Below are 106,360 nucleotides of genomic sequence, written 5' to 3' on the forward strand. Positions count from 1 at the left end.
AAGGCTGGAGGGGGGTCCATCACGACCACCTGCTGTAACTGACGAAACAAAGAGCTGGGGTGGAGATCCCAGCCCCCTGGCTGGTGTTAATCCAGAGTGGGTGGAAATTGTGTGGAGGCAGCACCACCCCTCCAATACCCACCCACCACACTACACAGAGGAAGGCTGTGATCCTGGAAGATCACACTCGCAACAGGTTTTGGGTTCCAACTCCTTACCAGCTAGATGCAACTGATCATTCATTCTATGAAACCGGCTTTGCTCACCTCCGTACGAGTTGCAAAGGCAAACCATCTTGCTCCAAGGTGCTGATGGGATATTTTCTCCCGAGTCTAACAAGACCTCGTTTCCTGTCAGCATTGCTGCAGAATGTTGCCTTCTCGCTGCCTGCTGAATTCGTCCCAGTTCTGGCAGCATCAGTGCTGTGAATGAAGAGGGGAAATCGGCTGGACCGCAGCCCTGAGCAGCCCTGATGTGGAGGGTTACGTTGTGCCACTGTGCCAGTTCGGCCAGAGCTGAGTCACACAGTCAGTTAACGGAGCCTGTCACATTCCTGGCAGCTCATTCTTAGATAGGAATCTTATTTTCAGAGCAGCTCTTCTGACAGGGATCATTTTTAGAAACCCGCAAAGAGGCAGAAAGAGTCGCAGGGACTGCAGTCAATCTCCTTGGGAGAGGATTGTGAAATAGAGCTTCACCGTCCTGGCAGAAGTTTCATCTGACCTACATACAGAAAAGAATACCTGACTGCTCCGTTATTAGACTGTTTCAATGGTCTCTGCGGTAAACTGGAAATATATTCTCGTCACGCAGTGTCTCTCGTGATAATCAAATGGATTGGTCATTTGAATTAAAAAGAAATTAATCTAGGTAAACTCCGTTCATCGCCCTTCAAAAAAAAGAAAGGCGAGTCTGTGGAAACAGGTAATTTGTGATCAAGGGACTCATTCATCACAGCTGTAACGGCTGCGAGAGTGCCATTATCGGTATTCATCATTAATTATGTAATTCATCATATAATTATGTAAAATAATGGTGTGTTTGAAATGATTTCTGTACATTCTGGTTTGGTTTGGTCCCTGCATGTGGCAGTGCATTGGGATTCTGCACACATACCGCTACCACCACTGAAATATGCACTCACCTCAGAACAGAGGATGATCTTCTACTAGAGATACAATACAGACTTATTGTTATAGCAAATATGGTGTTTAGCATAAGGTAATTTGCAATCAAAGAGCTTGTACAATTGAGATACAATAAAGACTTATTATAGCAAATGTGGTGTTCAGCATAAGAGAATTTGCAATCAAAGTGCTTGTACAATTGACATTTTAAAAAGAAAATTAAAAAAAACATATTAGGCAAAACTTTTAAAAATGATCCCAATGGCCGTTATTCAGCAGGAGAGTTAAATTCCTGGAAAATAGTGAAATGTTAAAAACTGTAAAGACTGCAAAATAATAAACATATTAAGACACTGAACTCATTGGCACTTTAGATAAAGTAAAGCCTCTCTAAAAATGAACAGATGAACAAACATGTTGACGTGTTAAAACCTCAGTTGGAACAGTTTGAACCTGCATTTTGTGAGAAAATGAAAGACGGCGTTCCCCTGATCAAGGCTACGATTCGGCGTATGGGACGGCGGTCCAGTGTGTCCCCTTGTGGCTCAGGGGAGCGCCTCAGGAAGCGGGGTGCAGGAGGAAGGGCTTTGCACTGGGGCTCAGGTCCAGGGCCATGTGTGTAGAGGCTGGAGGCTGAAAGCTTGAAGGGGAAAGGTTCTGAGGTTGAGTCCCCTTAGGCAGCAATTTTAGGGTCCCTACAAGGGCCCCTTAGGCTACAACCAACAAGCTCCCAGGCCTTTGCTGGCAGAAACCTCTGTCATCTTATTCCCCCTTTCTTATCTGCAAGGTATATCATCACACCCCTGTTATAACTGCACCCCACAGTCAGAACCAAGGAAAGAGAAATGACCAGAAACGCACTACATGTTGTTATCAGATCAGGGGATTCCCTGTGACATAAACCTAATTAAGCAGTGGCTCTAGTCTGCGGCTGAGTGTTTGGACTTACACTGCTAGATTGAGGATCAAGAGAAATATACCTTTTTTTTCCAGCTGCAGTGGAGAGATAAATATGCGCCGCGTACTGTAGCAAGAATATATTTGGGGGTTCTCTGGAGACTAAGGGGGAGACCGGATGGTGCTGAATTAATGATGAGGCAGGAATGAAAATGGTGTGAAGTCCAAGGTTTGTGCAGCACAGTACAGTATGGAGAAATATAGTGGTTTTCATCTTTGCTTTTTTGTCTCCTCCAGGCTTCTGTATTTCTGTTTGCCACGCCAGATAAAACTGCAAGCAAAAAAAAAAAATTCCAAATTACTTATCTTTCATTTCTGTCACAATAATTACCTGCGATGAGCTCTCCAGTTAATTTAATTCCTTTCACATTCAATTTCACCTAACTCAAAGAATCATGGGAGATCACTTGGCTCTGTGAATGATTCCTTTGGACCCTGTCATCAGGGCATCCTTAGTGTTTTACAAATGCTAATTAACACAGACATACTTCCAGCTCCACAAACTGAATGGGTCTATGAAGGTCTTTCCATAAAATTCATAAGCATAGCTTGCTAAAATATATTACATCAAGACTGTTAGCTAGACTGTTGAGCCCGCAGAGGTAAAACTTGAAAATATCTTATAGTTTTGGTTAGAAAATTCACAAAGCCACAGAATGAGATCCAATATAATTCTGTGTCCCCTTTTAGTTTCATTACAGCTGGAACATCTGTTTTTTGTCTTTGCGGTTACATGGGAAGAACAGAGAAATTAATGAAATCGCCCAGACGTTTCTCCGTGGGGAAAATCTCTGCCTTTTTTGAGGAATTAATTGTTCTTCAGGAATTTAAGATTGGATATGATGGAACAAATTCTTCAAATGGCTCTTCCATTGTTCCTTCATACTGCTCATTTCAGATATGGAAGCAGACACCCTTGTGAAATGAGCAGGTCCCATTGTTCTGATACACTGCCAGATGTGGGTGTTTTCAGTCAATGGGTTTTTATGTCTTGGAAATAAAGCCTGCAATTAAAATAACACTGTGGAATCTTAGGGCATTCAATGTCTGTGTAATATCAACACAAATCCCTTAAAAATGTAGAATTGTACGAGAATAAAGGCATATGGGTTTGCTTGTTCTACTGTTACTTTACACAACAATTTGGTTTATTTGCATCATATGCACACACACACATACATAAATACATGCATATACACACTTGTGTGTCACAGTTATGTAATAAGACATCTTAATTCAACTTTTTTTTTCAGAGCAAGAATCATGAAAAAAATATATATTTTCACAAAAAAATAACTTACTGAGAAGTACAGCAGGCCTGAAATAATACCAACCCTATGTCAACTTCTTACAGACATCGGAGAGGAGGAAGGAAGACAAAAGCGTGGAAAGCACAAGTTTCGTTGGTAAACAAACGCATTGTTGTGCGTGTGTTTCCCAACAAGTCCGATATGACCACCCGAGAATTTAGTGTTTCGAGAAGCGAGAGCGCATTAAAAAGAAGCGATGTGGTGTCAGAGAACATCTCTTTAAATTAAACCTCCGTGGCTGTTAGCGATCCTCTCAGCCCTCTTTGAAATTGGAAGCCAGATGAGTATATAGGCCCTCTCCTTATCAGATAGCCGGCTATAACTCAGCGTCAGAATCTTAACAGCGGCCGCTCGCCTGCGCGCGTGGCAGCATTTAGTACCTGTTACAGACTCGGCAAATCGTATGCTAGCCATATACCCTGTGCTCATACCATGTGAATCTTTTAAGGTCTGGATAAAATCTGCACCATTTGGTTTGGCGTAACTACATTTCATGCACTGTGCTGTGTTTACGCTGGCTGTTGCTCATGGGTTAGCTCCCTACGAGCGAGTGATCCTGCACTCGTTTCGCATCGACAGGGGCATGGAATGTTGAGCCTGGGTCTAGAGAAAATTGTTGAAAATAATGTTCTGGCATAGTCTTCATGTGGGATGAATGCGTTTATGAATTAATTAATAAAACATGTTTATGTCTAAAAAGTTGCGCTGTGTCCACGGTTTCGATATACATCTTGCTGAGAATTCCTTCAAGAAAACTGAACCATAATCTTTCGATTGTATCCAGACAGATTAATTGTACCAGCAACGTGTACTGGAACGCGCAGGATACCACTTGAGAAATTTAAGACGGAAGGTTTTCTCTGCAGTGTTCCTTAAAGCGATTGCATGCGATTGAGTGCGTTCAATGCAATCGCTGTCAAAACGTGCAGATATCTCGGAGACAGTGTGCAAAGTACCAACCATGTCAGCGCACTCTGAATTCAATTTGTTTTACGTACTCACCAATCATACAGTTCAATTATAATTGAGCATGCATATACTGCGTGGGGGGGGGGGGGGGGGGGGCTTAAAAGACGAACAGGTATGAACAGAACCCATGCATATTACTGAACAGAAATAGCATACGTCCTTAGTGTTTTATATTGAAATGCCCATAAGCGATTAAAACAGTGATAAACGTTGATATAGTCGGAAACGACAGCGGTTCAATGTGCTCTTAAACGAATGTAGAGTATGATGGTAAACAGCAACGTGTCTCCGGTGACTTCTGAAAGCACACACTAGATTGCTGCCTTTTCCGTTGAATTGCAAGTTGAGCGAGTTGCAGTCCCTTTCGTTGCGCTGGCGGTGCGAGTGTGTGCCTGTGTCCTGCCGCTCGCAAAAAAGAAGTGATGATTACGAGTGAGAGCTGAAAAGCTATATCGCGTACTAACGAGGACCAGGCACTTTTGCATATGACAGTCTAACCAATCAGCGAGATCGCCAGTGTTTCAGCTGTAGCGGCGATTCAGCGCACCACATGACAGAAGGGGGAGTCGTCGTAATTTAGGGGAGTTGCCCATGGTAAGGCCTTTCTACAGATGTTTGTATCACCAACTCGTGTCTTGTCAGACGTCAGGCTGAACGGAGGGCACGGAGAGCGGTGCGGTCTTGATACACTTACGCCACCGTCTTAAAAAATAAAACAAAACGCGGTTCAGTGTCGATATCAGTTTCCTCTTCTTGGCAGCAGAGGATTACTTTGCCGTGATATTCATTTTCTGGGAATTTTGCGAAACGGGAATTGTTTTTTTGACTTGCGGTTGGCTCCTTGTGAGGAAATGGCAAAGGCAGCGTCTGGGAGAGGAACAAGACTGGGGAAGGACGTAGGAAACCGGAGCTAAATGACACAGGATGCAGGCGACCTGAAACACATAAGGAAGAATTTCTTCAACGTTAAGACATTTATTTTTTTGCTTTCCTTCACCTGAGCAAGAGAAGCCCTTGAGGAGATTTTTCTGGTTTTATTTTTTCCTTACAACTCAAGGATGCATTGTGGATTAGTGCTTCTCATTTTAACCAACTGTTTTATTGTCCGAGCTATTAGTGGTAAGTGACAACAGTTTTTTTTATGAATGTCTGTGTGATAACCAAGGAGCACTACTATTTTTGAGAAATGCTTGTGTAAGTCTGTGGATCGTTTTGGACGGTTTGGTACAATTCACTGGAATGTCTTCCCTGCGTTAGAATACACAGTGCTACCTCAGCGCATCGGTTTAAAGACAGTAGCAGTTCTCGGCGTTTGGGAACTACTCCGTAAACGCTCAATAACCTTATTTAAGATTTTATCTTACGTTACCTGATACTTCAGTGCCCTTTATCATGCCGTACAGGCGTGACCTCTCCAGCTCTTGGTGCAACTATCTTAAAGATCAAATCCCTCCTAAACTTGTGTACTTTAGTTTGAATGCGTTCAAAAATGGATGCAGTATGTAGCTATATATGTGGACTATGCGGAATATTATGGCGTGTTAAATTTAATAGATGGGATTTGTGCTTATGAATGCATTATACCTGGCTATATCTACTGTTATTCTTGACGCGAGACTTAAGCGATTATCAAAATGTGCGTGCACTATAGATTTTCAAACTGTAACCTTAGCTGATGTTAGTTAAAATATTGTGGACAAGCAATTATTGACATGCCAGATATACTATTGATAGGCTTGTAAATCATTAAACAGCCGCAGAACAGCAGATATCCGGCGTTGTCATTTTTGTATTGATTGTTTCGAGAAAGGTTAGGCTCCTGTAGCGTGATCTCACGCCAGCTCCCTTTGTCGCCGCAGATTTGGAATTAACCTTGTCCTCGGTTTCCTAGCAGTGTCCTGTTTAATTTGACGGGCAAACCTGTGTCTCCGCTCATTTCTGCCGCTAAATTGTGGCACTTCATTATTCTCCGCCCAGACCGAAGGGGTCTCGGTCATTAGCCGTAGTTCGTCCCAATCAGATGTCGGTAGAACAGCATTTCACAGAAATGAAGTCTGAATGTAAAACTTGACATTTCAAGCATTTTAAAGAATAATCTCGACTTGGAGTGATATAGAGATCAAATCATTTCATTGGTCCATTGTTTCAGTTGTGATCCGATTTACAATGCATGTGACAACAGTGATAATGAAGCAGGGTTGATGTATTTGTATTCTACAATACATAGACTAAATGCTGTTATAGGTTATGAAGATAATTTCAAATCTTAGGCCTCATGCTTGATCATGGACAGGGTACATACTCAGTTCTAAACGTTGTATAGCTCATTGCCCCCTAATGTTTCTTGTTGGTAAATAATGAAACAAGTCCAGAGATAATGTTTAAAAGTAATCATCTGGGTGTGAGTAGAGCTGCTCAAAGAATGTTAGTCCTTCTCACAAACCGTAGCCTTTTAGCCAGAGCAGGCTAGCCGAACGAGGGCAGGCCAAATTCACCGATCGTATGCGAGGCAGGGATGTCGTTAGTGCAGTGGATGCTGAATGTAAAGGCTGTGTTTTCTAATGGGACGGTTAAGTTTTGGTATTGATATGTTTTGATAGCAAAGTATATTTGCTAATTACGGATAATTGCTGAACGAGTTGTAGAATGACATCGCGACAGCAATTCAGAATAACTTTGATTCGTCAGAATATGTTTTTTCTTAAGTTAATCTTGTTGACATCTTTAAATTGAATGTTTACTGCTAGTCTGGGGTGGGGAAGATCAAGGATAATTAAACCTCGGGTGGCGTGGGCTACGTATTATATGAAATATCTGTTCAAAAATGTTCTTTGTGTTTCAGCGTATACATTGTGGTATTGTATTTTGTGTTCCTTGAGTGGAAAGCTCTTGCTCTTGAAACGCCTCATTTTCGTACATGTTTGTTATAAATGTTAATGGAAAATAAAGAAGCATGGCTATAATTTTCAATTATCTAGATAATTAAAGATTCCGTGATGAAACAGGTATTAAAGTGATTAATTTTCTCTTTTTTCAGATAAATGTGGAGATAACATCGTAATTACAAGCGCTAGTTATCTGACTTCACCTGGATATCCCACGTCATATTTACCATCTCAGAAATGCGTCTGGGTGATACAAGCACCGGAACCCAATCAGAAAATTTTAATCAACTTCAACCCTCATTTTGACCTGGAGGACAGAGAATGCAAGTAAGTGCCTCCGTGAACGCATTTCTACGTGAAACTGCGCCATCTGCTGGTAATAAATACAAACCGACTCTTAGCGCAGCGCAATGAGACAATTATATCATTGGATAACAGCGCTTTTGGATCCCTATATATATTTTTCTTGCCATTTTTAAGGTATTATTTGGCTTCATGCAAAAACGTAAGTGATTTAAAAAAAAAATCTATTAATGTGTATATCAATTATTGTCTAAGTCGTAATGTAGGGTCAGATTCCTGCCGTACTCGGCTTGTGTGTGAGGGTGAATTTATCTCTTTTGCTTTTTTATGTTGTATCGCCTTGGTCGGCTGCTTCTGCTCCTCTACGTCAGCCGTGAAAGCACTGCGTATCTCTGTTTATTCTGAAAGGGTCCGAGCGCATGTGCCTCGTTCCAGTTAATTGTGCCACTGTACCTCTGCCCACAACTCGAGGGCCCACACAAAGCCCAGTGTGTTCACGAAATACCATAAATTACTCTCTTTATTACGGCCTCTTTACATTTTAATGCTCTGTAAATGTGTATAAATCATGGCTCTGGTGACTGCTGCTGTCTAGCAGATGGAGTCTGCGACTACTATCGGATCGCGTTTCGTCACCGAGGGACTAATAAAACTTTGAGGGAGCCGAGGACGCTGACAGATACTGCAGGGGGGGGTCAGAAAGGAAACAATTCTTTTTGTTAATGGAATCAGGCAGGAATGTATTTCCTGTGTAAAAAAGAAAAAGGAGGAGGGGAAAAAGGCACTGTTCACCGGAACACTCCCGAGCCCCTGGATTGTAAGTCTTTCAGTAGGTGTTTGAGTCCTCGTGTTTGTGTGCGAGTGTGCGCGCCTCTTTAGTGGACATAGCGGCCCGGTCCCTCTGCCACACCTCCCCTGCTGTCCTTATTGCTCTTGGAAGAAAGTCAAAACGTGTGCCGTGCCAAATGAGGCACCTTGGGTGGCAAACCGCAGCTTTACAGGATACTCTGACAAGCTAACTTAGCGGACGCTGTGGTGTAAGTCGGCCTCACCAGCACCAAAAGGCTCTGCTTTGCTTTAACCAAAGACATTTTGTGTCAGCATGAGAGAATTTCTACCACTTAATCGTTAATGTCGCTCAGTGTGTACTTAAACAGACTGTTGCTGTTTTGAATGGAATTTGTTTTGTTTTGTTTTGTTTTAGCTTGAGTTTTCAGTTCTGTTTTTTTCCTCTCGGAAATTTCTGGGGGGAACTTTTTTAACTTTATGTGGCTGAACAGAGAGACAGCTGTTTCGTTTTTGCCTCCCAGTGTTTGGCTGAAAGTCCGGTGTCCATTCTCTGGGATAAAGTTTGCCGCGTTAATTCCCCCACGGTGTGAGGGAGACCTTGTGCTTGCAGCGTGGTTTCTTTGTAATGCAGCCTCTGGATGTCCAGCCACAGCTTCGCTCGTACGGAGGCCGCATAATGGAGACGGATGATCCGAATTCCTTCCTTATCAGATAGTTAGAATGTCAGTGGGGCTACAAGGCCTTCCTTAGTGCAGTGCTGTAATTCAATTGGCGGCAAATGGAACACACATGCCCCGAGTGCTGCGATCCCGAGCCTGTAATGAACAACCTGAGCGAGGCTCACTCAGCGTCCACTTGTAAAACAAGCACAAGACGATGCCGCCCTCGCTCCGGCGGGCGCACAATGACACGGCCTGTCTGGGAAACATTTGGCTCGAATAGAACCAAGGGCCGGGATGCGAGTTCGGTTTATTTGTCTGCGATTCCTTAGGGACTTCCTGCTCGGGGTTTGTGTCACACGGAGTTGCTCAGAAACTTAACAAGGTTAGAAGGGAAGTCTGTCAGAGGCAAATATTTGAACTCAATCTCTCCCTGTGTCTCAGATGTAATGAGCAGCTTCCCCGTAACGCCAATGGACAGAAATATAAATAACCTCAATAAACCTTTTGTGCTGACACCCTTTTCTCAATCCCTTATGGTACTGTAACCAGCTGGAGGCAGACTGGCTTGCAGAGATGTTTTTTTTAAGTTCTGTATGTATTATTAGTGTCAAACTTCCACCGAACATTTGAGCTTGTTAAAACAACTCTCTCTGAGCGTTTATCTCTGACCTCATTTCTGTGTATACTGTGTCCTTTTTGTTCTTGAATCCTATTTCAGAGTCCAGATTCCATAGAGTTTCACGGCATTATAGCTTATTGATTGAGGATTTTCTGGCCAAAAACCAAATGGTTATGTCTTCTGCAAAATGTCTCTGCAGAACCATTCTCTTGTTGGTCTTGGAAATGCTACCAATGCTAGGGAGGGGGGGGGGGGGGGGGGGGGGTAGTCACTGAAGGTATTTGGGAGAGCTACAGGCTTTTTCCTTATGGGACAGACACAAGGCCTGAAATTAGGCGGATGTTTTATTTCAGTTTCACATCAGTAGAAATTGGAAGGAGAGAAGAGGAAGCTTTCGCTATACAAGATGTTGTGATGGTCCCGAGATGCTATAAGTTGGATCAGCTTTGGATTGGCTAGGCAGGTTTAGCCTGTATGTTTTACTGTTTGAGTGCCATCGGTGTAATGTCAAATTTCCTCCGTGTAAGCAGGCCTTTAGAAATTGCTTGGCAGTAATTCACTGTGAAGTTGCACCTATCAGAGCAGACCTGGCATTGAGGTTAATGGAAACCAGAGGTGGGCGAACATTGTGCTGCGGCAATCTTCCAGGGTCTCCAAACGCATGTTATTTACAGCTCAGACCAGCAAAACACGATCCATCCCCTCTAGAGCAAGGCTCGCCATATATCAGGTCTCACAACATGTCTGGTGACAACCGTGCTCTAAGCTGAGATAATGTATGTGCACAAGTTGACCAGTCACAAGGAGCTGGAGCTTCTCCCACTCAATCAGCATGGCGGGAATTTCTCAGTACATAGACAACAATTGGCAGCAACGCTCCACCCTGGTGTCCATTTATGCATTCTCTCAGTTAAGTGCACTGTTATGACCGAAGCTACATAAGGATGGCAGTGTAGCATAGTCATAAGGAGCAGGACTTGTAACCGAAAGGTTGCCAGTTCGATTCCCCACTGGGGCACTGCTGCCTTACTCTTGGGCTAGCTGCTTAAGACAGAATTGCCTCAGCAAATATCCAGCTGTATAAATGGGTAACATGTAAAGTACTTGTAACCTACATAAGTTACTCTGGATAAGAGCGTCTGCTAAATGCCAATAATGTAATGTAATGTAAGGATGGCTGAAGGAAGTTAGCCTGACACAGCTTATTAGCATTGCCAGGGGATGACTGGCGCACCCCTCTCCCCCCGAGGGGCTCTGGGGCCCGGGGAGCGGTGCTTCCGCTCTCCCTGATCCGTGGAGACACGGCGCGCACTCACCCTCTCACGCGGCCGCCGCAACACAAGCAAACTCGCGTCACAGAGGCAAACAAACACACAGGAGCAGCGGGCGTCTTCTTCGCTAAAATGCTAATCTAAATAAACATTCTCCAGTCATCACGGCGCTTTGGAAAAGACCTGTACTTAATGATGTTTATCAGGCAACATGTTATTAGCGAGTATTCAGAGCTGTCGTCTGTACACCATACAGACGTCCCTGTGGCAGAACATCGCTTCCGAAATCTCAGTTCCTGTCAGCCACGAGCTATGTGATGATGCCGTATTAAAATTTACAGAAACTTAGTGCTTGTTTTTGTTGGACCACCATAGTTGTAATAATTTGCCAACGGGTAGTGATTCATTGTGTTAGTGACTGGTGCATTAATGGTTCCATAAAAAAAGAAACTAAGCACCAGGATTTGGCAACAGTCAAAGCGGTTTTACGGTAGCGAAGGTTTGAAAGCAGATTCCCCCAAATCATCCAGACAGGCACGGTTGCTTCAGCGTGTCGCAGGTGTCAGCCGGGCACAGAGGGAGGAGGAGGTTGTTTCGGATCCACGCCGTGGCGACGTCAGCGTTCGTTCTGTACCGGAAGGTTCTGCTTAGTAAGCTCTAAGGCATTTCCTCTCAGAAGCGTCGCTGTCTCCCGGTCGGAGGGGCCAGAACCCGTGAGCCACCGAGCGTGGAAACCCACGACAGGAAGTTAGAGAACAGACGGAGTGACAGGTCAGCCAGAGAGAATGAGTAATAAATGATGCATTGAAAAATAATAGGAATCATGCAATACAGCAGATATTAAAGCCGGCAAAAGACACAAAACAGCATTGTTACACTTTTAGGCATAAATACCCCGAACAGATGATTCTTTGTCAGATCCTGTGTTCGGGGCGTGCATTCACATGTATTCATTTTGCAGACGCTCTTGTCCTGTGTGGTTTCCACAGCAAGGCCGTACAGGGGGCTGGCCCAGCTTTCAGCAGTAAAGCATCCCATTACTGGTGAAATTGTCTCCTTTGGCTGTACTCACGCACATGATTCATCCATACAGAACTTGTTCCAGGGTGCCAGTCCACCAGCTCATCGTGCCTGGGCTATAAGAAGGAGCACAAACAATAGACAGTGATAAAATTTAATCTTTTAAATAAGCAGCACTTTCTGTTTTTCAAGCCGTGTCAGCGGCCTGCTTCTGGAGTCCAGGCTGTATCACATTAATGGGAGGTGACTACTAAATGAATTTGGTCAGTGGGCCGCTGAGCGCAGATAAGTCTTTTGATGGTCAGGTCTGCCTCATTTGGGCCTGTTGCCCAGGTTATAGGCAAGTAGTTGAGTTGTTTTATTTCTTTTTTGTCCAAAGTGACTTTCAGGGGGGCGTTAGTATGTGTTTGATCGTGAGATGACAATATCATTTTGATTCAACTCAAACCCAGTCAGGATGATAGCAAAGGAGTAGTTGTTTTCAATTTGCGCATAACCTGTATGAAAAGCATGAAACTATGTTAACTTGTATTGAAGTTACACTTAATGCACTTGATATAGTTAACTAAATCTAGTGAGCTATTGAAACAGAACTGGCATTTGAATCAGTCATTTTAATGATCATGCCAGAAGTACTTTGGCCTTGTTTTGTCAGGTCGGCTCTTTGCAAGGCCTACCTGATTTTAGCGTGCAGTTTCATGGGCCCCCTCCTCAGACAGAGGATAATAACGGCAAAATATGTGAGGCGTAATTACAGTCCACGGCCAGCTCAGCCTTTCGTGGGAGGAGGGGGAAAACAAGCAAAATCCTGTTCTAATTGATGTGGCCTGTTGGAGTCTTAATGCACCATGTCTTGGAACGCCAGCAATGTTTAGTTTTGCAGAGTGCTTCAAATGGGCTTCAGCTTTGATTGATGTGCAGGATCCCGTGGCCTTAGGCCTCTGTGACGGGTACCAGCAGCGGCCTGCTCTCAAACCCCTAATTTTTCAGCCTCTTCAATGGCTCCAATCAGGAACAAAAAAGCATATTTTGGTTACGACATGGTTTGTCTGCGGTCTGTTTGTCGAGGATCAGGCCCAGGCGTTAGCTTTGTCCCCGCGGTTCGCTTGTTTGTGCAGTTTACCAGCGGCTTTCTCTCTCTGCCCCTCGCTTTGAAGTCCGCTGCAGCCAAAACAACCGGTCTCCCGGAGACAGTGATTAATGGCGCTGAGGCCGGGCCCCTCCCCGCGTAGCCGAGGGGTCTCCAAGATCGGCCCGCCTTGTTGTCTTTCCGCTCCATCTTCGTGTAAACCAACGTGCGGTCTCGCCCTGTTTCCTCACGGGGCCTTATTCTCACCGCGTTGTTCTTCATGACATCGGCATGATGAACCAGGATGGTGCACTGACCGTAAATCGAAACCGATCTGACATCTTTGGTCTTTGGTCTGGTCGTTCACCGTGGCACTGCACGGCTGATGGAGGTGCCCTACCCCAATGCACCCAGACGCCAGCACGGAGAGCCCCAAGATGTCAGATTGTCGGAATGTGGGGACAGATAATTGGGGAAGGGACCGGGTCCAGTTCACCAGCCGGGAGGGCTGTCTGTCGACTGCAGAGCGCCGCCCTCATCCCGCGAGCTGGCAGGAGCGGCGTCGGCGCCTCTTTGATGAGGGAGGAGTCGGTGCCAGCCCCCCTTCTGGAAGCGACACCGCTCGTTACGCAGGGACACGCCCCTTGGCACCTGTGCATTCAGCTGGCATTTCTTTTTTCATATCCAGGAACAAAAAAGAAAACAGTCAAAGAGCCCCCGAAATACAATAAAAGAACATTCGGAGGACTCCAGCCGCGAGGATATTGCCCGAGAATGTTCCGGAAGGAAGTGTCACAGTCAGGCAATTAGTGGAATAATTAGACTGTACAACATGCGCGGTGTGATTGCTTTCCAGCTGGTATTTTCTCACAGGGAGGGATGGCCGTGTGACTGAGGGGAGTAGCAGGCCGCCTGTTTCTTTGTCCTCAGTGGCTGCCCGTCCAGCACTTCCGCCACAGAGTGCGGTCCGCAGAGGCAGGGTAGACCATGTCGCTCACCCGGTCAGAGAGAGAGGGGCTGGGGTACCCCCGCCAGGACCAGGCATACCTGCAGAGAACTAGAGGAGAGTTCAGTGAAGCAGCTCCCAGCCTGGTTGTTATTGCCCCCCTTCTTGGCTCTCTGGCTTATGCAGAGCCAGATAGAATCAGAGATTCTTGGATGCGAGAGGAACAGGCTTGCTTTCAGGGACCGTCTGACACAGCTCCCGAAGCTAAGATCCCCAGCGACAGTTAATTTGTGGTGGCCTCGGTTTCCGCATGTGAGAATCAGAGAGGCCAGCCTATGTGTTTGGCCATGGGCACTGATGGATTTCAACACTAATGGGTCACAAATAGCCAAACCATGTGGCTGAAAATGAACAGAGCTGGGTGGCCACATGGCAGGGAGAGGATCACATGGCCATAGGTGGAAAGTCTAACCAGAACAAGATCAGTTGAGTGTGGTTGACCATGGGGACAAGATGTTCACAGGATAAAAAATGAATATTCTGTTTTTTTTGCCATTTTTTACACTGGATCATGATGAAATACATTGTGTAAAAGACATTGTTCTCCCTCTCTCGTCTGTCATGCCTCGTGCCAGTGCTGTCAGGCCGGTGGAGTGGGCGCACATGGCGGGCTGGCCTCTGACTGAAGCGCGCCCTCATTAAAGGAGACATGGCCCGGCTCACAGTGAGAAGCCGTCTGTAACGCTCAGCCTCCCGGCAGACAGGGAGCAGAAGCCCGTTTTCAAACGAAGCCTCTCGGCGCACGCGTCTGCCCGTGCTTTCTGGCCGCAGGAACGGCGCTCTGTAATATGAGCAGCGCCGAACCTAGACAAGCCTTCCACTTCTGCGGTCACGCCTTGGTGCAGTGTCAAATAGGAGAACTGAGAATTGGGAATCTTTCCCTCTTTCCTTTAGGTTTTGTTTGTCGTATTTGCTTTGGTCTCACTGTCGTTACACCACCTTGCAGCTGCAAACCTCATTTTTGGATGAGCAGACGCTGAATTTGAATAATAACGCAGATATCAGAATTTGATTATGGTGACTGAGTTCACATAGTCTTAAAAGTGCTGTCAACAAGTTCATGTGTGTCCTATTTTTAGTATTTTTTTTAATTAATTGTGATTTTGAATTTCAGATTTATTGGCAATAATAAAATGATTGAAAACAAATGGCAGTTTTGGGACCAACCACTTTCAAAACACGCTGTTTATTAGTCATATTTATTGCCTAAAACCACTGAATAACATTGAGTACTTTCAGTAACCATGCAATAAGTACATTACTGTAATAGCTTTTCTCCAAAGGTCAAATGAAATACTGATTTCAAAGGAAAACAAATGTCAGATTATGGACTAACCAGTTAAATGAGCAGAGTTTATACAAGTCAAAGAGCTCTGAGCGGCGTGGTGAAAAGCTGGCACATTCAACTGCGTCTGCAGCTTAACCTTCAAATTACTCTCAGATGTCTCAATAACTTCTCTCCAGCACGAGTATTAAAATATCCGCTATCGTGTGGCCCCTGGTGTCCCGCCTCTGTATATTTGACTACAGATTACTGCGGATTGCTCTGAAATTGTTCTAAGTGCCCCCGTCTCTTTGTTATTGCTGGAGTGAAATGTATGACTGTATGTGGGAGGCAGGGCTGGTGAGTGGGCCTCCGCTGACCTCCGCCCATGGCTGGGGCCAGATCAAGCCGCTTACCTGTGCGGCACATCGCACGGCATGCTCCCACCATTTTATCTCCTCCGCTGGATGTTCTCATGTCTCCCAGGAACCCGTGACTCTCTGGTGAACTCCGAAGATGTGAAGAAGCCTTGTCCAGGGTCTCTGCAAGGGAACAGTGCTGGAGGGTGTCAACTGAACAAATTTTCTTTTTGGTTTATGTACGAGAGCACGAAACGTTATGCCTACAGCTCCGGTGCCATGAGCTAGAAGTGGGCTTCAAGAGCCACAGTTGTCTACAAAGACTGGGACGCTCTGGTGGCTGTGACTGTCCTTAAATCTCACGCTGAGGCATTATAACTTGTTCAGGAGAGGAGAGACTCTGTGCTTAGGCCTGGCTGTTTAAATTCATTTGTTTGTTCAAATCCCAGATCTCTCAGCAGGGTGATCAGAGACCTAAAGAGCAAAGCCACACAAATCTGTCACCGGTAACGATGACCGTCCCACAAGAAAACGCAAGCTGTGCTGCAGCGAATTTTCGGCCATTTTCACTTACAAGTGTGACACACCCACACCTATCTGCAGCTGTGTCAAGGGTCCTACCCTGTCCTAGCTGTGTCGAGGGTCCGAGACTTTGATGTGTGACGCCCAAGAGAGAGTTAGGGTCTATCCCTTCTTCAGTCGAAATGGCTCCCTTACAAAATTTTAAGTAAGTTTGCATACGTGATTGTGGTAGTTGATAGTAGTTGTGGTAATTGATATTTGTTCTACATTCCCTATATTTTGACACATATCAAAAATCTACTCCTTGTGTTTTGGGCTTAATACCATCTCCTTTAAGATGTCCTTTTTCAGAAAGATTCAGCTTTGATCTGCACAGAAGCCCAGCTGGCAGCCAGGATTCAGGGCTCAGGTGGAGAGTTCACCTCCAGGTGTGGCAGTTGCCGGGCCGGTGACCGTGCGTGTGTGACCTGTCATCTGGGTTTTCGGCTCGATAACCCCGCCGCCAGGCCTCTCAGGCCAGGCGCTAATGACTCCATTTGGGACCGTTCTCGTTTCAGTCACACCGCTTAATGAAGTCACACTAACAGACTGCTCCTTCCCCCGTCCGTCAAAATAGCTGACGCGAGGTGATTACAAACCCGAGAAAGCTGCGGGGGTTTAAAGTTATTATTTTCCAGGGGGGGAAGGCAGGGGGTTAATTAACATCACATGCTGAAGTAAAGTGCTGTTTGCTTCATTGAGGTATGCCTGCCCCAGGCGCAGAAAATTGAGGTAAACTCGCCTCAGAACTTGTACAAATGTTAACGGTGTTAAACTTTGGCCGAAGTGACAGTTTGTTAATGGTTTCACTTAGCGAATGGTGAGGTACGGCCGACAGCTGACAGGCTTTTCCCCCTCCGCTCTCACGGGCCTCCCTCTCCCCTGTCCCACCGTGCTTGTTTGGGCTGCTCCTCGAGGGTGTTGGTTTAACCCGTAGATGTTTTGAAACGTTATAAGAGATGTGTTCAGCAGTTAGTTTTTGGTTCTTTCTGGGAGGAGAAACACTCAAATGGAATGGCTGAGAAATGTGTTTTTCCCTTTAAAGGAACTCTATATGGTAGTATCACCAAGTGTCATCCTCTATGCCCTTTTGGAGTTATACAAGTTCTCTAACATACAGATTTTTGTATATCTTTTTATTTGTATACCTACAGTAACTCTCAGTAACCTCTGAAGTGTAGCGGTGATTACTGTCATATGATAGGATCTGAATAAAAGGCTTTTTCCCCAGAAAATATTAATAAATGTCTTTGGACATGCAGCCTACAATGCAGTTAACACTACCTACACCGAGGTTTGAATGCAGACTGGTGCTCTTAATGATACAACTGGGCTGCCTGTACAAGGTCCCCTCCCACCAGAAATATTTTTATTTCAAAGGTCAAGCAGAGATCATAACGGACTAGATTCTGCAGTCCTGTTTTAATTTCCCCTCTGAATCGACTGCACATTTTTTCCAGTACAGTTGCGGAGGTGGAATTGGACTCAGCTGCGAGGAGCAATGGAAGGCCTACTTAAATCTGCTTCTACTCCTAGTAGGAGATGGGCCATTATTGTCTGTATCACCAAGGGCACAGTGTTGCATTGTGGGAGAAAACATTGTAAGCATATGGAGGGCAATGATTACGTGTTGCTCAAAAGAGGTGTGCTCAAAAATGACACAGAATGGCACCCTTGGATTTTTGAAGCAATCTGTTTTTGTGCCTATGTGTTTTTGAACCCTAAGAGAGAGCAGCTTCAGGGGGAACAGGGGTTTTGCGGACAGAGGTTGTGGGCTGGCTGGGAAACTGTTCCCACTGTGTTGTTCTTTTGAGGCTGCTGGAGAGAACATGGCAGCCCCCCGCCCCCCACTCCTCCATCGTGGGGTTTCCCCAGCCGTGAGAGAGAACCCGCATTCAGCGTGAGCTTGTTAATGACTGAATTTTATTGCGGACTCCTTTATAGCAGGATTAAGTGCAGTGGATTAGTGATGAATTTGCACAGTGACTGAATGCTGGGAGCTTGGCGGACTGAGCGGCGCTAGGGCTGAGCACAGGCAGGTTCTGCAATGCGGAGAGCCCCCATGACTTGCTCCGAAAGGAAGGGCGCCTAGAAGGTTCAAAAGGCACACAGGGAACAGCATTAAACCTGTTGCCCAGTTAAGCAGTGGAAGTCCTGAGCCCCGCCTCTCCGCCGCCCACATGGCACCAGCTCTCGGCGCTCTCTGGAAGTCCATCCAAGGATGGGTGATACCCGTGAATAAAAATGCAGAATCACTTCAGGTGATGGGATTTTATAAGGGTGCGCTTAATTCCATGGGTAAAAAAAAGCTATCCATTCCTCTCTGGCACAATAAAAAGCTAATTGGAAGATGCTGTGGCTAAGCGCTATTGTTACGCTGCCCTGCTGTTTGTTTTTTCTAACTGGAGAGTGATTCAGCTCTGGGTCTGTTACCAGTGACGCTGTTGCAGGTTTTTCTGTTGCAAAAATATTTGTACGTTGAAGAGGAAGCGTGGCAGGGCTAGCTGGCACTGGATCGTCTTTCCTGGAAAAAGCCGGGAGTGGCAGGCTGTAGGCCAGCCTGTCCCCTGATGGGTTTCTCTAGGGAAAGTTTTCAGTGCTGGCAGAGGGACAGCGAGGTGAATTAGTAGGGGTTTTTTTTTGTTTAGTGGAAGACTAATTCTCTTCTTGTGGAGCTGTGAACCAGCAGAAACCAGTGACTCACACAAGCCCTGTGCGTTTCATCTAGCCGTCTACTGCCTTTGACAAACATTTTCAACTGAGTCTTAAGATATGTGTATTCAGCGGTATAGAGCGCATATAGGTTTTCATGTTCTGTTTGAAAGTTCATATGGTCAAGATGTCCCAATGTTTTTCCATATCTGAGCAGCCCAGCCTGAGAAGGAATCCCACTATGAGAAAAGGGAGCAAAAGGAAACCCTGCCTCTCTCAGCCGTAATGAATGGAGCACTGTTTCAAACTGGAGATCAAGAGATTTCAGCCCTCGTGTTTTTAAGCTTGGGAAAATAGCACCATTAACAGTTAAATTCCTGCGTAAATGTACCATGATAAAAAAACGTACATGTAGCCAGGCTTGGAACAGAGGGGGAAACTTGCTGATGAAGTAGCCCTGTGAGAATGAGTCTTATTTTCGCAAGCCGATGGGCCTGTTGCCACAGCTGTGTCTGGACGGAAGGGGGCGGGGTCCCGAAAAAACAAAACACACGACGTGATTGGCTCGAGCTGGCCATCATGCTGATCTCAGGGGTGTCCGTACAGTAACATAATGGCCAAGTGGTGCTGCCTCACTGGAAAAGTTACCTAACAGAGCTGCTTACATCTACTGATAGCAGAGGTTTGATGATCCCCCGATACATGCTATAAATGGCTTACTGCTTTAAACCTATTGTAGTTTACTGCTATGGAGATGAGTCTTCTGGTTGGCTGGGTGACTGACAGAACACATTAGCCCCGCCCACCTTTGAGTTCATAAATACTCACTCTACCGTTGCTAGCTGCCTGTTGCCAGGTCCCCCTGCTTTTAGTCGAGGATGTCACAGAGATTAAATACAGCAGACGACGGATCGATACTCTCTGCTGACAGCTCTGTCCCACCGGTGTCAGTCACACTGCCCAGAAGAGACTTGACTAGACTAGCGGGGGTGAACTCTCAGGGAGGGGGGGGGGGGTGACATCATTTCCCATAAAAGAAGCCACCGCTGTGTGCACGCTCAGCCCTGCATTATGCATTACGCCACCTGCCGCCTCCAGGGACGCGGCAAGGTTGCTGAGGAAGGAGTGCTCACAAACTGATCCAGGATCAGTTTCCCTTCCCGCCAGTGCTAACCGCGGTTATTTTACGCAAAAGGTAAAAGCCAACCTAAGATCAGTGTTATGGGGCAGAATCTGTCCAGATTCCTGTTGTCCCAAACGTGTTTATGACCCTGTAAAAGCAGCTGGAGTCCTCATTGTTGCAATGCTCTGGCTGCCTGTAGGAATGAGTTTCTCTCTTAATGGTGGGGGCCACACAGAGACAGCTGAACACCCGCCAGAGAAGTTTAGCCTGACCAGGAGTCTTCATTTCCTACACCCCCAATCTTCATTCCGTGAAACATCTAGAGTGAAGGCAGACTTTCAAAATGCAATTTACGTCATGGTGGATTGTAATTGTTTTGTCTGCAGCTGAGGTTGTGTATAGTATATCTGAAGTTAGCTGGTGTGCCCAAAAAGTCTTACGTTTGTGTATCCTAATGTGGAATGGGCTGGGTGTCAGCTTTATTTTATTTACATGTAAAGGAATAGAGTGGGACGGAAACGGAGACATGGCCTGCCTTTAATTCCATTGCATAGGTGGTCCGTGTGCCTCCCTTGGAAACGTACGTCAAGGGCAATTAAATGCCACTCAAACATCTGCCCGTGTGGCTTGGCTCACAGGGCCCGTTCTGTCAGTCAGAGAGATGCAGGAGCATGAAAGCCGTCTTCTCCCCAGCCACGCTGTTCCACCTGCAGCCCGGCAACCACGGTTCTGCCTGCCATTCAACCACAACACAACATCCCCATGCGTTAGGATAACTCTCTATTAATGTTAGTCTAATATTACACATCTGAGACCCAATGCAACATTACATTTACCCCCTCCCCCCATCCTGAAGGAGCTCTTAGCTTCTGAAAGCTGTCCGCACAATTTGGAGTGTTCACGTGGCAGCTGCCGAGGAGGGCTTGTTGTTTTGCTTTATTATTTTATGCCGTTTCGTTTTAAGGAATGCCAGAGGGTTCCGCGCGGTTTAGGAGCTCTCCTGCAAGGCCAATGCCTGATGTCATAATCAGCCGCCTCCCTCTACCTGCTGCAGAGAGGGACCAGTGAGGTCATTCTCATTAGTTATAAACCCAGGGGCTGTCCAGGCGCCTCGGAAATGGAGAACCCCCCGCTGACCTCAGCTCCATTTCTAACACGTGAACAGACTGCCATAAAACCCTGAGTTTTTCCGGTCCTGGAGTGGGTTGAAGAGACGGAGAGATGGTGCGTGACGTTTGGGTAACGCCAGTGCCCGGGTTGCCAGATTGTGACGAATGTGTTCCCCGCCTGTATGTTTGCGTGTCCAGGTACGACTATGTGGAGGTCTGGGACGGCAACGATGAGAGCGGGCAGCTGGTGGGGAAGTTCTGCGGAAAGATCGCCCCCTCCCCCATCGTGTCCTCTGGCAACCAGCTCTACATCAAGTTCGTGTCCGACTACGAGACGCACGGAGCCGGCTTCTCCATCCGTTACGAGGTGTTCAAAACAGGTGAGCGCGCCGAACCGTGGCCAAGGTCTCTGATCTGCTCTGGCTGCTTTCCACTGACCCCGGGATGCCATAGTGAGCATATGTCCTTTTCACTGAGATGAGGCAGATACGTTTATGAAATGGGAGTTGCATGAAAACCATAGCGGCTGCTATTTTGATCTGAATCCTACATTACACTACATAAGATTACATTATTGTCATTTAGTAGATGCTCTTATCCAGTCAAACTTACACGTTACCCATTTATATAGCTGGACATTTACTGAGGCAGTTCTGGTTTAAGGACCTTTCAACAGCAGTGCCTCAGTGGGGAATCGAACCAGCAACCTTTCAGTTACGAGTCCTGCAGCTTACCACTATGCTACACTGCCACCCCACCCCACTTCACACACCCCCCATTACACTCATTTGTCAGATGCTCTTATCCAGAGTGACTTCCAGCACAAAAGAACAGAAGTGTTTCCATTCAAGTTGAGTGAGCAACAGTGTCAGACCAGGCTACCAACACTCCCAAACCAGCTCCGGCTCCGCATTTAGCATGTAGCGACAGCAATGCGCCGCAGATGACCCCCTCCCAGTGGGCGGTACGTGGCGCTGCAGACCCCTGGTCACGCATGTGCTTGCGAGCAGACACGTGTGACCGCCTGTGTGATGTTAACGCCGCTGGCCTCCGCAGTGTCGATCTGCGGTCGGGACCATCAAAGCCGAGTGACCCGCTGGCCGGAGTAAACCCAAGGGACGGGGGAACAGGAAGCAATCCGGTCCTCCGAACGGGCTGTGAGAGGCTGAAAAACATCCATATTAGGCCTCAAAGGAAGGGGATATAGTCCCCTGTCCCTAATTTGCGGCATCATAGTTCATTTCCAGCTGTAACCAAGTCAGAGGGGACAAATGGTATGAGCTGATGATAGAGAAGGACTGGGGGAATGATTTGCTTTAGGAGTGAAGTTCCCTTACAATTAAGTCACTCAGAAAGACTCCTCCACCACTGAATGAGAACCCATTACCTGGGCTTTTAGTAATGGTCTTACTGCCACTGGATTGACTGAAGTCTACATTGGACCTTTGAGCAGTTGATAGAGATATTGTGTCAATATCTGTAAAAGTTACTTTTTCTATGATAGAGTTGTTAACCCTATGCGAAGGACCAGTTGCTATGCATTTATGGCGCAGGGATGCAAAACTCCCTGAGGGTCAAAATGTAAACTGGCCCCATGAAAGAATGAATGAATGAATGAATCTTGTCTTAAGTCTTGTGCTCCGTTTGAAAGACGCATCTCAGTGGGAATGACTTTCCTGTTGGTTGGCTGGCTTCCTGTTTCAGCATTTCTTTGGGTCCCCCGGTATGAGAGTGGAAAATTCCACTGTGTGGGGCAGACCAGGCAGGTGTAGAGGCCTCTATCTCATTGGTTAATGCACCTCTTCCCCCCATCCTCACCTCTTGCACCTCTTGTCCAATATCACACACCCCCCTACTGTTAAGTTCCCTCATAAATCAGTTTGGCATCATTAATATCGGGATGAGATATTTTGTAGTCTTTTATGAAGTGCATGTGGAAACGCACACACAATCGAGAGAGACAGAGAGAGACTTGTAAAAGTCCTTTGTTTCAATTACTTAATTCAAAAAAGCTTGAAAAAGCTATGATCTATGTATTTACAAGCACGAAAAGAAAAACCAAACAAAACAAACAACTGAACATAGAAACATAAACCAAGCCTAGAGGGAAAGGGATTTTGGTTATTAGATTACCATGAAAGACGCTGCATGAGTTGAATACATTTGCACCTCGCAGAAGAGCCTTCTCATGTCATTAGGAAAATGAGGTGGAGCATCGTATTGTTTTACAGCCATGATCATGGCTACCAGATGTGCACCACTGGGGTGGGCTCCTATTCTAGATATAACGCACACACACACTCATGCAAGCATGCACAAAACAATACACAAACACACGCATACACATACACACGCATACGCATACACATGCATACACACACACACGCACATACGCACATGCATGCATGCGCAAAACAATGCACAAACAATCACATGCGCACACACACACACACACACACACACACACGCACACACACACGCACATGCATGCATGCGCAAAACAATGCACAAACAATCACATGTGCACACACACACACACACACACACACACACATACACAGTAATGCCCTCACAAGACAGGAGAAAGTTTGCTTAGTTTTAGTTTGTCTTCATTTCTTTGTACACAGCGGAGTTCTTTTTCATTGTATGGGTCCTAAATTAGGCTGGTATACTAAATTGCAAGCCAAGAGATATGAAGAACAAGAGAATATGAGCCTGAGCTGGGACGTGAAGGGTTAATGCTTTCTGCTCGTGCCTTTGAAGGCTAAAGGCCAGACCCTTGGTAGTGCAGCCAAGCCAAGGGCACTGTTGTGGTGAAGCGCTGCTTTCGCATGGAAATCCTGACTAATGGCTAACGGGGTAATTAACACAAGAGTCTGTGCTGGTAAAACAGCTCTGACCCTGCGCGGTCCCATAGTGTACGCCTGCGGCATGCTAAACAGAGCGTCCCTCCGAAAGGGTCTATATTTACCCTGTCATCCTGGCCCGCTCTGCTCTCGTGCGTCTCGCAAACCAGAAACACGTGTTTCTGGTCTGCGACTCTGCAATTTCGGCGGCCACATCAAGCCTGGGCTGGGTTCCATTGAAGTGGGCGACGCTCGCTCTCCCCCCCGCGTGGGGGGTTAGAACAGCGGAGCTGGGCACGCTTGCAACGGCAGCCGAAAGCGGGGCGTCATCGCCCCCCCCCCCATCCATTAATGCCATTTATCATGTCACTCCCGCTTCACGGCAACACCTGTGTCAACACCAGGGAAGGCTGTGGGGTGGGGGGGTTGGTGGGGGGGTGAGGGGGGGTTGACAGAAGAGCTCTAATCCAAGCCGCGTGGTCCCCCCCACACCCCCCCCCCCCCCCATACACCATGCGCTCAGATGGCACGGGTCACATCTGGCCGGGAAATGCGTCACTCCCGCTGAAACCCGACGCTCAAACTCTCCCGACAGGGCCGCACACCCTCATTCGTTCTCTGTGACATCTTCTTTCTCCCCGAAAAAGTCAACAAGGTTCTGTGTGTGTGTGTGTGTGTGTGTGTGCGTGCGTGCGTGTGGGTGTGGGTGTGTGCGTGGTGTTATTTGTGAATGCGTACAGGGACAGAGAGCCAGCATCTATGACCTCCACTAAATGTTTAATTATTTGGCAGAATCCGAGTAATAAAAGCACCTTTTCAGCAAAGATTAACCCTCATCTTAGTGTAGCATTGCGGGTATATCCTGTGGACCCACAGAACCTGCACGGTCTGCCACATGGGACCCAGATTAACACCTCAGGCCTTTGAAGTTGCACAGCCCCAACAGACCTGAAAAGTAAAGTCCATTAATTCTCGAGATGCAAGCTAAAGCAGTTTTCTTTTTTTGGGAGATGGTGGGGGGGGGGGGCTGGTGAGGGGACATGTTAGTAAATGATTAACATGCAGCATAAAATAAAGAAACAGCACAGGGGTTTAAGTAATTGGTCATGAGTAAAGTGTCCAGAATGCAGTACATTTTTACTCCCACCAATGATATAGCTTTTCTTGATTTGTTTCAGGTGCATTTATCGAGAACAGCATTATTTTTAGCGCTTATCTGCTAATTCAGTGAAAGATTTCAGCTCCTCTGTGATGTGAATGGTTTACATGTTACAAATGCTAATATACAGTTTTCTCCAAAAATCAATTAACTTAGAGGAGCTTGTTTCTAGGTCTTAATTACTTGGTAATTTCGAAACATACGACAAGGAAGCACATTGTTTAAAAGTTTAGGTGTCACAATTTGCACATTGTTGTTTTTGATGGAGCTATCCATGTTTGCTAAGCTCAACCTCTGTGTCCATCAAAAAATTGTTTTGTTTAATTTTTTTACCTTTGATGAGAAAGACAGATCTATGCATTTTGGTTCATTGTTGGTATCGGACAGCACTTGTGGAAAAGCCTGCCAGCTGGTCGCTAATCCCATAGTACATATTTAGGGACAGAAAAACAACAGAACAATCTATCCTGCAACACAATAGAAACGCTGTGTTATGTGTCACTTCTCGATGAAGTCGTATCAGAGCCGACACCATCGGGAAGTTGGGTCAGATCACAGTCTTTCTGGGGAGCCACCTAGAAGCGGGGCGGGTTGAATAGTCTCAGGTAATTGCAGGGCTTTGTTTCAAGTGCCTGAAATGCGGGTTGGTCAGCGTGTCAGCTCTCGCCCCTGTCCTGTAAAACCGTCCCAGTCGCATTTTCTCAGACGGCGCGGCAGAAAGAATGACCGTTTAAATGGCGGGGGCGGACAATGCGTTTCTCTCATTTCCTGGAGCTGAAAGAGGGGACAACCCAAGAGCCCGAGTCTGACTCCCGCTCCATAAATACCAGCAGGGCCAGACAAAACACTTGGCTGAGACACATACAAAAAAAAACGGCACCGATCGACTGAAATAGACGCCGTGGAAAAAAGGGCGAGGGGAGATTTCTTGGCCGATAAAGTGGGGCAGTGTTATCGTTCCTTGATGTTGTGACAGTCGTTGTTTGAGACACAAAGGCTCTGGGTGGCAGCTTTTTTTCTCCCCTTTCATGTTGCTGACAATGAAGATGCTTTGATACGACTCAGACCTCAAAGAAGCACCAAAGCAGCTTTGGCCATATGTTCTGCCTACAGGTAACAAGAGCAGAGGGGCCCTGCAGAGTAGCCAACAAGTAATCACAACAGAGAGAGAGCACTCGTGTATAACAGAGGGGAGAGTTGCCATAAATTGCAAGGTCAATTTAATACATTTCTGTTGATGTACCAGGGTCTCGTAAGACTGTGAACCATTGCGCTGGCCGGGCCCACAATCCTTCTGTGCACTCAGCAGCCTTAAAATGGAGGCACAGAGTGTGCTGTTGAGAGCCATTGTTGCAACCATGGAAACCCTTATTACATGGGTTTTGCAATACACAGCAACCTTCCTTGCTGTTTTTTTTTTTTGAGATTTGAAAAGCCAATTTCTCTGCTGTTGTCAACCATGAGAGGGAGATGAGTCAAATTCATCACGTCCGAAAAGTGGAACCAGAGGACCTTTTGGCACACCCCGGGGCGAGCCAGCGGGCCGTTAGTGTCCCCGTCCTTTGCTAGCTCTAGGGCACGCTGAAGCAGAACCGCAGGGTGGTGGGTGTCTCTGAGGCTTCCTTTTAAAGGCAGAAACGCGTAGCGGTCTTCACTCATTCCGACCCAGAACGCTGCAGGCCACTTAGCCCGCTGGTGTGAAAAGTTGAAAAGACTACGGGGCATATCCCAGTTGGAGTCTTTTTTTTAAGAAGCCACGTCTCTTGGTATAATAAAAAAGGAACAGAATTACGGGGTAAACCTCCTGCCGCTTTAAAAAACCAAAGAAAGGGCGGAATCAAATGTCAACTTGCCTTTTTTCCAGTTTGAAGTAAAACTTAAGTAGTGTTTCACAGTTTTGTAAAAGTCAGTCCCCTTTCAGTGAAGAGGCCTCCGACAGGCTGAATTTTTCTTAATGGTCTTGAATCAGGGCCTGCCGAGAGAACTAGATTACAGAGAATTATGTGTGGCCACATTCTCTTCTCTTATTTGTAGCCATTTTTTTACAAAGAGACCTTATGTAAGATTCCATGTGCCTCCTCGGCATTAGTTGTCAGAGGGGCTCGTACATATGAGATGGTTGCTGTAAGAACCAAGAAGTACAGGGCCTGCTTGTAACCACCCTGCATTCAGACCACAATAGAGGACTTTCAAGCCTCAAGCCTGATTTTTATTAACAATGACGGCCATTTCAATCAGCATTGCTTGCAATTAGGACTTTTGAATGGAAATCATTTCGGTGTGTGTAGAATTGAAGCATCATTGCAACTGTGTTGCAATCGAGGCATCAACAGATAGGTAATAGGGTAGGAAAGTAAGAGGGTGGCTACTGATTCATCGATTTTTCCTGTATAATGCACTCTTCAGGAGTCAAGCAGTCCTCTTGTGAGGTGGGATTGTGTTGATCTTTGGCCTCTTATTCTTTGGAATAAGAACCTCTGTTAAGTTTAGTCATTACTCTTGTGGTTTATTGAGTGGTGCAGAGACATATTTAGGGCAGACAGATTGTTAGAGTTGTGGTTGCATGCTCGCGCCTGCATTTCTGTCAGTATTACATTACATTATCGTTTAGCAGGCGTTCTTATCAAGAGCAACTTACATGGGTTAAAGTTAATACATGTCATCCATTTATATGGCTGGATATTTACTGAGGCAGCCTTGCAGCTGCAGTGCCCCAGCGGGGAATCGAACCAGCAACCTTACGGTTACAAGCCTTGCTCCCTACCACTATGCTACACTGCCCCCATTCAGCATACACGTTCAGAGTCACAGGGAGGGCAGGAAGTGGCAGTAAATTGCAGTCGTACTGCCTGAGGGGGCAATCCCGAGCTCCCGAAGGCCAAGCTAAAGCACGGCAACCTTTGTGTTTGTTTTCCAGGGCCGGAGTGCTCCAGGAACTTCACCTCCAGCAGCGGCGTCATCCGGACCCCGGGCTACCCCGAGAAGTACCCCAACAACCTGGACTGCACGTTCATGGTGTTCGCCCCCAGCATGTCGGAGATCGTCCTGGAGTTCGAGAGCTTCGAGATGGAGCCCGACGTCACGCCGCCCGCGGGGGCCTTCTGCCGCTTTGACTGGCTGGAGATCTGGGACGGCTTCCCCGGAGGTGCGTCTCGCCGAGACGGCCCCCGCCATCCCTCCCCTTCCGTTACAGCCAATCACATTACTCTCTTTTCTCAAACTTGCTCTCCATTTATATTCTCAGATCCTGCCAGGAGTTTATCACCATTGCCTAATACAGGGGCTAACGGACACCATACCAAATTGTATTACATTATTGTCATTATCAGACACTTATCCAGAGTGACTGACATAGGTTTTTACATGTTATCCATTTACACAGCTGGATATTTACTGAGGCAATTCTGGGTTAAGTACCTTTCCCAAGGGTACAGCAGCAGTGCCACAGCAGGGAACCGAACCAGCAATCTTTCGGTTCTGAGCCCTGTTCCTTACCGCTAAACCACACTGCTGTCCAAATAAAAGCTGATTGACTGGTCGATTGATTTACCAAGCACGTGTGTCCGAGCGCACGCAGTGAAAATGGGTAGAAACGGGGACCGCAAGCCAAATCCGGCCATGCTCACGCCTCTCTGTCTCTCAGCACCTTCTCCATCACTTAGCGGTTGCGGTTAGGGTTTCAGGAGAATGAAGGGAAGTGGCTGCTGACGGGCAGCCCGCTACTCGCGCGAGAGAGACCGCCCTTATCTGGGCTGCTCACAGCTTCCTCCTCCCTGCCTCGGTTCGGCGGAGCGGCTGCAGACGCAGCTGGCGTCCGAACAAAGGGCCGGGCGCAGTGCTGGGCGGGCCGCCGTCCCCGGCCTCGGCCAGGCTGCTGTCCTGGCACGGGGCTCGTGTCAGCTGGTAGCGCTGTGTGTTTGTTTGTGCGGGGGAAGGCGAGCTGACATCAGCATGCTGACTGCAGCCTTTTCTACCCCCTCTCTCAGCAGACCAGACAAGCAGAGATCCTCTCTCTCTCCCGTGAAAGTGCATTTTTGACTTTCCTACTGCAGTAGCTGCTCAGGTGGCATTGTGATTTTACATTACATTGTTGGCATTTAGCGGACACTTTTATCCAAAACGACTTACATAGTTCACAATTTTTACATGTTGTAAGTTTATACAGCTGGATATTTATTGAGGCAGGTCTGGTTTAAGTACCTTGCCCAAGAGCACAGCAGCAGTGCCCTAGTGGGGAATCAAACCGGCAACCTTTCGGTTACGAGTCCTGCTCCTTACCACTATGCTACACTGCCACCCAGTGATTTCTGAAGACCTGACCTTATACTCCTCCTGAATATATTCAAAAAGACGGAGAGGCCACAGGTTTCTTTAGAAATAATCTAAGCAGGGGAGATTGGATAGTAGACCATAAGATCGCTGATCCATTACTTGAATCAGTGTTCCCATCTTAAAAAACTACAAATGAGCAAAAATCCATTTTTATTCTCGTGCGTCAGCATTGATGGAAAAACCCTGCATAAAATAATAGCTTGCTCATTGATGATCATAATTCCCCTGCCTGAGAGGGTGAGTGAACACAGATCTCTTTGCAGTAATTATTTACACAGAGCTGTTGTTGTCCAGCAGCGCTTGGGAGGGGGGGGGGGGGGGTTGGGGGGGGGTGTTGGTTTTTATTGGAAAATGCATGCTCCGAGCTGTAAGGTCTCTGTAACTGAGATTCCCAAGGAGAGAGCCACTGGCTAATGAGCCAGGTGCAAATGAAAAAGGCTGCGGTCTGCCCAAGGCCCTCCGCCACTTTATTATCACCTCTATTTTTGGCACAAGGTGTAATGTCAAAGACACATGGAGACCTGGGAGCAAAGCTTCAATATGTCTTTCTCAGTGTCTTTCACTGAGGCGAGGTCTTTCAACAACCATGTATTTAGTTTGCTCAGAAGCAAGAAAGGAAGATGTATGGCCATGATTTGACTTTTCATTGTAGCGTAGTTTGCACCGGTATGCAAATCTAACAAGCATACAGTGTACTATCCAACAATGTAGGACAACCTTTTGGACAATGTTTGGACAACCAGCAGACGACCTATGTCAGAGATACCCATGCAAAGGTCATCATTGTTAATGCAGATCAGGCCTGAGGCTTGAATGTCCTCTATTGTGGTCAGAGGTAAAGACATAAAGCAGGACATGCCATCGTCTGCCAGAGATCAAAGGCTGTTTAACCCACAGATAAGCGCTGACCCCCCCCGGGGGTGCTTTTGAGCCAGCTAAATTAGACACACACATTAAATGTTAACAATAGAAGAAATGATGCTGTTTATCTGTCTTTGTTAGCCCTGTTTCAACCCTTTTTCCCATTACTGGTTGTCAGGCTTCTTTACTTTTAATGCCGTTCGGTAATGCATTGGCAGAGGCCATGACTTCATTAACAGTTAAACTCGCAGCTGCGTTAAAAAAAGAGTTTATGACGGAACACACAGAATGGAATACCCGCGGTGCCCCTCCCAACGAGAGGTCCGAGGCTCTAAGGAAAGGGATTGGGGAGCAGGGAGTCTGGAATGCGTATCTCCTCCCCCCCCCTCACACGTCACCACTGACGCAGCGGATCAGTCACCTACTGCACCCGTCTGTGGGTCTGCCTCATCACCGTGGGAGGGGACGCCACCCTCATTACTGCAGTCTGATGTGGAAGTCTATCCTGGTTTCCACGGTCTATAAAAAATGTGGATTTTTATTCCCCCAGGAGCCTGGTATGTCAGCCAGTGGGAGGAATGTCTAATACGTAGGATTGATGTTACAATATATTATAATTACTGCTTAGCAGGAGCCCTTATTCAAGAGTCTCTTGCAGAGCTTTGCATTTCACCCATTTGTGTTGCTGGGTGTTTTCCAACCCTTTGCTGAACAAGAACAGCAATGTTAACAATAGAAGGAATCTGTTAAAAAGCCCCACCCCTTACCACAATCCCAGACAGTGGCCTGGTGCTCGGCCTTGTGGGATATGTAGTTTACACACATGTAGCTGAGAGTGGGGGTAATGAACCGCACCCTGCCTTCTTTCCTCAGTGGGCACGCACATCGGCCGCTACTGCGGGCAGAGCTCCCCGGGACGCGTCATCTCCTACACCGGCATCCTGTCCATGACCGTCAACACCGACAGTGCCATCACCAAGGAGGGCTTTTCCGCCAACTTCACCGTCATGGAGAGAATAGTACCAGAAGGTGAGCATTACAGGCTGTACCACTGCCAACCGCTACAACCACGGCCACAATCAGCTTCTGAGTAACCAGGAGGACAGATAGAGGGGAGGAATATGAATTTACAGAAATGTGTAAGAATTGGAAGACTACAGTAATAGTAATAGAAACTGTGTTCCTTAGAAATAATGAACCAAGAATACATGTACTTAGACAAAACCTATACCTGAAATGTCATCCTATAACTAACTAATTAATAACTAAAAATGTCTGTTTTCAAAGATGTCTACCTGGCTAAACACTGCAATAGGAAGGGGGGTGTGTACTTACCCAAGACATACATATCCTGAATATGAGTATATGAGCTTAAATATAAATTTACTTCAAGATAGAGGTACAGCATAGTAAAAAGTGCTTGTAAAGTGTTGTCCGTTGCTGGGTTTGAAAATAATGTAGACTTGACTTCACAGCCAACCACAGGACACTCATTTTAGTATCAGTTGTGGTGGCACTTTTTATCTGCAAAATGAGAGGAAATTTCATTCGCAGGCAAGTGTCACATATTCACAAACAGTATGTCAAAGACTCCACAGTCCCAACACCTTCAGACATCTGAGCTGAATAAGTGCGGCACTGTCAAATTCAGGGGTGGCACTGAGCCACGCCTATAAACTGCCAGGGGAAACGGATCGCTCCCATGAGAAATTTAATCAAGACCCTCCATGGCTCACTCGCACTGAATAATCATAATGGCCATTTTCACCATGTCCACTCGGTTTAATGAAGGGCTCTGGGACTTATTAAAACTATAAATCACACCGAGGAGGTTTTTCATTAGCGTAATGAATTACGGGGCATTTCCCGGGTATGCGAACTGGCATATTGCTGCGTGCCAGGCACACACTGTTTGCCAAACTTGCCTTTTTTGTGTTTTCCACATCCTGGGGACCTGCCCTCTCACCCCAATTTGTGAAACGCTCTAAACAGTTCATGTGCGAGCGCGGCCGCCATAAGCTCGTAAATCTGTCGGCGGATAGCGGCTGCCCTTTCTCCGAGCGTTAGCAGGGGCGCGGGTGTCGAATATAGCGCTAATTATCCCAGATGGCTGAAGATACCCGCGTGGCTCCGGGTGCGCTCTCTCTCTCTCTCTCTCTCTCTCAGACCCTCGCGGAGCGCCGCGGTGACTTCACTCGTCACCGGCCCTCAGGCTGGGCGCAGCAGATCGGGCTGACAGCCCTCTGCTGAGGACAGTGACATGAGCTCCGCGCTCAGGTTAGCGAGGGCAGCTTCAGCGCTTCCCCTCTGGAGACCTGCAGTGCAGTTTATCGCGTTTTAAATTACACAGCTTATTTTTATTACCCTATTTCCTGTGCTATGATTTGGGCTAGTTTTATTAATTAATTCATTAATTCATTTTATTTCTTTATTTTATTATTTATTTATTTTGCTGTGTTTTTTTTGTCAGCATCATTTTATGGGCTTTTCTGAGGAGGTGATAGTCATTGATTTCACATAAACTTTAAATTAAAATAGAACTGAACCAGCATTTCGGATGTATTGTTTAAATAGAAATACAGAATAATTTTATCTGAGAATTAGGTTTTGTACAGTTCCAAGGCATACATTCAATGATAGGTTTTTTTATAGTCACTTCTCATTCGTAAATCAGTTTTATCCATTTTTATCTATTCAGTCTGAGATCGAAGTTATGAATAGTCTGCGATCTGTGAATAATGGCTTACATCACCGCACTTTAGTTGGTATTGTCTGAACCAAAGAACCATGAACCAATGGTCCGAATGCCTGGATTTTTAGAGGAATGCACCCACAGGAATGGAGCCTGCAGCCCACAAACAAAAGCCTGAGTGTCAGGGTGTTCCTCCCTGTTCATTTCCCTGGCAGAGCTCCTGTGGTTACTGTCAGCAGGGTGATTCAGACGCCCGTTCGTCTTCCACACTCCCTCAGACCCACGACTCCGTCCTGTCCCACGCTGACCTGGGTCAGGGGGTCAACGCTGGGCCGCCCCACACCTCTCACTGCCTCTGACCCAGTGGTCCGCGTCCACCACCCCCCTCCCATCCCCCACCCCCCAAGTCTGGGCGACCAGCACACACAAACACAAACGGCGACCTGCCGCCCGGGGGGGTCAGGGCATGGAGTGATTTACCGCCTTGGAGGCCCCGGCAGGAAGAGCGTCCATCCACTCTCGGCTGCTCAGCAAGAGAAATATGCACCGTGTGCCGAATAGATAACCTGCCCAGGGGGATCCCTGAATGGGCAACCAGCAAGAAATAAAGCTTTGTAGCTTTGTCTTCTTGGCCTCTGTCAGTGATGGATGGTTTATGGCGAGACTTAATGTCTGAATACACTTAATACACTTCCACCGTATCTCCATTAAAGGGTTCTTCTGACAAAAGTAGCTGCACTGAGCTCCAGTTTTATGTGTACAGCCAGGGAATGCAGGCTTTGCACGCTGCTGCCCCTCAGGGCCTGAAGCGCAGGGCTTCCTGCAGTGGGCTTGCCAATGGCACTGTAGAGACTTTGCTGTGCTAGGCTCGCTAACAGCACTGTAGAGGCTTCTCTGTGCTAGGCTCGCTAATAGCACTGTAGAGATCTCACTGTGCTAGGTTTGCTAACAGCACTGTAGAGATCTCACTGTGCTAGGCTCGCTAACAGCACTGTAGAGATCTCACTGTGCTAGGTTTGCTAACAGCACTGTAGGGATCTCACAGTGCTAGGTTTGCTAAAAGCACTGTAGGGATCTCACTGTGCTAGACTCGCTAACAGCACTGTAGAGATCTCACTGTGCTAGGTTCGCTAACAGCACTGTAGAGATCTCACTGTGCTAGGCTCGCTAACAGCACCATACTTGCTTTGTTTTTCCCACAGATTTCAACTGCCGTGAAGCTCTGGGGATGGAGTCTGGGACGATCACCTCGGAGCAGATCACAGCCTCCTCCCAGTACAACAGCAACTGGTCCGCCGAGAGGGCCCGCCTCAACTACCACGAGAATGGCTGGACCCCATCGGAAGACTCCAGCAGGGAATGGGTGCAGGTAGGAGCAGCAGGGCCAGCTACGAATAAATTAAAGCTGACCCTTGACCCTAAGTGTTCTGCAAATTGCAGATTCCTTCCACACTCCCATGAATGCATCATCTCACAGGAGCTTGTCCCCTGTGTTCCTTTAGCATGAGCAGCATGTTTGCCGATGGATTCCATGTTATTGCGCTGGTGCGACTCTTCCGTTGCCTGGTTTCGATTGTACTGGGATCACTTACTGTGGTTCACCGTAATGGTTAAATGCTGGGTCCCCCGGGACGGCAGTGCTGAGCGTTCCCGTTCACAAAGGCCCCTTTGCGGCTCTGCTCTTCTGGCTTTGCACCTGTAATCGCGGCCTTCCTGTCTGGTGCGCTGTGGTCGGAGGGGGGGGGGGCGGCCCTGGGGGCCGGGGCCTTCCTCCGCTCCCACAGAGCCTGTCTGGGTCTTAAGTCCCGTGGCTGAGCCGTGGCGAAACTGAAATCGCCGGGCCAGACCAACGCGCTCGTCTGCTCATTTCAGAGGCAATAAAAAAGGCAGCCCTCTGCAATGCTACTGCAGCATGTGCAGTCTGTGTCCGTGATGGGAAAGCTATAGCCTGAGCACCTTTCCCTGTGAATCAGACGGAACAGCCTGCACGTGGCTCCAGACCTCGGCAATGGGATCCACACAACTCAGTGTGTGCTCACAGTGCTACACAAACAAGCTTTCCTTGCTGCTACCAAAACATTGCCCCGGGGCCCAGCTTCGCTCCCAGACTAATGGAATGAACTCAGGGGCCTGGCTGAGAGAATCCCATTGTGCCACGGAGGAGGAAACCTGTGGGGGAAGAGCGCGTGCGGACTCTGGGGCCTTTCCTGTGGGATTACCAGGGAGGCCTGAGTAAACCGGCCAAAGGGGAACGGTCCGGTCTTCACGTAACTCCCATTGTTTGTCGGGGGGGAATTCCTGCGTCGAGAAAAACAAAGGGGCCCCGGGCTCACGGCCCGCTCCGCGCGGGGGCCCGTGGGGAGATTTATGCTCCTCGTTCCACTCCGGACACTGAGCTGTACTTGCACCCCCCCCCCACCCCCCCACCCCCAGTTCTCAGACTAAACAACCTGCGCCAGAGCAAGCACCCGCTATAGACCGGCCGCACATCTGCAGGTGACATCAGCGCCTCTCCTTCGCATGCACCAAGACACGCGCAGGTGTGCCACCAATGGTGGAACAAACTGCTAAAACAGGGTGAGCAGCACCTGCCATAATGTCACCGTGCACCATATATGAAGAATATGGAGAATCCACTCACCCCCTTTCCTTATTAAAGCAAGTCGTAGCTGTGCCCTTACCATTAATTAATTCATCTGCCATTTCTTTTATAGTATTTGTGCAAAACGAGGGCTCACTCGACTAAATCTTTTAGTTCATTAATTTTATGGTAATGTTTGATAAGCCCACAGATTAATCAGTTTGCTTTGATAAAAAGGGTCAGTTTCTTTTAAGCATTTGAGCAGAATTCTTGTGTATTAATTTACACAGTTATTACTGATGCATAAAGCCTCCTAAATCCAGCTGGTTTGGAAGGCATTATATCCACACTATTCTTCTGTATTATTTTTTGGTTTTATGTAATGTTAGATTGTTAAAAGGGTTCCTGTGATGTCACACAGATGAAAAGCATATGCTTCAGAGATTATGCAGTAGTGATGAGTACACTAAGTTTTCATCTGATATTTGGTTTCATATTTAAACTCTGCGGAAGTTTTTCATCAACCACTTGATGCAAACCAAATGCAAATGCCCTTTGATGGAGAGGATGTGGGGGTGAATGAGTGGAGTCTGCATAGCTTAAATGCAATTTAAATTAAATGGACTTGCAGGACATGATGGACAATATGGTTCATATTCAAGTCTATGTATGGTAGTATGTGTTGTGCCACAAAATAATAAGAATTAAGACTGGATAACTGTGTATTGAGGCTGTGGAGAGCAGTCTCAGCATTCAGATGAAAATCTAGCCCTGGAGAGATGGCATGTCTTAGTTCCCCAGAGAAATAAGAAGTATGGGTTGTAATGTTTAAAGAGATGACACAGCTTTCATTTGTAGTCTTATTTGTAGCGCGTGAGTTTTAATGGCCATAAACCTCACAGGGCAGGTTGTTCTGCATCATGTCACTGCTGCCTATTCCCCTTATTTTCTTCTGTGGCGCGGTCCACATTTTCCTTGTACTTACAGAACTGAAGTTGTTTTCGATTTTAATGAAATTCCAAACCGATTCCCACCGTGCCATGGCAGGCAGAACGGAACACAGATTTGGAGGCACTCAGGGTTTCAGTTGAGTATCTATCAATTGGGTTTTTTTCTATGCCATAAATCCAAACAACAAAAGGCTCTTACCACCCCACTGTGGCCTGCACTGCAGACTCCCCCCCCCCCAATCCCCAACCAATCAGGTGTCAAAGTACATCTGTTACCAAGGGAACAAAGTAGAATCCTGCCGCTAAGGTTCCATTCTAAATTTAAAGAAATGCGCCGCTCTGAGCCCCCCTGCTCCTGAGCTGTAACAAGTGTTATTGAGAGCGGACTTCTTTTGGTTTTGTTCAGATTAAGTGTACCGGGCAGGACTGCTCAACAGTGTCTCGCTAATGGCGCAGATGGCCCCAGCGCGCGATTTTTCTTCTGTGCAGCCGCATTCACGTAATGAGTTAATTAATTTCTGCACGTATTACTCCCATGCAAGGGGCCGTCGTTCCTGAAAGCAGGCCCAATTTCCAGGCTTTCTCAATTGTATTCAGGCCATATCCAGGATACCATTTGTCATACATTTTAATGTTGGCTCATTCAATTACAGAAGGGCAAGGACGACGTTCAGTGCGCTTTCACAGTAATTTAGCTCGGGCCGTGGGGTTCTGGATTGCAGGGCAGGTTGGGTAGCACTGTGATTCATTCTCTGTACCTGTATATTAAAGAGGCAGGCTTCTGCGGTTATTAGGAAAGGCAGTGCTTCCCGGCAGCAACACATGCGGATAAAAATATGAAAATGCACTGCTATAAGCCCTCCCTCTGCAGATCCACTGCCATTTTAGGTAATGTTACTGTAAATCCGTGGCGATCCATGGCTGATTGACAGGCGATCTGTGCCAATAAGGAAAGCGGTTATAGGTTTGTTTTCCCTGCTCCCAAGCAGTATTTATGGAGGCTTCCTGTTTCAGCGGGAACTTCTCGCCGGCGTGTGACGCCAGCAGGAAAAAGGGGCCACATATGCAGAACACATTTACCGTAGGCCCGCGGGGGGATGCTTTTGGAAGCACAACGAAGACGGGAAAAACCCAGGAGTCCCCGGGGACTCTGGGGGGAAGAGCGTGGGCCCTGAAAGATGGCGGCGGGTTGTAGAATGCGTTTGTCGTGCGACAAGGCCAAGGCGGCGCCGTGTGGCAAAGCGCTAAAGGTGTACTCACCTTGGGCTGGCGTGACAAGAACAGAACAAACTTGTTTGCTTGAAAGGCCGCTATCAATCAAGGATGAGCCATGAATTTGCCTAAAAAAGTCACCCGTCGATGTAGCTGAAAGCTTTCCGGTGTGTGTCACGTAAGAGTAGGACACCACCGACCTGGTCCTTTTGTCTGTATAAATGTGAGCTGTTTTCGTAGCAATACTGTTTATCTACAAGTGCCACCAACATTTCCCTGAAAACATGAATAACTCAGTTCTTTTCATTTCAGACGTGAATTGTTCGCCCTCTCTGAAGGTCTAAAGGGTTAACCGTGTGAGGAATCTCACTGTAGGGAAGAAATGGCATGTTACTAATGCATTGTGTGGAAGGATGTTTACGGTACGACGTAGCGCAGTACAATAGCGGCTGACAAGGGAACAGTATGTCAGAAAACAAGTAGATGTACACGTCGATAAAGGCCGAGCTGGTGTGACACAGTTGACTGCGGTCCAGAGATAAGGTTAACCGGGTCAAGAGGAACATGGCCGCGGAGATTCATCCTGCTGGGAACAGAAACGGCTGGTTTGGGAACAGCCGGCGACTGAGCACTCACCTACTTCCCATGCGAACCAAATTCCTAAGCAGCCAAGGCTCTTTCCTGAGTCTGCATTGTCCTGCCATGCTACGCTATCTTAAGAAAACAGGGGGGTCCGGAGCCATTACCCCATGCGCTGATTACAAACCAGCCTCATTCTTTATCTCAAAGCCAGGGAAGGGCACTTAGGCTGGTGTCAGGAACCCGCTGTTACCCGCAGCGGTATCCTGTTTGCGCAGGATGTGCGGACGCTTTTTCAGCTAGCTGCAGCCAGTTGTCCGCCTGCCATTGTGTTTTTCGTTGTTTCTCTCTCTCTCTCTCTCTTTTTCTCAACTAAGGCTCCCGCAAAGCTATTTTCAGCCTCGTGTTTCCAGCGCCAAGCAACGTGTAATTACAATATGGAAGCGTAATTAGCGCTCGGGCCTCTCATTGATGAAGTCTGAGAACGAGCTCGGCTGGCTACCGGACAGTGAACTCCACTTCAGCTAAAGAGGTGCATAATGAGAGCTGTTGAACCACAAAAACCACTTCCTGCTCAGAATTCAGCCCAAATTCTGATCACTTCTGAACAGCCGGATGGTTTCCCTGAACGCTCTGCTGTGTGCCAGGCTTGTTGAGTGATTTAGCTCAATTGTACAATCAAGACGGTGTTATTGTAGCAAGCATGTATGATTGGCATCTCCCATGTAAGGCAAAACAGTGTAGGAATACGATTCAGCAGCCTCTTCTGTCCGAAATGTATGGGTCTACATAAATAGGACACACTCATTCCTGGTGAAATTCGCCATCCACGCTGTTGATGGCTCCCAGCCTGGCCAAACTACTTCTTTTTTCCCTCCAGCAATCGTTTTAGCAGAGTAAAACAATTCAGTGTCCTCAACAAGAGCACAGCTACATTCTGCTATGCTTAAGGTCTAGTTTCAATTTGACCCTGCCTTGCTTTGGCATTGACCAAACGTAATCAGCGTTGCCTTCATCAGACCATAAAAATATGCACTATAATGCCATATGGCAGCTGATTATTATAACACAATGTACATGTAAATCTTGAAAATGTCTTGTGTTTTTGCCATAAACACAGATACCTTTAGATGCTCATATATTTTTCATTGTGAATTAAATATATAATCACCGTTTCAAATTATATAAATAGATTCATGCCACAGATTCCTTGTGTCTGACTATGACCGTAGTAACCCCGTCAGGGAGACTATGATTAAAGACCTACCAGACCTCTTGCAAGTCTCCCACGTCAGCTCATGCCATTCGAAGCAAAGATTGGATTTTAAGAACACATACTTTAATAACACCATTTAATATACATAAAATTAGTCGTTATTAGAGCTGCAGGCGGGAGGGAAATTGACGGATGAATGTTCTGTTATTCCAAAATACCCATCTCTACGACGATGACGTGGAGCAAAGGATGTTCGCATTTTTCTGTTTGCTTTATATGGTCAGCGTAAATCACCGCCAAGAACCATGACAAAAGACTGAGTCTGGTCAACCACTACCAGATGGTACTTTCATTTAATTCACACACACACACACACACACACGCAAGTTCCTTTTCTGTGACGGCGTCTTTTATTTAGGCGGGTGGGGGGAAAAAAAAAATCACGGGAATATTGTCTGCCCAGGTCCCTGGTGTTCCTCATTCTTCCTCCGTCCCACACAAACAGATGGGGAGCTGTTTTTTTTCCCCCCTCGAAATCGGAAAGTGGCGAAACAAACCCAAACTGGAAAGACTCCCTTTGTTCCCTTCGGCGAGGGTTTTATTGTCCGCCCACCAGCTCAATTAGGAGAAAGACAAACACGGGGAGCTGGGATTCGTCCCCCCCCCCCCTTCCCGACCGAAGCCATGAGGCCATTTGTCAGCACCGCAGTTGGAATGGCAGCCCCCGGCACGGTTTGGACTCCTCGTGGCGATCCGGCGTGCTGTCTGAACGATGGGCGAGTTTGTTTAATCGAGCGTGAGTTTAGCGCTGCCCGCTCCAACCCAGCGATCTGATAGGGCGGGCAGACAAGGCCAGTCATAACCAATTTGTTCCCACTCCTCCACTCTAGTTTTTCAGCGTGGTCTGTCCCAGCCAACTTTTCCCGGGAGTGGGAAGCTGGCAGCTCAGAAGCCTCTGCCACGGGTCCAAGTGGTGGAGGAAGTGCTCGGAAGTCCCTACGGGGGAGAAACCGGCTCCCACAAAAAGAACAGCATATGGTTGCATTCACACATTTTAAATATAAATGGCAATACCACTGGGAGATAAGCAATCATAGTAGTTTAAAAAAAGCTAAAGCAACATTAAGTTGACAGATTAATTTGAGTCGTTCTTCCTATCAGCTCTTTGGCTCTTTTGTCAAGTCGAAGTTCACAGATAATGAGTACCCCTTTACTTTTATTTTGGAAAACTCAGAGTACATACAAGTTACGTTGTCAACACATTTCCACAGAGATGGTAAGAGCCATTTGGACAAGTGTGTGGAGCCGCGGCTAAGGTTCAAATCTCAGGCAAGACGCTGTCATTATCGTTTGTGAGAAAGCTGCTTAACTCAAACAGCTAGGCATCCAGCTGTGTAAAAATGTAAACTATGAACGTGGCCCCCGGATGAGGGCGTCTGCTAAGCAGATTAATATACAATAGCAATAATTCACATTTGCATGCATTCCCCCACATTCCATTTAGAAATGGGTGGTGGGAAATCTGTTGAACAATTTCCCCGATGAAATGGTCCGTCGGCTCAGCTCAGAGATCTGTTCCTGCAGAGCTTTTCAGCGCAATCACTCTGGCTGGCAGCACAAGCCATTTTCCATCTCCGTAGCTGTTTATTTTTCCTGGCTGTTAGGTGAAAGGGTTCCTGGGCCAAGTCAGATCCCTGACTTCTCCGGCCCGCATGTTAACACCCTGTTTCTACCCTCCTTCCGTGTCTGAAACAGGGCGGCACGTGTAAATCCCGTACATTCATTAGCAATGTTCAGTCATCAGCAGAGAATGCAGGGACTAATATAGAGTATGTTTGTTACAGGAGGGTTTTTGTCAGGTTAGATCTGTGAACTCTGAACCCTGCTTTCGCCCCCAGAGCGGGCAGTTTAGATTCACGTTCCTATGCGAATATCAACTGTGTTAAAAACTGGCACTTTGCGAGGAGGCCGCCTTGCTCGCCGACAAGGTGACCCTCGTTGTGGCTTAAAAAAGGAAATTCCGCTTCAACCAACCACGCCGACGAGCCGCGCACACGTTTCTCTGATGGCAGCGAGGCTTGACTAGCCAAGCACTTGAGGGAATTTACTGTGAATTTGAGCGCTGTTGTTCGTGGAACCTTGAAACAATGACTTTCATCGAGATGCCAGTTGTGCAAGTCGCGGTTGTGCAATTGTATCCAGAGTTAGCTGTGCAATATACCAGTGGGGCATCGGCCCAGTTTGGCAGAACAGTTTGCAGTTCTTTTCGCAATCTGTGTCCAGACATCCGTCTAGCTTCTCAGATTCCTCTTGAATCCCCTCATGCCTTTAAGGTATTTTTGCCATTAATGAAGGATTTATATGAATAAAAAACACAAGTTTTAATGACAAATTATTATTGGACTTAATAATTTTTTGTTAACTGAAAATGCTGGGTTCTTCTTAAAAGCTTATTTCTGGACCAAGAGAAATATTTTCTGTAATCTTTTAATGAAATCTATCTAGTTTATTTTCTTCCACAATAAATAGCACACCTGTAACAGACACACCCATTCGTGTTGCTGGTTTTGGGCTCATGAGGTATGTAAAAGTGATTATGCCTGGATTCTTTTAATATTTGTCTCAAATGTTGGTTTTCAGATGAACTGAAGCATTACATTTTTTACCACATGATTTTTACCACCATGATTGACTGTTGAACTCTTAACTATGCTAAATTGCATATCGGTAGTAGAAAGTAACATTTTGTTTTTAAATGTTCATCAGAGTTGAGAACCAACAGTGATTGAATCGAGGAGTAGTGTAGAGTAGGATTTTGTGCAGTACTTTCAAGTTGTGAGCGGCTTTGATCCCCGTGGCTGATTTTGACATGAATTGTGTGTTGGAAAGGAAAGTCGATGAGTTCATGTATTTATGTATTACTGATGTACATGAGGATTTTTCAGATCAGGAATCTGGGGGCGCTGTGGGCTTTGGTCCTTTTCTCATGCTATTTGATGTAGTCTCTTCTCCTTTGGTCCCGTGTTGATACAGTAATCCCCAGCCACCGTCCGTTAGAACCGTGCCTCAAACAGCATCAAAGACATCTTTTTCTTTGGAGGGTATCAAAGGATCATTCCCAAATGCACTTATCCCCCCACATTTAAATGTGAGGGAGTGTTTACATCCAGTTCTGTTATGCTTTATGAATGGCTCCAAACGGCCTTTAAATACGAATACTGTGGACTCTACTTCATCCATTATGCCCACTGTCCCATACAACACACTGTCCCAGAGAACTGTTTTTTCTCCAGTCTTATAAAGTTAAAGACCCTCAGTGGACATCTCCTTATGTTTTATATTAAACTCTTCACCAGATGAAACCCATCTAAAAGATCTGCTTGGAGGTAACTTAAGCCAAACATGGAAGGTGTAATGTTAACCTCATCAGTCTATCAATAGTTTATGACCATTTTAACCACGGGGCATTTTTTTACATGACTGCTCCTATTGATACGTGCTGTACCGTCATACCCAAGCGGACCCAGCAGTCGACGTGACCCAGATCTCGTTCCCGTCCCAAAGCACGCTCCAGAGCGAGATGCCGGAGTCTGGACATGCTTTCCAGGACAGCGTGCCACAACATAAATTTTCGACATTGGCAAGCCCAGAGTGCCAAAGAGTCCTATCATAGTCAGCAGGTCAGTGCTGAACCTCTGCAGAGGCATGGTGGTCAGCACGTCCCTGTGAATTGGAGGTGCGGGGGTTGGAGTCAGACGGGGGGAAATGTCTGATCGGTCATGCGGTGACGCAGTGCTAAAGAGTGCAGCTGCTGCTGCTAGCCGCATGCATGTGTGCATCACCCTGCTAGCGTGCACATCACTGACACCACCCTGCATGGGTATCTGCTAAAAGAAACGGTACCGGGTGCAATACCAGTCAAAAGTTTCTTTCTTTATTTTTACTTTTTTCCCACATTTTAGAATGATAGTAACAATATTAAAATTATGAAATAGCACAAATGGAATTATGCAGTGACCAGAAAAATACTATAAACAAATCAAAATTATCTTATATTTTAGATTTTTCAAAATAAACAAAAATATTGTTGTAATTAATTTTTTTGGAAAGAAATTTATACATAGACGTCATATTCACTCTTTATATTTGTCTACGAAACAAATTTCACCATTGAAGCATACGTCTTTAGATCAAAACGTCTTTGAATGCATGTTTCCCTTTATTTTAATCAGAAGTGTCCAAACTTTTGACTGGTACTGTAAAGCTTTAAAATCTGGGAAGCACAATCAAGCGAATGCAGGACTTTTACTTTCCACATTGGGCGTAAGTGCCTGACACTTTTGGAAAGACCTATGACTGGAGCCTGTTTTTCCTGGAAGTCAACCCTACTCCAGGGAGGTCATTGATGTGTCTGGTCCCATCCAAGGTCTTCTAATAATAGGATGAATTATTGCACTGAATCATCACAGGTGACCGTGCGCATGTGGTGGAATGCAAAGGCACCTCCGGTAGTCACTCGCCCGCAGTAATAATTCATCCAGTTATGTGATTGGTCATCTCCGGCACTCCGGAACCAGGCCCGCCCAGTCGTGTTTGACATCACTGCAACCGGGCATGTCCAAAGAGAGGAGTCCAGCCTTGGCTCTGGCTGGTTGAGCAGCAAGATTCTCTGCTGCATTAAACCAGCCATCAGGGGTCAATGGAGTTCATATGTTTCTACTCCTCATTTATCTAAAGGCACCCCTTCTTATAATATCTGCATACATTTCATTAGTCTTGTCAGTCAGCTGCTGCTCTAAGGACGCCTTTTGTTTGATTTCTGTTTCCTGGCCATGAAAACATAATTACCTGTAATATGAATAGTCATTATTGCTACATAAAGCTTTAATATTTATTTATTTTTTTGTATTTTTGTCAAAGGTTCATATCATGTAATGTTTCCTTTTATCATGTGAGCTAATGTACCCACCACAGGAAATGAAATTGTATTAAGCATTATCTTTCCATAAGCATAAGATTATTAAACATCAGTATACAGTGTTCCTAGTAGCAGTAAACTGGTGACTATAGCTGTGATTTGACTTTAAAAATGTTTCTTTGTTTTTTTTTCTGTGTGTGTGGGTGTGTGTGTGTGTGGGTGTGTGATCAGGTGGACCTTGGTTTTCTCCGTGTTGTCACAGCCATTGGAACACAGGGCGCCATCTCCAAGGAAACGAAAAAGTCATACTACGTGAAATCCTACAAGGTGGACGTGAGCTCCAACGGAGAGGACTGGGTCACGTTGAAGCAGGGCATGAAGCAGAAGGTAAGGCTGATCCTCCTCATCCTCACCAGGCTAACGCCGCAGCAATAACCCGCTTTTATTGGGACCCGGGTCCGCTTCGTCAGGATTAACTTTTTAAGACTGGTCAAGCCTGCCAAATCCATATCGCTTCCACAGTCCAAAATACTTCTTTTGATTGCGTGGAAATTTACAACCTCGTACAGAAAGACTGATGTCCTTCCCTGTATCGAGCCTATACAGAAACCACACTTCTTTGGAGGTTGTTTAAACCCAACTACAGGAGCTGGGCCTTTCTGGGCCAAGTATTCATTAATGTTACTCACTCTTATTAAAATGATATTAAAACGTTGTTCATACATGCAGAAAGTAAGAACGTACATGCAGCAGTGATAAAACAAAACCTATTCTGTAATGGATTCACTAGAAGGATTAATGTCAACACGCAGGCTTTCAACTCAGTTTGTGATAAAGAAGGGAAGAGCAAAAAAATTTGAGGCTGGTCTTTAAAAAGCCACCAGCTGAAATGGAATTGTTCTCATGTTTTGGCGCCTCATGGCGGCTCTCGGCTGAAACGAGGTGAGGCCTGCCAGGGTTTGAGGGCCACTAATCAGGTGGCAGCAAAGAGGTCCTGACCCTTCATTGGCAAACAAACCACTCCACTGGTGTTTACTCCCACTCTTAGTCCAGGTGTTGAAACTGACACCTAATTCATTGAGTGTCCACAACCGAAGGCGTGTTGTACGCTCTCAGAGAAGCGTGGCTTTTCAGCACGGCCTCTGAGCTGCCCAACGTGTGGGCAAACACACAGTTTGCTGTCTCCAGCCCTCCATAGTACACGGCTACTTTTTTTTTCAACACCACAGCTCCATAGTGATGTCACGAGCATGGTGACTTTTCACACCCTTGAGTGCTTTTGCTTTTAAAAGGGGCCCATTTGCCAGGTGCTGATCCAGCAGTTTCAGCCCGACGTTAACGGTGAAGAGCCCTTTTTTTTTTTTAATGGTTACGCGCGGAGACGGACACCTGCGTGACATTCGGAGAGCGGATGGCTTTTTGTCTCACTCCTGCGCGTGTGACGAGTATTTCTCCGGGAACGAAGCGGCGAGGCTCTGACCTTTCATAGACTAATGCCTCTCTCTCTGCCAGTGTTTTAGCGAGTGTTTCATCACAGATCACAGCAGCTGTGGCACAGTGGTAGACTGTGGTAGGGGATAAGCTACAGTGGCAGCAGAGATGTTACAGAGGAAAAGGCATGAAAAAGGGGATGCAGGGAAGAACTTAATCTTTAAACTGATAATTGTCCTGAACAGGATTATTATTAACGTCATTATCATTATTATTATTTTATCAACAAGCTTGCCAGTTTAAGGAAGGATAACTCAAAAGCAACTTGTCCCTTTTTTTGCTTTTCTGTAATCTTGTAGCATTGCAAGTACCTCTGCGCACTTCATCATAAGTCTAAAATATTCGTCTGAATTTTCAAATAGCATTTCATGTGAGGGTTTGTGTGTGTGTTTTCTACAGCGCACTCATATTTCACCAATAATCTTGCCCATCGATGCATTAAGTATGATATGAATTTTCCACCAGAGCCACAGTTATGAACACTCTTTTTAGCTCTTATTTTGGGGGAAAGTAAGGCCCAGTTCTCAGATGAGAGACTCCTTGAAATACACTGCGGGGTGTGCTTCACACGTACCGTTTTGGTTTTAGATCTTTCAGGGGAACACCGACCCCACGGACGTGGTGATGGAGGACCTGCCGAAACCCACGCTTACCCGCTACATCCGGATCCGTCCCCTCACCTGGCTGAACGGCATCTCCATGCGATTCGAGCTGTATGGCTGCAAGATCTCAGGTCTGTCCCACCATGCCCGCGAAACAGCACGCCCCTTGTAACCATTGTCATGCACGATGCATGAATTTCTGTGTTTTCTGTGGTTATTCTCATCTTTTAAGGTTTGTCAATTCACAGTTCTTCATAATGTCTTCCATTATCTCTTGTGAATCCAAATCCTCCACTAGAAAATTAAATTTGTTCCACATTATATTATACTGTATATTACATAATGTCACCCCTTTGGCAACCCTCCACCTGTCATTAACGTGAATAATGATTGATTTGGGGGTTTTTTATATACAAGAATATTTTTACTCGCTTAACCTCTATCTTCCTGTGCGTGAGAGTGTTCTGGTGCAGTGAAAGGCATGTTACATTATGAATGACTGGCCCATGAAGTTGATCACGCATTCACATGTTACCTGATGTAGCTCATTCAAAATGCATGGAGCTCACAGCAGGCCGGCCTCGGCTCCAGCCGACTGCTCCCATCCTTCCAGATGGCTCCCGTTCGCCCCCCTTTTCCATTTGGAGGGCTTTGATTGTGTCCGTTCCACTCTCTGCCGTTAGCGACGGCGTCCACGCACGGTAACATAGCAACAGACAGGGCGGGTGTCTGGAGCTAGAGGGGGACTGCCATGTTGGTGTGGCTCTGACTGACACATCAGGAACTGCTTCAAGCGCTTTTGGTCACACAAACTGATCCAGGATGATCTTGCCCGGCCGTAATCCTAATCCCAACACTTTAAAGTTTAAAGTTAAATTTATCCGGGGTCAGTACTTGAAGGCAGAATCTGTCATAGCTGTGAACAACAGGCTGTGGCCAGGTGTCTTTGTGACATCATCAGTTCACGGTGTTCTGGACACTAAAATAGAAACTGTGCACCTTCAGATATGTACCATTACATCATATAGAGTCACAGTTAAAGAAACCTAAGACACATTAAAATGGGTGTTTGATATTCGGTTTAAGACTAAATGTGATGTGGTTGCAAGTGTGGACAAAACTGTGAGGAAAATAGTGAACATGTTGAGGGTGGATGCTTTTTTAATATTAAAAGCTATTTCACTGTGTTTCTTTTTTGCATATGACTTCATTTTAGCTGCTTCTAAAACATTTTCTAGTGTAACAAACTTCATTACAGCTGTCAGCAAATGCCAGACAATACATACAGAAAAGATTTGATTTGACAGAGTCTGTTACCAGAGAAGGTGTGTGATGGAGGGGATGTTTGGGATGAAGTCACAGTCCATCTTAATGCTACCATCTCCCTCATGCAGCTGATGAGCAGAATGTGAAAAATCTTTTCCTATTACAGTCAATGGCTGTGTGGGAGGTTTCTTTTTAGAGATTAGAAGAATACTCTAAGTCATGAGAGGCTTTATGAATCACCTTCACTAAGTGAATCATAATATACAAAATGTTTCTCTTAAACTGGAGAGAAACCTCTGATTGTTCTTAGAATTTTGTACTTTAGTGCCATTTTCAACGCATACTACCTCTAAATACTGCCTGATTTCAAATGTATGTTCACAAAAACAAAGGGAGAGCAGTATGCAGCTGTGCCTCAAGAGGGCGCCAGTCAGTCCACTTCAGGTCAGACTTTATTAAGAGCCCCGCTGCCCAAGATTGCAGGCAGAGCCCCTTGTTTGTATCTCCAGCGGCTTCAAAGAACATGAGCTGCAGCCAAGACCCTTAACGAGACTCTCACTCGGCTGTGCCAGAGATCAAACTGAGAGTGTGCTTGGCAGGGCAAGAAAGCCGTCGCTTTCAAAGGGAGAGAGAGGTCTTCAGTGGCCCCGGATTTCCTCAGCTCTTGGGGAGAGAGTCAGGGAGAAGTGTCCTCTCATTACAGGAGGACTGAACACTTTTGCTGAACATAAGGAATTGTTCCTTACTTTGCATTTTACATTCTGCAGTTCATGGTGCCTCACAGTAAATACAACTGCAGGGCCTCAAAGAACACAGCCGTTTTAATCCCGTCTTTGAAAGTGTTTCATAAAGATGATCTCACCTAGGGCAGGTTTGCCTGTAATAGTCGGCCGATTTGGAGCTCAGAGAGAAAAACAAAGAAGCAGAGAGGCATTCTCTAAAACACATTCGCGTGAGTTCACATCTTTTCCAGTAGTGGTTTCGGGCGAAGCTTAACAGCAATGAAAAAGGATTAAAGAGAAATGTGGGCACAGGTCTGTCAGCGCAGGCAAGGGCCTCCTTTCAGCTAGCTTTGGTCAGAAGGCAAGACCGACCAAAACAAAAGAAAATCCCTCCACAAATCAGCAAAAGAAAAAAAGGAGTTTTGACTGGATGCTCGGAGGCCTTCACCACAGGCTGCGGGGTGTAAAGCAGTAGAGTGTGACCCTTCCCAAACCCACTGTGCAAAGCTGGAGCACACTGCAGAGCTTCATAATCTGCCAGAACAGCGTTCAAACTCACAAAACTGGACTCTGTGTTCATAAGGTTCATAAGGGATTGAGGCCTCCCTCTGTTGGAAGAAAGTCAACTTTGTGTGTGTGTGTGTGTGTGTGTGTGTGTGTGTCCCTGTATCTACATCTGTCTGTGTGTGTGAATGAGTGAATGTGTCTCTGTGTCTCTGTATCTACATCTGTCTGTGTGTGTATGTGTGTATGTGTATGGATAAGCTGACACCATGCCCCCCCTACACAGACTACCCCTGCTCCAGCATGCTGGGAATGGTCTCGGGCCAGATCTCTGACTCGCAGATCACGGTCTCGTCCCACGTGGACCGCAGCTGGCTGCCGGAGAATGCCCGGCTGGTGACGGGCCGCGCCGGCTGGGTGCTGGAGCCCAAGCCGCTCTACCGCAACGAGTGGCTGCAGGTGGACCTGGGGGAGGAGAAGCAGGTCAGCGGCCTGATCATCCAGGGGGGCAAACACCGCGACAGCAACGTCTTCATGAAGAAGTTCCGGGTGGGCCACAGCGGCAACGGCCTCAACTGGACTCTGATCCAGGACGACACCGGCACCAGAGACAGGGTGAGGGAAAAGAAGGGGTATTAAAACTCCTAACATCACTCTTATACATTACATTGTTGGCATTTAGCAGACACTCATCCAGAGCTCTTATCCAGGTTACTTTTTTTTTTACAATGTTACCCATTTATACAGCTGGATATTGACTGAGGCTTTCTGGGTTAAGTACCTTGCCCAAGGGTACAACATCAATGCCCCAGCAGGGAATGAAACCAGCAACCCTTTGGTTACGAGTCCTGCTCCTTGCTACTATGCTACACTGCCACCCCAGTATACCTCAATACCTGAACTGTACCTCAATAGCTAATCTGCTTATCCAGGGTTAGTTATACTGCGTGTAGTTTTACGCCATAGGTGACTTCAGTGTTACTGGGGCAGTTTGAGCTGGAAGCAGCCAGGTCAGTCTGAACCAGCTGAGGTCAAGTGGTTCACTCGAAGGTACAGCAATAGTGTTCCCATCCTCAAATCCAGTGCTCTAAGCATGACGCCACCAGCTACCACAGCTCCACAGCACCTGCGTGTGAATGATCCCAGCTCCACAAGGTGACCTTCAGTGTTGGACTGGGACAGAAACAGCCAGTCGAACAGAACCGAAAATAGACCACAGGGCAGGTGTTCGCATCTGGCTCTGGCACGGTGTCGTGCAGAGCTGGAGAAGATGGAGAAACAAAAAAAATGAGAGCTTGGCTTTCTTACTGTGTGGGCTTGGCTGTGCTCTCAGCTTTCCTGACAGCTCCCACTGTAAAGAGCCCATTAAAAAGAGATTACTCTTTTTTTACTTTCATGGAGGGGGATTTTTTTAACTAATGCTGTCTGCTGAACACATTTTTTTGTTAGAACTGAGATATCATCAATGGGGAAAAGTCATCAGTGCGTGAAGCCAACAGACATCCATTTCTTTATGGTGAAAATGCATTTGACAACGGCAATAAATATCTCTTCAAATACATTTGCTGGGTGCATACAGCGTTGCAGTTTGACTGTAGATTAATCATTGTGGCTGCATAGGTGTGTCACACCATTCGTCCTGGAGTTGACCTTAAAAAAGCCAACTTCACTGACATGCAGGTGTTACTTTTGAAAGCTGAAGTATGCTGAACCCTCGTCAGACTGGGTTTAGTAATATCTTAGCCGCTTTAGTTATGCTCACTTAGATGAGACTCTTTAATCCCGTGCCAGCCCCGCCCCTAACACCTCACAGTTTTGCCTGGCTCACACGGCTGACGTCCTTTATCTGCTGGATTTGACAGGAAGCTGATGGTGATGAAGAGAAACGCATTACGCCTGTAATATTCAGACTTTCTCTTCCGTCTGAATATTCAGATGTGTCTAGATACGCCGCCACTCTCAGGTCCTCAATTACGAGCCGCCTGACTGGAAAATAAACGCGCTTCGTAACGGCGGGAAGTGTGATGTATGAGGAAATGAAATGTAGATATCTTTCCGTTCTTCCTCCCGTACCATTCAAGATCCTTCAGGCTTTCCACGAACGCTGGATTTATGTGCCCGTATAGGCATTAATCCGCTCTTATCAGTCAAAATGGCTGTGTTTGAAAAACAATTAATTTCCCAGAGAGCGTTCTCTTTGATGGCGATGCCGATGTGGGAATGTGTGAGAACCTGGGCTGTGTTCCCCGTCTGCTGCCTCCCAGGGGAGGACAGTACCACACGCATACTCTGGAGGAACACTGTCACAGACTCGCCCTTTCCAAAACGCCCATCTGGCAGGCTCTGAAGTGCGGTGCTGCTTTTTGATCGGTTAAGTCAGTCATGCGTGTATGAGGTCACCGCCGTGGATCCGTTTGGGTTCCGAAGGCAGTGCCGTGGAGAGCTTCAGAATGGGCTCACGTTTTGACGGCAACTGCCTCCCGCCGAGGTGGTTCTGGGCCCTGTTTTTTATCACAGTAACAACAGTGGAAACAGGCTCGTAACAGTGAGCGAATGCGTGTTTGTCTTTTGGTGTTCTGCACTGCTTTATGGAAGCACAAAACGAGCACATAAAAAAGTACCCACAAGGCAGTGATTTGGGAGCTACAGGAGTGGAAGTAATCGCAGCAGAGCTAGCCAACAGTGCTGATTTCGTAACGGGGGGCTAAACATGTGTTTAGCCCACAAGGCTAATGTTAGCAGGGAGGCTGGTCCCCAGGACAGCTGAACGGAACAAAGCCGGTAGAAAAACACCTGAGTACCTGAAGGGAAACTGCATGACTCAGGCATAAACGACGGCACTCTCAGTTGCAGTTATTATGAATGCGCGTATACATCACCACCCGCAGATTGACACAGAATGACGCTAGCATAAACTACAGCACTCCCGAGTGCAGTTACTATGAGTGCACGTATAGCATAGTGGCAGCAGCAGTACAGCAGAGTGGTTAAGGGGCAGGACTCATAACCGAAAGGTTTCCGGTTCGATCGCCTCAGTAAATATCCAGCCGTATAAATGATTGATAAACATTGTAAAAAATTCCAATGGAAGTCACTCTGGATAAGAGTGTCTGCTAAATGCCAGTTATGTTATATATCTACATCAGCAGATAGGCCTGTAGCATGTGCTCCTAGCACCTAGTGTTCCTCCACAGGGCTCACTCTCTGTCCTCTCTCTCTCTCTCTCTCTCTCTCTCTCTCTCTCTCTCTCTTTCTCTGCAGGTTTTCATGGGGAACCAGAACTTCGACACCCCGGAGATGAGGACGTTCGAGCCGGTGACGACGCGCTACCTAAGGGTGTACCCCGAGAAGGCGACCACCCCAGGACTGGGCCTGCGGCTCGAGCTGCTCGGCTGTGACGTGCAAGGTGAGCCCCGCCCACCGGAGGCCTTCGCCCAATCAGTGACGGCCACACTACTGCGGGGCCATTTTCAAACCAGTGGGGGTTCAGAACTTCTTCCCGAATCAGAGGGGATAACATTCAAACCCAGTGCTGCCAGTGAAAGTGAACAGAAGAAGCTTCATGGAATCTGTCATTGTGGCCCTGTATCTTTTTATCTTTAATGTTTAAATATAAACCTCCAAGTGTGGTTCCTCCTGATGAGTACGAGCTAAGGAACTCCCAAGAACAGGCTGGGCCCTTGAGTCATAATTTGGTCATCTGGTCTAAATCTTCATCACTGCAGTCGTAGGGCTCGGGTGAACACCAGTGTTCACCACGCAGTGTGTCATTTTTTAGTGGTTGCAGACAGACGTGTCTAAAGGGGTAAAATGCGTGACATTGCAGCCCTCCCAGATGGAGGTGGTGAGGGGTGGGAGGGGTGTCAGGTTTCTCCATCGGACCGGAGATGGAGATTGGTTAATGTGGTCCAAGCTGGGAGAGTGGAGGGTTCATGCTCGGTGTCCCCCAATGACGCAGCATGAATGGAAGCAGACAGATGGAAACACGCATCTGTCAAACTTGACCAAATGAATGATCTCCAAACACTTGTGTGAAAGCTCCTGTGCATTGAAAAACAGCTTTTTCATGGGGAAAACATGATCAGGCCAGCCTGTGTGAGTGGATTGCAGTTTTGGCTGTATCTGAGCTGTGCCTTTCTTAGCTGATAGGACCCACAGGGATGTTAGGCAGATGGTAATGCTCGTGTTCACTCTTAGCATGAAGATGCAGGCTCAACCATGACATCTGCGAGCCCCCACATGAACTTGTAAGAACAGAAAGTTGGATTATCCCATATGGACTTCCAGCAAAGAGTCTCCCTCCAAATTTTCTGCATACTATACCTTTCGATTCCAGCAGAGGCGTGCTTAGTTTCAGGGTTTCAGGGCGGATCATCACAGTCTTAAACAAACATCACCCTGTAATTCGATATGGCCCCTCCCAGCAAGGAGCTGTCATACTAGCCACAGCCTGAAGGAGGCAGCAGTTCCTGATGAGAGGATGCTTCCACAGTGTGGAGCAGGGAGGGGTGCTGCTAAGAGAGGCATTGTTTATGCATCCTCAGAGTGCAGATGAAAGGACACCTGTTTATAGCTCCATAATGAGAACCAGTGGCACTAACCAGCCCCAGTGCTTTGGGAGGGTCCCTGAGTTTGAGGCGGCACAGTCCTGCACAGTTCTTCTTTTCCTTTGGCTCAGTCTTACTGAAAACTCTCTCTCTCTCTCTCTCTCTCTCTCTCTCTCTCTCTCTCTCTCTCTCTGTCTCTCTCGCACCTCTCTCTCTCAGAGCCCACAGGCCCGCTGACCACGCCTGCTGCCACCACACTACCCGAAACGTCAGCCCCTGTCGTCATCATCATACCGGACGATTGTGAGGACATGCCAGGGGGCTGTGACGCTGGAACTGGCGATGACTACAACGTGACAGGTACTGACACCGCCCTCATCCAACTGCCCCCCTTCCCTCCCCATCACCCCCTCCGCCACCAACCCCAAACAGCCTCCTCACAGACCCCATTCTCTTCCCGTGTGTGGCTTCCTCAACCCTCTCTTTGTGTCTGGGCGTCCCAAATCTTACAAAGGAGACTTTCCCTTAAGACGAGTTGTCCCTTTTGGTTGTTGGTTGCTGTGGAAGGCGGAGAGCCCTTTTTACTGTCTTTCCATGAGTTCGCCCCTCTAACTCCTGTTTCTCTAACTGTCCAACAGGTGGCGTCACCGAGGCCGATATCACAGTCGAAGTGGACACTGCCCCCGGTGAGAACGCTCAACCCACAACTCCCTGCCTCACCCCGTCCCTGCTCTCTCTAATGACGGTGCTGTAGGCTTCAGCCAACAGGCCTGGCCTGCTTGTTAAGCCTCTGATGTAGGAGTCAGTGTGAGAAGCCTGCTAATCATGAGAGAAAGTGATCTAACACCTCAATACCGTGTCAAAGAATTTTCTTGAAATTTCTTTTTCATGAAGTTCCTCTTGTGAAATCCTTAGATAGTTTGATAGCATATAATTCAATTTTATGATCATGGTACAGACGTGTCTTTTTTATAAACCCCTGTGTTCTGCATGCTCTGTGAGCCTTAGTTATTCTGATACCAGTTCAGTTGTAAAATGGGTCTGGCTCAGTTTTTCCCCCAACTGTCATTGCTCTCTCACACTCCCTGGAAAGCCCATTACAATAACTTTTTGTGACCTTAAAAATTTACTGCTGCACTAGTAAAAAATTGCTTCCTCTGTGTGCTCTTTAAAATGTAGTCACCTCTGAGCAGTTTAATGGGGCCGACTCTGGGAGTCCTAACAATGTGTTATTTAATTAACTACATCCAGTCGGTTTAAGGAGATTGGCTCATTAATGTGACTTAAATCCTTACTTTGCGAGGAATATTATAACCTTCTACGCCCCACTCCATCTAGACTTTTTCTCTCTCTCTTTCTCTTATTATTTGTTGCTGCCCTGAGGTGTTTCTGCCTTTGGTTTTTTTAAAATCCCAGAGAACACCATAGCTCTCTGCTGCCATCTGCTGAGTGAGACAGGTATAACACTCCCTATGTTTGCCTCCTCCATCTGCAGCCTTATTAGGTCAATTCTCCAGACCTGAGCTACAGTGTTTGTTTTGAGCCAGTATTCTTATGCATCAGAAACTGTTAAAGCATGATCTACACTTATTTAAGTACCGAGGAGAGGAATGTGAGAGGCAGTGAAGCAAAGCTAACTGGGACCTCTCTGATTGCAGATTACCTGTGGTTTGCGTGTGACTTTGGTTGGGCGGACGCCCCCTCTTTCTGCGGGTGGACCTCAGAAAAGGATGTCAACGCAGCCTGGCACATTCAGTCCAGCGGGAAGCCCACCGTCAACACAGGACCCAGCATGGACCACTCAGGTAAGAGCAAGGAGCCAGGGAGCAGAGAGAGTAAGGAAGCCAAACCTTTCCCATCAGTTCGCCTGGGTCTCACTCAGCGCACACCATGTCGCCACCTGCAGGAGGACCGGGGAACTACATCTACATGCTGCTGGACCCAGACGCCCAGGAGAACGAGGTGGCGCGGCTGGTGAGCCCGACGGTGACGGCGCCAGACTCGGACCTGTGCGTCTCCTTCTGGTACCACATGTTCGGGTCGCACATCGGGATCCTGCGGGTCAAGCAGAGGAAGGAGATGGCTGAGGGCGTGGCCGACATCCTGCTGTGGACCGTCAGCGGACACCAGGGCAGCCGCTGGAGGGAGGGCCGGGTGCTGGTGCCCCAGTCCAGCACGCCCTACCAGGTACACACAGGCGATGGCACAGTGTGTGTGTGTGTGTGTGTGTGTGTGTGTGTATATGTGTGAATGCCTGCATGTGTGGAAGCACTTTAGTCACCAGAGGCAATAATATGGGAAAATGTGGTGCATGCCCAGCTATCTCCCCCGCTAGCTTGTTGACAGGTGACAGGTGGCCTTTGACTGAGCACAGCTGCGAGGAAGGGCAGAATAACAGTCTCTGTGGCTCTTGCAGGTGGTGATCGAGGGGGTAGTGGACAAGAAAAGCTGGGGGGATGTTGCCGTGGACGACATCAAGATCCTGGAGCTCCAGGACATGGCAGAATGCAAGGGTAAGGGCTCTGATTTCACACCTAAGAGATCCTACATATTTTCTCCACTTACTCATGTGGGCGTGTGCAACTCCAAAGAGCAGCTGCCAGTCCACGGTTGTTCATTCCTCTCATGATGGGCTCCGTTTTCCCTCTTAGACCCAGATGAACCAGCGGAGAAAGAACAGCCTGAAGAAGAGGAAATCAAAGAAATCAAAGAAATCTGTATGTCTCATATTTCATATGTGTGATTGGCTGGTTCAGCTCACTCAGTACACAGTGTGCTTCATGTTTATTCATATCTCTGATTAAAGTAAGAAAACAAATGATAGAAAAATGCAGAAAATTTGACAGAAATATGCATGTACTGGATCATTTTTTCTGCTGGATAAATGTTTTAAAGTGTATACTTAATCATCTTAATAGCATTGGACAGTTATATTGTTATAGTTATATTGTTCAGTATATTTGTGACTGGGCAATGCCAGTATTTGATTTTGAGAACTACATGAGATTACAGAAATTCACATAAAAAAAAACTTAAATCTGAACTTATTTATTATGAACCAAAGGAAACGACAGAAAAGGTATCTTAAAACTAAAGTAATCACTCAGGAACAAATGGCTAAATATTTGAAAGATGAAGATGAAGAACTGTTGAGGCTGTTATGATGCTGTCATGCTTAACATGCCCTTTGTCTGTGATTCCCATTCCAGTCAATGATGCCACTGACTTCCCTGAAGTGGTGGAGAACAGTCAGATGGGCAGCACTGGGAACATGCTGAAGACCCTGGACCCCATCCTCATTACCATCATCGCCATGAGCGCCCTGGGCGTCTTCCTGGGGGCCATCTGTGGGGTCGTCCTCTACTGCGCCTGCTCCCACAACGGCATGTCGGACAGGAACTTATCCGCACTGGAGAACTATAACTTCGAGCTGGTGGACGGGGTCAAACTAAAGAAGGACAAGCTGAGCTCACAGAAGTCATACTCAGAAGCGTGAGGGACGGAGGGGGTGGGGGTGGGGGGGTTAAAGGGACCGCCAGAAGCCTCCCACGAGGGAGGGCGACGATTGTGAAAGCGGCGGGAGGTTGTGACTGAGCCATGCTTTTCTCAGGAGCTGCAGTAACAGAAACCTGCCAATAGGGGACACTGTGTATAAAATTGAAAAAAAACAAAACAAAACAAGACGTGTACAGTAAGATGATTATTTTAATTTTTTTCATTCATTTTTTTTCTTTTCATTTCAATAATCAGATGCTGGTGTTGAGACCAATTAATTCAATGTTGAAAGTATTTATCATATTTCTGGAAGGAAAGCTTTTATTTTTAAGAGAAGTTTTTGAAGCCATTATTTTGCGGAAAAGAAGTGTAAAACCCTCCCCAGAATGAACCATACCGACAAATATGTAGTATCACGCCCTCTGCTGGACACACAGAGTGTGTGCACCACGAGTGCAGGCATGTGTCCAGAGGTGGGTGCTTACCCCCCCCCCCCCCGCGCTTCACCTGTGTATGGTTCTCACAGTGCCTTTACTGCATCTTCGTTGGCTTTTTGTTTGGGTTGGTGGTAGCGTTTTTACACCCCTCGTGTTCGGAACACAGGAGCAAAATGGGCGTCGGCCCGACCCAGGTCCGCAAGGCGGGACTCTGTCCTCGCCGCTTTGCGGAGGGGCCCCACGTGTTGTATATACGTTTTAATGTATTTGAAAGCCCTTTTAATTGAGCTGCAGTGTCCTTTTTTTCGTGAGAGGGTCGCGTTGGCGGAGCCCCGGCTGTGAGGCCGACGATGTCACGGCGACCGCTCCCACAGCGACCGCTCCCACGGTGCTTATCGGAGCCAGGGTTCGAGGATGTGTCTCCAAACGGACTTACTACGGGCCTTCAAAATGGCAGCCGTTCAGAAATACCCAGAAGTGGATCTCCTGTGGTTGGTGGCCTCAGATACAGTGTCTCTGTGTGAAGCCAGTTTCGTTGTGTTCGTCTGTCACTCAGCCAATCATGCAGCAGTAATGTATAGGCCTCGTGCACCAACACCAAGCGCTGTCATCAATAACTTTGCTGTTCAGCTGAACTGAGACGGTGCAGGAATCATTTGACATGCTTCCATGCTTCCGTGTTTGTCTGTACGTGCATCCAGGCCGGTCTCAAATATCATTTGAGCTGAAGAATGTCAATCAGGCCGTTGTAGGCCTCTCGGCTCTGCAGAGTCCTGGTGCACCCATCAGGATTCCTTTCAAATCATTGGAGAAGGTGGTGCTGAATGTCTGTCTCCAAAAGCCGACATAACAGATACTACCCCTGCTCTAGTGCCATCCGGGAGTCCAAAGACTGACCGCTTGCCTCCGTCTCTCTCTACCCTTCCCAAGGTAGAGGCCATTTTTGAGGTCTGTGTGGCGTGAAGGCATTCTAATCAAAAAAAGGTGACCTCACGTTTGCACAACGCCTGACTCTTTCTGCTTTCTGTGAAAATCTTTTTGTGCAAATCACATGGTCAAAGGTAAAATGGAAGGACGGATTTTCACGTGTGGCAGATTTGAGATCTCAGTGATGTCATAATCACTTACGCTGTCTAGACTGAAAAATGTAAATCAGGCTCTGATGTCATAATCAATGCAGCAGAGAAGACGCCCAATAGCAGGACACCGCTGACTGCATGGCCTCTGTCTTGTCTTGCGCTGTCAATCAAACACAAGTGTCCTCTCACCCCTGAGATTATTCACAGAGCACAGCCCCTGAGCCTACTGGATGACTGAGTCCATCCTGAGTGTACGAGGCAAAGCTCGGCGTAGAGGGGTGGATGCTGGGATTGGAGGAAAGTTCATGCATATTTTCTGCTGGCTTCATTGCCATCCTGTTCCTTCTGTATCAAGCAGTGTGGTTCAGTCCAATCATGAGGAAGCCTGTGGAAACTGGGGATTTGTGGCTTGAAGTGCAAAACACAAAAAAATCTGTGTGAGTGACGCTGACGACAGTCACGTGAAGGGAACCCCACGAATCAGGGCTTTTATTTGGTTCAGACCCATGTCTGCTTAATTTACATGCATACATTATGTAACATTATGTAACATCATGAATGCATTATTGGCTTTCTTGTGGTAATTTCTAACACTATCCCACTGGTGGTTCGTAATGGTATTGGTAATTAATATATAGTAATATAAAATGCTGGTAATTATGAATAAGCATTGAACAGGAAGGCCCTAACTGTTTTCAGTCTGTCAAATTGGAGAAAAGGACATTGTAGCATGAAATTAAAACAATGTTGCACTGATGAATATATTTAAAAAGTTTGTGTTTATAATATTAATTTGTAAAAATAAAAGACAAGAAAAGTGTCACAGATCTTTCTTTTTATATGGTTTCAGATTACTTGATATAGTTCTGAAATGTACAATGTTTTCATTATTGAAAAGGTATACAAATTTCCTATCGTAATGTTTCCATTTAGCTAACTGGTATATTATCACGTCATTTTGTATTGTCATAAATCTTTTGTGCGGATTTGTTTTTACAAAAAAAAGTTTTATTTTCAATAAAGCTTCTGTAATTTGCTGTTGTAGGAAACGTTTGGAAAAAAGAAAAACAGCAAGGCCTTAAGAATTGAAAAATGTTTGTACTCTGACACGCTGGTCAGCCTCATTACCTTGTATTTGTTCTTGTCTCTGAGTCTGATCCATGACTACTACATTCCAAAGAATCTGATTAAATAAATGTTTTATAAAGAAGTGGCCGCCTTAAAATGTACTTTTTATGCGTAATATTTACTTTAGAGGACAAAGATGGACTCTAAGAATAATGCTGAGAGCTGGAAGGAAATAGCCACTGCACTGTCAGAAGGCTAAGGTCAGTGTGTTTTAGGTGCAGGATAGCAGAGCTATCATAAATTAGTCAAGATAGTTTGACAAATAGCTTTTTTTTCTAAAAACTTGGAAAGATGGAAGATACACTATATGTACAAAAGTATTTGGCCACACCTGTTTTTCAGGGTTTGAGTTAGGCCCCTTATCTCCAGTGAAGGGCAATCTTAATGCTTCAGCATACCAAGACATTTTGGACAATGCTATGCTTCCAACTTTGTGGCAACAATTTGGGGAAGGCCCTTTTCTATTCCAACATGACTGTGCCCCAGTGCACAAAGCAAGGACTATAAAGACATGGTTTGATAAGTTCAGTGTGGAAGAACTTGACTGGCCTGCACAGAGCCCTGACCTCAACTCCATCAAGTACCTTTGGGATGAACTGGAACGGAGATTGCGAGCCAGGTCTTCTTGTCCAACATCAGTGCCTGACCTCATAAATGCTCTACAGAATGAATGGGCACAAAATCCCACAGAAACATTCCAAAATCTTGTGGAAAGCCTTCCAAGAAGAGTGGAAGCTGTTATAGCTGCAAAAGTGGGACCAACTCCATATTAAAGTATATGTATTCGAATACAATGTCATTACAATGTAATGGTCAGGCGTCCAAATACTTTTGTCCATATAGTGTACCTGGAATGTGCCAAAAACCAAGTCCATAAACTGAATACAATGCAGCGATTTCGGTTCAAGTCTGACATAAACTACGCTTAAAGTATGTTATATTTCATTGGTATGCCAATAAAACCACGTGCTTTCATGTGATTTATGAAACGAACATTATAATTAAAAACATTCGGAGTTGTCCTGCTCTTCACACGAATAAGCACGCAAAGAACTCGATAAAACCATAAGTTGCATCGAACGTTTGGCAACATTATGTGATGCATTGTTAAGTTTGTACGAAAACGAACAGTCTCTCCTCCAAATTTCTGGCATTTAAAAGACCTAGTTCCTCGGAGTCTGACGGTTTGTTTTTCCTTTTAAACATCTATTTGTGCATGCTGCATCAACTGAGATTTCAACTAGCAGGCGTCTTTCACCTGGAGGATAACAACTGTACACCAAAATATACAGATTGTGTGGAAATAGCAGCGAACCTGCCGAAAGTACACTGAAATACTGAAATATGCTATACTGCATCGAATGAATTAAGTTTTGTATGTATTTTATTTTACGTATATTGTTTATTAGAACTAAACAGTAATTATGTGTAGAGCTTTATAAGACCCAAAAGGCCTGAATAAAATAAATAAGATGGAGATGATTGTAGATCCGACGAAACGTTTTGATATATTTGTGAAATTACCACTTTCCACTGCTGTGAACACCCGTGTACGGGTGACTGATGATCCGATTCAGTGAGGAATTATAGTTAACACCTCCTGCTGAACACAGGATGTCGCTGTTGAACAAAACTGACATCCTGTATGTCAGCTTGAGCCAGAACTTGTGGTGACAAGTTGTGGCTGACGTTGTCGGATTTAGCGTATCGTGTGAATAGTTTGTGTTAATTTCAAATGCGCATCTGGTGTTGACAACTTTTAAAACACGCAATAAGTGATCCACGATGATTTGACATAATTGTACGCAGTCATCGAGCACCAAGAAATACTGATTGTGTTCCGAACCATAAATTAGCCTATGTGATGTGACAAAAGATAGATACATCAAAATTGTTTGGTCGCATGGCTAAGATTCAAGTATCTGGTTAAAATTCCATCTGACACCATGAATCATCTGTGGTGATTACGAAAAATATCCGAAATACCCAAGCGGGGATCAGACCTTATTTTGAGTTTGTAGCAACTATAAGCTGAACTCAGAACTCTCTCTGATGTGCTCTTCACGTATATGTAGTCTGCCTCGCTCTCTGTCTATCGTGGACACTTGGTGGACACCAGATCACATATGCACACCCACGCTCACTTTGTCTTTTTTCTCTCCCTCTCTCAAACTGTCTCTGTCTCTCTCACACACAAACACACACATGCACAGGTGTATATAAAGGAGAACTTTGTTTTTTGTTAGCTCAGTATTTAAACTTTTCCACTAAGGCACATTTGGTGTAAAACCAAAAATGGAGCGAACTGTATAATGTTATGGAATGGTCCAGCTGTTGACAGAGTGCACTGCGAATGGCAACTCATATTATTGTTCTATCAATCCATGCCTGAAGTGAGTTCTTTATCACCTTATCTTGAGCTCTACTCGTCTTTGTACATTCGTGTTATGACTCAGCTCTGACGGCCAACAGACAAACCACACATTCCAGCAGGGGCCTGCGTTTATACCCTGAGAGTCTCTATCTCAGTCTCTTCCCTTTGTTGTTTTTTATCTTCCTAATTTGTCCTCTCTTCTTTTTAGCTATTCAAAGTGTCCAGAGGGTGATTGCCACACAGGCTCCCTCACACCACCTATTCTATTCTCCACTGTTCTGCAGTGTGGGGCAGAAAACATCTGAAATGTTGCAGTTTCACCACGACATCCCAGCATACCCTGGGGCTTGTGGTAATACGATTGGATCTATCAGACTGGCTTACCACGGTCTTGATAAATGGTCCGAGAGTGCACACTGGGGGAAAATCATGGCAAAGTGCACAATTAGCGAATGGAGAGATGCCACCATCCAAGGATGGCAAAAATTGCGCATGCATAAGCAGTTGGCGGTGTCTGCAGCACCACTTAATTTTCTGCTGACAGACGAAATATATCAGAACTTTTCCTTGTGAAGTATCTTAAAATCAGTTTAGCAACTGCAGTAACCATAGTTACATAGTTACATAGTTAACCATAGATTATTTGAAATAAGTATTCTCAACTGTGATTGACAGCTTTGTCAGAAGCAGATCCGGCTGTCTAGATCCACATGATAATACTTATTTCAAATATGAAAATCAGCCAGACATGTTATTCCACAGGAAATTGCAAAATATCGATGACTGATGGTTTTACAGATTAAAAGAGTAATGGATATATTATAAGCCAAAGTGAGGTTATGACTCAGAATGTGAAATCATATCCATAAAAGGAATTATTCATCACTGCAGATAACACCGCTTGTGTTCAAGCCTATGTGTAGTAATTAATTTTCTCACACGGCTGCAGGTCAAGTCCCTTGATAAACAAATCAAAATGTCAGTAATGGAAAAGCTGAAATGTCTAGGCTCGAGTTAAGAACGCTGCCTTCCCTCTGCTCTGAGGGTGCTCAGAATGACTGAGAAGACTGACTGAGCACCAGCAAACTTTCAGTTTGGGGATGGGTTGCTCTGCAAAACCATGTTCAAAGAAACTGGAGCCATGTAATTTGTGTGGGTGTCAGCTGGTGTGGCGGCCAAATTTAGAATCCAATATGAGGTACGGTGAAGCGCAGTTTGAAGGGTGAGGCTTCCTGAGAAGTCTCCTGGTGTGGGACAGCTCTGTGTATGTCCCAGGCAGCGGGGCTGGCAAGCTGTTACGGGCACTGTATGCGCAGGGTGTAACCGCTGTTAAGCCACACTCTAACCACCCTTGCCATTTCCCCCTTGTTGACTCCCTTTCACATAATAAGTAGAGCAGTGCCTGTATGCATTTGCATCGCTGCTATGATAGAGTAGGAACTTTCTCTGTTCGCTTTCTGTGTGGCCTTAGCATATTCTCATGTGTTTGTTCAGTATGGGGATAGGTGTGAAGGTACTGAAAATATCCTGCAGGATGTTATTGAGAAGTTAAGTCTGCTCTCTGAAATGATGGGTGTGAATGTTTCAAATAGACAAATATGTATGGAAATGTCGCAGATTGGGTGGGCAGATTACAAAGGTAAATTAATCATACTGTATGTCTCTGTATTTTTTTTGACCTGTCCTTTTGACCAGTAAACATGTGAGCGGAAGTTCCCCCTGCAGGCAGAGAGATTGATGATGATGATGATGATGATGATGATTTATTGTCAGACAAGTCTGAAAATTTTCTTGCATCGCAGCAGCTCCATTTGCAACATCACAGAGAAGACAAGAATTAGGGCAATGAAACGATAGATACATACATTTAACATAACCATCACAAAGGACAATATTCAATGTACATTTGATCTGAGATTAACGCTCCATATTTAGTTTTAGGATTGACTGATGCACAAAAGAGTGCTTTAGTCTAACTCTATTGAATCTTGGAACCCTGTGTCTCCACTTTGATGGTAACATTTTGTATACACTGTTCAGGACATGGTTGGGGTCAGAGACAATGTTGTTGGCCAGCCTTAATATGTTACTATGGTATCACCGATTCGTAGATTGTAAGAGTGTAAGCCATTCCCATGTGATGATATTGCCAGATTTTGCTGCTGTGAATGGCCAGGTAATCCTACATGCTTTGTATAATGCACAGAAATATTTGCATAACAGGAAATCAAGAGCTAATTTCATCTGATAAATGAAAGGCTGACAGAAACATTACAGTGCCATCAGTATGGATGCATTTGGACGGTGCAGATCAATGTAGCTTGTCTTTTTAGTTTGGTTACCTGTGCAAACTGTGAAAACATGGTGAAAAATCAGCTTGTGTTTCCTCATTGTGCTGCTTTTAAGTCCCTTTCTCATTCTTATAACAAAAGTGAATGTGTCTTATTTCTTTTAAGAAGAATAAGAAGTAAGACAAAAAATTTAAAAACCAAAATAAGGAGAACTGGTGTGGAGCACTATGGGCTATGAACTATGTGCAAGGCTTCCGAGAAACACTGCAAAGCCTGAAAGCAGAAGTGTTCATCTTCCTTGCACCCTCTGGTTCGGCAACGGATGTATGTGCTGAAATTTATTCTTGAATACTAGAACCGAAAAGAGTCTGTACTAATGAATAGAATGCTGTTTGTGTGTTATCTTTTTTATTTACTGTAAGTATCACATGATGGATTCAGTTTTAATCTGTTTGCATAAAATTTAGCTGTGCTTGTCTCAAAACCTTATATTTTAAATTGTATAATCTAAATGATATCTAAACACAGAGGGTGTGTATTAGGCTGTTCTCTGTCTGTCTTTTCTGTTTACATTGTGAAATGAAAGCAATGTTTGGGGTTGCCAGGTTTAGCTCATGCAGTACCACAGAAATGTTGGTCAAAGCACTGTTGCTTCTTTCCAAATGAGAAATATCCAGGTTCTGCACAGATTCTGTATGTCCACAGGGTGGTGCAAGCTAACACAGTAACGTTGCCCTTACGGTGCCGCAACGTAATTTAATGACCAAACATATGCTGCTACTACGTGAAGTCGGACGTTGCGGCAACGTGGAAAGTGAAAGGTGCCATTTCGTAATGGCAACGTAATTTTGTGACGTTGTCAGCCCGTAACCTCGACGTCCTGGCAACCATAGTCATGTAACACAGCATTATTTGTATGAGCAACACTTTGTTATCATTATACAGGACCGGAAGTTTTTCAGACACACACAGATAGTGGAAGCTTATGGAAAAATGCCAGCATATAAAAACACCAACAGCATACATGTTATACACAGTAGCTGTTTTGCAATACTCTTTTGTGTTTAAGCAACTCATAACAGGGTGTGTGTTATCTTGAATAACCTCTTGACTTGTGGCTTTATGCTTCATCATTTGTTGTCTGAATGACTCAAAATTTGAAACTGCTGGAATATGTTTTGCTTGTAAACTCTTTAACCCAAGAACATGTTTTCACCCATGCGTTCCATGGTAATTCAATTACAAAACAACCATTTCAGAAAAAGAAATGCATCAAATCCCATTTTATAAATACTGTATACACAAAATATTGTATAGAAAACAAATTATGACTGATCAGAGCTTGACTTGACACAGAGCAACTCACAAATTATAAGAAATTCAGTGCATATAACAAGGACCACAATCACCAACATTAAATTAGGAATATGTATGCGGTACTTTCAAACTGTAAATGCATTTACAATACTACAGTGAACTAATGTTACTGGAGTAAAGTAGCATAAATAATCCCTGTCTATGCTGACCAATGGCTATTTTACCAGTGCAGAATGGTGTAGAATTCAGGGGGGCAAGGTAGAGCCTGAAAAGGTAAACTTTCAGTTCGGGGGAAGAGATTCCCAGTGACTCGGCTGTCCGAGTAACAGGGACCTCACTCCACCCCTACATGGACCAGGGTCAATACGAGACAAGACTCTCAGCAAAGGAGGGACAGTCAGACGACCTGAGGGGGGTGGAGCAGAGAGGTCTGGCAGGGGTGTATGGTGGGATGATTGTCTGCAGACAGAGAGGAGGGGGATAGGTCCTACTCCACTGATGTCATCACTCCAACATGCAGGCATCTGACAAATCAGAGCATGTGTGAGAGGAGTGAAATGAGGAAACACTGCATGTCTGTATATTATAGGGAAATTGTGTAGGCCTTTTCCTCAAATAATTGAACACATTTTCCCTCATGTTAACCGAGATGTTTAACTTGAAAGATATGAGTCACAAGGTCGAAAACTAATTCAATAGAAGATTAATTCAATGCCTGAGCCTGTCTGCTTGCAGTTTCATTGCAGCTGAAGTAGGTTGCTTTCAATAAAGCTGATGCCAAAAGGATCACATCATTGGAGGTTTAAGTATGCCTGTATCAGTTTCACCCAATCAGAGACACATTTTTCTGTTACCAGGGGGAGAGGGTATTGCTACTGGATTTTCTACTTTCTTTGTCAACTGCTATACAGTATTTCTTAAAATCACTTTTCTCAGTCTAGCAAGCAAAAGGAGCAATTGCAAAACTAATTAGCTAGTTAGAAACAGGCAAACCCAATGGGGTTCTAATTTGGCTTGGCAGAACACACAAAGAACAAAAAAGTCAATTTTGTTGCTGGTTAAAACATTTACTCATTTAAACAAAAACCAACTGAAATGACCATTCAGCACTTTTAACCTTCTCTTGGGGAAGAGAATTGTGTGATCTTATGATCTCCAAGTTAAATGTGAACTTTTAAAACGGCTGGTGGTGGTTAATACATCTGGCCCTATCCAAGATGTTTGGAGTGCATTGTTCACTGTTACGAAGTGAGAAGACATTTTTGGCATTGTCCTTTAACTAGTATTAGCTAAACTCATGATATCCCTTTGCTGCACCGCCCCACCAACTTTGATTGGCATTTCACAATGTTTCTAGTTTCCAGTGATCCTAAAATGCTTACCACTGAAACAAACGGTACATAGCAAGTGTGTTTTTCAAAGGGTGACATTTAGAAAGTGACATTAAGCAAGGTGACGCTAACAAAGTTAATCTGTACGTCTCCAATTAGCAATCCGTATACCCACTCCCCATGGGAGTATGAGGAGGGGGACTGATTAGTCGCGTCTGACGCATGCGTATTTAAACAGTATCAAGTATCAAGCATCAAGCTTTCGGCATTTCCTGTGGGGGCGGAGTCAAGATAAGGGGGTCTGCGCCTCCAACACTGTATCCTTTGCCCCTCCCGTCCTCCTTGGATCAAGAGAAACAGGGGATTGCACGTTTGAGGACACATTGAACATTTGTTCGCATGTGGAGTCTCTTCATCCGTAGTTTTAAGTTAATTTGTGTCCGGTGAATCATTGATCCGAGATGCTTTGTACTTGGGAACGGAAATAAGTTAGGCTACATATGAAACAGACAGAGCCGATTTTTTGCGCTCGAAGAAAGTGAATAAGGAGGTCGCTAGATATCGGTCCTTCCATCTGAAAGGGCACCACTTCGACTGGAGTTGGAAGAGAATCCATTGACACTTGATAACGTTACCACCTATGTTGCTTTGAAAGTGAAAACAACGGTCTGGTTTTGCTGATCGCATTGTAAGGTAAATACAATTCCATAAAGATGTTCTTGCCCTAGTATTTTTGTCAGTTCGATCATGTATATTGTTGATCTGATTACTTAGTTACCAACTACTTTGCTCTATTAAAAGTTAGTTGTTGGATTTAATGCTGGACTTTTTGTTGCGAACAGGCTGACGTTCGTTAAGTTGATCTTCCTGTCCCTAGACTGGAATGCATATTGTGTATTGTTGGGTGCGGGTGACTGAGTGCATGGTCCGAACGTTCAAGTGATTTTTACCTTTTTATGTTCATTGTGAGCATGAAATAGTCTATCTTTAATTCTCAAATGTCCATACATATTAGAAGTTGTCCGAGAATGTAGTGATATCTAGACACACTTAATTTTCCTCCGGTTGACCAGGCCTAGCGGCTCCGGGGTTGGTGAAGCAAAACTAGCGGCGCTTCATTCTCTTTTAGTTTGACTTTGTTGCCGGTTTCATTATTCAAACTCCGAGTGCACTACGCTTCTGTGTATGATTGTGATTTCATTATAACGAATCTAACGTTACAAATTATGGATTCTAACTACATGTATTATGACTCTTATCATTCAACTGGGATTTGTAGTTCTTTTGGTACATGGAGGATTCTCACGCCATTGTTTTATCGGATGAATAAGTTAAGGTTTGTTTTCGTAGACAGTGATTTTTCACTCATACCATCAATCTTAAGGTCTTAAACGTTGTCGAAATATGCTTTGATGTGACCGAACAATAGGCTGGGTCGGCTGTATTTTGTGCTATAGTAACGTTTAGACAGGGCTATATTTAGGGAGTGTCTCGAGCAAGCAGTGGCCGCAACTGGACGCTGAACTCCGGGACAGGGTTGCCAGCAAAAATCACAATCAAAGTCAGAGTGTTGTCAGAAACGATTCTCGCAAAGACAAATACTTAAAAAAAGGTAGTTCTTCCAACTTTTAATACATTCTATTATGCAAAACCGTGACCTCAACCAAATATTTGGATTTAGGCTACGCTAAAAATACATTTATTCCGTCAGTTTTCACCGTAGATGAATGAAATGTGGGTGGAATTTATATTTTTAGATTTTTTTTTTATTTTTTTTTCATGGGTGTGCATAGAAGTAAGCTGCCTAGTATGACTCTTGAAACTCCAAATCTGGCAACCCCGATACTGGGGCATTTAACATGGCGAGACACTAGTCGTGTTGGATTCCATGTTGACAAGTATAATGTCGTGAAAGTGAGAAGGACAAGGACAAAAAGACTGTTACACGACCAAAAATGCAGCCACAATGTGAGCTGTCGTAATTATAACTATTTTACTCTGTTGGGGGAAACCTAAGTCTACACAAGTTTGGTAGAATGATTAATCGGGTAAGAAAAGAAGCTACATCGTCATGCCACGCCATAATTGGCTGTATTCATATGACGTAGGATGTTGGTAAAGTTTTATAGGTGTTCCAATCATGCAGAGAAAGTACCCATCATGCAGACTTTTTACCGTGAGTGATCGCGTCTTTGCAGTAAACCACGCCTTTAAGGTTAAGAAAACGATCTCATCTGAACTTTTACAGTATTCCCAGTTACTTTGAAAACACATCCCAAACTTTGTAATGAACGCCTACAATCAGAGGTCTCTGAGCTGTAGACAGTTTTCCCATAATTTGTTGTTACTTGCAGTTGAGCAAATGGCCTACAGTTTTGTGTGGTTGCTTCATGACGTTCCTAAAAAGGCAGCGTTCTAGGACGTGCTCATTATTATATTTAGCAAAATTTAAAGTACCTTGGCAATTGTACAGTTGAAGGTTTATATCCTATTACTGTGGATTTTTCCATTTGAATGGACTTTCAGGGAAGCCTTCTCCAGTGGTTTGTAATGATTATCCAGCAACATATTGAGAGCTTGGTTCAGCTAGAGTACCAATTAGGCCTCTAGGTGAGTTACTTGGCTGAATTCATGGCAATATGCTTTTGTCCATATTTCTTCTCTCTAAGAGTTTTATGAATTTTCAGCATTCCAGTGGACTGATGTAAGCTGAATTGATGTAAGAGGACAGTTGTTATGTTATGTTGTTGGTAGGAGTTGAGGTAGAGAAGGAGAAGTGAAAATCTAAAACCAAGCCTGCGGTTAAAGGTTTCTGAACAATTGCTCCTCCTAAGATGTGGAATTATGGTGTGTAAACTGTGGGTTACCAATCTCAAGGGACTAAGTTAAGGTTTGCTTGACTGTCTCAGCGTGAGGTTAACCTAGCTTTGGTTTTAGTATGTGAGAGCATTTGTGGTCAGCATTTCCATTACCTGGAGGCAAAACTGTGCTGCCAATAATGCAGGGTGTGTCCCTCCTCCTCAATCTCTTCCTGTAAGAAGAATATAGCCAAAGGGTACGTGATTCACCAGCATCTCCCAGTGACAGCTAGAGCCGTTTTTGAATGTCCAGCCAGTGGCATCAATTGTCTTTGTGTTTGATGAGCATGGAAATTTGTGCTCTAGGCCTTGTTTTGGTAAAGGGAGCTGAACAGACTTGCCTTGAACATTGCTCACAGGCAGCTAGAGATTTGGAAGATGCTTTAAAGGGTGATGTTGGGTAACTTGGAGTGTACGTTATGTTGATTTCTGCTGATGCCGTTCTCCTCACCCTGGTTCTGTCTCACTGAGAACTGCTTAACCGCACTCTGAACAGGGGGGAGTAAAGTACTGAAGAGCGAGTTTGACCAGCCAAAGCCTTGTTCAGTGTTCTGGCCATCTGAGTCATTTCCCGGGGGCTTCCTTGAGATGATGCATCTACAGTGGAGCAGAGCAAGTAGCCATTGCAGTGAGGTCATCGTAGGGAGTGAGTATTGGGCAGCAGTGCAGTGCAGTGCTGGGGGTGGGGGAGGGAGGTACTCAGTGATTCACAGCATTGTTAACATTACCCCTACGGTTCACTGTCTGAGTCAAAGCTTGTTTTCCCCAGTTGGTTGTCTGGAGCTTTTTATTTTGCACCTAGGCCCGGAAATGTCCATATTAAGAAATCTTCAGCTTTGTCTGTTTTCATTTCTCCCATCTGATGTGTAAGCTGTTTTCCAGCATGCGGTGTTGTGATGGATGGGTATTCCAGCCATCTTATAAATGGACTATTTTGATCACGTAGGAGAAATCTGATGTACAATAGGTATTGACTGAACGAAGCCCAAGGCCTGATTGAATTTAAGGACGCTTTCTTTCCTCTTTCGAAATTACGTACTCAGTAGAAGAAAAAGGAAACCGCTCCGGCGAATCTCACCCCCACCCCGGAATGAGAATCTGTGGCTTGGTTTAATTAAGGAAATGGAAGTGCACTTGTGCTGCAAGGAGACCTAATTGAGGAGAGCAGGGGGACTGTGAGTCACGGCAGCTGAGTTGATGTGACCCCAGAGGTCTGATAGCAAGTGGTGGGGGGTGGGGGGTGGGTATAGACTCATCTGATTTATGGGTGGCTATTTGGCTGTTTAACCCCCTCCCCCACCCCACCCACTTCAATAGATGCCAGCTCAACCAAAGCAGAAATATTTAAATGGTGCTACTTAGCCTGCTTTGCACTCGCTCTCCAGGAGGTATGTCTTTCAGTCAGTCTACAGTACTAGCATTGCGCATCTTATTTTAGACCTTCGGTATCGTCCTTGGAGATGCGTGTACCCCACAGTAAGGGCATGCGTCATTTCCACAGAAGTTTTTCATGAAAGGCCCTCGTTTTGATTTGGATCTGTTTTTTCACCTGCTCATGGACACACACATGGAGGCATGCACACACAGGCAAGTTCTCCTTTTCTGAGGGTGTCATGGAGACCGAATGGGATCAAAAGTTCTTGCAGAAGTACTTGAATATAAGGACACATATGGTAAAGGGTGGGGTTAGTGTTGTAATTAGCTGCTTACTCATCGCTTGGCAACTTCTCAGAAGCGGCCTGGACACTCCCCATATGTTTGTTCCTCTAAGAACCCCTCAGAAGGACGGAGGACTCAAACATCTTGTCTGCATTTCCAGCTTTCGGGCTGTGTGTCTCGCTACTGCCACCGTTTAGAGGGGCAGCCCTCTAAACATAAGACTCTTGTTTCTTATCTCAGCCGGCCTGAGAGCCTCAAGGTGAATTTTGAAGAGAAATTTCGGGGGTGGTCATGTGACGAGTCTCCCGCTCTGTGAATGGCTGAGAGCGCTGTCACGTGCACCGTCACAATTGGAAACGACCCCAGTTCGCACTCAGAAATGCGCATACTAGGGCTAGTGTGAAATGGGAGGCATTCGAATTCTAGCCTTCTCTCAGAGGGGTGGATCAGCAAAGCAAATAAACACGATATGCGCTGGAAGAAACACAGTCCATCCTCCTCACAGTAGAGCAGGCGTTAGTGGTGGGTATTAGAAACCCACAGATAATATGCTCTATAATAATAAATTTAAAAAACCATAGATAAGGGTATAATGATAAAAAAATATAATAATGTATGTAAGAAGGCCATCAAAAAGAGGCTGTGGAATGCACTTCCCCAAATACTTTTGTTTTGTGTCGGAACAAACTGGTAATCGCTAGTGTCTTTGCAAGTATAACTTGGATTCGTTTTTACACTCTTCAGCGATTTATAAATGACACAGCTTAATTTTTATTTGCTCATTAATGAGCTGGCTCACAGTTCCTGGCATATAGCATTGGCTCTGGGCTCTGGGCTCTGTGGGGTTGTGACATAGCTCAGCAGTATCACGTTGGCCCACATACATGAAATGAGCGCACAAAGCAGGTTTCGGGCGACTGTTCCGCTGTGTCGGGCCTCTGTCCACCTTTTCTAACCAAACTTCAACAGGTGAACAGACTGCTCATGTGAGTTGCGTTGTTCCGAGCCATGCATTTGCATGGGTAAGAACTGTAGGCTGTAGATAAGTACAGAAACTATGTCACGTAACTAGATAGCGATTCACAGATGCGAAACCAAACAAATTTCTCGCCTTTTTTACACACCGATGTGCTGTGTTGTAGGAACATTGAGGTTTAATGTTGCGTGGGAGAGCCCTCTGCGTTCATGTGGATTGCAGAACGACTCACGACTGCCTGTGTCTAGCCCCCCCCCGTTTTTCAGAACAATGGCAGAGTTTAGGACTCTCTAACAAAGTAGCTGTTTGCCTTGCGGTTAGGGAGTTAAGTTTACCCTCGTGCTCGCCCGCAGTGAATCCCCGGCGTTCGAACCGCAACGGGGAATTTTTGATTCTCCTGAGGAAGGAACGGAGCTGTGAAGATGGAGACCAGCTGCTCGGCCCCGCGGCCTTTCATCTCTGTCGCAGTTTGCCTGCTGTGCGTGCCTGCTAATTGGATAGACAGAGCACAAACAACACCAGCTAGCAAGAAGGTGTGGCTCCTCCCGAACACACCGAAAGCTGCCTTTGGCCTCTTTGCAGCCCCATTCCTACATGCCGGCGTTTAGATTAGCAGATAGGAGCATGCCCCGGCTCAGCAACGCTCTGCAGATTTGCAAGGCACAGATGAGCAGTTGTGAGCATCTCCATGCTATGCTTGTGTGCTGACGGGAGAAGGTTTTAACCTGATTAAGCCGAGGAATTTCCTTTGCCTCGCTGTAAGAAGTAAAGGGTGAAATGGCATTCCTGGGCAACCCTCAGGAGCTTGTACTGTATGCTGTTGTCCTCAGATACAGGGGCAGCCATGTTTTCATTCACCCACAATTCCATTCACCTTTAATTCTACTTACACACGATTCCCTTCATGCAGTGTGAGTCAGACAAGGCCTGCCGTTTGTGTACCTGTGAACTGCAGCAAACCCTTGTTTAGCTGGTAAATGGCTTATCAGTAGTGTCTGTCAATATTTTTGATAAGTCTTATTTATTTTACTGGCAATGTTAGAAGGAAACCAACCTTGAAATACCAATTTGGTAAAATTTTTTGTTCCATTTTGTAGAATTTGTAGAAAATTTCAGTTCATTTTGCGGCATTGCGGAATGTATTTCTGAAATATTCTTTTAAAAAAAAAAAAACTGAACTTTGCTGTGTTTGAATATCAAATGTAGAGTGTCGGCCAAATCACTCTATTTGAACAGACGCCATGTTGTCTGTTTTCACAGAGGACTCTGCCTTCCCCCATCCCATCCTGTTCTGTACCCCTGATTGCTTAACAGCAGACTTTCCCAGACCGGATAACCACTCAAAATGGTGATGTGTGTCCATATTCTAAATAGAACATACACCAGCAGCAATGTTTGGAGCCGTTAGTCACTATTCCCCAGCAAGCGTTCCTTTTCCTGGCAGGAAACTGAGCCATGGGCTGTTGAACGGTGTACGCCTCTTTTCTTTTCTGCTTTGTTGAAAAACTGTTGGCTTGAAGCGTAAACGGGGGCAGATTAATGATTTACAATGCCTGTGCAGGCCGCACACCTTTACTCTGTACACTCCTTTAGCAAATGAAAGGTTAACCCCCCACATACGCATGCATGCATGTGTGGACAGGCACACACACACACACACACACACACACACACACACACACACACACACACACACACACGCACACCATACATGCACATACGTACATTTCAATAACCAGTTGTCGATCTGAATCTAAGCTAGTTTTGTCTTCTTCTAAAAAAAAAAACTAGCATTTGTGATTGACATATATGTGATATGTGATTATATATATTCATATATGATTTTGAAGCTCATCAGCTACTAGTAGCACTGAATGCACTATAGTTCTAGAAATGGGGGGAAAAACTTAGATAAACATTTTGAAACTAAGTGTCTTTGCATAGGAAGCAGCTGGGGTAACAATAGGAAATGTCCGTCTTCGAGAGGAAGCTCCAGCTGGTCAACATGCAGGAGATGGAATCTCCATACAGCAGCTTCTCTCTAGTGTACTGAAGCTTTGTGTGACAGAAAACCAAGACTTGTATATTTTTTAAAATTTTGTGTACGTAACAGGACTAATCATCCAGTACCTCACATGAATTCACATTCAACTGTTATCCCTCTTGGGGAAGCTTTCTTGGCCTTTTCCAAACATTGCATTCAAAACATTCTTCTAGAATGTTATATTTGAACAATGTGAGCAAGCTGCATCTGAAAGCCTAGTCAAATAGTTTGGAGTCTAGGTTTTCCCAGGGTGGCCATAGTTGGTCCAGTAAAGCAGGTTTTTAAGTCATCAGGGAGATGTAATTTAGTAGAAAGTAGAAATAATGCAAGTGGTGGTATAGCTGTATGCTTGAGGTTTTCCTCATGTCTGTGGTAGAAGTAAGGCTTTCTCCATCCAGCTGGATCAGTTCAGTAATTCTCATCCAAAGATGTGTGATATTCTTGTGTTTGGGGACACAGCCTTGACAGGCAGACCCTTTAATGTCAGCTGTGACAGCTTACTCCCTGTCAGAAGAGGGCAAGTGTGAAACTTCACACGCGTTCGTCAAACATCGCTGATAACTACCGCTGTTTCAGCTACAGCTGCTGGGAGGACACTACTGCCTTTAACGCTCATGTTCTGTTGTGCTGGAAGTCGTTCTGGATAAGAGCGTCTGCTAAATGAATGCAATGTAACGTAACTGCAGAGTGTTCAGGTTCAGATTTCCGACAAAGGGAGAGAGGAAATGATCTTTCGGACGCTTTGGGGGACGTCTATCCCGGGATACTTCTCGTGCCAGGAGGCCGGCCATTAGCGCAAGATAATGCTATCGAGCTCAGCATCTCTAGGCGGCATGTAGAGCGAAGAGATGCCGACATAAAGAAAAGCCGGCCGCATCAGCCGGGGGCCGCACACTCCTCTGTCCAAAGACAAGCTGAATACTCCAATGCAGAGGCCTGCAGGCAATTCGAGATCAGAAACACCTGTTGTACTGTACCTATTGTATTGCACGCTGCAATGAGTTTTGATTTATCTTGCCATTTGTTGTGTGAGGGGGCAGGGTATGTCTGTGTGTTGGAAATGAGCAGGTGGGGACGGATGTGGCTACAGGAAGTGGGGCTCCCAGTCAGATGTTGGCCTTTTAGGCAGAATTGAGAATAAGCTTTTTGTTGCTGTGCCTGAATTCCCACAGCTGCACTGTACAAAATGAAATCTTTGCTGTGATCGTAAATGCACAGGGAAGTGATTTACACTTGTCTTGACAGCAGTGAAGGAATTCAGTGGCTTCGTCTTTTGCTAACCATTGTAGCGAGCTTGTTTTTAGCGGGCAGGCTACTACTCCTTCTCCTTTGAGATGCTACTTTTTTTTAGGCATTTGTGTATTTTAAAATGCTGACTACCATGCAGTTGACTGCATTTAGTTTTAAAGCCCCGGTTACAGTGAAAATCTTTGAGATGTACTCGGTATTTATAAGATAAGTGATTAAAATGGCTGCCTCTCAGATGAGGCCTTCGCAGAGTTTTGCTCAGTCAGTGCGCCCTTTGTCTCCCTGGGTGTGGGGGTGTGTGGCCCACTTAAAGACTCCTATAAATAATTCAGAATGTCAGGACTCAAATTGTGTCTGGTTTGTCCTAAATTCACTGCTCAGGCGCATGCAGGATTGAGGGCCGAGCCATGAGGCGCATCTGCAGCTAACGAAGGGGGTGAAACCCTTAAAAAAAACCTTCTTTCAGAGTCATACTCGTCCTCGTGCCTTTCTTTTCAAACTTCACATGTTGTCTATTGTCTAATGCATTGGCTCGCTTGGAAGTAACTGAGCTCGTGAAAAAGAAATCTGGTTGGGTAGGAGAAAACAATGTGCTTAAAAGGAGCTGTGAAAGTGTTGTGTGCAGCTCTCCAGCAAACACGCACAAACGGTCTTGGGCAGCGTTTCAAAAGTTTGCTGGAAAGGCAGCGGTGGGGTCTGCCTCTCTCCTGGCCGTCCTGACCATACAAAGCCATTGAGATGCCATGTTGATTCACACTGTAAATATTATTCGCCGAAGCCACTTTTTCAGAGCCGTGTTTCAGAGTCCGGTGCAGTCAGAAACACCTCCTTTAATCCCTCTCTGAAAGCGAAGCCCGCCTTATATTCGCTCGCAGTTTTGTTTTCGGCCTCCCTGGATGTTCCAGTGTTGACCGCAGGTTATTTGCAGGGTTTGGGAAGGCCTTGGTGTGGTGGCGTGTCTTGTTGTGTTAGCGGGCGGCAGCGGAGGCGGGGTACCTCCACCTGGTGGTTCCGCCACAGAAGGCAGGCGTGTTTTTCCACGGGGACCGTGTTTCCATGTCCCACAGCGGGAGGGGAAGAGGGGTGGGGGGGGGGTTCAGGCCTCGGCCAGACAGGATCACGGTTTCCTGTGAGATTAGGATGCGTTTCCGTAGAGACAAGTCGAATTGGCCGGACTGGACAGGAATAGGCCCTCTGCGATGCTGTAGACACAACAGATTGTCATCGCTCCGCCTCAGAACGCAATCAAATGTTTCCTTACGCGAAGGCAATGGTAAACCTTAGTTTACAGGTTATAGCATACTCTTGAAGTCTTATCCAAATCCATTCAAATTGCTAAGGCTTTTAGCAGTCATAATTTTGGTTAATGTTGGTATAGTCATAAAGGAGACATTTAATTCAAAGAATGTTGTTTGGAAGGTATCAGAAATACTCAGGGTCAGACCCTTCAATACAAAGATTTTGTCCATTATAGACACTACTCTTCATTTTTGCAAATAGCGACATGTATCATGCCTTTGCAATGTAAATGAAACTGAGGTTATATGTGAGGTTAAGTACTTGGTTTATTAATATGGCTGAGTCATAAACTCCAGGAATGACCTCAAGTGTCTCTGTTAAGATGATGTCATGAATTATTACAGAATGGCTCATACCACGGCTGCTGAGTGCTTCCAAATGGGTTTGGTTCTGAACGGGATTTACCACCAGAAACATGGCATACGCCAAGTGGTCAAATGCAGCTTTTCTTAGTCTGCAGTGAAAGCAAGGGCATAAACCTTGTTTGTGCAATAAGTTCAACAAGGTCTGTACAGTGCCTTAAGATGGATGGGAAAGTTATGCAAGCGTTATGCAGAGTTATCAGCTGTTATCAGTGTGGTGGACATGGAGCAGGTCTCCACCCCTTGTCCGTTAAATTCTCTGTTTAAATTGTGATAGCCCTCCCCCAACGGCCGTCTGGGCTGTGGGAAGTTGACCAAATGCAATTTGGTGCCCTGCACAGCAGTCTCCTGTCTATGCAGTGGAACTGAAAGGAATGTTGCTAGAGGGGTTTTTGAAGGGAAAGGCTGGACCATGTCTGTCTTTGCGTTGCATTGATTCGTAGAAAACGGAGTACCGATTTTGAATTGTTTTTAAGAGCTTGCAGTGACTTTCACTCAGGTGCGACTGAGCCAGAACATTGACACTTTGAAACGGAGACCTGAATTTGACACCACAAGTTTATGAAGATGAAACCGCATTGCGCAGGTTTTTTTTTTGCCCGGCGCTAACACCTTTCACAGAAACGCGTGTGTTTCGGAGCCGTGCCTTTTTCAGATGTCACACAGGATGCCAGTTGCAATAGTTCACATCCTGCACCCAGCACGGTTTTCGCGGTGCGGGAAGGCTGCCTCAAAGATCGCACGCCGTTTTTGCGGGGCTCCGAGGGCGAGCTCGGCGGTGCCCGGCCAGGGGGCGGTCGCTGCGGCGACAGGGCCCCGTGAGCGGAGCGAGGGCCGCCCGCGGGGACAGGAACATCTTTACGGCCCTCCCTTTTGTCTGCCCCGGGAGACGCTGCTTGGTATTCTCCTCCCGGCTCTCGCCAGCTCGCCTGGGGCTCGCCCCCCTCTCGTTAAAGGCGTATGATGTCATGGGCGCGGCTGCATTTCCACGGTGGGGGCTGGGGAGGGGGGTTGGGTGGGAGCCCGTAACAGCTCTGGGCAGGGATCTGCTTTCCCAGCAGCGGAGGGGGGAGGGTGACCGGGGGATGGGGGGGGGAGGGAAGGCAGGGGGGCTGTCATCCATCAGCAATGCTCCGAGCCGCCCAGCCTCCCTCTCCCTCCACTGCAGAGCTGAAGCAGGCCGCAGAGCTCTGAGCTGAGGGCTCTCTGAGGATCCTCAGCACTGCATGGCAGCCCTCCCCTGAGCTCAGCCTCGGGTTGAGCTGTGGTCAGACAGCTGCGGAGGCAGGGCAGGGATGGTAGTAGCCAGATTCCAGTGTGTGTCGGTACCTCTGCGCTACTCCGCAGGGGCTGAAATGAGCCCCGTTATTCGTCACAGAGGGCCCGTGATCGGGCGCTCCCAGCCAGGCCGGTTCATTTCCTGCGGAAAGTTCGGCCTTGCTTCCCGCCGCCCAATAAGGCTCCGTGGCGTTCTGCCTCAGAGCGTCGTCATGGAAACTCCGTTCCTCCGCGGGGCGCGGGGTCCCCTTCCCCGGGCTGGGGGACGGCGGTTTGGAAGCGCCACGAGAGGCCAGCGGGAAACGGGGGGCGCGGGGGGGGAAGAGGGGGTTGGGGGGGACGGGGGGGTGCAGTAAGGAGCTGCGTGACCGAATATGGAAACAGACGCGTGCTGAGCGGAGGAGAGAGAGCGCGGCTCTCGGCCAAGTCCGCCGGGACCCGGCCGGTCAGGAATGTTGGGCCAGACGCCGCCCACTCTGCGCTGCCTGCCTGCCGTCCCCGGCATCCCCCTCCGTCCTCTCCAGCAGGCTCACAGCTCAGAGCGGCTGTCAAAGGATCATCGCTGATCTCACGCTGATCTCGTCTGCCGCTCTCTGTCGCCATCGGCCCACCACCCTCCCTGGCTCAGTGGCTGATGGGAAACGGTTACATGTCATGTCCTGTATGCCCTGTTTTACTGGACAAATATCATTCTAAACAGCCACTTGCCAGTTTCTCTTGTCAATGTCAGTTTCTCATGCAGCAAGTGGGTGAGCTCAGTGTATTTTTGTTGCTGTTGGTTTCTGTACTCGTCATCTAAGGTTGGCTGCTCAAAGGCCCCCTTTTCATCTCTGCCTCTGTTGTACCCATTTGACCCTAGCCCCGCAGTCGCACAGTAGCCTCAGTATTTTCAGCTCACTGCATCGGCTGTTTGAGGGCTTAAAGGCATGACCGCGCTCGCTGGCTTCTATTTCTGCCCTGCTGTGACAGGAAGTGACCTGCATCCTCGCCGTGTCGACCAGAACGTTCTCGCACCTTTTGCAGACGAGCGTTTCGGCTCCACACTGGAGCGGCATTTCCTTTTCGCCAGCGCAGGTTTCTGAGCAGCCCTGTTTAAGGGAGGCTCTGGAGGGGGTGATGCGTTTGCCCCTTAGCGATAGCGGCTCAGTCAGGAAGAGGTTGGCAGGCAATGCAGGGCTGTTGTGGTTACGCTGCATGGTCGGATAAACACCATAGTACATGCTGTGTTGAGCACTTGGTCTGTCTGTAATGCATTGGGCTACATAGATGGCAGTGTACATTCAGTCTGCGAATCCAGACCATTAACAAACTTTAACAAGCTTTTTAATGAGCTCTGAGCTTAGCCAGGGTGCTGGTGTGTGAACTGGTATGAATGGTACAGTGTTTCCTGTGGGTAAGATACAGGTGAATGGAAGGGGGGAGGGGAGGTACCTCACCCTGTTCACAGTGACCTTACACTTTTTCATAAAGCAGCTTCATAAATGCATTCTGAATTCAGCGTTTCTAATTGTTCTTTCTTTTTGACTTCTCTTTTTCAGATGGCCCTAAAACTTCTTTTCATATCAACGTTGTTAGTAATCATCCATTACGGCAGCTCCCAGCAAGGTAAGGTCTGGCTGTGAATTTAGATGTGACTCTTTAAAGCTTGTCTCTGCCTGTATCTGTCTCTGCCTGTATTTGTCCCCTCAGTGTTTAATGCACAGCTGTTTGGTTGTTGAATTAGTGACAGACCCTCTGTAAGGTAGCAGCAGAAACACTTATGTGTCATCTGCATATGTTTATCAGACTTGTAATAGTTGAGATCCTTTAACTTTTTCATTGCTGCAGTGCTGACAGTGAGTGGTCCTTTCATTCGACTGCTTGGTGCTTGACTGTAGTTATGTGGGGGAGGTAACACAAGAGGAGGTCTTCAGCTGTTTCCATCAGCTCATGTGATTGTTACCACAGCTGTCTGTCTGACCCCCCCCCCCCCCCCCCCCCCCCCCAAGGGTGTGGTAGTGAATACAGAGCTTGAAATGTTCCATCTTGGGCCTAGCCTGCAAAAGGGCAGAATGGAAGGACAGTCCACATGTTAAGCACTAAGCAATGTGTAGATGGAGTGTGTTGTTTGGTGGTGTTGTCAGTCATTGAAGTTTCTTTTTCCTGCGCCCTCAGATGGAAACGAGTGCATCAAAGCGAATGCAAAGTCCTGCGGGCAGTGCATTCAGGTCGGAGAGAAATGCGGATGGTGCATGGACCCTGTAAGTACATGCCAAACAGCATGCAGGCCTGCTCGTTCTTTTCAGATGGAACTGCAGCTTCTGCCCTCCTGCAAGCTTCATGCAGCCAGCTCTGTCTGCAGGTTACGTCACAGGTGTTGTGTGATTTGTGCTGCGAGAGCATTAGTTTATATGCAATTGTTATGAAGAAATTGAAGAAATACCGCAAATCTGTTGCTTTCCTCAGTAGTTACCAAGAAAACGGCAAGTTCTGCCTTGTATGAATCATCCACGCCTGTATGCGTGAATATCTGAATGATAGTAGGACATAGTAGGCCAAACTGAAATATGGCAGCTCTTTCCAAACCCCTTCCAGTAAATATACATGTCTTTCTGCTAGGGAGGTTAGCAGAGAACCTCTGGGGGTGAGAGTCTCTCCTGACAATTATTAGTTTGCCATGGATCTGATTGGACACGTCAGATAAGTGAGCCTCTCAGAGTTATTAGCGAGTCGTGTAAGGACCTGTCCGCCTTAATTATCCGCCCACCGGGAAGGTCAGGACAGGGGGCACCTGTGTGTACGCGACAGCTGACTTCTGCTGCCCTGTGTCCCACAGCCTTCCTCTAGTGAGGAGAGCGAGACTGCATGAACCCTGAAATGGCCAGGGGCTCCATGACCTGTCAATCACTGACTTTTTTTTAACCAACCAAAACGCTGTATTTTCTATGGCAAGATCTTATGATTGGGTCTCATCAGTGAGTCTCATAATGGGTTCTGGGGTTACCAAAGCCTCACTCCCAGCTGCACCTTTCTCCAGGAAGCAGCTGTTTTTTCTGCAGCATCTAAACAAGGATCCTCATTGGGTGTCACAGGGTCACAAAGTGTTAAACACAGCTTTTTATAGGCAACACCGAAGCAACAATGCAAAGATAAAATGCGCCCTGGGAGCTGATTTGTTTGTCAGCGTTTCCCAGTTGTTTTTCGGTGTTGCGGTTGTGTCGTGCGGCCGAGGCAGGAAATGAGTTCGCTGTCTTTATCTGTTTTAAACGCTGAGATGGTTTACCTTCCGTGAGATCACCGCAGGACTGAGAGGCAGTGTGCCCTGTTAACCTCCTTCCTTTGTAATGAGGCCGCTCCCCCTGTGATTGCTTCAGGGAAAGGGCCTTGATAAGGAGTTATGAAACCATGTCATTTAGGAATGAAGTCTCCAGAGGCAGCATTGATTACCGGACAAACTGCAGCATGTCTGCTGTCATGTCAATGCAAACCATTAATTGGATGGCATATTAAAAAAAGTCTGACTGCTCTTTGGATCTGTGGCTAATGCACTGGCATGAGAGGAAAATTGGGTACTGTTGATACTTGCAAAGGATCCAGAATGAATTTCTTAACTTTCCAAAGTTCCGACTGTCAGCTGCAAGCAAAAGGCCCAAAATGTCACCGCCTCCTGTGGTGGTCCGTGTCAACCCACCCCTCCCCCGTCCCTCACGCTCACCCTCTCACCTGGTTCCAGGACTTCCTGAAGCAGGGCGAGCCCACGTCAGCGCGCTGCGACGAGGTCGAGTCCCTGCAGAAGAAGGGCTGCCTGGCGACCGACATCGCCAACCCCCGCGGGAGCCTGACCGTCGACAAGGACACGCCCGTCACTGACCGCAAGGACAAGACGGAGAAGCTGAAGCCCGAGGACATCACCCAGATCCAGCCGCAGAAACTGACGCTCAGGCTGAGATCAGGTAACCCCCCCTCTGTTCCAAACTTATCCCTATCTACACGGCATCAGGTAGGCGCGTCGGAAACACTGCTTAAAACCCTCAGGAATCACTCTGAGGATCAGGATTTGGCTTGGTCCTCATCTGGTTGAGTTTAACATTGGGTATTCCCAGGTCTATTACTTGCACTTTGTGAAACCACGTCCTTTTATTTTGAGTGTTATGGCCCTTAATAGGCAGTGTTAACATTATATTATGTTACATATAGTTAGCAGATTCTCTTATCCAGAGCAACTTCCAGCAAAATAGAACAGAAGTGTATCCATTCAAGTAGAATGAGCAACAGTGTCAGACCAGGCTAACACCTCTCCCAGACCAGTGAGCGTGAGCATAACACATCTGATGAAATACTCTTCGTGAAATACACTAACATGGACAGATCGTGCAATCATGATGTCTGTACGGATTTTCTCGTACTAAACAATGTATCGTTTTGATTTAACTGCGTAGTACAATTGAAAGTTCTTATCTTGACTCGTTCACTGAGCTGTGTACAATGTCAGCATGAGATAATGTTAAGTAAACTGCACTTGTCACCACAATGGAATATTTACGTCTGTCCCTCCAGGTGAGGCCCAGTCCTTCAAACTGAAGTTCAAGAGAGCTGAAGACTACCCCATCGACCTGTACTACCTTATGGACCTCTCCTATTCCATGAAGGACGATTTGGAGAATGTGAAAAACCTGGGTACAGACCTGATGCGTGAAATGCAGGAGATCACTTCTGACTTCCGAATCGGTAAGAGTCCTATGGCATGCAGTGTTCATCATGATGTAATCCACCCCTGCTGTTCCAACAGACTTAAAGGTTACTGAAATTAGTATCAGTAACTCATCTTTATTCATATTATTTTATTTATTTTAGACTTTATCATATTAATTTGTCGTGTACCTTTATTATCAATGATCCCTTTATTAGAACTTGTACGTTTGTTGGAAAGGTCAAAAAATACTATCCATAGAAAACTGGCTGGAAGGCAAAGCCCTCACAATAAGGTTGATTTATGTATACACTTGGGGTGCCCAGCCAATCAGCTTCCACGGGTATGATTTTCCAAATGTACCATGTACCGCCATGAAGCGGTGGTTCTGATTGGCTGGAGAGGTGTCATTCAGCCCGGCATTGGTGCTTTCAGGCTTCGGCTCGTTTGTGGAGAAGACGGTGATGCCCTACATCAGCACCACGCCAGCCAAGCTGCTGAACCCCTGCACTGGCGACCAGAACTGCACCAGCCCCTTCAGCTACAAGAACGTGCTGAAGCTGACCAGCAACGGCGAGCAGTTCAACAAGCTGGTCAGCCAGCAGCAGATCTCCGGCAACCTGGACTCGCCCGAGGGCGGCTTCGACGCCATCATGCAGGTGGCAGTCTGCGGGGTGAGTCACATGACCCTATTGGCCCAACATGCTGACCTCAGTTATAACCATTTGGGAACCCCCTTTGTCTCAGTGCAGAAGCAGCAAATAAGTTTAAACTGTGATTTAACTTTACTGCCTAGGTCTCTGTAGGGCCTATAGACATGGTCTTTTACTTTGACTTCACTGCAGGAATTTCAGGAATATCATCTTTGGCTCAATTTAACAGCATTCTTTTCAGATCTAGAACCTGCCACAGTGTGATTGGACTGAAGGAATCAGCATAGATGAGATTTTATTTGAATTGTCCGACTGCGTAGGGGGTGGTAACACATCTGTCTCCTCCCCTTTCTCCCCTGCTAGGAGCACATTGGCTGGAGGAACGTGACTCGCCTCCTGGTGTTCTCCACCGACGCCGGCTTCCACTTCGCCGGTGATGGGAAACTGGGCGGCATCGTGTTGCCTAACGACGGGAAGTGCCACCTGGAGAACAACATGTACACCATGAGCCACTACTACGTACGTACTCAGGCCTGTCACACACCGCTGCTGGTGCAGAGTGGAGGCAGGTTTAACTGGGCAGAGCTAACGGTGGCAGTGAGATGGAGCAGTGCTTATGAAAGGGGTGTATAAGGAGGAGGTTGCGGGGTTGAGTCCGCAGGTGGGGACACTGCTGCTGTACCTTTGATGGAAGTACTTGAATTACACCAGTGCATAATCCATCTGTTCATCTACATATTAAACAAGTGTTACTCACTCTGAGCAAGGCTGTCTGCCGTTCAAGGGAGTGGTATACTTATGTAATATGGCATGTCATGATGGATCTTTGACTAAGAGAATGACTTTTGTTCATTGTTTTTGCAGGACTATCCTTCCATAGCCCACCTGGTCCAGAAACTGAGCGACAACAACATTCAGACCATCTTTGCCGTCACGCAAGACTTCCAGTCTGTTTACAAGGTAGAAGCCAGGGTGCCTCTGCATGTGACCTGTCCTCTGCTGTTGCTCCCAGTGGCATATGGGTAGCCATGTGGTGGAGTGGAGAGAGAGGTGAACTTTGAACAGGAAGGAAATGTGCAGCTTCATAAATGAGTCATATGTAGGTGTAATATGCCCTGGAACAATGTGTAATATTATGTCCATAATCAGATGTGTGTGTCAGAGTGTTGTCACCACCCCTGGGATTTCCACCATTCGTCTAAACCCATTTTAACAGCAAGAAATGGATTCCCATTTTTTGAGTGGCGATAAATTGCTTTTAACAACAGAGAGAGCAATTTGTTTTACAAATGAGTGCACTTGGTGTCATCTTTTGTCTGTAGGAGCTGAAGAATCTCATTCCAAAGTCTGCAGTGGGCACCCTGTCCTCCAACTCCAGCAACGTTATCAAACTGATTATCGATGCTTACAACGTGAGTACCCACCCTCCAACAGCAATAACAGTGGCAAAGAGGTTAGAGTGACGCTCTAAGGCTTCCATACAGCAATGTACCTGGATTCATTCACACTGTGACACCTCTCTGTAAATGTTCAAAACTGTGATGAGATGTTACGCTAACAAGGTCAGATTAGCATTTGCCATAACGCTTGAAAAATGGCTGACAGATCTGCGCTGTCTGTTGCAGTCTCTGTCGTCTGAGGTGATCCTGGAGAACAGCAAGCTGCCAGAAGGGGTGGTCATGGAGTACCAGGCCCACTGCAAGAACGGTGTGATTGGAGAGGGGGAGAACGGCAGGAAGTGTTCCAATATCTCCATCGGAGACGAGGTAGGCGAGAAACCAGATGACCTTTCACTCCGATCATTTATCCCAGGGAGGGCTTGGGATACAAGCTGTCCCCCCTGAATCCTCTCTAAACTTGGATAAAAGCTGTCCCTCTTGAATCTTGTGTAAACTACACTGATGTTTATGTCTGGACAGAATGTCTGTTTCAAATGCCTGGTGAACTGTGTGTGATCTGCCTGGTGTAGATCTAACAGATTATTCTGAGGTTTTCCAGAATGATTTTTCAAACTGCCTCTGTGGAACTCCTGTCTTGTGTGTGTGTGTGTGTGTTGAAATACGCGATCTGCGTCCCGCAGGTGTCCTTCAGCATCAGCGTCAAGGCGACCAAATGCCCCGAGCACGGCAAGCCGGAGGTCATCAAGATCAAGCCGCTGGGCTTCACCGAGGAGGTGGAGCTGGTGCTCAACTTCATCTGCGAGTGCAAGTGTCAGGCGAAGGGGGAGCCCAACAGCATGCGCTGCAACAACGGCAACGGGACCTTCGAGTGCGGCGCCTGCAGGTACACCCCCCCATGCTTCATCTCCCACAAACCACAACATGAAATTTCAGTCAAAGAAGAGCAGGGCTGGAACATGTGATCTGATGCATTAAGCCCTTAGATCCTGTTTTTTTTAAGTACTGATTGCTTTGCATTGAAAGAGAAACTTGAGAGATGTCACAAATGAATTGATGCTGGTAAAATCAGCTCTCTAAGGGCCATCTGCTTAATGTGTTGCTTGAACATTCAACTATAACGAGTTTTCCTCAGGTACATGTTCAAATGCATGTGTCTGGACTTTTATTAGACAACATCAAGTGAATTTCTGTTTCCAATTATGACTTCTTGTTAAACTGTAATAAGTTATCTTAATGGCGTTGCATTAGAAAGGCCTGTGTTAAGGCAACCGCAACTCTGTTGAGTGACCTCAGAGCCAATATTGGCAAAGCATTAGAGCCAGTGCTGGCAAAGCATTAATGCCAGTGTTGGTAAAGCATCAGGGCCAGTATTGGTAAAGCATTAGAGTTAGTGTTGGTAAAGCTATATCTATCTCTCAGTTGTAACGAAGGGCGCATCGGCAGAGAGTGCGAATGCAGTACCGAGGAGGTCAACAGCGACGACCTGGATGCCAACTGTCGCCGGGACAACGGCACGGACATCTGCAGCAACAACGGGGACTGCATCTGCGGGACATGCGAGTGCAAGAAGAGGGACAACCCGGAGGAGCGCTACAGCGGCAAGTTCTGCGAGTGCGACAACTTCAACTGCGACCGCTCCGGCAACAAGCTCTGCGGAGGTGAGAGCGGTCTCTCTGCGGTCAGCACGGGCTGCGACCACTACATCACATTCTGCATATCACTCGTGTGGGAGCGGTCTTTGTGGTCAGAGTGGGGTTCGACCACCACATCACAGTCAGTGCATCTCTCACGTCCAACCCATTCATTGTTACGTTTTAGCAGTGCCTAGAGTTCTTACGGAGCTCTTTGAGAGAGTGCTTCATTTGATATGGCAAGCATTTTTAAACTTTAAACATCTCTTTAAACTTTAAACGCATAGTAAGCGTGATTTAATTGACTTTTGCTTGGTATGTCCAGCTGAAAATTTCTCTGGCCATTTATATTACATTACATTACATTACATTCATTTAGCAGACACTCTTAAGCAGGCTTACTTCCATTACAGTAGACCATCCAAGCTCTTACAACCTTTTTCATTGAAGATGTTCTAAACTGTATACAAGTTAAATGATAAGCGTGTTACGCTGGCTGTAGAATAGGGATCCTGGTTTTAGAAAATGGTCATGTGTTGTCCCTGAAAGTGCTTTGCCTCAATGACCCCCCCCTCCTTCCCCCCGTTGCCGTGGCGCCCCGCCCCTCAGGTCACGGCCGCTGCGAGTGCAGGGTGTGCATCTGCGACGCCAACTACACGGGCAGCGCCTGCGACTGCTCGCTGGACACCACCACCTGCCTGGCCAAGAACAAGCAGATCTGCAACGGCCGCGGCAACTGCGAGTGCGGAACCTGCAAGTGCACCGACCCCAAGTTCCAGGGCCCCACCTGCGAGCTGTGCCCCACCTGCCCCAGCGTCTGCACAGAGCACAAGTGAGTGGGGGATACACCAGCCTTAAAGCGGGGGGGGGGGCAGATCTGTGCTTTACAGCTGTATCAAGCATGGGTAAGCCTGGGTATCATGGGAGAAAACTACTCTTAAACCAGGAGGTCAGATCTGTCCTTTACAGCTGTATCAAGCAATATGTGGGTTCAGCTGTCCTTTAAACCGGGGGAACCAAAACTGTACATTACGGCTGCATCAAGCGTGACCAAGTGGGCACCATGAGGGACAAATTAGGCTCAAAGCAGGGGGCTAAGTATGTGCTTTAGAGCCACAACAAGCATGAATGAAGGGGGCCGGGACATGGTTCCACTGTCCTTCAGCCAGAGGGAAATCTGTCCACTCGAGCTGTACTAACCGTGAGTTAGTCTGGGCACCATGAGGGTCAAACTAGGCTTAAACCAGGGGGCTAAATTTGAGCTAGAGCTGCATCAAGCACAAGTGTGTCTGAGATAAACCAGGGCGACCCTCCCTACAGGCTGCTAGCTTTGTAAATGGGTTTATATTTAAAGAAAAGGCAAGTCCACATCAACTCCCTCCACCCGCCTCAGTCCAGTCATCTTAGCATGTTGGAAAGCAAGAGCCCTAAGAAGGGGGCTGTTAGCACCTAACCCCCTCCTCTCCCCTCCACCCTCTGCCTACCTGGACACCCCCTGTCTCTTCCCCCCCCAAACAGGGACTGCGTAGAGTGCCTGGCCTTCGGCACGGGCCTGAAGAAGGACACCTGCAAGGAGGAGTGCAGCGACTTCAAGATCATCAAGGTGTCGGACCAGAGCAAGCTGCCGCAGCCCGTGCAGTCCTTCCCCCTCATGCACTGCAAGGAGCGCGACGCCAACAACGACTGCTGGTTCTACTACACCTACGCCGTCAACAACGACACCAAGAAGGAGGTCCACGTGGTGGAGAAGCTCGGTGGGTGGGCCGTTCCGGGAGGGGAAAAGTCCGCGGGGCTCGCGTGTTTTAGCAGGCCTGAATATGAACAGCGCTAACAAGTAGCCTTGTGGAATATGCCGCTTAAATTATTGTCTACAGAGAGCAGGCAAATGCTGGACATTGGCCCAGAGGGCACAGGGTGGGTGCAGAAAGTTGAAATATTGAGAGTGGGTGTTATCAAAAAAGTCTGTGCAACCTGCAAAAATGGAAAAACAAACAACATACAATATTATCTCATTCATCATCTGATCAGCCAGCTCAAATATGTTCTCACAAAGTGCTGGAATTTTAAAGTGTTTAAAGCAGGGGTGTCCAAACCTCTCCTGGAGGGCCACTTGTCCTGCATGTTTTAGATCTCTCCCTGCTCCAACACATCTGATTCAAATGATCAGTTTGTTATTCAGCAGCTTCAGGAGTTCATAAGGAGTTGATCATTTGAATCGGCTGTGTTGGAGCAGGGAGAGATCTAAAACATGCAGGACAAGTGGCCCTCCAGGAGAGGTTTGGACACCCCTGCTTTAAAGTGTTCGCCCGAACGGCACCATTACGCCATTGCAGTTTCTCACTGCAGATAAAACGCCCTCCAACTCACTCCCACGCCCGCGGTTTAAACTGTTTCAATATGCCCTGGCGGGCTATGAGCAGTTCTGCTTTTTTTTCCAAGCAGACGCCCACTTTAGTCATTCTGCTGTAGCTCTGTGTTGGTTTTGGTCACGTGTCCCATGATGCCTTGCTCTGTGCGTCTGCCCGGCTCACAGAGTGCTCCACGGGCCCTGACATCATCCCCATCGTGGCGGGCGTGGTGGCGGGGATCGTCCTCATTGGCCTGGCACTGCTGCTCATCTGGAAACTGCTGATGATCATCCACGACAGGAGGGAGTTCGCCAAGTTTGAGAAGGAGAAGATGAACGCCAAGTGGGACACGGTAAGCCAGGCCGCGGAGCCGAAATGCACCGTCGCAGAGAATCCTGTCCCTCTGGAAATAGGGTTACATTGAAAGTGTATTGATATCTTCTTATGTGCTGCTTCTGTGGCAGTTTTGAACCTGTGAGGTCATGAAATGCACAGGGAAAACTGAGGTGCCTTATCGACATTTGCGAGAAAAACATGACGTGTTCCCAGATCAGTAAGGTTTTGTAATTTGACCTATATAAGCTGGGCCACTCGGCCTTTAGAGCTGTCCTCAGGTCAGTGCGTGCAAGTTTCAGCCAGCCCTCTCCACAGCCCAGGATCCCCGTATGGATCTGTTAAAACTCAACCTCACCCCTGCAATCCAGCCTTCTGGTTACCAATGACAACAGTGACAAACAAAGGCGGCGTTGAGGTCGTGGAGCTTCAGGAGGACCCTGGTTGCACATCCTCATTTTCTGGGAGTGCCCTTCCGTTTAGCTGGAGTGTCAGTGTGCTGCTGCCTCCTGCTGGCCAGACGGTGGTATTGCATGCCCATAATAGGAAGTGCAGCTGGGAGATGGCATGTCCGGAGCAGCAGCAGTGAAGGGCTGGGTGAAATGCTTCCCGATGACTCACAGCCCCTCTGCGTGGAGGGACGTGGAGACTGGGCGGGGCATGTGGATATCAGGGATCCTCCTATTTGCACACTCAGGAATGAGAGCAGCAATCACTATGACTTTGTTCACAGAAAGATCCGGCTGTTTTTTCTTGAAGGTGTCAGAGAGTCTAAATAGTGATTTAAAGAATAGGCAAAAGAGCAGCAATAAGAAACTGGCCTCTGCTATTCTTTTCCCACTTTTTGAGGTTTGATCCCTGCCTGTCTGAAACTACAGCTCTCCTGCTCAACTTTCTCTATGTTAAACTGGTTCAGGTAGTGGTTCATCCATATGCTATGCCTTTATGCTCTTGCTAATAAGTAAATGCTACACCACCTTAAAATAAGTGCCAGTTAGTAGCTAAGTTCACTTTTGTTGAACCCTATTGAATGTGAAAGGTAAAATCACTCCAAACCATCCCATCCTGTCCTCTTTATCTGTTGACTTTTTCATGCTGTCCATCATCTTTCTTTCCACTGCTCTCTAAGCTCTCTGTCCTGTTCTCTACCTGTAGCAAGAGAACCCCATTTACAAGAGTCCCGTTAATAAGTTCCAGAACCCAAACTATGGACGTAAAGCTGTGCCCCTTTGAGTTTGTATTGCCTTCCTATCCTCATTTTTCCTGCATGGGTTTGTTTTTGGTTTGTGGTGTTTGCTCCATTTCTGCCGTAACTCCCACACCAACCCAATTCCAAAATTCATTCCTTCCACTGTCTGCATCACTCTTTGACTTTACATTTTTAAAGCAGGTCTTGACAGGGAATAGGTTTTTGCCTTATTCATGGTTTCTCTTTGTTTAAGCCTGTTTGATAAATTTTAAGGAAATATGTAGGGAGATGCTTAGGTAGAATGATGTCCACACCGTGGCACTGCTGTACTGAATTTACCGGTGTGGGTAATGGCTCCTTCTGTGTAGTAACGTCTTGAGAGGGAGTAAATTGTCAGGTTATGGGTATCATCAGCCCCACTTAGGATTAAGATGGGGTTCCTGAACCCCCTACGCTTACCACAGTGTCACAGCCAAGGGGGAATGTTATACCCCACAGACTGCATGTTGTGACCATGTTCTTCACACACTACAGAGGGTGGCGTGGATTTCATCTTATTAAACACTAACAAGAGCAAACGTGGATAAGAATTAATGTTGTGAGAAAATGGAATCAACACAACAGTATACAATCTTTGTGTTAACTTGCCTAATTTGTCCAACTTCTCAAATTTCCATCAGTACCTTGTAGAAGTATAAGGGAAATGTGCTGGTCTTATTGGTCGTACAGTTCTGTTGAGAAGGTATAGGCCATCTGTAAAAAAAGTCACTGACTCTGGATCAGAGTGCCTTTTACTCGTGCACGCTTGTGTTGGTGAATCAGCCCTTCAGACTCAACTGACTTGACCCGGCTGTGCATGTGAAGTTTGCTCTCTGCTCCCCCAGGAAAGGGGAAGAGAGGTGCCCTGCTTTAACACCGTGACTGACTCGAGCCTGAGCACCGCGGCCGTCCACTAACTCTCATTTTGTTTCTCTTCCAGGGTGAAAACCCCATTTACAAAAGCGCTGTGACGACTGTGGTCAATCCCAAATATGAGGGCAAATGATGGAGCCTCTTGCCTCTCATTCCAACACTGTATGCAAAATAGTTTGGGGGAGGGAGATTGGGGTGGAGGGGGGAGGAAGATTGGGGTGGAGGGTGGGTAGAGGAGGGTTTTTTTTTCCATTTTGTTTTTATAGTCACAGTACCATAGCCATGCATCTGACCACTTTCAGTTTTTACTAACAATAGTTTTGTTTTTTGTTTTTTTTCTTTTTCTATGCATCATTCGGTAATTGTACTATATGTATAAACTTGGGTTTTACTTTTGGATAAAAAAAATGCCACAGGACTGGCAACAGGTCATTGGAGTTCATTTTGTGCCTTTGGCAAAGTCAACCGACATAGTCCGGAGAGAACAGTTCTCCGCCTGGTCTTTAAAGTTAGTGTTAGTGTGAAAACATGACCTGGGTGTAGAACTTTTAACAAGGTGGTGCTTAGAGATAATAGCAGGCTCCTTGTACAGCATTACATTGTTTTGTGTACAGTATGTTGTATAATGGATTTCTGTGGTAAGTCACAGGAGACAGGAAGTGAAGAAATGGTTTGTTTTGTGTTCTTTTTTATTTTTTTTATTTTGCGTGGAGTAAAACAATCGATGGAAATTGGAAGGGATGAAGATTTCTCTAGCCTCATTAGTCGGCATAATGGTCGTGAACCAAGAGGAGAATCGTGTATTTTTTGGTGCAAGGGGCTGCATTTTAAGAACTCAGGTCACCCACTACTCGTTTTAAACATTGCCAAAAAATAACTGCTTTATTTGAGAGACAAAAGGCTAACTGTAAGTGTGTAGTGTCAGCCACAGTAAGCAAAACCTTGAAAGACGCCGTTCTCAAGTGTGTTTGTCTTTCATGTCCGTGATCTCTCTCTGTCTGGATAATTGTCTCCTCTCGTCTTTGGTGAAAGCTGAAAGCAATTGTTTTCTTTTGAAAGATCACTGTTAAGGGAGTATTTTAGACTTCAGTGCCTCGTGCTACACATGCCACACACACTTTTTTTTTTTGAAGTGCCTTTTTATTTCTGCATTCTTTTCACTTTTTTGCAAAAAAAAACTGTTTCCGAAATTATTTATTAAAAAAATTCTAAAAATGACTGTGGCGTTGCTGTCTTTTTTCTGTGTCTGTGATGCCAGTTAAGACAGGTCCTAATGCTTTAAAACAAAGAGGTCTTGGTGTGACGCAGACCCACACCAAATCGGTGTGTGCCAGGAGTGTATGAGCATGGCTCGTGCCCAGATAGTGGTTTGGGGCAAGTTCCCCACCCTCCCAATAAAAGGAGTGACCCAGCTGTGGGGGTGGGATACCTTAGTGTGTGGGAGTGTGGTCTCCAAGTCTGGCTCTCTATCTACCTCCTGGGCTCTTACAATTCCAGACAAAGGCACTGCTTCCTCTCACCTCCCTGCTTCCTGCTGCATATGTTGCCTGTTTGGCCTTACCTACCGCCCCAGCTGCTATGATACTAAGGACGCAATGGAGTCCACTTTTACTTGCTTTCTACAGTGTGTCTGTCTGATGGAGATACTTAGGGAAATGCTTAGGTGGAATGATGTTCACAGCATGGCCCCGCTGTACTGAATTTACCCGAGTGGGTAATGGGTCTGTATAGTAACCTCTGGTTTCTTCTGTGTGTGTGTGTGTGTGTGTGTGTGTATGAATGAGAAAGAGAGGGAGAGGGAGCTACTCGTAGTTCACATCAAAAAACTCAAAGTAACTAAAGTAGCTAGCTGACTTTGGAGCCTTCCTGACCAAAAGGACAAGGGGCAGGTTATCAGCTTTGGTGGTATAGTGGCAAACATAACTGCCTTTTGAGCAGATGACCTGGGTTCGATTCTTGGCCAATGTATACGTTTTACGCACTTTTTTGCTTTGGGGCGGCAGTGTAGCATAGTTGTTAAGGAGCAGGACTCGTAACCGAAAGGTTGTCAGTTCTATTCCCCATGCCCATGGGGGCACTGCTGCTGTACCCTTGGGCAAGGCACTTAACCCTCAATTGCCTCAGTAAATTTCCAGCTGTATAAATGGATAACATTTTAACAACCTGTAATTGATGGAAGTTGCTCTGGATAAACGCGTCTTCTAAATGCCATTGATGAAATGAAATGCTACAAGGATCCCTCGCCACACCTAGGATGGGGAACATAGCCAATTAGACAAATCATTCTATGAGCATCACCAAGTCACGCTGTGTGGAGATGGCAGCCACATTTCTGCTGCCTGGTTCAACTGGCTGTGGGCTTATTTGGCATTTCGTGGTTTGGACTTTTATTAGGGGATTGTCAGGGAAAAATGAGCATCATTCTCTTGTTTTCCATTACTAGTTGATTGTGAATCACAACTTGATTATACCTCCATTACATAGTATGCTCAATACATATGTCAGCACTGCTACAACTATTTTCAGTGGAAATAAGATCCAGTAATAGTCAATATAGTTCTCAGTAGTCAAATCTAATCCCTGTGTCCATTTTGCTGTTCAGAAAAGACTCCAAGTTCAAGTCTACCGTTTTTAATATGTAAAGAAACATTTGTGCTTTGGCACTTGGAGAAGGCTGTGTGTCTTTACAGTGGCACTGTTTATTGTGAAAGAAAGTCAGGCTGTTTCCTCTTGGTAATATGTGTATGTGTGTGTGTGAGAGAGAGATAGACCGAGTGATGGGGAAGCTGTACTGTCTGGGCTGAGGTGGTGTGAGATCATCTCTTTGCGGTTTTCCTCCGTCCTGACACATGCTCTTCCGTTGCCAGCTTGACAACACAACATGACACAACAAACTCTGCAGCCCGTGAGCTGCACCCGCTCCGTTTGGAGAGCGCCCCTTCTCCCTCTTTGTTCTAATGAAAACATCGGCACTTTAAATGCTTGACTCCCGTTGGCTGGTAAAAGCTGTGGAGTATTCACACTTTTCATAAACAAAGCATCTATGGAAGTTATGGTTTAATGCAACTTTACATTGCATCCATTGGTGCCTCTTTTAATCTTGATGTATTACAGTGGACTAGACTTCCAAATGTAAATTTTAATGCTAAAATTGAATAGGTTATTTAATCTCACCATTACGCTAGTAGAAGTAAGTGTCATTTGATTGAAACTATTATAGCATTCTGACTTTCAGAAATATTATGACTTGAATCTATCATCTCTATCATGAAGGTCAAACCATTTAAGGCTACGCTGTGCTTACAGGAGTGCTACTTTCAGTTCAGCAGCTGGCTTCTGTCATGCAACGGAAAAGATGAGATCAGAGCATTGCCCTTGCAGTCCACTAGGTGGCGAAGAGCACGGGCATGTCAGAATTGTCACGTGACTGACAGTACAGCGCTGTCCATACAGTATTGTGTAATGCAGAGTGATTTTGGAGGTTCTCTGTCTGTCTCTATTACCCAAATAGCTTCAGATATGGCATTGTGTGGGTTCACTGTACTCGTTTCATTTGCCTATTCATGTGACATTATTTAGACTAACCTGTCCATAACATATACCCTGTGAATAATATATTAAACATTTAAATATTTTTATATTAATCAAACACATGCCATTTTTATGTATACGTATATAAATGTGTAAGTGTGTGTGGTAACTGACCAGAGAGCCAATAAAGACACCAGTGAAAATGTCATGATTGATGAATAGCTACCCATTCTGAATATTCAGCAAACCAGTACGTGTGGTGCACCTGTGGGCTTCGGTGACACTCCTCTCTCCTGAGACAGGCTCATTCCCCTCTGTGGGGGTGTGGTGGTGGTGGTGGTGGTGGGGGGGGGGAGTGTTGGGTGTCACCCCCCTCCTCTCCTTGTTAACAGCCACCATATTGACAGTGATGCGCTGTTCTCTTGGCAGCGTTTCCAGCAAGCTTGCATCATGCTTTTTTTTTATTATTTCTTTCCTTTTCTAAATCCCACGAAAGGTGATGGCATTGAAGTGCAGCACGCAGATGCTCTGCCTTGCGATCCTGCAGCAGCAGCTCCCCCACCACCACCACCACCCCCACCCCGCGCTCGGCTTGGGAGGGGGGAGGAAAGGGAGGGGAGGGGAGGGGAGGGGAGGGGGAGGAGAGAACAACACAGCCAAACCCAGGGCCTCCCCACAACTGTGACAGCGGAGAGAGGGAGATAGGGAGAGGATGGCAGGGCTGCCCAGCCCACAGTGAGAGGCTCAGAATGTCTGCTGTGCGTGGTTGTGTGTGTGTGAGTGTGTGGAGGGGGAGGGATGCCACACACACACACACACACACACACAGTGACAGCCCCCTCGCTGAAATCAAACAATAGAGGGCAGTTCCATGCACAGCCCTGGGAGGGGTAGCAAGGGCTACTAGTGAGCACAGCACATTCCTTACCCCAGAGAGAGAGAGAGAGAGAGAGAGGCAAAGGGCTGCTCTTTTCTCTCTGACAACCATTTGCAGAGCTGTCCAAACTGCAGCAGCGCAGCTTGTCCTTGCATCCTGCTGCAGGCGATCAGGAGCATGTTTTACTGAGCTTACCTTTCGCGCCCGGGATTCGCTGCCTCCCCCAGAATGCAACGTGTAACAAATCACTTACACAGCTGATGCATGTTACATGTGCGGTAATGTGTGTCTTGGAGGGAGTGCACTGTGCTGCATGCTCAGTTGCTGGCTGGGGGAGGGAGGCATGTGATAGAATTGTCACAGATGCAGGAAACACGCCTGGCAGTTCGCCCTCCTGTGACGGCACACCAGCGCTGCATGTGTGTGTGTGTGTGTGTGTGTGTGTGTGTGGGGAGGGGGGGGGGATGGGGGAAGATGGTGCATTTCCAGAGGGTACTGCGTGAACGTACCTGCAGCCTCTGTGATGTGTGATGTGGGCTGCAGATAGCATCGCTGCGGTTTATTGTCAGACTCCCTGGGCTGGCGGCTGCGGCCAGGTCAGCTGATCACTGTGGAAGGGTCTGGGAATGAAAGCAGTCACGTGTGTGCATGCATATGTGTGTGTGGGTGTGTGTGGATGTGTGCGTGTAGCGTTTCATGCGCATTGACCCCGAGAGACATAGGACATGCAGTAAACACTCTGGCCTTCTGGGGGAACGCTGTGAGAGACAGCTGCTCCTCTTTCTCAACGTGCAGACCACAGCTGGGTCCCCTGCCGCCAATATTAAACACAATGATGGTGAACAATTTAAGTTCAAATGGGAATCAAGCCTTTGCCAAAAAACCCAAACACAGTGCTTTTCAATGCTTTCCCTGGACTGCTTATCCGGGGGAAGTAGGAGTGAGAGGAATCGGGGTTGAATGGAGCGCAGACAGGAATTCTGGGAAGGGAAAGTAACGAGGAGCTTGCCCACATTACACCCCCAGCCACCCCATTACTGGGGTCCCCCCAGGTCAGGGTGTAACGTGTGGGGCCTCATTAAAACCAAGGCCGCAGCGGAGAAGGAACGCAGATTTGCAGCTAGCGTAACCTGCAATGGAGGGAGTATCGCAGTATCGTCCTCTGGGGGGCAACCCAGAGGACGATTCGCTTCTGCGGTCTGCCTCCCAGGCAAAGCAGCTACCTCCCCGACTCGTAAGTGCGTCTGACCTGCTCCTACCTCCACCACGTCTCCAAAAAGCTCTGTACTGGGGTCCACAAGCACACAGATCAAGTCTTAACAGTCTCTTTTTCATTTGTTTGTTTCAGCAATGTCAAACAAAGGGAGGGAGGGGTTTGGCCACATTCGTTGACTTCGTAGACTCACGCGAACGCTAAGAAGGCTGTCAGTTGCTACCACGAAACCCCCAGATGCGCAGCTGTGGAGCGAAACAAGTCTCTGTGTGCCCACAGGCTTCCGAGCAGGTGGAGCTGCAATGGTGGCGGGGGAATAGATATCTGTGTGGCATCACCGCTACCAACGTTGTTGATTTCACAAAACATAAGGAGCACTCACTCCTGTGTACTCTCGCAAGGCCAAATAAAGGAGAGAAACTGTCAAAAGACCTGAATTCCAAGTGTAAGATGAGAAGGCAAGAGACATTTAATGTTTCCTCCAAGATTCCCGAGCACAATTACTCACTGCTGTAAGGTACTGGAGAACACACAGTATGTGCGTGCTCCCATGTTGTGTCATTAAGCAGACCTATGGAAGCATTTGCATCGTGTTCTTTAAATGCAATTTGAAAGAATGCACATTCCATAACAAGATACAGTTACAGGCATAGCACCTAATTCCATAGGATTTGGTCCATGTATAGCATAATCCCCTTTTCCAAGCTCCTAATATGGGCTAACGTATTGTAGGATCAAGCCTTTTTCCCATGAAGGCTGCATTACCCCCTGTTTCCCCGAGGCCTAAACTCTCCTTTAGTCCCTTACTAACAATGTGGACAATGCACAGCGGAGAAAGAGGTCACTGCCGTACATCAAAGCTTCTGGAAAGAGCCAAATACATACAGAACATTCAAAAGGATCAATAGATTCCGGCCGCTGGAGGGAAAAAAACGTCCAGTTATTTCCTTTCAAACTGGATCTCTGAGGTGCCCGGTCCCCCCAGGCTTATTGTGCCTGCTGGTAAATTATTTACAAGGTTTTGATCAATAAATGCTGAGATATGAAGGACCACTGTTTCCTGCCCAGGCTTCCTCTGGGGTCTTTATGCAGGTATACTCCCCTAAACAGAACCGAACACCCCTGCCCTAGCCAGGGGATACATACACGTAAAACATGGAATCTATTTGTCAGGTAGCAGAGCTGTAGTTGAATCTATACTATGGTTTCGGTAGAGTATGCCCAATTCAAAGTATGCATGACTTAGATATCCTAACTGAAAATACATTGATTATCCATAAAGATCTTTGTGGTAAATTGTGTAGTTTTAACTTTAATTATTACTATGGTAAAGGCATATATTACATAATATGTATTGTATATGGAACTGTATTTTCCAGTTACATTACATGACTGACATTTAGCAGATGCTCTTATCCAGAGCAACTTACATAGATTACACGTCGTCCAATTTATACAGCTGGATATTTACTGAAGTTGCTCTGGGTTAAGTACCTTGCCCGAGGGTACAACAGCAGCAACCCAGCGGGGAATCGAACTGGCAACCTTTCTGTTAAGAGTCCTGCTCCTTACCACTATGCTACACTGCTTCCCCCTCTCTCTTTAGCACACTTCCATATTTACCTACCCCCAGCTGTTATGCCCATTCAACAAAGTACATAGGACAACACAGAGACTTTTAGAAACCCACCACAAAAATCATTTCATCTGCTGGGAGTGAATAGTGTGTTATATATCCACATTCAAAGCCCTGTAATAAAAGCCCTATAATATTTTAATAAAACATTATACTTTTCACAGTTTAGGCACAATGACTGGACTTGTCCTGCACCGCACTGGGGTGACGTAGAGACAGTTTGGGGCTTTTCTGGTGTTGATGGATATTTCTAAGAGGGGAACCTTCATGAGCATGTGACAGCAGTATAGCGTAGCGGTAAGGAGCAGGGCTCATAACTGAAAAGGTTGCTGGTTCGATTCCCTGCTGTGGTGCTGCTACTGTACCCTTGGGCAAGGTATTTAACCCACAATTGCCTCAGTAAGTATCCAGCTGTATAAATGGATAACATTGACAAACTGTAACCTATGTAGGTCGCTCTGGATAAGAGCACCTCCTAAATGCCAATAATGCCATATAATGTGACATTGTCTAACTCACAGAGGAGAAGAGTCTGGTCGCCTCCCTTCAGCTGAGCCATCCCTCCGTGGCCCTAATACCTGGCGTGCCTGTATCATCACAAACTAGAGACACTGAGAGATAATCTCACATAGAGTTTCATTTCCTCTGCACCCTGCAGTCCAGGTGACGTGTCGCACCCTGGTCGCAATCTACCCGCCACGTCGTCCAGCACAGCTTGTTTTGCACCTGGTCTCCTGGTGACCAGCAGCGTTACGAGTTTTCTTATCTGTGCTTGTACAACCGCTGATCTGATGGCTGTCAGTATGCTGCATCCAGCGCCATTCAAATATTTTTAGGTGAAATAATTTCCTGCTCTATATCTAATTGTCAGTGTTGTTTTACAGAGAGGACAGGACACTGTATCCTTTCAGAAATCTGTTTTTTTTTCCATTATCTAGGGTGTAATAATACTATTAACTATAATACTATAATAATTTAGGCTGTACCTAAAATATCAGGAGTAATTTTCATACACTGCTCTGTAAAGACATTTTTTTGTACAGGGTACACTGTTCATAGTAGATTTTTCTACGTGCTTTTGAAAGCCTGGACTAGACACATTCACAAATGGGAGGTTGCATAGCTGGGAAACTTTCAAATCTTTGAGAACAAATAATTATATTTATATTTCATGTTGTGTTGATTTGCCCTTCCTCCCAGCTCTCAAACACAAGTAGGCCAGGCAATGACAATTGCGCATACGCATCTGTGTCACCTCTGCAGCTGTCTGTCAAATGTGCCATGGTTCACCACCATTTCCTGTTGTTTCATAACCTCGATTAACTATCGTCTTTGCAGTGGTGACAGTGTCAGTGGTTTTTATTCATTTTCAATACAAGAACCAAACAGGGTGCAGGAATGACAGTACATTTCTCTTCCAGGCCTTCAGACTGCAGGTGGCCAGTTTAAGGCATACACAAAGGCTGCACCTCACTCAGTGAAAACGTTGTTGTTAGCAATGAGCTGTACTTTAAAACCTTTACGTGTTGGTTCGGTTTTTTTAAAGTACTGAATCAGTATAAGCTGGTTCCATTTGATTTATCGACAAATGAAATTCAAGGCAGCCTCGCAGAAATTGTGTTGTTTTTAATGTTGGACACTTTTGATATGCCCTGGCTTAAATGCCATTGTTGGCTGTAATCACGTTTCATGTTTTACAGTACAATTGTCATTGATGCAAACGAAAATCCATTTCAAGTAAAACAAAATACAGCCTCGCATTAATAACACTAACGTTTGACCCTCAATGACCGGACGCTGTTGTGACCCAAACACTGGGATCCGAGACAGTTTGGCCTTTACGTCTACCGATTCGGGAGTTGCTCGATGCTCGATGGTTTCCTCCGCGATAACGCGTCTGGGCGCACGGTTAATCACACGGAGTTTGCTGACGGAGACGCAGTTACAATAGGCGTCTGGCGATCGCACAACACTGAACTTTCTCTGCTCAATGAGCTCATCAAACCCCGGAGCTCTCCACAGGTGATTGGTGCCACTCGTCGTCCAATCGCGAAGCGTCTGTTTGCCATTGCAAAGTTGTTAACCCCATACCGGAGTCCGCTTCTGGCTTGGTCAGCTTTTAATCTTCTTGAAATAACGCTCTTATATTTTTTTTCCTACTGAGCTCCAACGGCAGCTCACCGGCTGTGAAGAAGCACCCGATCGCGAGTGAGAGGTTATCGGTTTACCCCCGCGATTACGTTAAAAGGGAAAACGAGGAGAATGTTTCACAGTAATTTTGCTGCATGGCGTTTGTTGTTTGCTAAACACCAACTAGCTAGCGATACCGCCTGTCTTTTGGGTGATCATGTTGAACGGAATTGCCATCATCCACCCTGGCGGCTTTACTGGTAAGTTCCCCTTTTCCTATCGCGATTGCGAAATAGTTATTTAGCGAAATTGCGAGATATTGGGAATAAAAGTATTATTTAAATGAATCGGAATAAGTGGATATTCTCTGATCTGGGGAACGGAGCTAGGTCGTAAGCTAGCTAGCTGGCTAATTCCGCCCATGGTGTCGCGTCAATCCTTGATTTCTGGCAAATTTTAGAACAAAGTAATTTAATCTTTGCTTTGATATTTTACAGCATTTTAAACCCAACGTATCTGTATTATTCGGCATTCAAACCACCGTTATGCCCATTTATGTATCAACAAAAAGGAAAACTTCAATCCATCTTGTTGGACTTTTTTTCCTTCTGAAACGATAGCTAGCTAGCAATTTGCCAGCAACGCAAAATGCGTAGCTACGTTGCACTGTTTCAAGTAAGTATTCTTTGTCAAGCAAAAGACTAATAATCTAGAGATGTTAGTTTCGTATGGGGCTAAATTATTTGTTTATACTTGTATGAAATCAAACTAATGTGCAGCAAGCTAGGAATCTAGTCTACGTGTAGTTTTCTTGTATGAATTACAAGTATGGGGGATTGCCCTTGCTTGTGTGGAAAGCAGGAGGTTGACATATTTAGCTTGGTTTATATTAAGTTATGGCTTTAACTGGATGGTGGATGTGTGTCATCCATACAGTGCGGCGACTCTTCATTTCAAATATTCGTGTGTCATTCAAGATCGCGGTGGATTGTTTCATTTTTCATCGCGACAGGTTGGAACGTAATTTGTTTTGCTCTTGAATTTTTAGATCTCTTAGCCGCACGGTGGGAGATCGGCTTTTTGTTTGCATTGATCTGTGATGGTGGCGCTGTAGTTCTCAAGTCAGGGTTTAATTCATTTTAAATAAAATAAAAGACCAAACAATGTGATCGTATGTACAAATACATTCTCATTCTGTGTGACCAGAAGGAGACGATCTCAGACTGTAGCGAGACTTCTTTGTGTGAATTTTCTCTCAAATCGTTTTTACGGGGATGCCCCCGAGGTATCTTTGACGCCTATGATCTAATTGTAGTTGATACAATATTTGGAACAGGCGGGGCTTGCTACTGTGTTTGTTGAACTGTTTCCCTTTTCTTGTAAATCATATGTCGGGGTGAAACGTACACTAGGTGTTACCACAGAGGATTATAATGTAACAGCTAGCAACTGTTTACTCCACGTCAGCACCGTTAATAAATTGAAGTACTGGATTTTGAAGATGCGTTTTTTACGTATGTACAGTGTCGTACTGTAAATTCTATATTATTGCACACAGAAATCCCCCCTCCTGCCCCCAAGAAAAAAGCATTCAAATACGCATTATGTGTGCATATCTGTGCAATATAACATATCAGCATGTAAGATATTCCCCCTCATTTTAAATGCGTTTTTGTGGTTAACTCCAACCCCCCGCTCCCCTGCATTGGCTGCAACTCTCCCGCATGCCTTAAAAATCTGACCTAATTTCATTAGATGAGGACCGAGGACAATGTAAACCCGTATGTTGTTCTTTGTCTGAGGATTATGTTGTTTCTAGAAAAAGCATTGATTGACATTTTTTTTCTCATCTCAGGAGGCTGAGGAGGACATAGTTCTCAAATGGTGGGAGGGGCAAGGTAGATGTAAGAACTCCTTAACAATTAACCATCTGCATTATTTATGTATATAAGTATGTTATTTCTGAATGGTGATTTCTGTAGATCTCAACTAGCCGAAAAGTATTGCGGGGTCAAAGCAGAGCAGACACACATTTTACATCGAGAGACCAGAACCTCTCATGTCTGTTACTAGTCTGTGGTAACTATTGTTCTCACTTAGGAATGCCTCCGCCTCCCCCTTTACGGCTGGATAGTGTTTGGAGCGTTTCCATATATTTGAAGTCAAAGGAGCGCGTTTTGTGGCGCTCTGAAAATGACCATGAAATCACTTCTGTCAGGACAGGAAACTAGCAGCCGCTGCTGCAGCACTGGAAAAGAGCAGTGGGGCTTGCCCAATGGCAGCGGCTTGTCCTTTATAACAGGACAAAGTAGAGGGGCGGGGGGTGGAGTGGGGGGGGGGGGGGGCATTGTCTGTCTTTAATATGGCTCTAGTGTGTCTGCTCGTCAGTTGCACTTCATGTCCCTGTGGCAGAAATGAAAGGTGTGCTCTGCCTTTTGCTGCATGGCTCTCTCAAAAGAGTGGAAAGAGGAAGAGAGTTCTGTGGTGAAATTCTGGCAACCTGGCCGCCTTGCTCTCTTCTGCAAGGGAAAGCAGCACAGCTTGGAAGCTGTGGGGAATTTTTCAGCATCGTGGCTTTGCATCTGTTTAAACAGAGCAGCGTCAACTCCGGGATGAAGTGTTACGAGTATTAAAAGTCTGTTGTCCATTAAGCGGATGAAAGGTAAGCTCAAAAATCCACTGGAGGAGGTGAATTCGTGTTGGGTCTGAAAATATTGAGTAATGTCTAGCAATTTAACGTAAAACCAGAGTCTATTTCTTGCATGTATACCAGACAAAGAAATGGGTTATATAAACCTAAGGTGTAGGTATTTTAAAAGCTTTAGTGGCACAAAGAAATCTCAACCTATTGCATCTGTTTCTGTAACCAGAAAGGTTCAAGATTTTATATTTTAGTTATTAATAACTAAACTTGACTGTTTGGTATTTTTGGTCATTGCAAGAGTTAATATTATCACATTTGAGTTTTGCATATGTTATATGACGTGTTCAGACTGTAAACATCTCTACCGAGTCGTGAAGAGTGAAGTCATTCAGTTTTTAGGGAATAATGCCCTTGATACACCAGTAATTGTATGATCACATCTGTGGGTGTGGGTGTGGGTTTTTTTTGGGGGGGGGGGGGGGTTAAATGTTAAATAAATGCATTTATGTCAGCCCTTTATCCTTTTTTCAAGTATCCCCCAGTGCTTTGCAACAATGGGCACAGGTAATCGATTACCCTGTAACCTGTGGAAGCTTCATTACATGACTAACTGAAAATACTACTTAAATATAGGGTATTGGCATATAAATTGGGTCACATTACACCTTTTTTTTGTTGAACCGTGGTTACAAACATGGAGCACAACTTATAAACCACCTGACGATAATCACTTGCTCTGGGCATAATCTTAGCCCATGTAGCCAGCCATCAACTGTAAAACCTCTATAGCATTGCATATTGGCTAGCCATGTAAATTTATCAGCATTTGGCAATTTAGAAGTGATTTACTCCATATCTAATCAGTTATTGTTGCATGTCTCATTAAGAATGTCATGCATGAATCTAAAGTCACTTTGCTAGGTGCTAGTTGATAAGCCCAACAAAATTAGAGACCATTTTGCGAGGTTATCATTTGTTTTATATCTAACAATTGGCTCGTTGTCACTAAGTTATTTACTTGTAATGCTTTAATGAAGTGTAATTTGGTGGATACATTGACAGATACTACATGGCAACTGAGCACACCCTTTATGGGTCAGGTAGTGCATCTCCATTTTGAAGAAATGCTTCTAGCTTCTCCGCCTCCTCCTGATAACATCTGACTTGCTGACTGACAGGCACATTCTTCCTCTCCCCAGCATAGTGGCTTGCAAGTCAAAGTTGAGTCTTCCTCATCCAGGTCGACTTATGAAGCAAGATGCTAAGGAACTTCATGGATCAAGAATAAATGTATGGCAGTTACAGTGCAGATGTATCAAGAGTTATGATTTCCTTAGCTAACATGATTCTTGGCTTTTTGCCTTTTGAGATTTGTGTGAGTAGTATTTAACAGATAATTTACATGATTTTTGTTTATTTATGATGATTATTTCACTATATGGCCATGCATGGCAGTGATACCACCTTCTTGGGTGTCTGCAGGTGTAGCGTAGATGTGCCAAATGATTCGCTAACTGTTGTCTGAAACGAACCAATCGATGGGGAGATCCAAATGTGATGATCTGGACAGGGGTGTCTGGTTGCCACACGACTCCACTTGTAGTGATTGATGTCACCCTGATGTAGCCCATTTTGCTGGCTCAATCTGAGGGCGGCTGCCTCACCAGATGAGAATGTGAAACGCTATGCCTTATTCGTCAGACACGAGCCCCACTGAATGTTTCTGGGATAAGCTGGGACGGCATGTGGCATCTTGGGCCGAGGCCAGCGAACGGGCATTTGCTTTTCCAGGCTGTCCAAGAGGAACAGGACAGAATCGCACAAGACTGCGACTGCAACCTGGAACAAGGCGTGCGTACCAGATGTGCAGCTCGGATTGCCTCTAGTGGTGGCAACACACAACTAGCCTGCAACATTCAAGGTCAACCCTCCGTTCAACCAAGAACCCGGTCCATGGCGAATGCTACTAAGTGTAATGAAGTTACCTATGTCATGTGCAACCAATGTGTTGCCATTGTGTCCAGTTCAAAAGAGATTTTTTTCAGTTTTCTTTAAGGATTTGTGAATTTGATGCAAACAAATTCTGCAAACTGTTTGATGCAAACAGTTATTTTACGGTTTCCAGTGTGTAAGAGACATTCTGCTACTGAAATGACTTTTGAAATAAGGGGTAACATTTGCATCTCTGGTGGAAATTACCCGTTCATTTCAGTTTGTAAAAACAAATATGGACATGCAGGAGGGAGGGTCATTTGGGCTGGAAATTGTGTGATGTCTGAATGCCAGTCTGTACAGGGTTCAAAAAAATTAAAGAAAAATAAGTTTTATTGCTAAACTGGACACATCCAACTGTAGTATCACCCACATCTACCATTGTTCAGAAGAAACAAAGCCAGGAACACTTATTCAATGAAAAGAATATTCTGAAATCATAATAAAATTGTTTTATGTCGTCTTGTGTTTTCACATGATAAGAAAGGCTCAT

At 46.1% G+C, this 106,360-nt stretch overlaps 2 protein-coding genes across 3 annotated transcripts; both read left to right on the top strand.

Moving 5' to 3' along the window:
- Window positions 1–4,975: 4,975 nt before the first annotated feature.
- LOC118770935 (neuropilin-1a-like) lies at window positions 4,976–57,354 on the top strand. The gene is made up of 17 exons (XM_036518724.1): window positions 4,976–5,482; window positions 7,401–7,575; window positions 21,254–21,435; window positions 27,978–28,205; window positions 31,127–31,282; window positions 34,148–34,314; window positions 44,633–44,788; window positions 46,481–46,625; window positions 49,273–49,601; window positions 52,248–52,392; window positions 53,753–53,893; window positions 54,172–54,219; window positions 55,192–55,338; window positions 55,440–55,720; window positions 55,950–56,046; window positions 56,185–56,250; window positions 56,743–57,354. The coding sequence occupies exons 1-17, from the start codon at window positions 5,422–5,424 to the stop codon at window positions 57,027–57,029; spliced, it is 2,811 nt and encodes a 936-aa protein (XP_036374617.1). The 5' UTR covers window positions 4,976–5,421; the 3' UTR covers window positions 57,030–57,354.
- A 9,958-nt stretch (window positions 57,355–67,312) lies between these two features.
- LOC118770957 (integrin beta-1-like) lies at window positions 67,313–92,252 on the top strand. Of its 2 annotated transcripts, none has more exons than XM_036518750.1 (16): window positions 67,313–67,678; window positions 80,248–80,314; window positions 80,864–80,949; window positions 82,422–82,641; window positions 83,246–83,416; window positions 83,814–84,052; window positions 84,395–84,550; window positions 84,896–84,991; window positions 85,354–85,443; window positions 85,657–85,797; window positions 86,112–86,314; window positions 86,851–87,089; window positions 87,672–87,894; window positions 88,581–88,816; window positions 89,596–89,762; window positions 91,912–92,252. In XM_036518750.1, the coding sequence occupies exons 2-16, from the start codon at window positions 80,248–80,250 to the stop codon at window positions 91,975–91,977; spliced, it is 2,400 nt and encodes a 799-aa protein (XP_036374643.1). In that variant the 5' UTR covers window positions 67,313–67,678; the 3' UTR covers window positions 91,978–92,252. The 2 variants fall into 2 exon arrangements, with proteins under 2 accessions (XP_036374643.1, XP_036374642.1); XM_036518749.1 differs by lacking the exon at window positions 91,912–92,252 and adding an exon at window positions 90,899–91,088.
- Window positions 92,253–106,360: the final 14,108 nt, after the last annotated feature.

Source organism: Megalops cyprinoides, chromosome 24 (genome assembly GCF_013368585.1).
Source record: "Megalops cyprinoides isolate fMegCyp1 chromosome 24, fMegCyp1.pri, whole genome shotgun sequence".
NCBI lineage: Eukaryota > Metazoa > Chordata > Actinopteri > Elopiformes > Megalopidae > Megalops > Megalops cyprinoides.

Coding starts and splice junctions, on each gene's coding strand:
- LOC118770957 (XM_036518749.1), top strand. CDS start 80,248: ATGGCCCTAAAACTTCTTTTCATATCAACGTTGTTAGTAATCATCCAT. Junction 82,642..83,245: donor GACGCTCAGGCTGAGATCAG/GTAACCCCCCCT, acceptor CTGTCCCTCCAG/GTGAGGCCCAGTCCTTCAAA. Junction 89,763..90,898: donor TGAACGCCAAGTGGGACACG/GTAAGCCAGGCC, acceptor CTCTACCTGTAG/CAAGAGAACCCCATTTACAA.
- LOC118770935 (XM_036518724.1), top strand. CDS start 5,422: ATGCATTGTGGATTAGTGCTTCTCATTTTAACCAACTGTTTTATTGTC. Junction 46,626..49,272: donor GTATGGCTGCAAGATCTCAG/GTCTGTCCCACC, acceptor CCCCCTACACAG/ACTACCCCTGCTCCAGCATG. Junction 56,047..56,184: donor GGACATGGCAGAATGCAAGG/GTAAGGGCTCTG, acceptor TTTCCCTCTTAG/ACCCAGATGAACCAGCGGAG.